Here is a 124,299-nt window from a genome sequence, read left to right as displayed (position 1 = left end):
AGTTCAAGGAGATTTGGGGGGTAGATTCCTAGAGGTTTTCATTTTACAACTCAATATTGAGTAAAATGCAATGAAGGGGTAGGCGAAGAATTTGGACACTTTACAAAAGAAGGTATAAGAATGCCAGTAAGCACATGAAAAGGTGTTCAACATTATTAGTTATCAGGGGACTGTGCAAATTAAAACCACAATGAGATAATCTTACACATCCGTTAGAATGACTAAAATTTAAAAGATATGAGAATACTAAGTGTTCGTGAGGATGTGGGACACACGGAAGCCTCACGAACAGCTAGTGAGGATGTAACGTGGCAGCCTTTGGAAAACTGCTCGGCAGTTTCTAAGTTAAGCAACCTATGGTCATATGCCCCGGCCATTCCACTCCTAGGTGTTTCTCTACGAGAAATGAAAGTATATATCCAAATAAGAATTTGCACTTGAAAGGTTCACAGCAGTTTTACGTACAAGAGTCCATGACTGCAAAAAACCCAAATGTTCATGTGATAGATAGATAAACGGTGGTCTCTCCACAAAATGTAATTTATCTAGTAATAAAAATGAACCACTGGAAAATACAATAACACTGTTGAATCTCAAGAGCATTATGCTAAGTTGAAATGATTCCACTTACATGAAATTCTAGAAAAAATAAAGCTACAATGGTAGAAGGCAGATCCGTGGTTGCCAGGGGGCCAGGGCACGGGGGGAGGGAACTGACTGCAAAAGAGCACAAGGAAACTTACTGGTTGATGGAAATGTTCTAATCACAATAGTTGTGATGATGACACACTGCACCCACTTCTCAAAGCTCATCAAATGGCGCACTTAAAATTGGTGAATTTACTGTTTGTAAATTACACTGGAATCAGTCTGACTTTAAAAGTACAAAATTGAGTGCTAGGCACAGATTTCTTTGGGCTACAGGTGCCCACTGCCCCAAGATACACAGAAATGTGGAATAAGAGGAAACAATTTTCATTTACTCTTTGATTCCACTATTTATTTATTAAAAAGTATTTCTTAAATACGTGTTAGGGGATAGGCACAGGATTAGGTGTTGGGGATACAGAGGGACAAAACTTATTCTGTGATAAGTTTAGGAAAAGGCTCCAAAGGAGCACAGGAGAGGGACGTGTAGCCCGGACCAAGAGTGGTCAGGGACGCAGGTGGCTGCTGAGCTAAATCTGGAATCATGAATATGTTGTGCTCCTTCCCAAACATGTTCACATGGCGATCCTCAGGGAGAGCTAGGAGGCTCTGTAATGCAGAGGAGACAGCGGGGGCTTTCCAGTCGGGCAGATGTGGGCCCCAGTGCCGGTCTGGGTGCTGACTAGCTGTCGGACCTTGCAAAAATGTCAATCAAGCAGAAACTCATTTTTTCCATACCCAGAATCAGGGTAATCATAATTATCTGTAGGTTGTTCTGAAAATAAATGTTAAAATAATCACAAAGCATCCAGCTTAATGAAGGATGTCATTAATAACTGATAATGAGGTACACGTATCAGCCATTCTCAGCCATTTATGATATACTCTTTCTACCATCCTGGTCAAACACGAGGGTAAGGAAAGAGATGACTGGGACCCCTGAGAGTCAAGACTCACAAAGTGTCATGACCAGTGGAGTCGGGGTGGAGTGTCCTCTCAGGGGCCAGCCAGGAGATGGCCCTGGCCCAGGGACTGGCAGAGGACCCAGGAAGTCATCCAGTGGCTTCCCTTCTGCCTGGGGTGGTTCTGCACCACATCACTGCTCTGACTTGCATCTTCCTAGTGAAATTTCTAAAGTTCCTTCCGGTTCTAAAACTCCATGACCCATGAAGCAAAATTCAAAACACAAAATCCCAGCAAAGGGACTTCAAGGATATCACCTCTCTGATAAAGTCCTCTGGCACTAAGTAGCTCCTTTGACTTTGAACTGCCACACTCATGCCTTCATTCACAGGGGTCCTGCTGCCCATGCACAGCAAATGGGCATTCCTCGGCCTGCAAAATCTTTTGACAACTTCCTTCTGCATTTGGGTACATAATATTGTGACTATCCAAATGAATCATACGGCTTAGTTTTTCCAACCTTCGTGACACAGCTCACTGAACGATGAGCTTCCTGAGGGCTGGGACCGTGTCTTCGTCTATCTGCATTCCTAGCCCCTGCTGCTTCAGGTCTGTGGGAAGGCAAAGTGGGCACATGTGACAATACTCTACCTCAGAGTAAGTACAACTCTCCCCTTACTGGTGAGTCACCCTGCAGTGGCTAGGGAGGCACCTTCCGTCCCCAAATGAACTAAAGCACACCTTGAGCAGAATAAATTCAACTATTCAAAACAAAAATCAAACGTAGTATCCATAACCTTTCCAGGATCAAAAAAGGGTTAGGGCTGGGGAGACACCATTCCATCTGCTGCTTTATGAACTGGTGACCTTCGTCAAGGTACTTAGAAACTCTGAGCCTATTTCTTCATCTACAAACCAAGGAATGTAATACTGCAGCCCTTGCAGGCTGAGGCTGAGGTGAGCAGGATCGCTGGTCTCAGGGATGAATGTTTGGAGGGATCCTCCGGTTTGGAAGCCTGAGTACGTTTGTCCCCCCTCTGCCGGCGCAGCTAACATAGTTGATCTCAGATTGGCAGCGCCTCGCCCCATCACGGCAGGATTTTGTAATCCCTCCAGGCCAAATTGCAACAACTTGCTTGACTTGGGCCACCGAGGAGACCCAGGGAGGGCAGGGTCCCAGAGCCTGTCACCTGAGAAGTCTGAGTCAATATGACCACACCTGATGCCCCAGGGCCCAGCTCGCAGCTCACCTCCCAGTGGGGAGCCCTAAGCCCTCCTGGGACTCTGGTGTCTTCAGGACGACCTGGCCACGCCTTCCTGTGCTGCACCCTGGAGCTGGTCGGCCTCGAGCACGAGCACAGAAGTGGTTCGGGAGCCCCGGTGACAGGGGGCACTGGGAGGGCGGGGACGCCAGCGCCTTCCCGCGTCCGGGGTCTCCGCTTTGTATAGGCAGCACTTACTCTCATTTCTCCTCTTGTGCTTGGAGGAGGAGAGGAAATGCATTGAGGGCTTTCTGTCAGGTGTTTCGCTGGGTCCTTTTTCCATTTAATCCTACCGCCGCCACTTGAGGAAGGGAGTCTTGAAAATGGGGCCCTGGGAGGGGGTCATCCGAGCTCCCAGTGGCAGGGTGACAGTCACACGGAAGGCCTACAGGCGGAGTGGGGAGGAATTCACGATTGAGCCCTCAGGCTGGGCGAGGAGGTCTCACACATACGGGTTCTCGTGCTGAGAATCAGAAGGGTCTCCAAGCGGGGCCGGGGCCACAGCCGCGCAGCCCTGGTTAGTCATCTTGGTCCTGGGATACACTTCAGGCCTTCGGTTTGTTTGCTCCTTCATTTAAGGGTCCTCCTGCACCTGCTGTGTGCAAGGCATTGTCCTGGGTGCTCTAGGGATACAAAGAGTTAACTCCACCTCCAGAGGCCCTCGACCTGCATGGGGAAAATGATACATCCCAAAGTTCTATTACAGGGTAGACTCTGAGTCAGAAAGCGCTATGAAAATTCGCAAGAAGGAGAGATTGCTTCTGGGGGCTGATGAGAAAAGGCTGGAGAAGCTGTTGATGGCATCGAAGGCAGGCCTTGAAGGCCAGTAGGTGAAGAAGACAGGCCAGCAGGAAAGAGGGGGCGGGGATAGAGAAGAGCCAGTCATGGGCAATAACAAGAGACTGCAGGCCAGGGTGGGGGACCCTCGAGGCAGTGGGTGCAAGGGTCCGGGAGGGTGTATTACAGAGTGAACTGGAAGAATGGAAAGGAGAGCCAGGCCACGAGCCAGGCCGAGGGGGCAGGAGGGAGGGAGCGCTAAGCTGTGAGCCCCGTGGGGCAATGACTCACCTAGGACACTGACGATGGTCACTTAATCAGGTTGAATTATTACAAACAACCACAGATGGTAAAGTCAGAGGGTTGAGAGCATGGGGTACACACAGCAGTAACAGGGTACGGAAGGTGGCCTGGGAAGGGTGAACCAGAATTCCTTCCAGACCCACTGAATTTGAGGGGCCCTCGGGATGGCTGGCTGGAGATGCCGGATGAAAACATCACCTGGCTTGAGACTGACTGGTGAGGGACAGAGACACAGCGCTAAGACTCGTCCAGAAATGAGCAGAAATGTCAGCCATGAATACATATGTACAGGGAACAGAGAGAGAGAGAGAACAGAGTGAGGCCGAAACCTTCAAAGACCTCCTGCCTCCTTCTCATGCTTAGTTGACAGTAGTAGGAGGAAGGGCCGAGGGGTATTCACGAAAGGACACTCAGGAAGGGAGTTCTAGGGAGTCTAGGAGAAGGCGGAAGACGGAGACAGCCTGGAATGAAGCCCCTCGCGGGGGGAAGCCACGAGGACGAGGGAGAAGGGGATGCTTCCACCAGCTAAGGTGCTGGACATCGCCCCTGGAGTTCTCACACTCTCATTTCCCCAAGTTCTGAAGGCTGGAGTTGGGGTTTGCCTTCAGCCATTTTCCATTTCCTTAACAAATGTCTGTCAATAGCTGTTTGTTCCATCTATGTTCAAAGGGTGTCCTGGTTGCTAGGTGATGTGAGGCTACCTGAAGGCCACCCCTCCTAGAACTTCCACACCTGGTTCCCTCAGCCGATGTGCTGGTAGCAGGAGGGATGAGGGGGGAGGGGAGGATGAGAGAGAGAAGCTGGGGTCTATCTTTCTCACACTCCCCACTTAGGCACAACACATTTTTAGTTTACTCTATATGGAGGAATGTGCACATTAACTCTGCTTATGTATCACAGACTTAGAAATCCTGTTAATAAGGGAGATTTTAGTAGAAAGTCATTCCTCAGGTTCAAGTCAAATGAGTGAGCACAGAATGTCTCACAGCTTACCACCCAACTTGATTAACACCCACACAAAAGCTGAAGGAGATGCAACACCATCTAGCCCTTGTAGACGCAGCCAGGTCCCAGGTATGTCCCACAGAGAGCGTCCCAGGGCACAGCGGCCCATTCTCAATGGCACGAGTTGGTAGGTCTTGAGGGTGGGTAGACCCTATAGTGGATTTGTTTCCCCGTCCTGAATTGGCCTGGGCTCCGCCTGAAGTTGCAGCTCAGTAAATGTTTTTAGAACAAATACATGTCTTTCAGCAACCATGTACTTTGCTCTAAGGAAACGCAATATAGGAAATACCAACAGAAAATTTGAGATGTAACTAATTACAAAATTCTTCCTTTGTAGGAAACTTCCACTGTAGTTTTCCTTAAAAGTTGACTGCTAATGCTTATATAAATAAGCTCAGCACAGGTGGGAGGAAAGCACGGCGGTGGGCGTGCGTGCTTTAGCCCACGCCCTGCAGGCAGCCTCAGGGCACCAGCAACCGGAACGCGCCCCTGTCCCAGCTACCCTTCCCTGCATGCGCCTCTCTCGGCATCCCCTGCCCTGTCCCTATGGGCTTTGTGCATGTCATTTGAGTGTATTCAGTGTCTCCTAACTGGAGAGCATACTTTCATACAAGGAGTCTAGTCATCCTCTTTATTAGGACATACTAATTTGCTCACTAATAACTGAGCACTATAAAATAAGATATCAGAGCAGCGATCTGACCTCCCCAGCCTCACAAGCCAGCGCAACAGGCTCTGAGCTGCAGTGGCTGCAGAACCCGAAAGACAAACAGGGTGACAGTGGGGAAGTCCTTACTCAAATCTAAGTACGGCGCTGCTTGCTGGTCCAGAGGCTGAGACCGCTCGGGGAGACGGTGCTGAAACATTTCTTTGATGCTGTTCCTAAAAAAAAAAAAACAAAAAACAAAACAACACAAAAACAGGTCCCGGCTTGCTCCTGCCAGGGTCAACCACCAGGTGAGGAGAGAAGCAGGGATAGGTACTGTGGTATAGAACAAATGCTCATTTTGCTTTCACCTTTCAGAAGGATCAGTATCTTCTACAAATTGGAAGAAATTCTGTCTTTGTTTCGTAGACTGGCAAACAGGCCTTATGAAGCTGAGTTACTTAAACAATTTCCCACCAACCTCTTGACCACACTGGAAAGGAAAACTCATCAAGAATTTCTAACATACGGTGTTAGAAAGCATTTTCAACAGTTCGTATCAACAATACTAACTCAAGTTAACTGCAAAACTCTTCACAGTTTGCCAGCTGCTTTCAAATATATTCTCATTTAAATGTAACAATGGCATGTGAAGAGCATCAGCCACAGAAAATCTTGCTAAAGACAGGTGATGTCACAAGGGTGAGGACTAAATAAAGCAGTGCGGGCGTGTGGCCAGGGCAGAGAGGAGACTAGAGCATTGCTGGTTCCCTGGGAGCAGCATAAACCTAGTGATAAAAATCAAAAGAGGTCCTCTTATATAACAGAGTTTATCTGTAAAAGGGGATAAACAATAATGGTTATCTTACTGGGTTGTCTGAAGACTAAAGGAGTTGATTTATTTAAAGTGCTTGGAACAGGGCCGGGCACATAAAATAGCATACAGCGATAATTATTTTCTATTACAATTAACAGAAAACAAAAGAAGGGCACTACAAGACAACATTTAAGAACCTCTTCATGGGACAAATCTTTTCCTGGGAACCTACTTTCCCTCTTAAAACTGAAGGATGCCAAGAAAAGCACTGATGACTACAGAATTAATACATTTTCACCGAGTGAAATAAATTAAGGCAAAAAATAGGGCTCATATGTTAACAATTTTTAAAATATCATGCTTATGAAATCCAAGTGTCCAGAAAGCATACATTTCATTGTTCTAAATTCCACTTTGATTCAGAAAACTAAGTGGCCTGAAAAGGAGACACTTGGGAAAAATGAAAGCTGAGCATTTCTAGAGAAAATATTCTGTGTTATTCAAAGCAAATGGTCACGATGTCTGCTCTTTGCTGAGCGTGTACCTTTTTCTCAGGCTACCCACTCGATTATTAAAATCATTCAGTTCTTTCTGCGACGCTTTAAAATAATAATTGCCACAGTCTACAGGTGCTCTCCATGAGAGTCGCACTTCAACAGTCTCGCGATGCGACTGCCTTGGCTTCCCAACTCTGAGAGCACCCCTGAGCACCTCCCTCCTCTGGTCTTCCCACCGCCCACTTCACCCCACCTGGCCGAGATGCAGCTCCCTGCTCCCTAAATGCCCATTTGTTTCTTTCCCCTGCATACAATTCAGCATATCCTCCTGGCTCTCATTTTTATTGGCAAATGAAGTTAAAAGTAAATGAAAAGGCAAAAAACCCTACCCCAGTCTAATATATATCCATATATCTATATCTATATATAAATAAAGATAATTCTCTTTAGGTTTCATACATACCCACTCCCTTCTGGAACTCTAGTTTCTTTCTGGAACTCCCTTCTGGAACTCTAGGTCTTTTGGAACTCTAGTTTCATATACAAGATAGGACAAGCACAGATAACTTGGGCATGTGCCCTCTGTGAAGAAAAGTGACTTTAAAAATCTTTGGTGCTTTATTAGACTGGACATTGCCTGGGATTCTAAACTCTGAGGGCCACAATAAACTCAGACACTACAACTCAGGCTCTGAATTCATAAGAATTTTCTCTGTGGGGTGTGTGCGTGTGTATCGTTTTAAACAACTAGCACCATTCAGAATTCTTAGAAGACTAAAATCAAACATTCTTCATATATTTTCTCAGTTTTAAGAAACTTGGGGCCATGCTTCATATCTAATGTGTGACCCCGAGGGTTAAAATACAGGGCAAAAGCTCATCAGGTTGTAGTGAGTTTTCATTACTGTTATCCAGGAGCATCTATAAATCAGGTGGAAGGCAGCACAAGACCCGCCCTTGTACCACATCCTCAGAGTTCCTGAAAGGTCTGCAGGACCGGAGCAGGCAGCCAGCAAGGGGTAAGAGAAAACTGGGAACTGAAAATTTGAGGGGGGGGGGGAGCAAGGAAGACGGAGTAAAAGGGGGAAAGGATGAAAAAGAAAAGGAGGGAGAGGTCAAGAGAACAAAGGCAGCAGAAGAGAGGAAACCACAGTGCTGGGCCTCTAAATCTTAAACATGTGCTTTCTTTTGCATTCTGTGTCCCAAAGAGGGTGTGAAGGTGTCTGCAGTTTTCTGGGGAAACCCGCATGGGGAGAGTTTAAGCTGCACACAGGGAGACACGCCAGGGTATGGGAGAGGCAGTGTAAACCCAGGAGGTGACACCATCTGGTGTGAGCAGGACTGAAGGTGTCTTTTACTCTTTATGTGATATTTATACTTTTAGGAGCTTTCACAAGGCAGTCCCAGTCTAGATGAAAGTAATTTCATAACCTTAGAGTCTCAGTTTTTCTTTCAACTTCCTGAGGATCCCCTGACGGTCACCGTTAAGGAGGAGTCCACTCTAGGGCACCTGTCCTTGAGGACACCTAATGGAAATGTATCCGACCACCGACTCTCGCTGAGGAACCGCAAGAGGGCTCCTGTGAGACCACTGGGAAGTTAAACTGCCCCCACCGTCAGCTCACCTCTTAAACTCCTCAAGATACACGGCTGCCACTGCTTAGTAGAAAAGACGGCATTAAAACAAATTCCCCATCAGAACCAAACCAAACCAGACCAAAACAACTCTCTGATTTGGGAATGTAATGATATAAAAGCAACTTGGCAGAAACATATGGTTGGCTATAGAACAAAAAGAGCTATCTGAATGCCAACTATTGCCTCTTAATCCTTTAATTAGACCGAGTACTTCAGCAGGAAGCACAGTTCACTGTTACTGAAAGAAATCAAGAGCAAATACAGACTGTGATAGACCTACACACACAAGCACGTGCACATAATGATGTACTCACATGAAGGGGAATAAATACGGTGGACTCAGAGTCTAAGAAAGAAATGTATTTGTTTCTGAGAGCCATGATTTGGGACACTAAGAAGTTCTGGGAATCCGATTTGGGAAAGCGTGAGGGCGAGATGCAGCAGGGCCGGGCGTGTCAGAGGCTGTGCGCGGCTCTCGGAGTGAACCGGCTCTGCCGTCGGGCCAGGGAGTTTGCCCCAGCAGCACACCCTGACAGCTGAGAAGCCGGGAGGCCCTGGCTCCAGAGAATTTATTTGGAACCTTTCTTCTTTTTCCTCTTCTTTTTCACTGGTGTTTCATCTAGTGTACCATCCTCTGCTGCCTCAGCTTGCTTCTGTCCCCTTTTCTTTTCTTTCCTGTTTCTGGGCTTCGAGGGAGGGTCCCGGTCATCGAGTGACGCCACGCAACCCTCTCCACCCTCAGAAGCAGCACCAGAATTCTCGTCCCAGCGGGGGTCTCCCAGCTGCCACTCAACTTGGTCTCCCTTCTTCTTGGCCTTGGGGTGGGTGCAGTTCTCCACACTTCTATCTTTCGCCTCTTTCTTTCTTTTCTTCCCTGCTTTCCTTTCCACTGGGGTCTCTGAAGCCTCTGGCCCCACGGCCGTGCCCTGCGCCTTACTCTTGCGCTCCGCCATGCGCCTGGCAAAGTACTCGCGGATGGTGACGGCACTGGTGGTCATGGGGGAGACGTCAGTCCCCTCTGCAGCGTCGGGGCTGGGCTGGCCCTGAGGTGGGGAGAAGAGTGACACCGGTTACGCATCAGCTAGTCACTCACCACCGCCCGGAGCCCGCGTGGCTGGGGGGCCGGGCTCCCCCTGGACCCCTCGCCGGCCGTCGGGTAGAGCTGAGCCGCACGGTGCGGAACGCAGTGGCTACGCGCACCAGCTGAGGGCCGTACGGGGTGGGAGGCCGGGGAGTCGGAGGCTAACTTCACAAGGTAGATGGTGAGTCACCTGGACGCCATTCTGACAGAATGGCCCCTTGGCAACAACCTTATAAATGGCAACGAAGTTCCTAGAGTCTCCATCAGAAACAAGGACCCTAAAAGCCCGGAGCTCTAGGGTGTCGTCAGACACCTACTTGGTCTCGCTGTGGATACACAGGCCTTTGCGCCCTGACCCACAAGCTCAGACGCCACGCGTATATGGGAGCCCCTGCTAAACCAGGAGCCACGTGCCAGCCTCGACCCTGGTGTGTCCAGAGCGTGGCCCTCTGGCCGCTCGAGAGAGAAGGCACCGGGGCTGGAAGGGCCCGTGTGCCCCCTTCCTCCCGGAAGGAACAGGAGAGCTGGGGTGCCCTCTGCCCTCAGCTGGGGGTGGGAGACATGAGAAGACCCCCCCCCACACTGCCGTGAACTAGACACCCATGGCTGTGTCTGTCTGCTTCTAAATGGAGGAATTACTCACTCATAACCGCCGGGATTAAGCGTGGTTTACATTTTAATTTTACATAAATACACTCAGTTGTAAGGCTTGAGAAGAGGAAAACAAAAATGCTAGCTTAATAGGCTGGGATAAAAAATCAAATGCTGGTATCACACCATATAGGTTGTGGCTGGCTGGCAGTAGGGAGATGAAAAGGTATGCGTGAAAAAGGAAGCACCTTCAAATGGAAGCATATAAGGACTGTGCTTTAGGTAAGGTCAGTGTCTGGAATAATTCTGCCCACAGTCTTTTAAAATAATCAAGCCCTTAAACAAATACACTAAACTTAGGTTTTCATAATTACCTGGCTTCTCCCTTCACATTCACTTATTCACACAGGACGAGATGGGTGGTCCGACGCTTTCATGAGGTGGGAAAACAGTTTTCTGAATAAATCAGTTTCCAAATTAGGAGTCTACAAATTATTCTGAACTGGGCGGGCAAAGCTCTGCTTGTGCAGCTAACTTTATTACAACCACACATATAACTGGACCACGTATTTTCTTGTTACAGCAGCACTCGAAACCCGGCTCAGTGGGATCAAAGTAGCGACCCGTCTGAAATTTTGGCTGAATCAGTATTATATCAGTGGGCAATTGGGCTCTGAATGGCCGCTGACCCAGCAAGCTCTCCCCAAAGGGTACCTTACCAACAACATCACAGCTTATCTAATCAGCACAAACCTTATTTTACTCAGGGCTAAAAACACAAAATCACGTAGTCAGTTTCTTAAATTTCAAAAGGTAAAATACAGAACATGTGGAATAAACCAAATGAGCTTTTTAAATGTTAGCTATCAATATTCAGTTTGGGCTGGAATCCCATGAGGTAATTTTGAGAAAAATTTAAAAGTAGCTGCCACAGAAGCCAAAAACACAAGGTCACTTTGTCTTTTTGTTCCTCAAATGTTGAAAAAGAGCTGAAATTTTGCACAGCAGGATGAAAAATCTTCTCAAGCCTCTCCTGATCCCAGCCAATCCCCGCCTGATGGACGAGAAAGGTCTTGCCTTCCGTTTAGTAACGGCACACAGCCACACACGGCACGTCTCCATGAAGGAGGCCTGTTTACATAAAATAGGTCTCACTTAGCTTCACAGTATGAAAGGAGTTTGTCTTACGTGGGCCACCTCCTCTGGAGTGTATCTGTGTCTTAGGAACTCAAATTCGAGTCATATCCTATGGCTCCTTACCTTGTTCACCTGTTTATTACCTTCTGAATTCCTGCTTTTAACCGTTAAATCACAGGAACTAATTACTGGTATTAATCACACTTTTAATTACTAGAAAATACAAGATCATTTTTGAGTCACTTGTTGAACTCTGTGGGTCTTTCTAATCCTAGAAAATAACTCTGCTCGTAATCAAGTCCTCTGGTGATAAGGATTTTAATAATCATGGGCCACTGCACACCAAGCTCAGCGGGGCGTGGAGACAAGCCAGAGAGGTGCCAGCACCCAAGGAAAGTGGAGGCGAAACAATGACTTGCAGGGGAGAGTGGTGGGCAGCCTCCCACACTCCAGGAATGTACCTGTTTTGAAAACCATGGAAACAAAGGAGGAATAGGTTGCAGACCTGACTGCTGTAGAAGCAAAGCCCAGGTCTCATATTTCATGACTTTATAAATCATAAACCCAGTTTTACTACAGTGATTACAATCCCTGTTTCTATATTCTCAGCCATGAATGCATGAATGTGAACAATGTACACCTTTTTAAGAAAATGAATACTTTTCATATCTGGTCTCTTCTTCAAAGTAAACAAGTACTGAGAAAAGCACCGGCAACTTTTTAGTACTCTGAAATAGCAACAAACTCGCTTCTTCCCACATTTCCACTAAACATATAATGCAACCCCCCCACCAAAAAATAAAAAATCTGTAATACCAAATGTGACTTTCACTGCTTCATAAACTTTGAGAATCCCAATTTGCTAACAGTGTTCTAAAATCTAGTAAAATAAATTTACAAATAACTTGAAAACTTCCTGTTCCATGCAAAATACTAGCAAGGGAGGTATGGTTAACTAATGATCTTACCGAACACTTGATTTAAGCTTAGGGATTTAGGAAACCTTTTCTTTTAAAATTCCAATTCCTGCTATTAACTAATGGAGGGCCTTAGATAAATCCCATAACCTCTCTGGGTCTCAGTTACTAATCAAGTCAAATAAGTAGGTTAAATTAGACCTGAAAGTCTAAAATTTACTGAACTATGAAATGACATTTGGGCTGGCCGTTCCTCTGTGACACCAGGCAGCAGAGGAGGGATAGTGAGGCTCTATAAGCAGGTAGCAGATGAGCTCGGCTCATAGACCACTATCACCCCAACTGTCAGGCCAAGATGCAGGAGTGACAGCAATGCACCTACAAGTCCATCCACAGAGAATATTTTACACCACCTGTAAGAGAGCATACAGCTGGAGAGCAGATCTAGTAATACTACTTGGAGAACAGAAAGGGCCAAATACTATTTTGCAATGAATAATTTGTAAGCATTCATTTAAAAGAACTGACACTATATATTAGAAGCTAAAATCAATAAAAGCAAAAAACTGGGGTGACTACTAACTGGAATATGAATCTATTTTAAACCTAAGTCCTGGAAATCATCCTAATATTTCTAAGAAAGGTAGAAAGAAGCTGGAACTTTTAAAATGATAATAAATTCCCATTTTGTACTTAAGGTTTTGAAGGTTCTCTTTTTAGATACCTTGGCTTGAAAGTCTCCACTGATCCTTTACATACCCTAAAAATTTGTGTTCTCAAGAGGCAGAGAGTCGGGAAAATACCAATGAAGCTATCCGGATGGAAGCGGAAATGTGATGGGTTTCTGGAACGAATGACCTGGCAATCTCTCCCTCAGCTTCATGCCTCTACAGTCTAAGATTCCTTAAGTCCTGCTTGAATGCCAAGAGATAAAATAGCTGTCCAGTCACGGCATACGCAAGGACAGTCAGGCTTTCCCCCCTGGGGACAGTGAGGGATAGAGTCTCTATAGTAGGAGCTAGGTAGGGGTCTCTCTGTAGAACCTCCAGCCTTTCTGTTGGCCTTGATGTCCCGTCAGTTCACTGGTCTCCTCACTCAGCTGGGGAAGGGACATGTCGCCTGCAGCTGTGCATATCCGAGGCCATGCAGTGCACCTAAGACGAAGAAGCTTTCCAAAGACACAGTTCGGTCAATGAGGGGAAACGGTAAGGGAATCAACGAAACAGTTTAAAAGATCTCTCCCTAAATTTGTAATATATCCACTACTCTACCTCCCTTTTTGTTAATTAAAAAGAAAGATCCAAAGCTACATTGAGAATCTTGAATTATTTTCCATATATTTTAAAAGCTACCATTTTAAAAATATAAAATGAAATAGTCTGTGTTGTTCTAAAACACTGTGTCATGGGTTAATCTTGTCTGTCTCAGAAAACCCCGCAGTGTTCTCATTTCTTTCAGAACCTATGAGTGTACAGCCTGTGTTTAAAAAAACATTTGACGATGGATTTTCCCAAGTGACAGCAAGGGCCTTAATTTCTACCCCAACCAATAAACACTCTGAGGGTCAGAACCCAGGAGGACTGCTCCCCAGCTCACAGAACCTCAGTGGCTTAAAGCCAGAAGAGCCCGGCGGGACTACTCCCTCCATCATGTGTGGAGACTTGACCCAGAGTGCCCGCAGCCCGGTGCACTGAAGAAAGCGGCTATCATTTCTTGAATGCCTTCAGTGTGGCAATCACTGATTATCGTATGTCACCTCACCTTGACAGGGGTAGAAACTGAACCTCAAAGCACTTAATATTCAGAAGGCCTGACGGTGGGAACTGGCAGAAGTAGGATTTGGCCCAAGGCTGCCAGACGCAGAGCCCGTCCTCCCTCCACGCCCTCCACGCCAGCAATCCCAACTTCCGGCCTGCATCACACAGACCCACTTGTCACTGTTTCTCTCTTCAGAAATCATCCCAACACTGAAGTACATATCAATTGGTCCATGCTCAACTTTATGAGGCAGAAGTTAACTGATGCTAAAACTTCAGGTCGAAAAAAAGGCCACAAGAAATAGATACTACTTTCTAAATAGAAAAAAACTCTATTATCTAGTTTGCAATTCATATAAATAAAAAAATAGCCTGAAACCAGGCTTAAGAGTTGTTGTTTTTTTGTTTGTTTGTTTGCGGTACGCGGGCCTCTCACTGTTGTGGCCTCTCCCGTTGCGGAGCACAGGCTCCGGACGCGCAGGCTCAGCGGCCATGGCTCACGGGCCCAGCCGCTCCGCGGCATGTGGGATCCTCCCGGACCGGGGCACAAACTCGTGTCCCCTGCATCGGCAGGCGGACTCTCAACCACTGCGCCACCAGGGAAGCCCAAGAGTTTTATAATTAGAGCTGGAGAATCTTAAGGCCTCAACCTATCTCTGGCCATTCTGAATTACAAATGGGGTAGGGGCGGGGGGGCGGGAAGAGTTGGATGCAAAGGACACAAGACCTTGCAGAGAGAGACACTTAAGAAATTAGCTATCATATACCATAATCATCTCAGGTGCCTGAAACATGCATGTCGCCTTTTCTCAAATGGCTACAGAATGTCATGAGTTTGTTCTTCGCTTCTTTTAGGTACTCTGCCTAGAGGCTTTGCAGCTCAGTGAGCTGTCTGCTCAAGCTCTTCTGGGTTCCCAGTCCTCGGTGTCATTCAAACATGTCTACTGAGATGGATTAACAGTGAATTGCCCAAATATAGAGGATTCTCTTTATTATTCTCAGAAGAATGTTGTTAGTAACTTTTGGGGCAGGGATCACAGCAGTTTGGATAGAGAATTCAGAGAGGTGTTTGGGGCAGATGCACCACAAACATAAAATCTTACCAGTTATGATAAGCATACAGTCCAGGATGAGCTTTCAAAGGCACAACGCTTTAGCTCACCAGCCTTTCTCATATGTCACTGCCGATCTTAAGTGACAAGGTGATTGAAGTCTTTTGATTTCCACGTTGAGACACAGGCTGCAACAGTAATCCTTCAATGAACTTTCTCATTGAAAGAAAAAGCAGACAGCCAGAGCTCAAGGGTAATGGACTTAGCAACAGGGTCATTAGCTCTGAGAACTACTGCCTGTGATGAACAAACGCACACTTCCGCCCCAGCCTGTGTCATCAGCTTGTGCTGCGTTAGTCCGTGGAGAGTGAAGAAAGCTTGGCAAGTGAGTAGTTTGAAAGAACACTTGAATCTTCTCTAAACTCTCCGGCAGGACAGCTCTGACAAGCCCAAGTTATGTCTTGATGTCTCCTGGGAGGCAGAAATTGCGCCCGTCCACTTAGGACAGCGATGAATTAAGGTATGAAGCCATTTCAGGTATGAAGCCCGTCAAGATGGGGGCAGTGCTGAGGTGAGGGGGTGCCAGGACATGTAAGCACAAAACCCTTCGCCAACAGAGGGAGCCGAAGGCGCTGCCGCGGCCGCCTGTGATGCTCCCCGCGACGCTCTTCCAGATTCTTCATACACAGTTGTGTGTGTCACTCCCTTAAAGATCAAGTGCAAAGCTGCCTCCTTCAAGAAGCTGGTCCCCTGTGAACAACCTCCCTTGGTTACTACTGTGACTAGCAATTGGTTACTTGTACTTTCTGGTTTTGTATAATTTGCTTTCTAAGCATCTTCCCAAGGAATTTTTAAGTTCCTTGAGGGCAGAAATCATGCCTATTTCATTTGGGTTCAGCACAGCCTCTAATGAAGAACAAACACATGGTGAGCGCTCCGGGAAAGCACAAAAGACACCAGCCCCAGGCAGATCCAGGCTGGGAAGCACTCCCAGCCCCCCAATGAACCAGAAGCTTTGTATTTGTCAGCACAGATTCCCCTGCGTGCCAGGCGGGGCTCATGACTAGAAGGGGCTTGGAAGGGTGGCAAGCAAAGAGAGAACCAGCATTTTGCAGTGGACAGTCTTCCCACCCAGATGAAGCCACACCCTTCTAATCAGATGCCACCTTGCCTCCCAGTGCAAATCGCTCCGCTAACTTCTGCAGGTGCATCCCAGTGCCTTTTAGTGTGATCAGCCCATCACTCCCTGTGGCCCTGAGCGATGAACAGCTCAGTCAAACGATCCATACATGTCTCTTCTGGTCTACTATTCCACATGTCATCACGTCACCTTCTGGAAGATTAGGTAAATCGGGAAAATGGGGTGCTGTGTTTTATGGAACTGTCACATGCATGATGTGGGGCGGGCTGAACATCAGCAATAAAGTGACATGCGTGGGTTGTGACTGTTCTCGCCATCAAGAGAAGAGGCTGGAGAGCAAGCGAGTTCTAGAGTACATCCAAGGCAAAGTCAGGAGATCACTCTGAGAAGACAAACAGGTGGATCAAGTTCCACGAGAAGCCCCCAGCAGCAGGCTGTTAAGGTGCAGCCTACACGTTATCTTGAGCTGATCACACAACCTGGGAAGCTGTGCATTCCCGCGAGTCATCAGAATGGATTGCCTCCAGAGGTGAAGCAAGGAGCGATCAACATGTTGGTCATAAAGCAGAGACTGTGCGACTATGTCAGCATTTCTTCTCTTGCTTTCTATGGCACCTTTTTGGTTTCCACATGATTGAAAACACTGTTTCACTGACAATGAGCTATGTTTGCACTCACAAGAAGTTTACTCAGGGGTAAAATCTGGTGCTTTTTTCAAGATACCATTCACTCACTCACATCTGGAGTTAGGATAAACACACAAAGTCTCAGAAATAACCAGCCTTATGGAATCTGCCTGGGAAACACAATCACTTGCTTAGCAAGCATCACAAGAGTTAAAAACAAATACAAGACTCCACTGACTGACGGGAAGTTTTGATTTGAAGAGGGGTTAAAAATAAAAAAATACAACAATAGAACTAGAATTACACAGCAACTCTTAACTTTATGTGAGTGTGTACATGTGCACAGTGTGTGTATGCTCATGCAAACAGGTTCTAGGAACCCAGGACCTGTGCAGGGGTTCCAGGAGGGCTCTCTGGCTGGCACATGCCCCGAGGGCCAAAACCGGCTGCTGCCGATCAGAATGGTTTTTACATTTTAAATGGGGGTAGGGAGGGGGAGAGAATCAAAGGAAGACTAACTATTTCATGACATGAATTTCAAATATCAGTGTCCATAAATAAAGTTTTGAATTTCATCAGTAAGAAAAATTTGTTTTCTCTCTAGTATATAAGTAAACATAACAGATGCTATGTAAATATTTGCTGAATGAATAAAATTTATTATGAAATATAGTCTGCTTTTTGGAAATGTTAGATGCATGTGAAGTATATACACACACACACGGAGTTGGTTGGAGGGCTCTGGGTTTTGATGAAGTTCTCAATCTCAGTCTCTTGTTAACTTACTGAATTATGCTAGTGAGGGGTAGAGAGGGCTGCCATCTGCCGTTTGATTTCTGGCAGACAAGGACGAAGTTTGCTTACGAAGTGATCTGACATCAAAGAGAACTCCCAACCCACTGTAAGCAGGCAGATACCTCTCTAACGTTAGGCATTAGAACCCTGCCTGGAATTTACAGACTCAGATAAATGAACTGGACAGCTCAGAGAAGATAATGGGGAACTGGAAGGGACAGAATATCTTGCTTTTCCCTGAACAACAGCAAAGAACTACAAATAATGCCAAATTCCTCATAGGAAGGCCAGTGCTAACAAAGCTGTTCATTTTTTTTTCCCACTTGCCTCATGAGCTGCTCAAATTACCACTCATTACGGAAAGCCAACATAAACATGCTTTAAAAGGATGGTTCTCTATGGCAACAACCTCTCTCAAGTAACTGACATCAGAGCTACTGACAAGAGTCATACAGCCTCTGGGGAAAGAGAGGGAAAAGAAAAAAGGAGCAGGTTTCCTGCCTCCCTCAACGGTCTTAAGGCCTGGAAAGTTGCAGTGATCCATGTGACAACATTTCACACAACACATTGGCCGTTACAAGATAAACGAGGCTCCTCCAAAGCTAGAAATGATCAATGTGACATAGGTACCAATTTCTTTGATTGAAGCCTAAAAATAATCCAAACTGGCTATCGTTTATGATTCTAGGTCAACTGGTTCTGTTCCCTGCTCTCTGGAGACAGGACAAAAAGCTTTTGTAAGTAGTTGAAGCCTAATGCCTGAGCCTCCAAAAGCAGAAGCAGAGGCTGACGAAGGGCCTGTCTCTTCCGCCTTTACTCCACTGACTTGAAAATCGCTTAGGAATCATTAACAACTCAAATTTAGGCTCCTTATTATAGAAAGCATAGCATCTTTTGAAGATTTTAGAGAACATACTATTCTGAAACAAGGAATAGAGTATGAATAGTTATTTGGAATAAGAAGAGATGGGTAAATTAATTCAGGTGAATGAAGTTACTACTAAAGTCCTCTCCCTCAGCTCCTGTATACTATATGGGATTAATCATTATATAGACCTCTTTTTAATTGACCAGAAACTAAAGTAACAAATATTTAAAAAATACTTCTAGGAGTAAATTTGGTAGGGCAAAATAATTCTATGTTTAAAGGATATTTAAGTTAGTAAGAATAATTAGATAAAATCCTGAAATCACTGAGTCGTGTAATAAAAGTAAATTATACAAAAAAAATAAGATCTTGAGGAGGCTGAGGTCCAAAGTTGTGGCCATCCAGTCCTTCATAAACATCCACTGAGCAGCTCCAGCAGCTACTGTTTATTTGACCAGGGCCGGGGCCCAGGCAGGAGCTCCCATCTGTGGGAGACACACAGTTAAAAAAAAAAAAATTATAAAAAGGTCTGGGTAGATCTCATGTAAGTGTTCTTGCCACAATAAAATTTTAAAAAAAAATGCAACAGGAGAATTTATTTTTTAGAATAGACAGAAACTAAACAAGAAAACCAACTACAATACAACTCCATTCAACAAAACCTCTAACCAATTAAACTGAGATTACAATTCCAAAGAGTTCATAAAAATTAAAATTATTACTGCTATTAAATAGATAATTCTCATATATTATTATCATATATATTTAAATATATCATCTCTTAGTTTCATGCAAGCTATAATTTTATTTTATAAGCAAGAAACATATTAAGGAAAAAGAACAAGTAATATTGCCTCCTTACCTGCTCAAAATCCAAAAAGTTCCTTAAAGCAAGACCTGCCTCTTGTTTGCAGCCCATAACTGGCTCAACCTCTGTGGAGATTCAATGCCCTGCATCACAGTGCTTCCCAAACTACCAGGGGTGAAGGGCCAATTATTTTTCTTTTTAAAATCTCCTATCTATTGTGGGCCAAGATTTTTGTTAAAAAAAAAAATTAGAAAACAAAATTTCAAAAAGACATATAAAACACAAGTTCCAATTTCTAAAAATTAATCACACAACTATAAAAGTTTCTAAATGCTTACTCTCAATTTCTGTCCTGTCACGGGCTGGCCTGTGGACGATACTTTGAGTGGCACTGGTATAAAATACTCAAAGGAAAGTAAGAAAGGTGCTAAGTTCAGTGTAGTAGAAGCGGCCATGACCTGGGTGTCAAGAAATCTGACTCACATCTGAGAGAATGTGTGATCTTGGACAAGTCACTGTACTTTCTGGGCCTCGAAGCAAATCGCTTGCAAAACAAGGAAGGAGGGCTACTCAGTGACTTTTTTCAAACATGGTTTTAGCAGTGCATGCCTTTCTCCAGACGAAATCTTAAACAGAGGGCCAATGTGTAACATACCAGGGGAACAGTGGTTGAGGTGGCGTTGGGGGAACCCAAAGCTCATGTCCTGACCCTCCTCTCCCTTTGTAAGGCCCCCGAGGCATCTTTGACGAACTCTCGGGGCTTTACAGAATACAGTTTGAAAAGCAACAGCTATGTTGTTAAGGTCCATTATAATTCTAACATTCACTGTAGCCTAGATAATTTCACAGCACTCAGTAACAGGAGACTAAGAAACTTGCAAGAATAAAATTGGACCTTTACTATTATATAATAAGCACAATTCTTAAGGTGTCATTAACTTTTGGAATTCCAACAATTGGCTGTTTGTGAGCACTGGCCAGTGACCAATGTCTTCCAAAAATGGTAACAAAGTATCAAGCCTGGTCTCTTCTATACTGTAAAGTTTTATGTTGCAAACTGGATCTTTATGAGGATCCAGATGACTGAGGATGAAGTTGAGGTTGACTGACTCTTCTGGGTCTACCTGGTGAGGCTCCAAGGAGGACCCAGAGGGGAGATGGTAACGCCTACACCCATGTCACCGGTGTCCCTACCACGGTCACTCCAGACTATAGCATAAGAAGCAAAGTATCACCTCACCAGCCACCAGCTGCGCTAAAACCCAAAGGAAGGTTCCTCTTCATCTTATTTTCATTACATCGCAGGATGAAAATCTGGGAGAGAATGTTATTTCTGCTTTCCTGCCATAACAGAGGGGCAGAAGGAAAAATGAACCAATATTTCACTCTTCTCCTCCAACACTGGGCCATCTAGGTAACAATGTTTTCTTATCACAAAAGCTCTTAAAACCATTTGCTTGATCTGTCAACAAACAAAAAGCCAAATCTAATCCTTTCGGGCAAACCTACAGAAAGTCTAACCAAACAAAACAGCCCAGTGACTTACAGCTCTGGTTGTTTTGGTAGCCCTTGCCCTCAGCCCTTGCTTCTTTTTCTTTTCTTCTGCTCTTTTAATTCATGTCTTATTATGAAGTTATGTTTGTTGGTCTAGAAGACAACATACATTTTTACTGCTACTAAAACAACCTCCAAAAAAAGCAATGACCCACTTTCTCCTTTCTGGCCTTACAGAAAGTAGAGGCAGGCCCCCAAGCCCTGTTTGAAGTCCTTGCTTCCAGGAGATGGTCGGTTTATGTCTCTTGTCTGAGGACAGGAAAAGGATGCACTCTCGGCACCGTGTGCTAGACAGAGATAAGACCAGAGATTTCTGTCCTCAGCACCTTATCAGCTCTTCCTGCTACTTTCCAGAGTGGACAGCACCATGACTGGCAACAAACTAGCCTAAGGGGGGCTGGGCGGTGAGCAGCTTGGGGATTGGAGGGAGTGAGGTAGGAAGGGGTGTAGAATGAAGAAAAGAGGTGAGGTTTTTAACATACCTTAAAATGGTTTGGCTCAAATAAAACTGTCTTTTAAAAAAACCACAAATTTTACATCTCATTTTGCTAAAACTGCAGCAACAGGGACAGAAGTTTTTACAAGAACTTCCTTTCTGGTTGGAATGCACCACCACCTTCCTTGCTTTGAGCCCTGCCCCTAACTGCTTTGTGCTACTGGCTCCCGGGCACGTAGCACAAGTCCGATCTGCTTGTCGATGTTCCAGCCAGGGGCCTATAAACCAGAGGCTGCAGAGAGAATGCTTCCTACAGGCACACGTGCCTCCATTCAGACAACCAGTGTTTTCTGGGGCCACTCACCACTCCATTTCCGTATCGCAAAGAAACAAGCAAGGCTTTGAGATACTCTTCCAAACATAGGAGGATGTCATTGATGACCTCTTTGGGGAACAAGGCTGCTGGAGCAGCTAAACTGGGCTAAACTGAGCAAGGTAATTTAAATCAGTTATGGCCTCGGTGATTTCTAAGGAACTCATGTGAAAGTGATACAGATTTGGCAGTCTTCTTCTTTTTTTTAAGTAATGTATTTAATTTTATTTATTTGGCTGTGTTGGGTCTTAGGTGCAGCTGTGGGATCTTTGTTGTGGCATGCAGGTTGTGGTGCGCAGGATTTTAGTTCCCCGACCAGGGATCGAACCCACGTCCCCTGCATTGGAAGGTGGATTCTTAACCCCAGGACCACCAAGGAAGTCCTGGCAGTCTTCTTTTTAAAATGTTTTTATCATGTAAATTTTCAAATATAAGGAAAAGCAGATAAACTAGTATAATGAACACAACGTACCCATTACCCAGCTTCAAAATTTATCACAACAACCATCACCATTATAACCATCTCTACTCGTATTAGTTCAAAGCAAATCAAAAGTATCATATACTTTATAAGTATTTCAGTATGTATCTCTAAAAGACAACCGCTCTAAGAAAAATCCACAACTATATTATCACACAAAAAATTTAACAAAAATCCCTTAACATCACTAAGTATCTAGTCTGTGTTCACATTGACTTTATTGACTTTTAAGTTATTTCTTATTATAATTTATTTGAATCTGTTTCCTAATAAGGTTCATATATTGTGATTGGTTGATATGTCTCCTGTCTCTTTCAGACTATAGGTTCCCACCCCCTGTCTTTTTTGTTTTTTTCAAGTTCTTGCTGATGGAACCAAGCCGTGTGTCCCACAGAATTCTCTCAGAATCTGAATTCTGCTGAGTGGATCCCTGTGACATGGGTTAACATGTTCCTCTGTCCTGCCTATGTCCTGTAAAGGGAAATCTAGAAGGAGGCTTATTTTCCAGCACAACATGTCGCCTGATGACAAACTGGGATGGATTCATAGTTAAGTGAGCCTGAGAAACCAACCTGTGCTATTCCTCCCTTCAGTTCATAATGCACACCATCATCTGAGAGATCGGTAGTTGTTAAATTTCAGAATTTCCAAGACTTATTTCACTTTGGAACCCTTTGGGGTATAACATCCCCGGCCATCCCATGGAATTAGCATAGTTATGCTGAACCTACTCTGAGACGGTCTGCTCACACAGATACTGCCATGATCTGGGTAAAATGAGTAGTTCTCCTAAATCTTTGATCTACCTTGGCCTGTCTAAGGGGGTGAGCTTTTACCAAAAATGGCAGACACCTGGTAGGGAGGTGAAAAGAGGACCAGGTAAGCATTCCGTTATGAACAACCAGTCTGCTAGGTGACTTTGGGAGAAAAGGCTAGCTCTTCCCTAGCTATCCCATTATTGAAATGGGAATATCTGTTCCCAGGCTTAGTCAGAAAAATCACTCTTCCACCTTGGAATAGACGGTGGCAGAGAAATAATATGTCCTAAATCATGCCAAGTATGTAGGTATCAAGGTTAAAGACTGCCTACAATATAACCATATTTTCTCCTTGGGATTACGTGCAAGCAGTAAGAGCTGCACGGTCTGACCAGCGGGATAACCAAGTAAAGAAGAAAGATCTGGAAATCGGGTTCCGTGTAAAAGTCTGTGCAAAGTTCAAATTACAGCAGTGAATAATTTACAAAATAATCAAGAGAATAAAAATGGAGAACATAATCAGGAATCAATGGACATATAACACAATTAAAATTTAAGAAGGCAATTTCTTAAAAAATAAAAAATGAACCTGACTTTGCAACCAGTTGCTTGAATCCTTTCACAGAAGAAAATTCCGAATGACTTTAAAACACTGTAATTTGACTGTACATAACCTAATGGGATATACCCTAAGGACAAAAAGAATTGGCAAAAAAACCCTTTTTTTAAAAACCCCTCAATGTACTTTTTTTTTTTGATAATCAAATTATAGATGTTGTTCTGTGACTACAGTACATACAATGGGAAATAAGCAAATGAGTAACGTGATATTTTAATGCTTTTTATTTCTAGAATTGATAGATTCCAAGAATCTTACTGTGGATAAATAAAGATAAAAGATTAATGAGGTTAAGTCTTGTGGTCCTGAATTTGAATAAGCAATATGAATATAGACTCATACTTTATCATTAAAAAAAGTTACAGTTCTATCAGTGTTCTAAGGCCCAGGAACAAAGACCAACTTAGTAGCAGTGAGCAACCCTACTGCCTAGATTTGGCCTCTAAATATCATTTACCACAAAAGGGAACCAGGGAGAAATGGATGACTCCAAATCTGGGGCAGCAAATGTACAAGGTGGGTCTGAAAAATCTTATACCAGGTAGAAGGAGTGATCAAATACCATTTAGGGTCACGTCAAAAGAATTTAGGAACCAACTTGAAGAGGTTCTCACTGGGCAGATGGAAAATTTCATCATAAAAAATAAAGATGACAGGGCTTCCCTGGTGGCGCAGTGGTTGAGAGTCCGCCTGCCGATGCAGGGGACACGGGTTCGTGCCCCGGTCCAGGAAGATCCCACATGCCATGGAGCTGCTGGGCCCGTGAGCCATGGCCGCTGAGCCTGTGCGTCCGGAGCCTGTGCTCCGCAACGGGAGAGGCCACAACAGTGAGAGGCCCGCGTACCGCAAAAAAATAAAAAATAAACATGACAAATGCAACACATTGGAACATAAATATATTTCAATCCATGAATGATACAGAAAAGGAAAACTCACTGGTCCCTTTCAGAGAACGCTAAAGAAGCTCTTCCATTTGAAAACTGGTAAATAGAGGAAATAAACAAAATATTACTTATTTATTACCCCTAGGTAATCAAATAGTAGATATGTGAAAATCTCTATTCTAAATTTCATTCTAAAAATTAGAGAGGAAAAGAAAGAGATATGGAGAGGGAATCTACAGATTGAAAGAAACTTAGAGATACATCAACCAATCATTATATGTGAACCTTACTTAGAGCCTGACTCAAACAAAGAAACTGTAAAGAAAACTAAAATTGATGACATTTATGCAAATTGAAACTCTGAACACTTACTGATGATAGTATGCAATTTTTACCAAGTTTTACAGAGTATAATAATTGTCTTGGAGTTATACATTTTTAAAAAGTCCTTTATCTTTTAGGGATATGTCCTGAAGTACCTTTTAGAGATATGTTCTGAAGTACTGAAGTGTTCGTGGGTGAAATGTTATGATTTCTGGGATTTATTTATAGTAACACAGGGGGGAGAAGTGTATCAGTGTATGGGGTGCTTGCCCGTCTCTACCCACCTTTACAGTCTAGCCCTGTAAATGTGCTTGTTGCTCCCCAAAGGCCCCTTGCTTTTTCAAGGATTTGTGTCTTTGTGGGTATGGTTTTCTTTTCTCCTTGCAAGGCCTTTCAACCTGGCAACTGCTACTCCTTTAAGACGACACACATACGTTACCTGCTTTAATCTCTGCAAGCTGAATTTATCACTACATCACGTATGTCCCCAGACCTCTTGCACAGCACTCGAGGCCTTTGCTCCAGTTGATTCTGCACATCTCTGACTTCCCAACTAGACTGTGAAAATGGGTTGTGTCTTATTCGTTTAATCATTTGTCATTCAACAATGCTTTTGGATGGCAAGGAGAAACATCTGAGTTAAGAAGAAAAAGGAATTGGAAGGGTCTGGATCAGGGGAACTAGAAACGAAGAAAGCAATTAAAATAACATTACTCAGAAGAAGAATGATGAAATAATGATAGATTACACTGCAGGGAGTCGTGACCAAGCCTCGAGCCTCTTTATATATAGCCTGTTATATAGTTATATAGCCTGTTCTACAGCCTAAACTACAGGATCTAGTAATTGGGGTCCATTAAAAAACAGAATAATACAAATGCTATGCTTTTGACTCCCTAAAAATGTAATTATCATCTTAACAGGGAGGAAGGGATGGGATGGGCATGAGGGTGATAATCTCAAATTAAATAATTGCTTTAACTAAATGAATAACGTCACTGTTTAAAAAGTACATCATACATTTTTAAAAAAGCTTTTCTTAGGATCACAAAGTAAGCAGGTAAACAATTTCCAATATGAAACTTTAACAACTTTGGAATAAGAATTAGATGAATATCTAAAGCTGATACTCTATTTACAGGTTTCAGTGATACATAGGAATAAATTAACTGTACTGATTTCCAAAGTCTACTCAACAATTTCCTATAAAAGCTACCTTCCTTTTAGAAAGGGCACTGACATGACTGTTCAGATTGTTCTTAGGTAAAGTACCTTCCCCAGGTCAGCTTTTCTGTTTGAGAAATAGAAACCCCACTAAATCTAGGTCACTAAAATCAAGACATAAAATAAATTCAAGTACTTGTTAAAAGCTATGTAAGGGACTTCCCTGGTGGCACAGTGGTTAAGAATCCGCCTGCCAACGTAGGGGACACAGGTTCGATCCCTGGTCTGGGAAGATCCCACATGCCGCGGAGCAACTAAGCCCATGGGCCACAAATACTGAGCCTGTGCTCTAGAGCCCGTGAGCCACAACTACTGAGCCCATGTGCTGCAACTACTGAAGCCCACACACCTAGAGCCCGCTCTCCTCAACAAGAGAAGCCACCACAATGAAAAGCCCACGCACCGCAACGAAGAGTAGCCCCCGCTCGCCGCCACTGGAGAAAGCCCGCGCGCAGCAAAGAAGACCCAAAGCAGCCAAAATTAAAATAAATTTATATATATATATTTTAAAAAGCTATTTAAAGTTCAGGCCCAGAAAATGCTTCAAAACCAGTCAAGTAAAACTGAGATCCTCCATATGATTTTAAGAGTTGGAATGAGAATTATAAAAGGAGTCCTGGACAAAGGTCAGGGGACACAAGTGACTGCAGGCTGGCTGTCACTACTGCTACTACGAAAAACGACTCCTTCTGATGCAGAAAAGATAAACTTGTCAAAGGACACCAGATGACAAAACAAAACCCAAACACTTTGGCCTTGTGCTGTTTGCAGAGGCTGAGCGCTGTTCAAAGAAATAAAACTCCCAGTGAACTTCCTGCTCGTGGCTCACTGGGCTTCAGATAAGAAGTAACAGAACCCTGACTAACAGAAAGACCTACCAGCATGCTGACTCCCAATAAACACAGAGAACTTATTTATCATTTACATCTTATGGAGGAAAAAAATTACCTGGAAAATTCCTGTAAAGCTTTAGGTTAAAGATTGAGTTTTAAATAGAAATTTTTGGCCGTTATAAAGTGGATCCAGTGGAATTACTTAGGATTACAATTTAATGACCGATAAACATTGAGAACTATATTAAACTACACCTAGAGCTACTAGTGAAATCTTACTAATTTAGGGCTGGGTTTAAGCTTCTCACATTATCTCTATGGCCTAGCAAATAAACAAATCAGAATCCTCCTTAATACTTTACTTTACAACCAAAGTCTACAAAAGACAAGATTCTTAAGCTCTATCCAATAGTGTTTCAGTGATCAATTATCCAGATGACTTAATTACAAAATAGTCTAAATTACAAAGAACTCCTAAGGCTAAGATAAATACTTATATAAATTTCTTAAAAGAAATGCTTTCAGGTGGCTTCAAGAAATTTAGGAATGCTCATTTATAAATATTTGCTGTACTAATTATAATTAGTTCTTATCAAAGCAATCCCACTGGAACAGTTTAAACAATAAGCTGGGGTTGAAGCTGTTTTTTACCTATGGAACAAAAGGTTCTTAAACCCCACACATAAACAAGAAATGAAAGAAAATCTTAAATGCAAATCCTTTTCACAACACTGAACAAACCAGTGTTGGAAGATCAATTTTTAAGTACCCAATTTATGAGTGCATGCTGTGGTATATGTCTATCTACATCTCTCTATATATGTGGGTACACACTTGCCATGTGAGGATGGAGTAATGCATCCGAAGAGGAACAAGCAATGTACTGTGAATAGCTCTTTCCTCCTTAGCTAGACAAGTGTTCCAATTTGTTGCCAGGGAAATCAAATTGAAGATGGTAGGATTGGTTGCCTAAAATTTCTGGGCTGGGTCTATTGCTAGGAGATGAAGGGATTTTGTATGGCTAACATGTCAGAACTAGGACACGGTCAGCAGCAAGATTAGGCCATCCATTTTATCTCTGAAGGTGCACAGATTCCACAGGACCTGAAATGTTCAGATTATACTTAGGTAAAATAGCTTCCCTGTCTATAGAAACAGAAACCTCACTGAATCTAGGTTCCTGAAGTCAGACATAAAATGAGTCTAAGCACTTGTTAGAAAACTATTTGGAGTTCATGATCCTAGTCATTTTTTCACATTTTCATTAATCCAAAATGCCCTGTAATGCTTTAGAACTATCCTTCATCACTTGTTTCCTTGTCAATGTATTTGAAGAGTCACTGAAAGGAATTAGTCAGCAGTGTTTTGATGGCCAGAGAAATGACTACTTTCTCAGTTCCTCTGCTGTTCTGTAGTAACTAACCATTGTAAGTCTGTGATGTGACATCTGGTGGGAGAGGATGCCTAAGTTAGGTACAATTTATCATGTGCAACCATGGCAAGAGCCTTACATTTTAGGTGAATTTCTCAGGGCCACTAAGCCTGATAATTAACTGCCAAGGCCATGTCTGTGAATGGCGACACTTTCTGAGGTCAATGAAAAAGTGAAGAGGCCCTGATATTATTCCTTTACTCTTCTTTCGCACAGTTTGTAGCGTGACAGCATCTCTTTCTGTAACACCAAGCGGTTCATCTGCCACAGGTAAACAGGGGAATAGTCATAGTAAAACATGGAAGTTGTGTGATTTTTCCTAGGCCAGGGGAGCCAGGGCAGTGTGTGTAGAAACATACTCCCCGAAGGAAAGGAAGAAAACCCCAAACCTCTCAGTCTGGCTGCTGCTCAGGCAGGACCCTTTCGGCTCTATTTTCAGAAAATCAAAACTAGCTCTGGCAGCAACTGCTGTGCTGTATCCCCAGACCCGCCCTTCAGGACTGAAGCGTTTGCTCCTGGGTCAGTCCGCTCTGGGAGCAGCCACCTGGCGTAAGGTCACACTCCCATTCCCGGCGGGCAGGGGCCCGGCCCTAGTGACTAGTGGTCACTGCAGGGCCGTGAAGGCCCAGCATCCTGCAAAGATTTGGGGCGATTCTGAAGAGGTCCCTGTGGAGTCAGCAGAGGACTTGTGACTACATCATGGCAGCCCAACTTCTCCCCGTGCCCGATCCTGATTCCTCCCCCCGGGCACCCCTCCCAGCTAAGACTCCAGAAGCACCTCCCAATACATTTCCTTCATGCTAATTAATGTCCATTTGAAGGTCTGCTTCCCAGGGAACCAACCTTAATGGCGTCCCCACAGCTCAGAGCTCCACTTCCGTCCTTAGTAACTCACCACCTATAAGCCAATGTGTTCTTTCTACTGTTTTTGAGCATTTTAAAGATCCCCCGAACTAGTCTTCCTGGTCTGAGTGAATTATCTCATGAGGCAACTGTGTGTGTGTGTGTGTGTGTGTGTGTGTGTGTGTGTGTGTGTGTGTGTGTGTGTGTGTGTGTGTCAGAGAGAGAAAGAGGTGGTGTGGCGAGGCAGGCAACGTGTGTGGTCTTGGTTACAAAACTGCATAGGTTTTAGCAGTTTACCTCTTACCTGATTTTCCCCACAAGCTCTATCATTCTTAACATGGCATTTTGCAAAATGTAACATTTTTCAAGAACACATATATTGTGTTATAACAGGGATGCCTATATTAGACATTATGCTTTATAATATTTGTTACTGGACGTTAATACTTTGGAAGAGCTTACAATATTAACTACTGTCTTTGTGAGTACATTGTGAGTTACATGAAGGCAGGAGCCATTTACCTGGTAAAGAGCCAGGCAAGAGGCTCCTAAATGATAAAAGAGGGGTCTCAGGGCTTCCCTTGTGGTGCAGTGGTTAAGAATCCGCCTGCCAATGCAGGAGACACGGGTTCGAGCCCTGGTCCGGGAAGATCCCACATGCCGCAGAGCAACTAAGCCCCTGCGCCATAACTACTGAGCCTGCGCTCTAGAGCCCGCGAACCACAACTACTGAAGCCTGCACGCCTAGAGCTCGTGCTCCACAACAAGAGAAGCCACTGCATTGAGAAGCCCGCACACCGCAACGAAGAGTAGCCCCACTAGAGAAAGCCCGTGTGCAGCAACGAAGACCCAACACAGCCAAAAATAAAATAAATAAATGAATGAATAAATAAATAGATAAATTTTAAAAAAAAGAGGGGTCTCAGCAGGGATGGTAATTTATGTTATAAAAGGATTCATTGTAGGGTTTAAAAAGTGAATGTATTAAATGTATTAAAGGATGTATGAAGATGAAATCAACAAAATCCAGAGTATGGAAAATCCTATAAGACAAGAAATTCAAGGTTTCTTCAACAATAAACTGCAAGGAAAAAAGAGAGGAGTAATTGGAACTTATAGGTTAAAAGAGTCTAAAAGACATTATCAATTAATTGCAATATACAAATCTTCTTAGGATCCTGATTCAAACACACACACACAAACTAAAAAATTAAGAGGCAACTGGGAAAACTTGAACACTGACTGGATTTGATGACATTCAGGAATTGTGGTTCATTCTTCAGGTATGATAACGGCACTGGGATGGTGTGTTTAATAGTCCTTACCTTTTAGGGATGTACGATGAAATGCTAAAATCAGATGACAAGATAGAGTGATATGATGTCTAGGAATTGCTTCAATAATTGGAGAGAAAGTGGGTGGAGTACAGCTGGCATAATATTGGCCCTTGAACTGATCATTGTTGAGCTGGGAACAGATAGGTGGGGACCCTTACTATTCTCTCTACTTTCCCTACATTTTAAGTTTTCCATAATAAAATGTTTTAAGAAGTGAATGTACGTCTTGTCTGCCAGTATATTAGAACTGTCTCCAGAGTGTAGTGAGTAACCCAAGGCACCTACTCGTGAGTGAAAGTGATCACTAACTGGCTGGACTGAAGCTGGCAGTTCCATTATCCTAAGAGATACCACCTTGGGCTCCCACAGAAGGGACAAGGCAGAGGGGAACCCAACCGAGGCAGAAAGGTAATCCCATCTGTGCACTGACTCGGACGGGAACACAGAAGCCAGCAAAGCGGTGTGTTTCCCATATGAGATCATGGATTGGCCACCAAGAGCCACTGCTAATGTTAGAACAGGGTTTTTCCCTGAAAGAGTCACAATTCCTCTTGCTAGCAAAACAGGAACTGAGCCTAACAGGAATATTATGTAATACCAGGGAACTGAGGAGACTGGGAAAAGCAGGATGAGGGGTAGAGAAGAGCACAGGATGAAGGTGGAGGCGGGGAATGGAAACTGCTCGTGGGCTCGTTAAAGGGGCCCAGCCCAGGACGGCTTCCTGCCAGCCTCACCCCTTCCAGCCAGCTCCTTCTTTCCCTCCATTACCAGGCAACTTTTAGGCCATCAAAACATGCTGGGGGAGTGAAAAAGCCTATCTTCTCCATAGCTGACAAGCAGGACTGAGGGGATGCTAGGCAAAGAGAAGAACAGAGGGCCAGCAAGGTGGGGAGGCAGGCCGGATGAGCTCCCTCCACTGCCAAGAGAGCAGCGGTCCAGCGAGACGCCTTCAGAGCACAGCCAGGGAGCTTGGGGCCCATAAGCAGCACGTTCCTCAGGCTAAGCGGCAGAGCTAAAAACGCAAGCTCCTGAAGAGACAAAATGTGCGAATTTTTAAAAAGGTGCACCACAGTATGTACACGGTGATCCTGCTTTTGAGACGGCCAGGAAGTGGTGGACACCATCTCTAGCACACGCACGGTCCTCCACACCCCAAGGTTTAATTATGGTTACCGCTGGGTGTTTGGATCATGGCTTTTTTCTTCTTCTTAATGCATACCTATAGGCAATAGTTTTTCTACAGCGAATATTTACTGCTTTTATAATAAAAAAGTCATCTGAAATTTTCACACACACACAAACAGAAACCCCCCCACAAGCTTAGGGCAGAGCGCTCTTTCCTCCAGGATAATTGCACTTAGGGCAGACTGCTGTCGTGCCAAGTGGCAGGTGTGGCCCTTGACTCTGAACCAGTCCCAGGAGGCATTTTCTGAGTTCCCTCTGCCACTCGCCCAGCTCCTTGCTTCATCCCTTTCATCTCCAGATGGTCCCTATGCCTCTCTCAAGCTTCCTCCCCGCCAAACCCACCAGCTCCTGTCTACGGGGATTCTAATGAGACCAAAGGAAAAAAGCCTTCAATCACATGAAGTGACAGGAGAAAGTAGCCAAATTACAACGAAGGAGGCTTATCAGGAAGACACGGCTCCAGGGAAGAAAGGCTTTGGCAGAGGTGGATAGGTCCACAAAAAGAGGACCTCACAGCATCAGGTGAAGCGTGAAAAAGACCAATTAATAGAAACAGCAATGAAATGAAAGGCAAGTGAATACACAGCGAGTGGGAACAAAGTTAAAAAGTGTGACTGCAGGGAAGGCCCAGGACGACATGCACATTTTGCAAGCTGGTACTTCACTGCTGAATTGATCAGCACACACAGAACTGCTCCTCCCTCGGCGTTCCTCAGCCCAGGGAGCCACACTACCATCCATTCATGCAGCTGCCTAAGCCGAGTCAGACCCTGAGTCCTGGGGCATCCACCCCACCCCCTGGTATCACTCAAATCTGTTCCTGTCGCTCCGGCTCTCTGCCACAACCTTGGCTCAGGCTTTCCATGCCTCTCTGGAACAACAGCCTCTTCACTGAATTGCCTATTGCCTCCTCCTCCTGCCTTCATTCTTACTTCCATATTTCCTGCAGCCAAAGGATCTTTCTAAATTGCAAAAATAATCATGCCCCTTCTATGCCTCAAATCCCTCAGTTGCTTCCAAATGCATGCAGACACTATGGTCTAAGTTCCCGGCACGTGTCTGCACAGGGTTGTCTGGGAAGCCTTGTCTTCCAGCCCACTGCACTGAAGAGCGCCTGGCACACAGCACACACTCAAGAACTGTTCATGATTAATGAAGGAAGTAAAGCATATTCACAGTAAAATAATCTTAGTGATTGAATTTATGAGAGATTTGCAAATGGTGCACCATATGCAGACAAGGGACTCTTGCAGGTTTGACGATAATTTTAAGATCTTCAGACTAACGGTTTATCAACAGGTGAATGTAGTAGAAAAAAGGCACTAATTAAGGCAGGGGCCCCCAACCCCAGGGCTGCGGACTGGTACCGGTCAGGGCCGCACAGCAGGAGGTGAGCAGTGGGCGAGCGAGCGAGGCTTCATCTGTCGCTCCCCATTGCTCTCATTACTGCCTGAACCACGCCCCCCACCAATGGAAAAATTGTCTTCCACGAAACCAGTCCCTGGTGCTAAAAAGGTTGGGGACCGCTGAATTAAGGGACAGGATAGGATTGCTTTAATGTGAGCTATATGGCCTATAGTGTACATGACTCTGATTAGCAACAAATGGCATTCTATGCTGTGTGTGCATGTGTGTATACACATCACACATATATATGATATAGTTATAACCTGTGATATTACTTATATCATAACATGTATTACTTATAGTTGTAATTATACATTACAACTCAACCTCTTCCCCAGGTAGGCATCTCCCACGCCCATGTGTATGCTGACTCTCCACTCGGACTCCCAGCTCCATTCCACACTGTCTTCTTCCCAAATCATGCTCCCCTGGCTGTGGCTGTCAGTGCACTCACTCTTCCAACCCTTGTAACATCCTTTGAGTGCCTACTATGTGCTAGGACTTTGCTAGGGATAGAGATCTGCCTTCAGGAGCTTCTAGAAGCGTAAGCTTGAGTAGTTCCTGCCCTCAAATACGTATCTACTAGTGTCTGCATTCCCTGAACTATTTTAATGAGCATATTGTCTATATAATCCTCTATTAGCTGGTCTACAAAAAGTTTCAAACCAAATTATTATTTATGACACAAGAGTTTTCTGAGCCAAGAGTTATGTTCCTGAGCCCGGTTTGTTCAAATGTCTTGCGCTATTTTCCCACTCAAAAGCTTCTAATGGGCTAAAGCTAAAAGAAGAACATATGGGTCCAGTGGAACGTAGGCACCTGTTTTAATTTTTATAACGAAAGGTCATTAGTCTCAATAACCAAACAAAAAGGAGTCTATTTTCAAAAATAAAAGTAGTGAGAGTTTACAAGTCATTTAGCCTCAGGGATCTCTGTCAAAGCAGCAACATGAATATAGTTAATGAACGTTGTTATAACAAATCATGGTAACACTTAAGAGCATTTTAGTATACTCCTTATTACCTGTGGAGATTTAACTTAAGATAAACTTAAAACAAACATTATTGTAATGGATATCTATTAACAGATATCTATTAACACATTCAAGCAAGGAGCAAAATAATTCAAATGGGTGTGTGGGAAGCTACGCTGCCCATTCAAAGATTTAGGAATCTGAACAAATGTAAACTGTTAAAAAATGCATTTGCTCGTTGCCTAGCAGTTGTTTGTCAAGTAGTATAATACCTCTCTTCATTGATTTTTCTCTTCAAAAATGAGAATGCTATGGAAGGGCAATGAGGGGGTATTTCTAGGAATGGACTCATAAGAACTAAAGTTACCAATGCTCACTGATTGGTAATTTATCACCAATTAAAATTTGCAATTACAAATATATTTAAAAATATATAGATTCTGTAAACATTCACACAAACACCTCCTTTAACCAAGAAGAAAAGGAACTTTTGTTTTCTCACAAGAAGTAGCTTTGTTATACATTTGCTTAAGGCTGAAACAATATTGCAAAGTAAAAAGCATCAAACCTTTTGCCTATTATCACTTTTAAATGAGTGGGAAAATAATATATGCATTCAAATTAGACTTTTAGAATTTAAAACTAAAATCCAAGTGCACCAATATTTTTAAGATGGCATTTGTGTGTGTGTGTGACATCAAAAACAAAGTGCTCTGAATTCTTGCCAGGAAGAGAAAGACCATTTATTTACTGTATTTATTCAGGGCAAACTTCCTTGTCCATGTCAGAATGCGAAATTTAACATTACTGAAGAAGAGAAACAGTGATAAAGGAGATGGAAGTCAGAAATAAACACATCACACCTTTCCAAGTATTTAAAGAGGGTCAACGTTATGCCCACTTAGAAAGTGGGTATTCATTTAGAGACTCAGAAAATTCAGAAGTTTCTTGATTTTAAAAGTGAAAAATTCTAAGATTAATTCACTCAACAACAACAACAACAGCAAAAATCACTTGGACTGGGTAAAGTGCTAATATCAAAGAAAAAAAATCACCAGACCTACATGGCGAAGGGTTATCAAACCTCCACCTCAGCCAAGTAAGTTCATAGAATTCCTCTGACCTGGTTACAGACAAAAGACTTGGCTCACTCCCATGCAGTCTTTCTTAGCTGCTATAATCAATGAGTCAGAAAGGGTCCTTTCTAAAGGTGCCAACAAAAATGTTCAACAATCAATGTCACCTTAAGTAAAAGAAAGTCTTTACCTTGTAACTTCATGACATACTTTATAGTCACTACTTATAAAAAAAAAAATCCAAGACTCTCAAAGAATACTATATTACCTACATAGGTAAAGTTAAAGTGATCTCACATTTTAAAAAACTAAAATCTACAATAGGGAATTCGAAATACTATGATAGTCACCAAAAAACAACCAAAAGGCCCCTACCCACAAAAATCATTTGAATCCTTTTCATGCTACCTTAGTGTCCTTCCCTTTCAACTGAACACATAATTTTCTTTTTTTAATGCTTGTGACAGCTTTTTTTTTAATTAATTAATTTTTGGCTGTGTTGGGTCTTCGTTGCTGGACTCGGGCTTTCTCTAGTTGTGGCGAGCAGGGGCTACTCTTCGTTGTGGTGTGCGGGCTTCTCACTGCGGTGGCTTCTCTTGTTGTGGAGCACGGGCTCTAGGCATGAAGGCTCAGTAGTTGTGGCTCGTGGGCTCTACAGCACAGGCTCAGTAGTTGTGGCTCGTGGGCTCTAGAGCACAGGCTCAGTAGTTGTGGCGCAACTAAGTTGTGGCTTAGTTGCTCCGCGGCATGTGGGATCTTCCCGGAGCACAGCTCAAACCCGTGTCCCCTGTGTTGGCAGGCAGATTCTTAACCACTGCGCCACCAGGGAAGTTCCTGAACACAGAATTTGTAAAGGTGAATAAAATGAAGTGACTCCTTCAATTGCCTGGCATGGTTTAAGCAAAACTATTATCCCCACAGAAGAAAGGTAAAGGTATTTCATGAAGAGAACTTGCTGAAGAATTTGGATGCCAAGCGGTGAAAGAGCTCAGAGATTTGGAGAAACAGTGGGCTCAAGTAAGAATGAGATGGAAGGTGTCTAGGGCTGCAGGTAATAATGGTGAGAAAAGCACATCCAATAACCACTGAATGCACGAAGAAGCTTGTTTGCTCTGGTAAGAAAGGCTTCTACAAAACTATGCGCAAAAACCAGGTAGAGGGCAGCCTGGGGAGGAGGGCGCCCATCTGAAGTCAAAGACCCTAGCCAGGTGAGGGACACTGGTGTCCGCTGGGCCAAGGGGGGCTGACAGGAATTTTGATTTGGTTAATTTCAACCAGAGTGGAGATAATCTGTAAGAATCTGATGAGTCAGAACTTTTCTACCTTATATTCTAGCCTCCACCCTAATATTCACTTGCCCATCAAATCACATTCCAGAGAACAGAATGGGAAAAGAAATGACAATAGTTCTCTGTTATACTGAAGACCCAGCTGGTGAGGCATGGCTTGGACACTGCTGTTTTATTCGTTTAGTTTTATTCTGGTAATACATTTTCTTTAAAACATAAAATGTTTAGGACATAGGAAGACCTAGAAAACTAACTTGTTAACTTCAGATAGATTATAAAAATCTGTTACTCTGCCTACTAGAGCATGTTCCTCAGCTTGTTTTAAGAGGCATAAATAGGTGGTTTTTCAAAAAGAGGCGTCCACAGTCAAATAAGTCAGAGAAGCTTTGAAGATACACCATGTCCATTACCACATAAAAAACTCTAAGAAGGGTGCAGTAAAAAAAACAAAACAAAACAAAACTTGCTTTATAATTATATGTTTCATCAAGTGTTTCCCAAATGTATTCAAACATGTGACATGACAATCATCAACCCCCAGCCCTCCCTTCCCCCCTCAACATCTATTAACACCATCTAGTGCTGTAGGGAATACCTTTTGGGAAACCCTGCCCTACAGCAATGCTGACAGTAAGAACCAATGAGAAGAAACAGTATCAAGGCTTGAACTAAAGCTGATCCAGTCTCTGTATCCCCTGACTTCAGCACAGCTCCCCTACGTCAATCTATAGCACAGGATGGCAGAACTGCAGCAAGGATACTGCTGAGTTGAAATCAAGACACCTGCTTTACAGCACAGGTCCTGACACTGGTTTGAATCCTCAACCAGGTCACTGAACCTCTGAATCTTCCTCATTTTTTTTTTTTTTTTTTTTTGGTACGCGGGCCTCTCACTGTTGTGGCCTCTCCCGTTGCGGAGCACAGGCTCCAGACGCGCAGGCTCGGCGGCCATGGCTCACGGGCCCAGCCGCTCCGCGGCATGTGGGATCCTCCCGGACCGGGGCACGAACCCATGTCCCCTGCATCGGCAGGCGGACTCTCAACCACTGTGCCCCCAGGGAAGCCCTCTTCCTCATATTTAACACCTGCCTTGCTTACCTCTCAGGGTTGGTATCTAATGATGTAGAATGAAACAATGTCGAGACGGTACTCTCTAAACCAAAAGCCCCATAAGAAATATGGCATTGTTATCATTGTTGTTGTGGAACGACTCCCTGTCTAATAAAAAGGCTCCAGTTTAACAGCATGGACCTTCTGCATTTAGCTCAAACCTGCCAGGGTGAGCTTGAACTGGTCAACAGTGGTTCTACTGTTCTCAGTGAAAGTTTTGAACACATGGTTACAGGAGGCAATATACTTGTTATCCAAAATCAACAACAACAAAAACCTTCTAAAGGCAAACGAAGCCTGAGTCATGTACATTATTGCAGTCTGGGAGTATTAATACACAATTATTTTATTCAAAATAAAAAAAGAACCTCTGAATCAGAGATGTAGGAAAAAAAAAAATCTAAGCACAGATGGCTGGGACCAGAGACGTCTGAAATTCACTTGTATTCCTAGCGCTTCATCATCATGACAAAAAGCTCCAAAGCCATCTTTTGGCAATTTCTAGTTAAACTGAGGAAGAAGAAAACTAATAGCATACTTCCAGTCATAAAGAAATTAATAAATTTCTTTAAACATTTGGTAATTACAAAATGGTACAACAGCAACTAACGTCCTTTCAGTTTCTGATGGAGAGAAGAAATCTTCATTAACATGTATTGGGAAAATCTCAGTCTTCCTACAATGTGTTTAGTTCTAAATGATGGATTAACCCAAAACAACTGCTACTGTACTTAGTCAGAAATAAAAACAAGTAAATTTTTATTGAAGTGTAGCAGACATTCAATGTTGTATTAGTTTCAGGTGTACCACACAGTGATTCCACATTTATATACATTACGAATTGATCACTACGATAAGTCTAGGAACAATCTGTCACTAAACAAAGTTGTTACAATATTATTGACCATATTCCTTATGCTGTGACTTATTCTATAACTGGCGGTTTGTACCTCTTAATCTCCCTCACCTACTTTGCCCAATCCCCCAACAACTCTCCTCTCTAGCAACCACCAGTTTGTTCTCTGTATCTATGAGTCTGTTTCTGTTTTTTGGTTCATTTATCTTTCATGTTTTAGATTTCACATATAAGTGAAATCGTGCAGTATTTATCTGTGTCTGATTTATTCCACTTAGCATAATACCCTCAATGTTGTTGCAAATGGCAAGATTTCAGTCTTTTTTATGGCTGAGTAGTATTCCAAAGTGAATAGATACCACATCTTTATCCATTCATCTATCATTGATGGACACTTAGGTTGCTTCCATATCTTGGCTATTGTGAATAATGCTGCAGTGAACATAGGGGTGAATATATCTTTTCAAATTAGTGTTTTTGGTTTCTTCAGATAAATACCCAGGAGTGGAAGTGCTGGATTGTATGGACCTCTATTTTTAATTTTTTGAGGAATCTTCATACTGTTCTCCACAGTGGTTGCACCAATTTACGTTCCCACCAACAGTGCACGAGGGTTCCCTTTTCTCTACATCCTCACAAACACTTCTTATTTGTTGTCTTTTTGATAACATCCATTTGACAGGTGTGGGGTGACATCTCAGTGTGGTTTTGAGTTGCGCTTCCCTGATGATTAGTGATGTTGAGCATCTTTTCATGTGCCTGTTGGCCTTCAGTAGGTCTTCTTTGGAAAAATGTGTATTCAGGTCCTCTGCCCATTTTTTAAGTGGGTTGTTTATTTGTTTGCTTGTTTATGTTAAGTTGTATGAGTTCTTTGTATATTTGGGATATTGACCCCTTACTGGATAAATCATTTGCAAATATCTTCTCCAATTCAACAGGCAGCCTTTTTGCTTTGTTGATAGTTTCCTTCACTGTGCAAAGGCTTTTTAGTTTGATATAGTTTATTTCTGCTTGTATATCCCTCGCCTGAGGAGACATACCCCAAAAGGGTTGCTAAGACTGATGCCAAAGAGCATACTGCCTATGTTTTCTTCCAGAAGCTTTATGATTTTAGTTCTTACATTTAGGTCTTTAATCCATTGGGTTTATTTTTGTTTCTGGTGTGAGAAAGTAGTCCAGTGTGATTCTTTTGCATATAGTTGACCAATTTTCCCAACACTGTTTATTGAAGAGACTGTCTTTTCCTCACTGTATAATCTTGGCTCCTTTGTCATAAATTAATTGACCATATAAACATGGGTTTGTTTCTGGGTTCTCTACTTTGTTCCATTGATCTATATGTCTATGTTTGTGCCAGTACCATACTGGTTTCGATTACTCTAGTAATATAGTTTCGTAGTACGGCTGAAATCAGGGAGAATGCTACCTCCAGCTTTGTTCTTCTTTCTTAAGATTGTTTTATCCATTTGGGGTCTTTTGTAGTTACACAGAAATTTTAGGATTACTAGTTACAGTTCTGTGAAAAATACCATTAGTATTTTGATAGGGATTTCATTCAATCTATATAGATTGCTTTGGGTGGTATGAACACTCTAACAATATTAATTGTTCCAATCCACGAGCACAGGATATCTTTCCATTTATTTGTGTTGTCTTCAGTTTCTTTCATCAGTGTTTTATAGTTTTCAGACTATAGATCTTTCACCGCCTTGGTTAAATTTATTCCTAGGTTATTTTATTCTTATCGGTGCAATTATAAATAGGACTGTTTTCTTAATTTCTCTTCCTCATAGTTCATTGTTAGTGTACAGAAATGCAACAGGTGGGCTTCCCTGGTGGCACAGTGGTTAAGAATATGCCTGTCAAGGCAGGGGACATGGGTTCAAGCCTAGTCTGGGAAGATTCCCACATGCCGTGGAGCAACTAAGCCAGGGCACCACAACTACTGAAGCCCACGTGCCTAGAGCCCACGCTCCGCAACAAGAGAAGCCACGACAATGAGAAGCCTGCGCACCTCAACGAAGAGTAGCCCCCACTCGCCAGAGCTAGAGAAAGCCCGCGTGCGGCAATGAAGACCCAACGCAGCCATAAATAAATAAATAAATACTTTTTTTTAAAGAAATGCAACAGGTTTCTGTATATTGATTTTGTATCCCGCAACTTTACTGAATTTATTTATTACTTCTAATAGCTTTTGGTGGAGTCATTAGGGTGTTCTACATATAGTATCACGTCATCTGCAACAGTGACAGTTTTACTTCTTCCTTTCCAATCTGGATGCCTTTTATTCCTTTTTCTTGCCTAACTGCTGTGGCTAGGACTTCTAGTACTATGTTGAATAAAAGTGGTGATAATGGGTATCCTTGTCTTATTCCTGATCTTATAGGAAAAGTTTTTAGCTTTTCACCACTGAGTATTATGTTAGCTGTGGGTATGTCACACATGGCCTTTTTTATGTTGAGGTATGTTCCCTCTATACCTACTTTGTTGAAGTTGTATCATAAAGGATGTTGAATTTTATCAAATAATTTTTCTGCATCAGTGAGATGATCATATGCTTTTATCCTTCATTGCATTAATGTGGTATATCACATTGATTGATTTGAAGATACTGAATCATCCTTGCATCCGGATAAATCTCACTTGATCGTGGTGTATGGATTCTTTAATGTACTGAATTTGGTTTGCTAATATTTTGTTGAGGATTTTTGCATCTATGTTCATCATTATGTTTTTTTGTAATGTCTTTATCTGTTGATATCAGGGTAATGCTGGCCTCATAGAGTGAGTCTGGAAGCGTTTCTTCCTCTTCAATTTTTTGGGCAGAATAGGTATTAACTCTTCTTTAAATGTTTGGTAGAATTCATCTGTGAAGCTGTCTGGTCCTAGACTTTTGTCTGTTGGGAGTCTTTTGATTACTGATTCAATTTTTTAGTTTCATTGATCTTTTCTATTGGTTTTTAAAATTTTATTTATTTATTTTTGGCTGTGTAGGGTCTTTGTTGCTGCGTGCGGGCTTTCTCTAGTTGTGGAGAGTGGGGGCTACCCTTGGTTGCGGTGCACAGGCTTCTCATTGAGGTGGCTTCTCTTGCTGCGGAGCACGGGCTCTAGGTGCGCAGGCTTCAGTAGTTGCAGCACGTGGGCTTAGTAGTTGTGGCTCACACGCTCTACAGCACAGGCTCAGTAGTTGTGGCGCACGGGCTTAGTTCCTCTGGGCACGTGGGATCTTCCCAGACCAGGGCTCAAACCCATGTCCCCTGCACTGGCAGGCGGATTCTCAACCACTGCACCACCAGGGGAGCCCTCTATTGTTTTTTAAGTCTCTATTTCATTTATGTCCACTCTGATCTTCATTACTTCCTTCCTTCTACTAACTTTGGGCTTTGTTTGTTTTTCTATTTCTAGTTCCTTTAGGTGCAAGGTTAGGTGGTTTATTTGAGATTTTTCTTCTTCCCTGAGGTACGCCTATATCACTTGAAACGTCCCACTTAGGACTGCTTTTGCTGCACCCCATAGATTTTGGAATGTTGTGTTTCCCTTTTTATTTGTCTCAAGGTATTTTTTTAATCTGCTCTTTAATGTCTTCATTGACTCATTGGTTGTTCAGAAGCATGCTGTTTAGACTACATGTGTTTGTGTTTTTTCCATTTTCTTTTTCCCCTGTAATTGGTTTCTAGTTTCATATCACTGTGGTTGAAAAAGATACCTGATATTATTTCAATCTTCTTATATTAACTGAGACTTGTTTTGTGACCTAACGTGATCTATTCTGGAGAATATTCCACATACACTTGAAAAGAATGTGTATTCTGCTGATTTCAGATGGAATGTTCTCTCTCTCTCTCTCCCTCTTTTATATATATATATGTATATGTGTATATATATATATACACACACACACATATACATATGTATGTATATACATATACACACATACATATGTATGTATATACATATACACACATACATATGTATGTATATATACATATACATATGTATACATATGTATATGTATATATACATACATATGTATGTGTGTATATGTATATACATATATACACATATACATATGTATGTATATATATTATTATATATATATTAAGTCCATCTGGTCTAATGTTTTGTTTAAGGCCAGTGTTCCATTAATTTTCTGTCTGGATGATCTAACCACTGATGTAAGTAGAGTGTTAAAACTCCGTACTATTATTGTGTTATTGTCAATTTCTCCCTTTATGTCTGTAAGTATCTGCTTTATGTATTTAACCGCTCCTATGTTGGGTGTGTGTATATATTTAAAAGTGTTATATCCTCTGGTTGGATTGGTCCTTTTATCATTATGTAATGCTTTTGTCTCTCATTACAGTCTTTGTTTTAAAATCTATTTTGTGTGACATATTCCATTTGCATGGTGTATCTTTTATCCATCCCCTCACTTTCAGCCTGTGTGTGTCTTTAGATCTAAAGTGAGTCTGTTGTAGGCAGCATATATATGGGTCTTGGTGTTTTTTTTTGTTTGTTTGTTTTACCCATTCAGCCACTCTATGTCTTTTGATTGGAGCATTTAGTGCATTTACATTTAAAGTAGTTATGGATAGGTATGTAGTTATTGCTATTTTGTTCATTGTTTTCTGTTTTTGGAGTTTTTATTCCTTTCTTCTCTTCTTTCCTTGTGCTTTGACGACTATTTTTAGTGTTATGTTTGTATTCCTTTCTCTTTATTTTTTTGTGTATGTGTTACAGGTTTTTGATTTGGGGTTACCATGATGTTCATATATAACAACCTATGTATACAGCAGTCTATTTTAAGTTGCTGGTTGCTTAATTTTGAGCACATTCTAAAAGCACTATATTTTTACTCCCCTGCCCCACATTTTATGTTTTTCATGTCATATTTTACATCTTTTTATTTTGTGTAAAACTTAACCATTTACTTTAGATATAGATGATTTTGCTGTCTTTTAACCTTCATACTAGCCTTATAGGTGGTTGATCTGCTACCTTTACTATATGTTTGCCTTTACTAGTGAGATTTTTTTCTTTCATAATTTTCTTGTTTCTAGTTATGACTTTTTCTTTTTCATTTAAAGAAATCCTTCTAACATTTCTTGCAAGACCAGTTTATTGGTGATGAACTAAAGGAGTTAAAGTTCAGCTTTTGCTTGTCTGGGAAGCTTTATTATCTCCCCTTCAATTCTGAATGATACCCTTGCTGGGTAGAGTATTCTTGGTTGCAAGTATTTTTCCTTCAGCACTTTGAATACATCATGCCAGTCCCTTCTGGCCTGTCAAGTTTTGGCTGTAAAACCAGATGACAGTCTTATATGGGTTCCCTTGTACGTATCTAGTTGTTTTTCTCTTGCTGCTTTTAAGAGTCTCTCTTTGTCATTAACTTTTGACATTTTAATTACAATGTGTCTGACAGTGGGTCTCTTTGAGCTCACCTAATTTTGGGAACTCTGTGCTTCCTGGACTTGGATGTCTCTTTCCTTAGCCAGGTTAGGAAAGTTTTCAACCATTATCTCTTCATACAGGTTTTCTGTCCCTTCCTCTCTCTCTCTTCTCTTTCTGGGACTCCTATAGAGCAAATGCTAGTATGCTTGATGTTGTCCCAGGGTTCCCTTAAACTATCCTCAGTTTTTTAAATTCTCTTTTCTTTTTGCTGTTCCTATTAGGTAACTTCTATTACCCTGTCTTCCAGATCGCTGATCCATTCGTCTGCATCCTCTAATCTGCTGTTGATTCCTGCCAGTGTGTTTTTCATTTCAGTGATTATAGTCTTCAGGTCCAATTGGTTCTTTTTTATATTTTTTATCTCTTTGTTGCAGTTCTCACTGAGTTCATCCATTCTTCTCCTGAGTTCACAGTGCATCTTTATGACGATTACCGTAAACTCTATCTGGTAAATTTTGTATCTCTGTTGCGTTTTGTTCTTTTTGTGGGGTTTTGCCCTGTTGTTTCGTTTAGTCTCCTCATTTTACCTGTCTGTGCTGTTTCTATGTATTAGGTATATCAGCCACGTCTCCTGGTCTTGAAAGAGTGGCTTTGTGTAGGTGTCCTGTGGGGCCCAGTGGCGCAATCATCCCGGTCACTAAAGCTAGGTGCTCCAGGGGTATATCCCACGTGGGCTGCAATCTTCCTGCTACAGTTGGGCCACGACTGCTATGGGCGTACCGATTGGTGGGGCTGGCCCCCAGCCTGGCTGTCTGCGAAGCCTGGCTGCGGACTGCTGTGGGTGTACTGGTGTGCAAGGCTGGCCCTGCAAAGTGGGAGCTGCTTTGGAGGGGTGCCAGTGCTAGCCGAGGTGATCTGCCAAGTGAGGCAGGGTGGGAACTGCTTTGGAGGGGCTGGCTGGGGTGGGGCAGGCAGCATTCAAGGGAATGCTGGGGTGGAGCATACTGTGTTAGCTAGGTTGATGGATAGTGACAGAAATGGCACCCATCAGTGCTAGCCCAGATGGGTGGAAGAAGAATTTAAAAAAAAAAAAAAAAAAAAAAGGCACTAGCACTTCTGTCCCTGGAGGAAATTCAACCAGATCCCTACCCCCCCCCCAGCAGAGCCCTAAAATTATCAATGAATCTCCCTCTTGTATGAGCACTTTTCAATGAGCCAGGCACTTTTCAATCTATTGCCTCTGTGCTGGGATTCAGAGTGAGTGAATCATACATGAGCCCTGTAAGAGCAGAGTCTCGGTTTCCTACAGCCCTCCAGCTCTCCTGGACATTAGCTCCATTGATTTTCAAAGCCATGTTACGGGGGTTCGTCTTCCCAACTTCAGGTTTCCCAGGCTGGGGAGCCCTACGTGGGGCTCGGACCAGTTGCTCCTCATGGGGGACCTGCACGGTTGTGATATCCCTTCAGCTTATGGGTCATCACACCCATAAGTCAGGCGGGTGGATTCTGACTAGACCACATCTCTGTCCCTCCTACCCATCTCAATGTGGCCTTTTCTTTATATCCTTAGTTGCAGGAAATCTGCTCTGCTAGTCTTCAGGTCGTTCTCAGAGATAGTTGTTCTATATGTAGTTGTAGTATTGGTGTGTCCACGGGAGGAGGCGAGCTCAGGATCTTCCTACTTGCCATCCTGATTCAGGACCCAAAGCAAGTATTTTTAAGCTGAGAAAATATGAAGTAGTTGCCTTGATTTCTCATGAGTAAAAGCTATACTAAAAATGAAGAATAGATGGTGAGACAGAGTCCACTCTGGATTTACCCTAGCAATGGATGTGCTTCTGAGATGACTATAAGACATAGGTAGGTAGGCTTTTTTTGAATAAATTGGTCAGCAAACTTTTTGGAAAACTTAACTTCTCCCAGAGTACATGTGATCTGGGTAAAGGTTTTCATGCCCACTAAAGTATGTGCATATGTGTGCGGCTCAAATACTGACAGAAGTACGATGGTCAGCCCCAAGGAGTTACTGAAAGTTGACTTCCATACCCTCCACATCCATTTGCCCTAAACATAACTGGTGAACGAGGTATTGTGGCTACATACTATTTTTACCAGTTTTTAACTAGCACATGGTTAAAAAAGGAAAAGTCAATATGAAGGTATACTTTCAATTGATATATACATAAAAGAAAACATAAAACGGAAATTACTAAAAAGGAGAAAAAATACAACCTCTTGGTATCACTCAAGCTTACAGCTAGGACTCCTGATTATGAAAAGTCAACCAGGAGATTCAAAAGCTGTATACTGGTGCGTATTTAGGAAAATTCCTTTGGCAGCAAGCTGCTGGAAACTGAAATCCTTCCATAGCCTCATCAATTGCTTTTGCAACTCTCTCAAAGGGGGAAGACCACCCTAATTTCAGAAAGGTAAATTCTTTCAAGTCTAATGACCTAGTCAGTGTTTCTGAAACTGCAGTGATCTAGGGGCCTGTTGAAAAATAATTATTTCTAGAGGCCAGCCAATCTACAATATGCATTTTTAACAAGCTCACTAGGTGACTCTTCTGCCTGTTAAGACCTGGAATTGAGCATGGGAAGCAGTGACTAAATCACTGCTTAGTAGCGCCTCCTAGTGTCAGCTTTTCAGAAAATACTCGGTTTTCCCAAATTGTGCACAAGAAGCAATTATTTGATATTAGAACAACAATCATCACCCAGATCTTCAGTACCAGTGGTCAGAAAAAAGGCTTGCCCTAATGGGGAAAATCCCTCCCCTCTCCTTGCCTGTTAATTTGGTTAGGGATTATCTATGATGCCTGAGGTACATGTTTTGCCAGCACATCACTTTCTGCTCTCTCTTTGTAAGAAAACTTGCTCCTTCCATCATATGAATTGCAAGAAAGTGAGAGCTCACACCTAAACACACTTTTACAGAAAATAAGCGATGAGGGCTCTTCCTATTTTCTTAGAAAAATGATTAAGTGCAGCATGATATTTAAAATGTAATTGAATAAACTTCAATATTTAGAGAAAGGTTTTCTACTTTTGTCCACTTATTAATTTCAGTGCAGTTGTAATCTATTCTATTTGGACAGAAGAAAAAACCTACAGAAAATGGTAGGCCCAGTTACATGTCTGACAGACCTGCACTTATGTTTTATACTATTAACTATACTTGAATACGTTATCAACGTTAAGACAGTTTCAGTAAAACTGACAAGACTTCAAAATGTGTGTTCACGCCTGAAGCACTTCGTTGTTGTTGCTTTTACATTACAGGATGAACAGTCCCCTTCAGGCCCCAGAGGCCTGACAGTTGCTGGGGAGACGAACGGACCTGTCTGCTCTTGTTTCACTTTTCTCCAGCCTGGCTCTGCTATTCACCTTACTCTGTGTTCTGTAGCTGCCATAAAAGATTCCAGTTCATTCCCACTGCATCTGCCTGGCTTATGAAAGTCTGTCTTTGATAGAGTCTGAAATGCACAGGTACGTGGCCTAACCTAGAGGAAGTATGCAGGGAACAGCACAGATACTTGGGCCAAAGCCAAGTAGGCAACAAGCCCACAGCTGTCTAGTATCACCCACTGCCACTCTCAGTTTGGGCGCAGTGGACAAAACATGCGTGTCTGCATGCGTCTGAGTGAAGGGGCCTGGCATCCGAGCAAGCAGCCAGGGTCCATGGGATAAGAAGTCAGCTGACAGGGGGTCAGAGTACAATGTTTAGCGCCTACGGACTTGAACATGGATCTTAGAAATTTTATCGGGAAAAACAGGTTTTTTCCAAGTTAGGGTGACCTCCAACAAAGCTGAACAGGGAACTTGCTCCAAACTAGGGTCTAGGAAAACGTTGCTGGGCTATCTGTCACTACCTGACTCCTGGAAAGCTAGTAAAATTCCTGTCTAAGGTGGTAGAACTCACAGGGCCGAGTCAAGACTGAGACCAGGTCTGCAGCAAGCCTGCACTCTGCCCACTCTCCTGCACCGTTTACCATTCGTTACTTCTGTTCTTTAAGACTTTTGTTCTTCTTAGTTTAAATTACATTTTTCTATCTAGACTGGTCACTTCCACAAAGTGAGACCTTGGGCACAGGGACATTACCTAGGAAGAGTCTGTTATTTGGTACGAACCTTGAGGTTTCATGACTGCTTTGACACGGCAAATGTGTGAACGAACCAGCCAATTTAAGGGTGACCCTGTGGCTAAACTACCTTGATGCATTTGGATGTCAGCACAGGGTTCTACACAATGTCAACGATAATTATTTTGTGGTTCTTTTACTGCAAGTGCTGTTATGAGTAAACTGGGTTTCTCTTAGTCACAGTTAACTAAAACAATAGAATGGAGTTTATCTACACGAGCTGGCTGAGAATAAAGGACAAATGCCTAAGGTTACACCACTCTCTCGCCTCGCCTCCCCACGGCCTCCAGTCACAGCACTTACTGAGGCGCTCGCTTAGCAGGGACAATAAATCCACCCAACTCTCCTTTCTGCACAGCAGACCCTAAGTTTAGGTAGTCGCCACCTTGCTGGATCCTTGTCATAGGTCTTTTCAGCTCTACATTTTATTATCATGAGCTCAGCAAGACAGAGACAAATACGTTTCATGTGTATACTGCTACTAAAAATAGAATGCTAGAACATATAAAAACTTAGGTGAATTCTTCCTAATATCACAGATTAATCCTGCCTCATCCTGCAGAGAGAGAAGGTGGGGATAAAGAAAGAAACGGGATGGATTTCCACTGAAGACTTACAAAACTGCACCTCAAACTCAATTTCTCATATACTAAAGTAGGAGAAAATAAATACGATCCAGGTTATTTGCCTGTACTTACTTCCTACCATTTCAAAGATAACGACACTCTTTACATTTGCTTTACGTCTTAATGAGTCTCCAAAATGCGTTCACGCACACACTGTTTCATCCATACTGTCCAGGTGAGGAAGCAGAAGCACAGAGCAGGTAAGTGGCCAGATAGCAGTGTGGTCCCTCAACCAGAAGTGAAGAATGGAATCCTTTCACCCCGCCTGTGGTTGCACTCAACCTCTATGGACCTCAAGTCAAGGGAGGACCTAGACGGTCCCTTACAGTTCTAAAACCCTACAACTTGCTCAAAGTCGCACTGAGGGTTAAGTGACAGAACTGGGACTTGCACCTAAGACTTCCGGCTTTTAAAACAATCAATACTCACTGAACTGTGCCAAGCCCCCTTCTAATAAATAGAACAACTGTTATCATTCCAACCCAATCCTGGATGCTTTGAGCTTGTGATCAGTGTCTCAAGAATCCTAACTACTAGCCAAACAAAAGCATTTCTATCATTGACCATGGATTTCATCATTGCCCCGTGAGAGACTCTGCTGGTCACAGACTGAAAGTGGTAAAGAAAACATCGTATCATGCAAGGGAGCCACTGAAATGTAGCCAACTTATGGCACTGTCCCTCCAGCGTGAAAGGGAAGTAAAGGACATACAAGCCATAAATCCCATCACATACAGTCCAAGGAACTCCCTCCCCAGGAGCACACGGAACAACTTCAGGAATAAGCTCAGGGAGTGGACAATGCCTGGGTCACCTGGATTGGTGAAACAAACCTCTGAGACTTCACACAGTGTGTTCCTCACGCACCAAAGACAATTCCCTCAGAGCTTCTTGCTCCACGTACAAGTGTAAACTTCACTATGAAAACAACTTTCACTCGTGGAACACCAATCTAATTTGGATATTCCAGGCTTGGAAGAGCTTTGCATTCCATTCCTAAGTCTGATGATAAAACCACCATTTTTTGAACTTGCTCCCATTCTGGGACTGCAGTCCCTTTGCCAGAACCCAAATGATGACAAAAACCTATGAGTTACCCTACATTCCTAAATCTTCCTTCCTGCTTGCTACTCCCAGATCTAGATTTCCCAAGCAGGCACGAGTAGACAGAGGACAGTGGGCCCAGGAGGAACCAAGGACTCTACTGTTTCCACGCCTCAACTCTGTCCCACACAATCAAGAAGATGAACCATAAGTAAGGAACATAGCAGACCTCTAGGTATGGAGGGGAGGAAGTGCTCACAGAACAGGGGAATTACATTCTGCAAAAGAATCAAAATATCTATTCTCTTGTGGCAGGCATCTTTCATCCACCTTTATTCCCTCTCACCTCCAGCTTCCATCCTTGATTTCTATTAATATTAACACAGATGACAAGAAAGCTTATTGAAAGGATTTAAGGGAGGAGCAAACTAGGACACATTATGACAAAAACTGGGAACTAACAACTTTGCACTTGAAGAATGACCATGACATTGTGAACGCACCACATGAAATAACTGAACCATTCTTTGAGCAGAGCTAAATAAATGTTAAAGAATATTATAATCAGTAGGTTCCCCAACAAATTTTGTATTATGAAAACTTTCAGATCTCTACAAAAATTGGTGAACTCTCAATATTCTTATCAACAGTTAACGAGGTTCTGCCACATCATTACATCATTCCTTTGTTCTTTGCTAATGTAATTTTAAAGCAGTAACCAGAAACTTAACAATGCTTATATGTACTTTTCAATTAAGAAGCAGGAAAATTAACCTGCAATTAAAACAATACATTTGGATTCCCATGAGTATTAAAAAAGTTCAATCTGTCTAACTCACAGTTACCTAGTTTCTTAGTGAGCAACTATGAAAGATACTGGGCCAGGGCCTGTGAATGGACACAAGTCACGGCCACCATCTAAGGTAGAAGAGTCAGACAGACGCTATTAGAAGGGTAATGAAGAGGTGGCACACTGAGGCAGCACACATGGAGAGCAAATTCAGACGGATGCAGAGGTGGGTGAAGCAAGAGGCTGCGGAGAGGAACCCCTTCATGAAGGTGTAACTATGACGCAGGCCCCCCCGAGAGCAGGGACTCCTGTCTGCTTCGTTACTGCTGCATCCCTAGAGCCAAGAACAGTGCCTGGCACAGAGGCATTTAGTAAAAATCTGCTGAAGCCGTCAATGAGCCAGGACTTTAATTCCAGTGGCTGCTCAGCAGAACAACTATGTGTGCCTCCTCTTCCTTCCTCAGTGGTGGGAAGCAGGACTTGAACTGCACTGGAAGGACTCGGACAGGCAGAGTGGACCAGGCGAGGGCAATGGAAGAAGAGGCAGTGATGTGGGGAAACAAAGATGTAGGACAAAGGCTGCCTGGGGCTGGCTGGGACCGTCCTGGGGGAGATCTGCAGCGTGGGGCAACAGGCGTTAGCACTGGGAAGACAGAGCAGGGCAACGTGGTGGAGGGTCTGGGGTGCGGGTGTTTAAGGGCGTGCGTGTGTGTGTGTGTGTGTGTGTGTGTGTGTGTGAGATGTTGGCGATGACTGAGCAGGACAGTAACACTACAAGAGAGAGATTCTGAGGAAACTGATGATAATAGGACACGCTGAAAAAAGGAAAAATTGAGGTCAGGGAGACCAGTTCCGAGAGAAATTCAGGGGTAATAACGATCAGGACATCGGTAAACATGGAAAAGCAGGATGAATGCGGTAGGTATGTTAAACATACAAAATCAACAGGAGCTGGTGATGGTCTGAAGGGATATGAAGGTAAAAGGAAAGAAAGAAATCAAATATCATACTCAAGTCCACTATTCAACTATGCAGGGTAAATAAGATGCACAATGATGAAAAAGATGCTTCGCGCTCTGACGTTTTTCCCTGCGACTTCGGGTATGTGTTTCATTCACTCATCGTCATTCTCACCTGGAGTGACCCCGCTGATGCCTCAATCTAAAACTCAGGACCAGAGAAGTTAAAGGCTTGGCTCAGAGTCACAAGTGTCACTGCCAAGAGAGATCTAAGACTAAAGAGGAGATACTCCTGTCACTCAGTTCGTGACTCTTTCCGCTTCAACATCATACTAGTTTCCACTCATCTTTCCCAATAGAGCAACTGTAATTCTAAGAAAGGCACACCTGCAGCAGGTGAGGCCCATCCCTTCTGGTAGAACACCTTGCACTCTTTCTGTGGGAGAGGAAAATGGGAGCCAGCAGCAGACACGTGACCCATGGCTTCCTGCTGCCTACAGGAATCAGCCCAAATGGCTTCCACGCCAGGCTCGCAGCAACAACAGTGCACTTCTGCATGCTCAGAGTACCTTCTGCAATCCACTCACACATTTCTATGGGCTGAATTAGGAACTGCATGCTTCCATGACACACTGTAGACAACTGAGGCGTGCAGCGAATGACTTGCACTTAAATTCACAGGAAGAACGAATATTAGAGCTGAAGGAAAGGAGGGTAACGACAAATACACAACCTCCTTCACTTCAAAGCGGGGGCTTCTGCAGTCTCATCAGGCTCACGTTCTAATGGCCTGAGTAGGAGACACTCATGAGGATGAGGATGAGGGAGTGGAGAAAGAAGAGGAGGGAGGGGAGGCCCACAGGAGAGGCCTGGGGCAATCTAAATTTTAGATTATTTCCAGACGCCTCACATAAGGAAGTAAATCTGAATAGCAAATAGGGTAAGCTTTTGTTTTTTGTTTTAAAATTGGAATAAAACTAGGGTCAGGATTTGAAAACAACGCCCCTGCCCAAGTCTTTTGAGACAGAACAGTTTACAATTTGGAACTGATGGATGAGAAAAAAGGGTTGTTAAATTTTGAACAAATTTTCCTTTTGCTGTGAAAGGCTTGGATCTTAGTGTTTCTAACCTTCTTTCCTTTAGTAACTATTAGCTGAATATCCCTATCCTCTTATGGAATGGGGAATAGAGATTTTTCCCTCTAAAATAAAAATGTGTGAGGAGACAAAAGGTTTAATCTTTGGTAAGACTCAACTTGCAAGGCTCTGCTACACAGAAGCTCCGCTAGGTTGCAGTTGGACGGCAGGGTGAGACGGCCGCCCAAGAAGAGGGAGGCCAGAGCACATATGCAATGACCTCCACCCACGTTCCCCAAGCAAGAGTGCCTTCTAGAGAAACTGAATCCACTGAAGAAAAGACCTGCAAAAACTCTGACATCTGGGGGTTCCCCAAGGAAAAAGCCAAGTTGCCGTGACCACTCCACACAGCACAACTCACCAGCTGAGCGGTGCTGCCTGAGCAGCTCTCAACATTTGCTCACTGACTCTGAAATCAGCGCACACAGCAAAGGAACGTCAGGCTGTGGGGAAATGCTCCAGCAGGAAAGAAACAAACCAAAACCAAAAGAGAAAAGGAGCTCGGGGGAAAAAGAAAAACCACCTGTGAATCTCATAACATAATGCATTCAGAGACAAGGGAATATATTATATTCATGAAACAAGAACAAGATGCTATTTAAAAATAAGGGGACAGTCAGATGATGAAAAATAGCTCTGGGAAATTAAAAATATGAGCGTAAAACTTAAAATTTTAATAGAAATGTTGGAAGATAACATTAAGAAAATCTCCCCAAAAGTAGAAAAATATAGAAAAACAGGAGACAAAAGATAAGAAAAATCTGAGGAATAACCCAAGATGTCCACCACATAACTAATGATTCCAGAAAAAACAAAGGGGAAAAAGTAATCAAAGAATCAATAAAAGGTAATTTTCTAGAACTGATAGAACATGAAACTTCACATTGGGAGGCCTATCAAGTGTGTCTGGTGACTAAAAATATCCAACAACTCACATTTCCACAAGATTTTATAAATCCCAGGATAAGAAGATCCTGTTTTCTCTGGATATATGAGATCCATATATCGTATATATGGAAACAGATATATGTCATGGATAGAAATAAGAACAGCGAGAAAACAGATATATGTCATGGATAGAAATAAGATATATGTCATGGATAGAAAGAAGAGAAAACAGAAAACAGATATATGTCATGGATAGAAATAAGAACAGCACCAACGGATATCAGAAGACACTAGAGCAATGCCTTCAAAATTCTGAAAGAAAATGATTTTCAGTCCAGAATTGTATACCCACACAATCTGCCATGGCATTATGACAGAAATTTTCAGAACTGCATGCCTTCCCAGAAAGCTGCTGGAAGATGAGTGAGGAGACAGACGCAGGATGCAGGACAGAGGAGGTAACAGGAGCAAAGTGGAGGGGAATGTCTAGGATGACAGCGCAGAGCAAACCCAACAAGCAGTCCAGAGTGAGCGGGCAGAAAGGGTCCGAGGAGGGCGGTCTCCTGGGGAAAAGACTGAGCTGACAGATTATCAGACACGTGTGACACTGCAGAAAGTTTTATATGACATGGCTAGTAGAGGGCACGGGGAAAATTACATGGTTACGCCTTTCATTCCCCACCAGAAAACAACACAAAATTGTAAAAGGAAATATAGTTATGGTACACTACTTGGCTTAGCAGTGAACAGTATTTACATAGTCATAAAAACATGAACGCCAAACACTAAAATAACTAATAAGGATAATACATCAGTATTTTGAATGGTAAAAGGCCTAAATCCTAACCTACCAAAATAAAAGTCCAGGTAATGTTAGACTAACACATCAAGAAAGTCAATGCAAGATATGTGCTTTAAATATGAAGATAAATACCATGAGATAATTGCCCTATAAATACCACACAAGATACCATGTAAGAAATGAAGGTGCTGTAGGAAGCAGGCTTAGGAGGTAAGGAGGCAAGGGGTAGAAAAGATGAATGCTGCTTTTCGTGATGTTTAGGGCAGCTTAATTTTTTAAATCTACGTACATATATTACTTTGATTAAAAAAATAACAATGAATATTTAATGAGTAATCACGCTGTGCTGGAACTGTTCCAAATGCTTTATAGATGATATCACTTAATTTTCACAATTCTATTAGGTGAAACTATTATTATCTCCGTTTTAAAGATGAGGAAATTAAAGCACAGAGAGGTTACGTAATCTGCCCAGTGTCTCACTGCTAGCAACTGATGGAACCAGGATTCAAATTTAGACAGTGTGGACTAAAATCTGAAGATCTTAACTTTGAAGTAAGCCAGGAAAATTTATAATCCATAATTTCGGAAAAAGCTATCTGATTTTCTTTCACCTACTGATAAACCTAGACAATCAAAACCAATCAGACTAACAGACGTGAGTAAGGAGAAGGCATTTATTTTCCCATACCTAAAATCCTATATTTTTCTATCAACAACAACAAAAAACGCAGCCTAAACAGCAAGAGCAGCAGAAAAGGGAAAGTTGGAAAAAATTGCAGTCACACAAACTATAGTTAAAAAATGACTAAGTTTCCTTGATATATGAATTTGTTGGAAAACCATTTATCAACAGCCTGTTTCTCTCCAGCAGAGTCCCTCAAGCCAAGAGCCATGTCATTCCCCTTTGACTGATTAATTAGCCAATCAGGGGACATTTTTCATTGTGAGGCATGATGGTTTATTCCAGCTAATGTTTGGTCTCTAATGGCGACACATTAAAGCCAACTCGGCTATTTTACCCTGTGGAGTGACCAAAAGGAAAGGATAGAAGATAAATCAAAAGAGCTCCCTTCAGTTTCCCTTCAGTCCTTAACAAAACCCCCAAGGAGCAAATGGCTGGAGGAAAGATCCTCTACCAATAAAGAGAAAAAAACAAAGAAAAGAAAGGTGGAAACCCGTTCAAGCCAAGGGGGATCCTTGCCTGTTTCTGAAGAGCAATAATTTATTCTCTGTTGATTAACAGACCACTGATAGGACAGGCACCAAAAAGTCAATATCTAGCTCTTCTTGCTTTTATCAAAAGCTGTGCTCAATAGAAAACTTAGCTCTGCGATGCTTCTTCCTCACTTGGAACGATTTCACCTGCACTCTGAATTGGACGAGGCTAGCGAGGAACCTGATCGAAGGCGCTATTTATACACCGACCTCACCGCAGTCAGGCAGCTGCCCACTGTGCTCCAAGTTCTCTAAGCTTCTTACCCTTCTCCACGCCCCTGACAGGCACCAAAGCACGGAGAAGCAGACGTTCAAGTACTGGCGGGATATGAGTTCCTGCAGAGGACAGACGTGAGTATTCGCGTGCCCAGGAGACAGGAAGCACATCTTAGCCATGCTCAGTACACTGCTGAGCGCACTCAGCAAGACGGGCCTAAGCAGCCAGTCTCTGCTGTGCAATTCCACCCGATTACAGACTAGCAGTCTGTGTCAGACGAGATCACAAACACGTCTCATTTGTCCTGAAGAGGATTTACCACCTCCGCCATCACTGTTACTCTTTTGTGAATCTCGGATTCCTGCTATGGAGAAAAATAAAGCAAAGGAGATGGTACAGGAGTGTCAGGGTTTTTTGTTGTTATTGTTTGTGTTTCCAGCTATAAACAGGGTAAATCAAGGAAGGCCAAGTGAGATGACATTTGCACAAAAACGTGAAGTAGGTAGGGGGCAAACATTCCATGCAGAGGAGCCGCCAAGTACTGAAACTTAAGGCAGGAACACTCCTGAACTACTGGAGGAACAGCAAGGAAGCCAGAGTGACAAGAGCAGAGCAGGCAGGGAGAACCAGAGGTGAGCATGGCAGCGACTGTGAGAGCGCGTGTGAGAGCCGCCAGGTGTGGGTGTGGTCACGCGGGACTTCAGGCCACTCTAAGGACTGGACTTTTACTCTGAGTGTGACAGGGAAACTTGGGAGGGTTCTGAACAAAGTAGTGACATGATCTCAATCCCATTTTCAAAAGCTCACTCAAGCTGCTCTGGGAAAAATACTCTGTAGAAAAGATTCTATGTATTAGATTCTCACAGGTAACTTTTTACATCATGGTCAAGGTGTTTATATGGCCATCTCCTCTAGCAGAGGACCATGAATTCTGCGAAGGAGCCGAGTCCTATTGTCCTGTAGCTTCAGCAATTAGAGTAATGACTGGGACACACTAGGTACTCAATAAATAATTACAGAATGGTTAAATGTTTATAACTTTGAAGTTTTTCCTGGTTTTCCATTAATAAGTACCAAGAAACTATACTTTCTGTGGAAGAGAAGAAAACAGAACTATACATAACCTGTAAGAGAATACCTTTTGTGTCTCAGTAAGTAAAGGTCATACTAGGTACAAAGAATCATGTTGGTTCAAAACTTAATATCCTTGGTAAACTATTTACTATTTTGTCTTAGTTTTCGTATCTCCAAGGATGTTTATGTTGCTTAGGTGGATTTCAGTGAAAAGAAAGGATAGGATAATGGCGTCCTGATACCTCTTAAATAGACTGTCTTAAATAGACTGTCCCTCAATTCTCTGGTAAACGTCTGCAAAAGTGAAATTTTCTAGGACCTCTCTAGATAATCTGTACTGTCGTCCACACCCTCTTTAAACGGGAACATTTTTTCTATCTCACTTAATCTCTGAAATTCACATTCAAAATGTTTTCCCTTTCTACTGCTAACGGAAAGAGGCCGATTTGCAGGATGATGACAGAAACAGTCCTGCTGGGTACAGGGGCATAAACTAGATGATCCTAAGGGTCTTTCTGTCCTTGGGATCCATTATCCTTATATAAACAAACAGACTCTAAAGGTACTAAAACACTATAAATCTTTTGGGACTAGCGATGGCACGAAATCCATTTTGAACATTTTGTTAACTTCACTCCCATCCATCTCCATGGATACTCAATAAACGATGACAATAAAAAGCTTCCATTTCAGTTTTCTTTCATTTTTTAAAAGCAATGAGTTCTTTACACTCTAAACAAATGCCTATACCTCTCCCCCAAATTGTACAGGACATCATATTAGAAGGAAGATTACCGCCTTAGTCATTACCTATCTTAAATGTTAATTGAAACAGAACTGATGTGCTAAGAAGTCCTCTCTAATGGCTGTAATGGCAAAATGACAACAAAAGCCTCTCTGCTAGGGAAATTTAAGGGAGGACTCATTGGCAATGAGTGGGTTTAGTCGGTACATTTATAGTAAATGTCAGTCAGCATGTGACTATGTACACTGGATTAAAATGTTCACATTTCTAAGCTTTCAGTGGAAGTTATTACTCACCATCATAACTTTGTGTGTGTTAATTCCAGTGACGACAGTGCTCTTAGCAGCAGCAACTCAGATGCATTGGGCACTTACTATATGCTAGGGACTTTGCTAAGAGCTTTACATGGCTTGTTATTTCATCTTTGCTAGATATGTTATCATCCCCATTTTATGAAGGAAGCAGCTGAGACTCAGAGAGGTTAAATAACTTACCCCAAATCACACAGTCTTCAAACTACTCATGGGCTCAAATATATGTTTATGAAACTCTGAAGTGTCTATTCTCAATACTATATGCCACTTAATGAGCCTAATTTAGAAGAAACCAAAGAAAGAGAACATTTCATTAGATGACATCATTTCCTCCGTCTCTTGGTTAAGATAATTCTACCAGGCTTACCATCAGTGGATAATCACAGAGCCGTAGAATGACGGGTCCTAGAAGAGCCATTTCAGTTATCTAGATAACCCCCACCCGCCCCCCGCCCCCGCCAAAGGAACAGCTTAAAACAAGAACAACCATTTCATTAGCACACTCTTTCTTTGGGCCAGCATTTCGAGGAAAAGCCTGGCTGGCTGGGTCTGCCCGGGGTCTCTAACGTGGCTACTGTCAAAAAGGGATTAGAGCTGGCATAGCAGGGGGCTGGCCAGGCACTTCTTGCTCTTTGTGTAGACTTGGGTACCCGCATCATTCTCCATGTCACGGTCTCCCCATGCAGGCTACTTTGGGCTCTGGGCTTTCTGACAATCTGGGGGCTCATGGCAGCTGGGCTGCTTACATGAAGGCTGAAGGCTTCGAGAGCAAGAATTTTAGCTGACGAAGCCTCAAAGGTCACACAAATCCCCACCACTACACGCAAGTCACAAGCCTGCCCACATGGAAGCAGAGGGGACCGGGCTCCATCTCCTGACGAGAAACCAGCAGGGGTCAATCTAGAAGAGTATGTGGAATGCGAGGCATCACTGAGGCTGCCTTTGGAAAACAGAATCTACTACAAGAACATATAATTCAACACTCTCATTTTATAAATAAGAACATGAAGTTGACAGATAAAATAGGGATATCGACAACAACTGTCTTGACAGGATACCTTCACCTTGACACTCGCCATTTCTAGTAACTCTTTTAAGTCTTGAATCTCCAGGACAACTTGCTATTTTACCTCGCTATTAGTTAATTTCGTATTTGAACACATCAAACACTTTTCACATTCATCTCCTGGATAAAGACCATAAGTAGATAAAGTCAAAACTGCCCAAGTACATGAGAATAAGGGAGAGGAATCAGGTAATGCTCTTTCCTTTGTAGTCTAGGAAAATGTAAAACTTCAAGTCAAGTACCTTTTCAAATGTGAGTATTTCATGTGTTCTCCTTCCTCCAGAATCAGAGAACCTTAGACTTGGAAGAGCTCACATGCACGTAGTTCAGACTCTCACCTATTACAGGAATCCCTCCAGGAAATTAACCACGAGGCACATCCTATCCAGCTGGCCAGCTCTGCCGGCCCATGCTGCCTCCCTTCTCTGAGTAGAAATCTTTCTGTGAATTTCATCCATCAGTACTAGTTCCTCCTCTGAAGTTTACCAAACAAATCTGTTCCTTTCCTAGAGGACCCCTGAAACCATTCAAAAGTTCGAAGTCAGGATCTCTCTGTAGTCCAGGCAGAATTTCCTAACTGCTCATCTAATTGTTCCTGTGTATAACATGCTTTCCAGATACCTCTGTCCGTAATGCCATGCTCTGAACACATTCTTATAAAATATGGGACCCAGGCCTGAACAGAGCAAATACAGTCACCAGTGCAGAAAACACCTCAAACACCTGCTGCTTTCAGCTGCTTCTAAAGCAGCAGCCCAAGCCTGCATTCAGGACAGTTGCCACACTGCATATTTTGGCTTAGGTTAAACTTGTGGTCAGGTTACATGTCCCAGGCTCTAAGGTAATTCTCATTCAACTGCTACCAGATTAGTTCTTTCCAAGGATTAAATGAGACTTTACGTATCTTCACAAAATTTCATCTATTTAGTTTTGGCCAAATGTCCCAGCTTAGAGAGATTATTTTGAATCTTGATTCTGTTATCAATGGTCAAAACACTTGGGACTTCCCAGTGGTTAAGACTCCGTGCTCCCACTGCAGGGGGCATGGGTTCGATCCCTGGTCCGGGAACTAAGATCCTGCATGTCATGTGGCGCAGCCAAAAAAAAAAAAAAATACACATGCTGACAAGAATTACTGACGTCATCATTGCTGGCAAAAAACAAACTATATAAATGTATTATTTATATAGTGTTATTTATTAGTATTAATAAATACATTATATTAACAGTTACATTATTAAAACTAATGTTATTTATTAGTATTATTTATATAGTATTATATATAAATGTATTATTTAGCTTGTTTGTGGGCTTAGTTTAAATTTACCTCTGACTAAAAGGTTCTTCATCATAAGATTACCTTAAGCAAGCACTAGGCTGGAAGGCTGCTCACCTTTTGAATGGTGATGCAGATCTGGGTGAGGCAGAGGCAGAGTGACAGAGGTTTGCAGGAAGTGGGGACATTCAAATATAAGAGCCCACATCTGGTAAGCCATTTACAAAACTCAACCCAGTTCACAAATACGGGTTACGAACATGAAAATTCAGAACCAGTGAGAAACAGCCTTCATTTCAAAGGTGTTTCAAGTAAAAAATTTAAAAAAAAAAAAGAGAGAGAGAGATTTCTTTTCCCAGTGATCTTCCCCTCTGAGTTATTTAGGGTAGTCTATAGAACTAGAAGAAAGACTGGTCTAAAATACCCCATGAATTCAACCACCCAAAAGAGAAGTCTGCTTGGAAGTTAGTTTTCAGATTTGACAGTCAGCAAGATATGGGAAAGGGGATTGGTGATGATTAATGAGAAAGGGACACAAACCACAATGAAGTCATGCTTTGGTTCAAAAAGCAAAAGCTATCAGAGGAATGCACGGCAAGTGATCATTAGCTGGGTATCCTGAGAGAACATAAGAAATACATGGTTTCTAATTCAGTCCGGTTATAAAGGTGAAGAAATTGACAATTATTTGGCCCAAAGCCTATGCCAGAAGCGTGTTGTTTAGAGAAACAAAGTAGAAATGCTGGTAACACACTCTCAGTCCTCGCTATGGTTTAGGAGTATTTTCTCTAGTGATAAGGCTGAATCAGGAAACAAGCTGGATAGAGGAAGGAAACTGGGAAGGTGGGGGAGGGAAAAAATGAGAGAAGGGAAAAAAAAAAGGAGTATCAGGAAGTTCAACGAGATAGGAACTAACAGAATTTGTTTTTCAGTATCTCCAACTTCAACTTGCAACCAAGTGAGAAAAGACACACACACACACACACACACACACACACACACACTTGTGCCTCTAACTCCCAGCAGGCACTGGCCAGCACAAGTACCCGCTGCAGGTCTCATGGGGCCCTAGTAATTTCAATTCAACATATTCAATCATTTCCTTGTCTCCGTAGGAAGTGCATACATCTCCAGTTTAGGCGTACTCCAATCCAGAGTTACCGTCTTCCCATGAATATAGTCAGAGTGTAGTCCCTGAAGAGACAGGAAGGCTTTAACTTCTACTGCAATGAAAAACAGTCAAGCCTGTGAAAAACTATTCCAGAGTGAAATGCAATGTTGGAAAACCAATTTCTGGCAAACAGGATTGATTTTTAAAAACATAAACTGGCATAAGCAAACATTCATTCAATAATCCTTCCTCAAAAATCTACTATGGACACTAGTGGATTATGCTTGGCATTGGATTGAAATTAGTTGATGGAATTTTCCTGTTCTCAGAGAAGAGGGAGTTATTTACTGATCAAAACATTTCAAAAAGAAAAAAATACTTCAAATATCAACCGTAAAGCTATACAAGCCATGATTTTTAAGATAACAAGTCTATTTTTTCAAAAACAGAAGTACAATGAAATTTCAATTTACTGAATCCCTACCGTGTGCCAAGCACTGAACAGATCACACACTGGGGACCCAGGAACAAGTACAGCATAAGTCCTCTCTCTTTAAGTAGGTCATTGTCCAGTGTATGTGACAGATGAGAAAGTCCACATGTAAAAATACAGTGGATTAGGCTTCCCTGGTGGCGCAGTGGTTGGGAGTCCGCCTGCCGATGCAGGGGTCGCAGGTTCGTGCCCTGGTCCAGGAGGATCCCACATGCCGCGGAGCGGCTGGGCCTGTGAGCCATGGCCGCTGGGCCTGTGCGTCTGGAGCCTGTGCTCCGCAACGGGAGGGGCGGTGGCAGTGGGAGGCCCGCGTACCGCAAAAAAAAAAAAAAAATACAGTGGATCGATTTCTTCATTAAAGGTACAAAGGTCAGAGATAGAATAGAAGGCGTAATTTAAACTTCATAAACGTGTCCTGGACATCTTGAGTTTAGCTTGGGTTGTTGTTTTGTTTTGATGTGAATCTCTTTTGATTTCTACATATTATAAGCAACTCGTACTACCCTCACAAAGAAAATTTTCTTTTTTGGATTGGGAAGAGTTTGTTTTGTTTTGTTTTTATGCATAGTCCTGGATTTAAAGTTTCTTTAGGGTTCAAGGACTCCTGTGAAAATCAGATGAAAGCACTGGACTTTATATATCCAAACACACATGCAGACAGACCCACACACAAATTCTTTATGCAATTTAAAAGAGTTCACCAACCTCCCCATGAGTGTACCCCAAGACACTGCCCAAGGAGCTCTCCCATGCTGACACATTACAGATGGCAAACCTGCCACATTATGATACACCCTATATTTATATATCACTTTACGGTTTGATATACTTCCAGAATTACTAAAGTAAATGACTTAACCGATAACCTTGGGCTTTAGAGACATCAAATGATCTGATTCTACAAGGCGTTCTCGAAAGACCCTTGAGACAGAAGACATAAAATCTAGCATGGAAAAGTGCAGGAGGCAGGTCACTGAAACTACAATCAGCCCTTAAAAACCTGGGTATTGATCATCACTGATATGAGCAGACTCAGCATCAGACCGTGAGAGATCCAATGATCCATATACATGATATTCTATTTCAGATCAGACAATTCAATTAGCAACAGTGATTGCTGGGGGGAGGAACTGTGGTGGAGGGAGTGTGACTATAAATGGGGCCAGCATGAGGGAGACGTTCGTGGTGAGGGAACAGTTCTGCCTCTGAATTCGACAGTGGTTACAGGATCCACAAACGTGATGACGTGGCACAGAACTACACACAGATCGCACCAACATCAGTTTCCTAGTTTTCATCTTGTATGATAGTTAATAAGATGTAACCCCTCTGTATTATCTTTGCAACTTCCTGTGAATCTGTAATTATTTCAAAATTAAAAGTTTTAAAAAAACAAAAAGCAAAAAAACCTCATGACGTATTAATTAAGGGCTGCTAATGTTTTGGGGATATATGTGTGTGTACGTGTATGTGTATTTAGATCATTCAGTTCATTTGAGAGACCAGAAAATACACAAGTAACATGGTACCTATGCTCCAGGAACTCAAGCTAGCTTGTTCTTAATTCAGCCTGCCTACAGCTCCAATGACAAAGTAAAATGTTCCCAAAGCTGGCCCAGGCATTTGGTAATATGCTTCCAAACCCCTAACAGTTCAACTCTGATTGAAGGCAAGGTAGTGACGTTTTGAAACTTAAACTATTATTTTCAGCAAAATGAGAATCATTTTTCCACAAAGTTCTGTTAAAATATTAACTATTTATGTCTCTGGCAAAATCTCAAATAAAATTTCTACATCATAACTAGATCATTAAAATGCAGATTTTTTTTTTTTTTAACACAACAAAAGTTAATTAACATTGGCAGTAGTGTGGTACAGGGGAAAGAGCACTGACTTTGGAGTCAGAGGGACATGGATTTCAATCCCATCTGTGCCACTTCGGAGCCTGGTAACAGACCTTTCCGAGCCTCTGCAAAAAGTCGATAATGATGCCTACTTCATAAGACAGTTATGAGGATTAAATAGAGAAATGAGCGTCTAGCAGTGTCTGGCACACAAATGCTTAATAAAGCAGTAATTTCTATTATCGTAACAGCCAGCGGTTGTAGAAATCAGCGGGCTGGGCTTAATGTGAGAGGTATGATGCTCCCCAAGCCTGATGTGGACAACGCCCAAGGTTCTTTAAACCTAGATGCAAAGACAGGATCAGTATCAGCACCTTATCCAAAGCACCCAGAGAGGTACTACCGCTTTAACATTTCATACCACCATGGTTTCTGAGACTCCAGAATCTGACCTCCAGCAGCGCCTTGGCCTCGGTAATGCCAAAGATTGACTTGAGGCCAATGTTGCTATGGGGGTCAAGGGAGTAAAACAAAGCAATATTCCTTCCAGCTGAACACTGGAGCCAAAAGAGGTTGTGTTTTCAAACAGATCTGATCAAAGGACTCCAGCCCTCAGCTAGAAGGGCTGTTGTAATTAACATGGTTAAGGTTTCTTAGCAACGGTTTACTTAGCAACAACGAAGGTACAGGTATGCCTCAATAAAAGCGAACTCAATATATGAAAATCCATATGTGTGTAAAAGACAAATTTAAAAGTGACTGCTTTACAGACAGGTGTTTTATTTGGTGCCTAAAAAATGTGATTAGATTTAAGTACATATACACATGCAGGTGTGTGTCAAATGTAAAATACTGCAGAGATAAAAGAAACGAAATTGAGTTATTTGTAGTGAGGTGGATGGACCTAGAGTCTATCTTACAGAGTGAAGTCAGAAAGAAAAAACAAATACTGTATGCTAACACATATATATGGAATCTAAAAAAGAAAAGGTCACGAAGAACCTAGGGGCAGGACGGGAATAAAGACACAGACCTACTAGAGAATGGACTTGAGGACATGGGGAGGGGGAAGGGTAAACTGGGACGAAGCGAGAGAGTGGCATGGACATATATACACTACCGAACGTAAAATAGACAGCTAGTGGGAAGCAGCCGCATAGCACAGGGAGATCAGCTGGGTGCTTTGTGACCACCTAGAGGGGTGGGATAGGGAGGGTGGGAGGGAGGGAGACGCAAGAGGGAAGAGATACGGAGATATATGTATACGTATAGCTGATTCACTTTGTTATACAGCAGAAACTAACACACCATTGTAAGGCAATTATACTCCAATAGAGATGTTAAAAAAAAAACAAAACACTGCAGAGGCCCCATGCGCTCCCTGCGGCACATGCGGCAGTGCCACCAGCGGCAGCGGCATCGCCCGGGAGCTCCTCAGAAATGCAGAATCTCAGGTCCCACCCAGCCCTTGTGAAACAGAACCCACAGCTTAACAAAAGTCCCAGAGGATTTGTGTACACATGAGGATTGAGAAGCCCTGCTCTAGGCAATAGTCCTGACACTACAGCCAAGGCTCCACCTGCAGAGTTACCTGTCAGGGCCTCTACTAGTGGTTCTCAAGCCTTACTCCTCATTACATGGCAGAATAAACACCTGAATCATCTGGGTAGGATATCTTTTCTTTTAATTAAAAAAAACAAAACAAAAGGGCTCTCTCTTTTTTTTACGTGCTGATGCCCAAACCCTAACCCAGACTTTGGATTTCATTGATCTGGGGTGGGACCCTGACAAGAGCAGTTTTTGTAAAGCTCCTCAGCCCATTCTTGTGCAACCGTGGTGGAGAAGCACGGCTCTAGAGCAGGAGCTGCACCTTGATAGAACACAGCCTCTCCACCAAGCAGGATCTTAAATGCATCAGCAGAATGAGAGATTACGATGTGCCTGGATATCATTCTTGCACAAAACACAGAATTATATCAAGGTTGGTCTTCTCCACACCAAGTGTACCAAAATAGATTTTCCCTGGGCTAGTACTAGGGAACTGTTTCTGGAACTCCTCAAATACAGGGGAACGGCTCGCTTTAACCAGATCATAAACGACTACACCGCCAAAAAGTCAAGTACCGCGCAGTGCTGAAAAACCTTATGGCATCCCACACCAGTAAGCCCTCAAATAGATAGCGATCAGAGGATGAGAAACCTCTCATCTCCTATAACAAAAAGCTTTCCTGTGCTTACCACATAAATTCTTTTAAAGTTCTACCAGAAGCCCATAAATAATATTTCCTTCCCCGATCTGTTCAACTGTACAATTTCAAAGAGGATGCTGGAGAGAGAGGACGCAGGCTGGGGGCAATGAAGGCTGGCAGCAGGGAGAATCAAGTAATCCAAGGCAAGGATTCAGAAAAGCCGGTGCAGTGGGAATGCACGACTGGGAGAGCTGGGACAGAAAGACAGTCCCCGGGGACCCAGGGAGGGGCGTGGCGCTGAGGTCAAGGCGCAGGGTGTGGCCAGGCGGGGTTGTTAGGGCAGAGCAGAGGCTCAGAGAGCATCCCTGAGGGTACTGAGGACGCTGGAAGGAGGGGAAAACTGAGATAAGCCAGGGGCAGAAGTCCTTGGTGAACCAGGCAGAGGGCCTAATCCACATCCCACAGGAACCAGGGAGGGGCAGAGCAGAGGTGTGACCAGAAGCTGGGTTGTCTGATGACCCTGGCTCTTTTCAACAGCCTCCTGTGAATGAAGCATCCAGTGCAGCCTGAACTCGGGACGCTCCCTCCCTAATGACCCACCTGCCTGGACTTAACTCAGCAGAGCTGCAGGAAGTGCCGCTCAGCAGGCCCCGGGGCCCAGGCCTCCCTCCTCTGTCCTCATGGCTACACATGCGGGGGCAGAAAAGTGCTGAAAGACTAGGAGTTTGGTCCTAACCTACAAAGGAAGTCACCAAACAAAATTTCCAATAACTGGTAATTCTGAAGTCTTTGAAAATTATATTAAGTAACAAATAGCTACCATCCTGGAAAATTTTCTGACAGTCTGGAGAAATGTCAGAAATAAATGAAACACGTCTTTTTTGCTCTGTAATCATCAGGGCCTTGACTAGGAACCAATAAAGGAACGTGAGTATGACACATCAGATTAGCTGAGTGACAGTTACCATAGCTAGTGAGAGCAACCATATAGTTCAGATTTTCATAGATATCAATAAGATCAATTTTAAATATTTTTATCCCATTATCTCCAGAAATGCACATTCTAAGAATCCTAATATTTTGATATGCAAACGACATCCAAGGCTGTCTCTTACAGTTGGAAATGGCACAAAGAACTTTGTGCTGTATTACAGAGCCCAATTTAATAGTTAGGATCATGAATTATGGATGCACCCCATTCAGGGTGCAGTTTAGTCACTCGATTCTTGTCTTCTAGTTTTGAAACAAACAATATTGTACTATGGAGGAAATACCACATCTAAATCCCTTCCGGATTCTCCATGCCGATCCAACACTGTCTCAAAATGCTTTTCAAGTGGAAGAGCCCAGGACTGAGCGTGAGTCTGACGGTCTTCCCCATAGATGCTCCAGAGAGAGCTACGCAGTCTGAGCAAAGCGAGCAAAATGGCTGCCTGCAGCGAGCGCCTCCCTCTCTCGCGCAGCCGGGAGATGCTGGCCCCTTTGAATCCATCAGCAACAGGCGTTCTTCCCGGAGGTTAGTCTAGTCCTCACACCAGGAGGGAAAAAAGCCCAGAGAACACACATTCTTTTTAAAGTTCCTTATAATACATATCATCTATCAAGTATTACTATTCAGAGGACACCATTTAGCCTTTGTATGAAGCCTCTAGAAGGTTTTTTTGGTAACTTTGCCTGGAAAGTACTATGAGTAATAAATATACATAGTTCTATACACAGTTGAGAAATCAATCGTATGTGGTTTAATACCTCGGGAGTCTTCTTATTCTGTCTTTTCCCAAAAATGCAGTCAAGATCTGTTTGGCTCCGAGACGAGAGATCCTTCCCTAGAAAAACATGACGCCTTCAGTAATATATTCTTTCTAAAATAAGGAATACAAATATAAACCGTGAAACTCCTGAAAGCAAGATGGGTTTTGGAAAAGAAATAAACAATTTTGTAAACTACTGACCTTCTGTTTCCCCTTCACAGATTACTGCAATTAAATAAATTTAAAAATCACTTAAAAATCAAATAAGTGAACCAGAGCCCTTGACTTTCTCTTAATGTTAGAAACTGCCCTGAGCATGGAGATCGAGAGGAAAGCTCAATTCTACAGCAGCTCTACTACTGGTATGCCTTCAAGGTATGATTTCTGGACCTCTGGGCTCCCCACTTAGAAAACAGATCCTGTTTACTTCAAGGAGACATGAGCTACTTGCTTAGGATTATGAAATGCAGGATAAAAAAAATGCTGCTAAGAAATGTAGCTCCAAAACCCCACATGAGCACAGGAATGAGAACATACTGCATCTGACACATAGAAGCTCAATAATTAATTGAATGAACGAAATTTTTTTAGTAAATGCAAATAAAATTCATTGCATTAGGGTGAAAGGGTTTCAGATTTTTCTCTTTAAATTTTTTTACTGTAATAGCTATATCATTTTTAAATAAAAGGATACATAATAAGAGTCGGAAATTAAATGGCTTCTGGCAAAAACAGTGTCCAAAGGATCCTTGATTCTTATTAAAAACCCTAAACTCTTTAACTTAATTTCAAACCCACAAACCAACTAATTTAAAATTCACTTCTACGGAATTTCCACTTCTACCAATAATACCCTGTGAGCAGTGGACCAAATCTAGTCCCATTTGTCAACTTCACAGTAAATGTATTCTAAAATGTAACTACTACATATAAAGTCTTGAGGCTCCGGGGGAGTGAGGCTCTGGGTTAGACACCAGAGTCTTTGTTCTGCGTTGGAAGCCTGAGCTCCACTGTCACAGACCCACTTATCTTCTTGGTTTCCTGCAGCAAACTGACTTGGCAAAGTACCGTCATGACCCAGAAGGGTTCTAGTTCACTGACTATCACTGGGGCATTCAAATATGATATTGCTCAGTGACTCCATGAAATTAAAAAAAACAAACACCCTTCGATTTAATACAAAACCAGGTGCCAAAACCAGTTTCCTAGGCTGCAGTACCAGACTCATGGGTCCTGTCAGTGCAACCTGTTCCTGCCAGGAGGACAGGCTCGTGCGTGGCTCTGTGCTGCTCTCGCCTCTCTTCCTGAGCTGGAAATAAATGAAGCTTCCTGGTTCTACCTGGTTATTACGTAGAACCCAGACAGAAGACCCCAAAGGAAAGCTACTCGAGAGCAAAATGAAGCCTATCCCAGATGGGAACTCAGAAAATGAACCAGAAAAGTAGGGAATAAAACTGGTGGGGAGAAGTGGACAACGTTCATGAGGTCTGAGATCTATTCCAAGCTTTGCCCTCAGCAGAACCCATTCTGCACGGCAGAGCACATTCGGGTGGCAGTTTCTAGTTCAGAAAAAGGAGTTGTACTGAGTTCAAAATACGTGGCAGCCACCCATCCCTAAGCTAGCTCCTGAAATGGAAGAGATACCCTAAAAGAAATGCAAATGACAATCTCTTTTACAGCAACTGAACTAAAAGGAATGCTGCAGGGGTTAAGGAAGGGAGGGTACATGCAAGATGACAATTCTAAAACAGGATGTCAAAATATGAACACGCAGTGATGAAAAACAAATCTAGAATCAAAGGGAAAGCTGTCAAGCTAGTAGAGAATGTACCAATGAAGGCGCAAGTGTTTCTAAAGTTTTGGTGATGGGTTCTCGTATCAGAAATGTCTACCCTTTAGCAAAGTTCACTTAAGTAAATGTAGAAACCAGGATTGTTACAGGCCTTGCTCTGGATTTGATCTGGAAAACAAAACACAGAGAAGAATTAACAGAGACCAATGGAAAGGAACTTAAAGGTAGATAAAACTGTGAAGATGGAAGTGATGTTGAAATGGTTATTAGTTAATGGTCCTGGCTGAATAGTTTACAAATGTTATAAAATTATGGCCAGTTCTGAATAAAATATACATATTAAAAATGAGTTTGAAAGTTATTGGCCTCAGTTCTGAATGACGGTCAAATCACAGCAAATACTGTTGATAAACTTGTCTCAGAGAAAATGACAGTCAAAAAACTGAACAGAATAGGAAGTATATGTTATCTGCCTGGATTTGGTTTATTTATCTACCAGTCTTCAACTGTCCGTATCATTTCAAGGACCGAGGAAAAAAGGTTCTAGTAGCCAAGCTGATGTAACAAAGTCCATGAAAGGATGATCTGATACTTTCAGAGAACAGCAGTTTATTTATGATCATTTTAGCTGTTTTTCTAATCATGAGGATTATCAGGTGTTCCTGTCTATCAGTGCAGCAAATTGGAAGAGAGGAACATGACCGCAGCCAGACACCCTTACAACACCAAGAAGTCCATATGGGAAGCAAATAAAACGATAAAAAATAAACGTAAGAACTTAATAATCATGGAAATTTGGAACCTCTTAGTTTAAGGACAAAAGTCACATAGAGCCCAACAAGTGCTAAGGCGAAAACTGTATTATAGCACTGTATTATATCCAGGACTCAAACAACTGAGTTTTTCTACTCAGAGTAAAGGGGCAAGGGTAAGGAAATGCAGGTTTGAGAAATATGTTTGTTAAATAAAAAACACTGAAGGGTTACGTAGGTAGCTTCACTTGCTTAGAAAATTTATTTGCATTCCCCAATCAAGAAGGATAAAACAGGGCTTCCCTGGTGGCGCAGTGGTTGAGAGTCCGCCTGCCGATGCAGGGGACACGGGTTCGTACCCCGGTCCGGGAAGATCCCACATGCCGCGGAGCGGCTGGGCCCGTGAGCCATGGCCGCTGAGCCTGCGCGTCCGGAGCCTGTGCTCCGCAACGGGAGAGGCCACAACAGTGAGAGGCCCATGTACCGCAAAAAAAAAAAAAAAAAAGAAGGATAAAACAAATATTATATTTTGATTTTGTTTTTTAATGAAAACACACAGGACTGATAATAAGCCTAGGGCAGAAGATTAAGAAAACTTCACTGAAAGGGTAATAATGTGAGAAAATCAGGAAACCTGAGAGAATCAGAGCAGGGGGTAAAATAAGTGAGACCCTCACAACCAATAATAAGACAGTCGGAACTTTTTAAAAGCCTGCAGTGGTGCTACTTCACAGTTAAATGTCAAAAGAGCCAGAGCCTGAAGAGGAAACGGAACACCCATCACCCGAGCCTGACAGCAGGGGGCCAGCTGGGCCAGGACACTATACAGTCCGCGTCCAGACCAGGAGCCGACCACATGGACACGCACTCTGAGTGTAGTTTCCTTGTTTAAGGAGTGAAGTATCACAAATTGTCACAGGAATGAGAAGCCTGAATAAACTACCACAGTGAAGCCACACGAGTACAGTGTACACAACCTTCCACCCACCCACTACATGACTGGGAGCAACAAGCAATGCTCTCTGGACAACTTCTCACTGTATAATATTAAAAACCTCGAAAACGGCTTTGGAGAAATTTATATTATCTCTATTGTTTTTTCTCTGCAGATATGGCCTTGCCAAACATTTTTCAAATTAAAAGAAACCACTGCTGAAGTTAGGCTTTTAAACAAATATGGATGAAACTAACATTTTGAAATTATGTAATAAATGATGTCAAATTTAAATCATAAATTTAGGACTAGAGATAGGAATAATTATGTATCAGAACTAAAATGCTACAGCCAATATTTAGGCAGTAACAAATTTTACAATGCTATTTGCTACTGTAATCGTTATCTTCACTCTTCACACCAAGCTAAATAAAATGCCGTCTTTCCATGTTTTAGTTTCCTGGACCATAGATGGAGTTACAGTATGAATCATCCTCATTAAACAAGTGAGTTAGTTACTGTACTACGAGCGTACCCATGGGCAAAAATCCTTATCATCCACTATGCTGTGGACATCAAAATGTCCACACAACGGCATCATTTCTGTTAAGTTCTAAAGCACAACCTATTTTAGAACTCAACAATGACTTAAAAATCTTTCATTTCACAAAAATGGAAACTGAGGCTAAAAGAGGGGAAGAGGTTGAGTGATTTGTGTGAGACAGTCATGGCCAGAATCCAGCTTCCTGTGGCCTAAGATAGTCCTCCTTGGAGGAAACTGAGAGGTTATCATTCACATCCAGTGACAACAGCTGCTCTACAAGGAAAGATGTCTTTCAGTAAGTTAAAGAACTTTAAAATAAACGTTTGGGGGACTTCCCTGGCAGTCCAGTGGTCCAGCATGGAGGCGCTTCCACTGCAGGGGGCATGGGTTCAATCCCTGGTCAGGGAACTAAGATCCCACATGCCGTGCCGCATGGCCAAATAAATAAAATTAAAAATAAATAAATAAGTAAATAAAAATTAACTTTCACTGTGAATTGCTGAGATGGACGGTAAATGAGTATTTTCCTCACTACCTGGATTTCTGCCTCCCTCTATCTTTCCTATTTATTCCCAATCTGCAATTCCTCTATTTTCCACTCAATCTTCTCTGCTACCTTTGTTACAATATATGTTGAATTACCCTCCCTACATACCAATGCCCCCTGCTCTCCAAACAAGGCTAATAAATAAGCAAACCTCATTTTAAAAGAGAGAAAAGGAAAGCACAACACACCAAGCAGGCTGATAGGGTCACCTGGCAAGGGGGTGGCTTAACTAGTAACAGAAAGGAGATACTCCCGGCATCCATTAGATTAAAGTAGATTAAAGAGGTTTATCCCAGCTTCGGCAAATGCTTCAGATGAAATCATGCATGTAGTCAGGTACAAAAGGAAAATGAGAAGATTCTATTCTCAAAAGTCAAAGCTTAAAAGGCTGCCATACTACCCAAAAGTCACAGCGCACTTTTAATTTCATTTGTGCTCAGCACCCCTCCTGCTGTATCTATTTTTTTTTTTTTCCTATAGGGTCTAATGAGAAGGAGGGATATTTAAGGGGTTGGGTATGAAGGGACCATTTAGCCTCTCCCGACAAGGACAGAGGGGCCAACAAGGATTGCTTTCTGTCCTGCAGCAGGTCGGGGTGGAGAGGAACCCTGCTCAGAAGCCATACGGGAGAACGACAAAGGTTCTACCCTGACAGAAAGAAGAGAGGTTAACACGACGAGCCAGACAAGCCATACCTGCAGGGACAGGGAAGGGGAAGCCCCAGTCTCTCCCTGCACGCGTCCCCGAAGCCAATCGGCTCTCTCCTCCCTTCAGCTCTGCCATGAGGCCTCCCTCAAACCAAACCCAGTCTACCTTTTGGGGTCCTGGCTCCAAATGAGAGCCACCACTAACAGTTTAGAGTAGTGAGGATCCCAGTGCCCACTGCTATTCAGCAGGTTCTAGGTGTCAGGGAATTCCCAATCATGCCAACGAGACTAAAGCAAAGACACGTGCTTTTCCTGGCTGGCATACAGAGGTAGAAACATACATCTACTCTCCCATAGACGAACCATCAAATGGTGACTAGATAACATAGTTATCATGCTTACGCTTTAAGTATATTAATGTAATAATAACGTTTTGTGCCTGAAAAGTACACTTAGTACACAACACTGTTCCATGGGAAAACATCTGCGGAGTTGACGAGATTAAGTTAAATGGTTTCTTTCCAATACAAGACTGCCACCTAGTGGTTAAAGAGGATACCTGCACCCACGACTGACCGTGTAGGTACAGCACTGGGAAGGGAGTGGGGAGGTGGTGATGAAGGAAGACATGTTTTCTAACACTATTTTTGCAATGACCATGGAACACCTAAGTTAACACTACATGAAACACAGAAACGGTGTGGCGTAATAGAAGAGTCAACTCGGGAGTGAGATTTTTCATACTGGAGATCTCAACGTGGCGCATAATTCTCTAAATTGGCACATTTTAGGAGCTGTTCAACACCAACATTAAGCTCTGAAAAACAGGAAAATGTAAATAAAAATGTTGAGCGATAAATTAAAATTTTCTGATCTAGCCACATAAAGTCCCTTTTCTCTTCTAAACAGCAAGTTAGCTTCCACACTCAGCTTTTTACCAAAGGTCTGAAGCCGAATCTGGGGCCCACCTCAGAACGAATGAGTCTGCGTCTGCACCCTAACAAGACCCCCGGGGACTCACAGCAAGAGCTGAAACGTCAGCGCTGCTTTAGATCAATCCAGTCAGCGCGGCCCTCCTTCCCCATTTTGTAAGTAAAACAAGTGATGCTGGTGAAGAGCTAAAAATGCTTTAAGAAATCCAGTGTGAACACAGAGATTTCAAACAAGTAAAGAAATGCTTAATTTTACCTTTTGTGAATTTCATATAATGAACACGGTTTTTGGAGATTTTGGACTTCTCTTCAAGGCTGAAAGATTTCTTTTCCTTGTTGTCTGAGGAGTCTTTTAAAAAAGCATGAAAAACATTACATTAAACTCTCTGCATTCCATTCTCATTCTCTTACAGTGACACAGTCTTATTTAAATAAAATCCTATGAGACCTATTATTACTGAACTCTAAAAATGATCAGAAATATTCTTAAACTGTGTACTATGGATCTGGCAGGGCTATTCTCCAGAAGCTTATAACATCCTGGAGGAAGAGAAATGAAAACTTCTGTTCACACAAAAAACCTCCACATGAATGTTCATGATAGCTTTATCTGTGATAGTAAAATACTGGAATTAACCCAAAATTCCTTCAATGGGTGAATGGCTGAGCAAATTCTGGTACTCCCTTATATGGGAACACTACTCCACAATAAAGAGGAAGGAGCTGGTGATACGGTGCAACAACCTAGATGGACTTCAAGGGCATTATGCTTAAATGAAAAGGTCAATCTACATACTATATGATCCACTTAGACTATAACATTCTTGAAATGACAAAACTACAGAGATGGAGAACAGATGAAAGGTTTCTAGGGACAAAGATGAAAGTGGAGTTTGGAGGTCGGAGGGGTAGAAGGTGGGTGTAAATACAAAAAGGCATCATGAGGCAGCTCTTTTGTGGTGATGAAGCAATTCTATACCTTGACTGTGGTGATGGCTACATGAATCTATACATGTGATAAAACTGTACAGAACTACACACACACACATACACACACACGAATGAAGGCTAGTGAAAACTGAATAAGGTCTGCGCTCTAGTTAATAGTCAACATGAGTGTCAATTTCCTAGTTTTGATGTTATGCTACGGCTATCTTAGATGTCACCGTTGGGGGAAACTGGGTGAATGGTATTCAGGACTCTTTCTACTACTATTTTTGCAATTTCCTGTAAGTCTATAATTGTTCCCAAATAAAAAGTTCTTTTAAAAAGTGAATAAAGGTAAGACAGATTAATGATAATCAAAAACAGATCAGAGATGCTAATCAGGTAGAGCATGAAGGCACAGAGCTGGCACTGAGCCACCGCCTCAAACAACAGATTTCACTGGAGGCTCGCCTTTCAGGACAAAAGCAACAACAAAAACAAATCATTGAGGAATAAACTCATGTGGTTACTCCTTTGACAGAACAGGAAAACGTGAGCCAGAAAGCAGTCTTGGTCCTTTGCCTGAAATATCAGAGCACGTAGATCCGGGGTGAGAGTCAGGGACAGGATTCTCAGTAGCTGCCTGTGTTCCCTCATCTTTATCTATTTGTCAAGTTTAGGGAGCAGAAAGAGCACACCACAGGTAGAAAAGAGACTGAATTCTCCTATGGTTATGTCATAAGGAAATATAAATACGAGGTTAGAGAAAGGAGAAAAAAGGAAATTTTCACCATAGTAGTGAAGTGAAACAAGCACATGTCCATTAAACACATTAGCTAAGGGTAATCCCTCCCAGGAAATTAGTCATTTCAAAAGCAAAGTGTAAATTACATAGCAAGGCTCTGAACGATGTTAAGGTAGATGTTTCAAGCTTTCAGACAATGCCTAGCACAGCTTAATCACATCAACAACCTGAAACATTCTCCTCCGCGGTCACTTCCCAAGATCAGCTTGGGACTTTTTCAAAAACATCCCACCAGGAAACTTTCTGCTCTTTTCTGTGGCCAAACAATTTACATAGCACATAACAGTCTCGATTTTTTTTTTTTTTTTTTTTTTTTTGCGGTACGCGGGCCTCTCACTGTTGTGGCCTCTCCCATTGGGGAGCACAGGCTCCGGACGCGCAGACTCAGCGGCCATGGCTCACGGGCCCAGCCGCTCCGCGGCATGTGGGATCTTCCCGGACCGCGGCACGATCCCGTGTCCCCTGCATCGGCAGGCGGACTCTCTACCACTGCGCCACCAGGGAAGCCCAACAGTCTCAATTTTGATGTTCCAAACACAAACTACCAAGCACAGTACCAGCTTGAAGTGGCTTTTACCCACTGAAGGTTTATTAAGCACCAGGCGCTGGGCTGTAAGCTTTCTGTGCCATCCTGCATTCCATCTCGGCAACCGCCCTGGAAGGTAGCTGCTAAGACTAATAAACCGACTTCACAGGGCACTGAAGCAAGAGGGCTAAAATAAGGCCCATCAAGGCGGTGGCTATGACGGAACTGGAACCCAGGTAGATCTGCATGAGAGCACACATCCTTAACCTCCACACTGTGTGCCAGCGGAGCTGCGCTCACACTTCTGGGGACGTGAGAACCTCCTGGGAGCTTCGCCACCTTCTGAGCACACAGCCTTTCCAAAGCAAACCCGAGCCTGGACACGTCCTAGGGGAGCAGTTTCTACCTGGCTGTCCACACACACGCTTTCCTAAAGCTGCTCTGTTCTGTGTGGATGCATCAATCTGGTCCTCCTTCTTTGCTTCTCCCCTGCGTCCTCCTCCCACTTTACACAAGGAGAGCAGAGCTCTCCTCTCACCAGGATCAATAAGGAACAAGCCGCAGTACTGGTGTCATGGAGGTTTCCTTTAATCAAAGCCGCAAACCCAGCACTTCCAAAAAAGGTTTTACTGTTCTAATAATTACTTATCAAAATTTATTATTTCCTGGTTTTGTGCATTATAATCTACAAATTAATAAAGACAACCTAATCCAAAGTAAAAGTATTTACCCTTAGGCCTTGGGGCTATGAGAAATAAACCCAAAATTTATATGTATTTGTTTTGTAGTGGAGAAACATGACAGGGTAATGAATTTTTCAAAGTTCAAGCAAAAAATATATTAACATATTATGGGATATATACAAGGGAAATATTTCAGAGGAAAAGAAAGTAGGAAACATAATATCTCTGAATATTAAAGGACTTACTTTTCTGTTTCTAAAGAGATGACCATGGATATCAAATTGCTCTGGTATTTAACATCCACTGGATACATTTGGGACTGATGGAATGCTTTTATTTTAAAATGCCAATTTTCCCAATAGGCAGATATTATATTCTTTGTAACTATTTAAAGCTGTGATTAAAAACATTATAGATGTTGATCTAAAACTGTGAGATAGGGTATACTGTTTTTCGAAATTCCCTCAGGAGCCCTGGGAGCAAAAAAATTTGAAGATCCCTGTCCTAAACCACACCTTCGTGGATGACAGGTTATCAGCATCCCAGTTTATTTCCAAAATATTTAAAATCACAAGGGACAAGATACCTGACAGAAGTAAAAAGCATTTCTTAAAACCATGAGATAAGTCTATCAAAAAGCTGAATTGAGTCTGGGAGTAACTAATTGAGATAGGATAATTTTTAAAAATGAAATTTTAAAGAATATAGAGATTTTTGTGTCCCACAAAGGAATAAGGGTTATTTCTATAATCTTTGCAAGATTCTATGAAGAGAATAGTATAGAATTTCTGTTTAGTTGAAAGGCAAACTGTGTTGATTTGGTAAGCAATCTTAAGGAACTAAAAATATTATTATACCAGAAAAATATGTTGCTAGGTTATCGTGTCATCTGCTTGCCAGCTTTAATTCAAGTAATAAAACCAAAAATTCATTTGGATGAAGATACTGTATTTACCAAAGATGACTTGGCAGAAAAATCATCTCAGCTCTCCTGATCCATTTCCGGGCCAGCTTTTCTGTTAAAGGACTATTCTAAAGGCTGGACTGTACTGAGTGAGACGGAGGCAGAGCGAACAGCCCTGTCCCTACTGCAGGGGTGCAGCACCCTCTAGTGGTCTTGAGGTGGAAGTTAACCTATAGATCAGTAACTCAGTTAATGATTTACTATACTTCTATGGCTCACGCAGAAAAAGACTCAGCCTGCACAGGTGAACCTGTGGATGGGGCTGCACACGGACAGGAACCACCACCTGGAGTCTGTTATGCCCTCGCCACCTTCCTGACAAATAACACAGGCTTCCCCGGGTCACTTTCAACACTTCCCTGACCACCCTTGTGGGAATCCATCAGGAAGGCCCTGCTGCGGTGATTGTGCTCAGCCTGGGCAATCAGCACAAAGGGACCTGTCCCGAACCAGGGTTTTCATGGCTATTACAATGGCATTTCTCAGTTAGCAAACAGTAATCAAGATACCATCAAATTGGAAAAAAGTAACTTTCCAGCTATCACTGTCAAATCTCAAAAGCAAACTGCTCAAAATCTGCTTTCTCTTTTCCACAGCTCCAAAAATGAATCTCATAGCGCCTTCTTTTATGGAATCCTGGTGTGATAATTTATGGGCATCCCTATCACTTGAAAAGTTACAAAGTATTCTCTAACTCAGTACATCAAAGGAGAAAGTATGATACCAAACAAAGTGAGAATTTTCCCTGTTCAAGAATGAACGTGTGGGGCTTCCCTGGTGGCACAGTGGTTGAGAGTCCGCCTGCCGATGCAGGGGACATGGGTTCGTGCCCCGGTCCGGGAAGATCCCACATGCCGCAGAGCGGCTAGGCCCATGAGCCATGGCCGCTGAGCCTGTGCGTCCGGAACCTGTGCTCTGCAACGGGAGAGGCCGCAACAGTGAGAGGCCCGCGTACCGCCAAAAAAAAAGAGAATGAATGTGTGGGGCTTCCTTGGTGGTGCAGTGGTTAAGAATCCGCCTGCCAATGCAGGGGACACGGGTTCGAGCCCTGGTCTGGGAAGATCCCACATGCCGCAGAGCAACTAAGCCCGTGCGCCACAACTACTGAGCCTGCGCTCTAGAGCCCGTGAGCCACAACTACTGAGACCACGTGCCGCATCTACTGAAGCCTGCGCGCTTAGAACCCGTGCTCCACAACAAGCGAAGCCACCACATTGAGAAGCCCGCGCACCGCAACAAAGAGACCCCGCTCGCTGCAACTAGAGAAAGCACGCATGCAGCAATGAAGACCCAACACAGCCAAAAATAATAAATAAATAAAAATAAAATAAATTTATTAAAAAAAAAAAAGAATGAACCTGTGAATGCCTCTAGGTTGATTCCTGATACTCAACTTGTTGCATCTGTACTCTTTAGTTAACCTTCATTACAGGTTTAACATGACATAAATTACACTTGCCATGTTTTACCTCCAGAAAAGGGCCCATGCAATTTTCAGGAATCTTTTATCACCACAAACATCACCACACGTAGGAGTACTTGAAGTCTGTACAATTAGTTATAAAGCAAACCCCTCGTTACCACCTCCAGGGTTAGAAACAGAACACTACCTGCATCTAGAAGCATCCTGCACCCCTGTGCCTCTTCCTTCTGTAACAGGGGTTCTCAGCCTCGGAATTACTGCATTTTGGCCTGAATAATTATTTGTTCAGGGCAAGGAGAGACACAGCTGTGCTGCATCTCCGGCCTCTCCCGACCAATGTCAGTAACATCCCCCCAGTTGTGATCACCAAAAATGTCCACGGATATTGTGAAATACCCCATGGGAGGCAAAATCATCCCCGGTTGAGAACCATTGTCCTAACAGTAACCATTACCATGATTTTGGGGATAACCACCCTCCCCCTTACTTTTCGTTCTGGTTTTAACCATTCTGGGGGGAGAGGGAGTAATAGCCATAGAAAGTGCCTAAAGCACAATGTACTCACATACCTGTGTAACTACCAACTGGGTCAAGAAACAGAACAAGAATAACAGCCCAGGAGTTCCCCATGAGCCCCTTCTCAATCCCAAACCCCTCCCCCTCCCCAAAGGTGATCACTGTTGTGACTTTCACAGTAGAGTACTCATTTCTACTACGAGTAACTTTATGACAAAAGTTGTAACAAAATAACTTTGTTTTAACAAAGTAACAAAATAACTTTACCACCCAAGTCTAGTACCTAAATATCATATTTCTGCATTCCATTTGAAGTTCTATGTAAGTGGAATCACACTGCATGTTATGTGTCCCACTTCTTTCAGTCAACATTGAGTTGATGAGAGTCTTCGACACCAGAAGCAAACTACAGCCTGTGGACCAAATCCAGCCCACCACCTACTTTTGTAAATAAAGTTCTATGGGAACATGGCCACATCCATTTGTTTATATATCATCTCTTGCTGCTTTCATACTCCAACAGCCAAGCAGTTGTGACAGAGACGCTTCGGTCTGCAGGATATCTCTATCTGGCCCTTTGTGGAAAGTCTGCCAAGCCCTGCCCTATACTCTCACATGTAACTGTACTTTATTCTTCATTTCTTTGTATTTACAAATGTGGCAGTCTACTTTTCCGTTCTATTGTTGGTGGACATCTGGGTTATTGCCAGTTTGGGGATACTACAGATAGTGTTTTAAGTATTCTTTCCTTCTGACTGAAGGATGTACATCCTTGGAAATTGCCTTTATTTATGGCCTATTGATAGTAAACTTTTTGCCTGAAAATTTATTCTTGAAAGATATATTTGCTGAATGTAAATGTCTAGGTTGCCAGTTATATTTCCCTCAATATATTACTCCAATGTCTTTGGCTCCCATTGTTAAGACTGTTGCTTCTTTGAAGATAATAAGTATATTGCCTCTGGCTGCATTAAGAATCTTCTCTCTCTTTTGTGTGTGTGTGTATGCTGTTCTGCCATGATGCTATGTTGTCACATCTGTTATTACATTTGCGAGTAGAGACTTTTAATGTAATCTGCATGGATTCTCTCAATTTTCTTAATCTGTGGATTTGCTTTATCACCAGTCTTCAGCCCTTATCTCCTTAAATTTTTTTTTTCAAAGTACCATTCAGTCAGAACTCTTTTTTTTTAAACTTTATTTTAGTTATTTATTTTTGGCTGTGTTGGGTCTTCATTGCTGCACATGGGCTTTCTCTAGTTGCAGTGAGCGGGGGCTACTCTTAGTTGCGGTGAGCAGCTTCTTACTGTGGTGGCTTCTCTTGTTGTGGAGCACGGGCTCTAGGCGCACGGGCTTCAGTAATTGCAGTACGCAGGCTCAGTAGTTGTGGCTCACGGGCTCTAGAGCGCAGGCTCAGTAGTTGTGGCACACGGGCTTAGCTGCTCCGTGGCATGTGGGATCTCCCCAGACCAGGGATTGAACCTGTGTCCCCTGCATTGGCAGGCGGATTCTCAACCACTGCGCCACCAGGGAAGCCCCTATCTCCTTAAATTTTGCCTCTGTTCCATTCTCTCTCTTCTTGTGCTACTGAACTTTTATTAGATATTAGATTTTCTCACTTTATCCTCCATCTAAACTTCTATTCCATATTTCCATCTTTTCGTCTTTCACACCTGCATTACGGATACTATCTTCTAATCTATGGTCTACACTTTCTTCAGCTGTGTCTACTTTATTAAACCCAACAGCACATTCAGTATCCAAACCTGTGTGTTAGAAGCCACCTAAAGTCATCAATAATGCAAACTTATGAATACCTGACGGGAAAGAAAAAGCTTAGGAAACAAAGAGATTTGGATAAATTTTCAAATAAATCCCTCCTATCTTTGCTACTCTCTCTCAAATATTCAGGAACTGAAAAAAACTGGGAGATCTAGTTATTTTGGTATTTACTTCATTTCTTTCTCTCACACCAGATTTGAAGTTTCTTCAGAGGGGGAATGAGTCTTTTTATCTATTTCTGTATCCTTAGTCTTCAAATAATACCCTCAAGAAAGTGAAAAGACAACCCACAGAACTGGAGAAAATATTTGCAAATCATATGTCTGATAAAAGACTTGTACCTGGTATATATTAAAAATCCTTACAAGTCAACCATAAAGACACATAGCAGTTTAAAAATGGGCAAAAAATCTGAATAGATACTTCTTCAAAGAAGACACACAAATGGTCAATAATCACGTGAAAAGATGTTCAGCATCATTAGCCATTATAGAAATGCAAATCAAAACCACAATTAGATACACCACTCCCACCAACTAGCACGGCCATAATCAAAAAGACAGATAATACAAAGTGTTGGCTGAGATGCAGAAAAATTAAAACCCTCATACACTGCTGGTATCACCCAGCAATTCCATTCTAAGTATAAACCCAAGAGAAATTAACATATATGTCCACACAAAAACTTGTAAGTTAATGTTCAAAGCTGCATTATTCAAGATAGACAAAAAGTGAAGACAACCCAATGTCCTTCAACTGATGAACAAACTGTAGAATATCCATACAGTGGACTATTATGTGGTAATAAAAAGGAGTGAAGTACTGATACATGCTAAAACAAGGATGAACCTTGAAAACATTATGCTAAGTGAAAGAAACCAGTCACAAAAGACCCATGTTGCATGATTCCATTTATATGAAATGTCCAGAATAGGCAAATCTTTTTTTTTAACATCTTTATTGGAGTATAATTGCTTTACAATGGTGTGTTACTTTCTGCTTTATAACAAAGTGAATCAGCTATACTATACATATGTCCCCATATCCCCTCCCTTTTGTGTCTCCCTCCCACCCCTCTACGTGGTCACTAAGCACCGAGCTGATCTCCTTGTGCTACGTGGCTGCTTCCCACTAGCTATCTATTTTACATTTGGTAGTGTATATATGTCCATGCCACTCTCTCACTTCGTCCCAGCTTCCCCTTCCCCCTCCCCGTGTCAAGTCCATTCTCTACATCTGCATCTTTATTCCTGTCCTGCCCCTAGTTTCTTCAGAAACTTTTTTTTTTTTAGATTCCATATACGTGTGTTAGCATACGGTATTTGTTTTTCTTTCTGACTTACTTCACTCTGTATGAGACTCTAGGTCCATCCACCTCACTACAAGTAACTCAATTTCGTTCCTTTGATGGCTGAGTAATATTCCATTGTATATAAGTACCACAGCTTCTTTATCCATTCATCTGTCGATGGACACTTAGGTTGCTTCCGTGTCCTGGCTGTTGTAAATAGAGCTGCAATGAACTTTGTGGTACATGACTCTTTTTGAATTATGGTTTTCTCAGGTATATACCCAGTAGTGGGATTGCTGTGTCATATGGTAGTTCTATTTTTAGTTTTTAAAGGAACCTCCATACTGTTCTCCATAGTGGCTGTATCCATTTCCATTCCCACCAGCAGTGCAAGAGGGCTCCCTTTGCTCCACACCCTCTCCAGCATTTACTGTTTGTAGAGTTTCTGATGATGGCCATTCTGACCGGTGTGAGGTGATACGTCATTGCAGTTTTGATTTCAGAATAGGCAAATCTTTAGAGTCAGAAAGTAAATCAATGGTTGCCTAGGGTGGCCGGGGGAAGTGGGGAATGAATACTACTGGGTACAGAGTTTCTTTTGGGGGTGATGAAATGTTTCATAATTGGTTCTGGTGACAACTCTGAATATACTAAAAGCTGCTGAATTGCACACTGTAAATGGGTGAATGGTAGGCATGTGAATTACACCTCAACAAAGCTGTTAACAAAAAGTGCAGCGACTCCCTGCCCCACCCCCAGACCCCGCACTCTTAGCTGGTTCTTCTCATTTTCCTTACTACATGTTTCTCAATAATATTCTCATGCTGCTATTTCTTACCAATTTTCAATTGACTTCCAAAAACGGAACTAAGGAACAGGATGCAGTTTTAAATTGGCAACTGAGTGTGGACCTTGTTGAGAAGGTGCACAGAAGCTATCTGGGGGAAGAGTGTTCTAGAGAGAGGGAGGAGCCAGTGCGAAACCCCAAGGCAGGAGCACGCTTGGTGTATTCAGAAACCAGTACAGGAGTTGGTGTGGTCAGGATGGAACTGGTAAGAAGGGGGAGGGTAGGAGACAAAGTCAGAAAGGGAGAGGGTCCATATTGTGTAAGGCTGCAAGTCCGCTGCAGGGGCTTCAGCTTTTATCCTGAGCAGCACAAATGGACTTACATTTTAAAAGAATCACTCTGGCTGTTGGGCTGAGACACGCTGAAGGAGTCTGCGCGTGGACGGAGAAAGATCAATTCAGAGCAGCAGCTCCCTGTTGGGGCATTCTGCCCAGGGGACACTTGGCACTATCTGGAGATATTTTCGGTTGCGACAACTAGGGGGAGGGGGTGCTAGTGGCACCTTGCGGGTAGAGATCAGGGATGCTGCCAATCATTCTAAAATGCACACGACACGCCTCACAGCAAAGAATTATCTAGCCCAAAACATCAGCAGTGCCATGGCTGAGAAGACCGGCTTTAGAGGCTCCTGCAATAATCCAGACAAGAGATAACAGCTGCTCAGACCATGCTGGTTACCGTGCAGGTGACATGGAGCAGTCAGGGTCTTAATATATTTTAAAGGTAGAACCAACAAAATTTCCTAGTGGAAAAAGTTCTTTGGCTGGAACAGCTGGAAGGATGAAGTTGACATCAACTGAAATGGGGAAGATGGTGGAGAAAACAGGCTGTGGGCTATGGGTGTCAAACAGTTTGCAGGGTGCAGGTGGGGGAGGTACAGAACTGGAGTCTGGACCTGCTAGGTGCCAGGTGTCGACGACACCCTGAATGCAGACACTGAGCAGGGCGTTCAGGAGAGAGGGTGAAGGAGTAGAGGGCAGTGTGGCAGTGGTCACCACACATCGCCCCGTGAGACCAGAGGGCGTAAGAAGAGAGTCAGGGCCAAGGAGAGATGAGAGAGGGCCAAGGCCGGAACTGCGGGACCCCGGACATTGTCAGGCTGGGATAAGGGAAAGGCAACAGAGAAATGTAAACTGAATAAAAGCTTTACCTTATCATTCTCAAACTCGTAATGGGGAAAAAAGTGTTTGCTTATGACTAAGGTTAATTCAATGAGAATACCCCTAAAACATAAACAGAAATAACTATTTGTGAGAGCTACAATCAATTAACTTTCAGATATAGGATGCTTACAGTAAAAGAGAGTTGATAAAAGTATCTTAGATCGAGATTATGTCTTCTATAAGCCTAATGGATAAAAGGCAAAGTTTCCTTACCTGCTGTCTCCTGCCCATGGCAAGTGTTCAGTTCGGCCAGAAGCTGGTTAAAATCATCTTGATGAGCAATCCAGCTGTCCTGAAAATACCAAAAACTCAATTAGAGACAAGCCTGTAGTCTACCTAAGCTGCGATAAGATATATATTGGAATCAGGGAAATCTGGTAGTTAATGTGAAGTTTTAAATGTTTCACCAAAATATTATTTTATAAATTTGAATGAAAAAGAAATAGTATAATTTGAAATGTAATTTATCTATATCATTATTAAAAATGAGGATCTTGGAAGCTTAAGCCCTGATTTCAAATGTAGATGACTTATCAAGTCAACTTATAGTCAAATAAACAACAGGCAACCTGTGTGCAAAATGTTAAAATAAAGCAAAATAAAATATTATTTTTCTCACTATGGGAAAATTATGTAGGTCAAAGGAAAAAAGCAGTGACAGATTTGAGGGCTCTCTTCTTTGCTCATTTGAGCTGAAAATATTTTGCCCAATTCTGCTTGCTTGCATCCACCCCAATTTCAAAAAACAGCAGTGGGGACGGGAGGAAGGGCTCCAGCTTCCCTGAATCAATCAGCACCCATTTATAAGGGGCTCAGTTAATAAGCTCATCGTAACAAAGACGACCTAGCTTTAACAGAGAATGAACATCTCCAAAACAATATCAACCTGTGGGGAGCAGGGTTTCAATTCGGGAACTTGCCTCATGCATACTTTTTGAAGAATGCTTAAGGTTAAGGTATACTGAATAGGTTTACCGGGCAATGCTTCTCCTAAAAAGTTAAGTATATCTGTATATCCACCTCTTCAAAACTACCTTCAAAATCAACCTTACATAAACTCTTTTTTTTTTTTTAAATTGTCCAAGGTGTGTTTATTAATTGATGAAAATAGACGATATTGCTAAACATTCCATCTAGTAAGTGTGTGACATTCCAAACATTATGAAGTACTGGTCTTGGATTTTGTCCTCAGAAATAGAACATTCCCCTGCCCCTTTTTTCAAGTGTATTGAGATATAGTTGACATAGTTTTAGGTGTAGTTTTAGGTGTACAACAAGATGATTTGACAACATGTATATGTTAAACTCTTCCTTTAGTGGTTTAAGATTTTAGCTGTTAGGCCAAACAATTTTAGCTGCTCCAGTCCACTACCCTGAGCTATTGAACTAAGCAATGTAGCCCAGTTTACCTAAAGTAATTCCCCAGATTTCCTACCAGGTTCTGTTGGCTGCGGAAATGTAAGAACAAAGCTTTCAGTTTAGAGCCTTTCTACAGTGAGCAATGATACTGAAAATGAAAGGCAGGGTAAGCCATGAACTTTTAATTACAGGGTCATATTTTCAAAGTGTCAGTGTTTTAAGGGGAAATGTGAATAAATTCAAGTGCTATACACCAACAGTCAGAAACAGACAACGGGACAGGAAAAGAACACCACTTTCTTTCAGTATTTCCAAAATGAAATGCCACCAATTTTAACAATATAAGCTAATATTACAACGCAGGTAAAGATGAAAATTCCTCTCTGTCCTGAAATGAATATTTCTTTAAAAAGAACACTTTTTGCAAAGTTCAGCAATAAAGCTACTTTGGATCTCTTATGCATAAGCAAGTAAAGAATCCCATAGGGCAATGAGGCAAAACGATGACACGTTACAGATGCCCAGCAGCTTAGTTACGGGCTCCTTAGTTATCGAAAACATGTATGATACACGCTTGAACAGCTTAAAACTGATCAATCAATTTGACTGGATTAAATTTTTTACACTGACAAAAATATCAATTATGCAAGGAAAACCCCCAGCAGACGCTGTTGCTCACTTCATTATTGATCGTAGCTCCTAGTCCCAGGTGGTTATTTTTAACTTGAACTTTAATATGATCTGTGGCTCCTTGCTCCTGAGCCCCTAAACCCTGTGGAGATTAAACACAAAGAGAGTTAGCATTTTTATCAGGTGTAAAAATACCTCTCTTCCTTCATCAACTGTTTGATTAATCACTAAACATCTAGGAGGCATTATCCTTGTCCTCAAAGAGGACACAGTCTAATGGATTCTTACAAGATTCTGTAATATCAAGGATGCACTTACAATAATGAATGCCAATCCTGCAACCTATGACCCACTTCAAGGACCATGGAAACACTAAGGAGAACATCCTTTCTCTGATGCTCAAAAGCAGAGTGCTACTGCCAAACTAACAGAAGCCCATCAGAGGCATTAAAGTCTATGGTGCTTTCCATTAAATAATTTTACAAAACAACACTGAGGAAGGGGACTCCAAGTCGCCCGCATCATTAACACTCATTTGTAAGGAATCCCAGAGCGCCTGGTGTACTAAATGGCACCCAAGGTGGCTCCAGCACAGTGGGTGGAGAAAAAATAAGGTGATATAAAGGGGCCAGACCTTAAGGACCTTGGAAGTTATGGGGAGAATTTGGATATTATTTTTTAAAACAATGGGAAACCACCGAAGTTTTAAGCAAAGGAATGACATGATCTAATTTCTGTATTTTAAAAGCTCATTAAGGCTGCTGTATGGCAAATGGCCCAGAGGAGGAAAAGAAGGGAGTCAGGGAGGCAGCTGAGAGGCTGCTGCGTTGATCAGGGCAAGCAATGGCGGTGGTTGGTCCAGGATGGGGCCCCGGACAGAGAGGAATAATGACTGGGGATTCGGGAAGTGAGAGAGGTCAAGGAATCAAGCACGACTCCCAGGTTTCTGGTTTGAGTAAGTTGATAGGGTGCTATTTGCAAAAATGGGGAAAACTTGAGAAGAAAAAGATTTGTGGGGGGCGGGGGGGAATCAAGAGTTTTATAATAAAAATGATCTACTTGAGATGAGGACAGAGAAGGGACTAGGGCTGAACCCCAAGGAATTCCAAAGCTCAAAAGTCTAGGGGAGGAAGAGCCAGCAACAAAAATTTAGCAGTGGCTGGTAAGGTAGAACGAAAAACCAGAAGAGAGGGCAGTATTGTGGAAGGCAACACAGTGGTATTTCAAGGTATTTCAAGTCAATTATGTCCAATGCTGCTAAGGGATAAAGTAATGTGAGAACAAAAAAGGATCCATTGGATTTAGCAAGATCTTTAAAGACCTTGACAAGAACCATTTAAGTGCAGAGCTATCAGCAGAAGTCCTACATGAGTCAGGAATAAAGGGAACGTGAGAAAAAGGAGAAAATGTGTAGTCTAGCTTTAAGGGTGAATAAAATCTTACTCTAAGCAACATAAAACTGATGGTTAAGTATGATTCCAAACGCAACTAATTAAAAGGCACCATTTATGAAAATCACAGCAGGTTAAACAATAAACAAAGACAGCTGACGTTTATGTTCAGTTCTAACTCTATCATCACAAGGTTATTATAATTTAATTATTTCTCCAAAATCACTTATCGATCCAAAATAAATTTCTCCCAGTCTCCTAAGGAAGATGTATTCTCCTGATCTGAAATCTCTCTGCATGGCTCCAATTTCTTTGCTCTTCCCCAAGATACCTTTCCTTTAGACCACCCCATCTTCTCTAGCATCCTCTGGCCAAACTTGGAGTCATCATTACTCCACGCAGTGTTTCTTGGATCCACAGCCCACTTCTGCTTCCGCCGACCTGTAAACGACAAATTATCTCATTAGCAACTTATCTTTCAAACCTGGAGAATACCTCACAAGTACACACATACCTAAAGCATACACACGATACTTGCATAAATACAACAAACATTATGTTTTATTAGATACAGATATCAGATTTGGCATCCAATGGATAGTATCAGCTTGGATCATTTATCCTGGTTTCCCCAATAACTGTATATTCTGAACATACAAACTGACTTATAAGATCAAAATAAAAATATTCCCCCAAATGTGACAAATCGAAACACATGAGGTACCATCAGCTGGGCCTTCCAATTCAGCAACTGGCAGCAACCTAAGGCACCTGTGACACCAGTGTCACTACCACCAGCAGCAGTCACCACAGACATACGTTAAGTGCCAAATGCCATCCATATAGTCTCAGGTTCAATTTTCACAGTAACCCAATGAGGAGAGATCTGCACTTTTCAGATGAGAAAATCTGAGGCCTACAGAAAGAATGTTCCTAATGCCCCCAAGCAAAAAACAGAGTCTTTATACAAACCAAGGTCCTACCAACTCCAAAGCTTATATTTTTAATTCACAGCATACGAGTCATGATCTTGGGGAGAGTCACCCTCCGTGCAACCTACAGATACTAATCATCCCTTCTCACAGAAACGCCCTAAAGCCATATGACCCCTTCTCTGGGGGTCATCATCCATGTATTCTTATTAAAATATTATTCAAGACATATTCAAGGTTACAGAAACTGCAGCATAAAATCTTAATGCAATGAAATCCATTAACTATCGTGTTGTCATTTGATTAGAAAATGTAATAACTGCAAGTGTCAAAAACTGGTCTTGAAAAGAGTCTATGAAAAAAGTAGTATCTTGATAAAATATGGGTCTAAGACTCTGAATTAAATAAGGACTGAAAAGTGAGAGTGATAAATGAAATTCTCTTACGTTTATATAAGCGAGATTTCTTACCTTACATAAGGGAGAACCAATAAAATAATATTTGATAACTAGAGAAATGCAGGATAAAAAATGTTTTTGAGAAACAAACTACTAGATTTTAAAAATGGGATAAATGACTGTGGAGAAGATGAAAGAAAACAAAATATAGTCCATATGGCAAGAGAAAACAAAGGAAATTAGCATACTTACTGAAGTGAAAATGTTCACTAAGATTAATTAGGGGAAAAAAGTAGGTTATAAAACTGTACCTACAGATTTATCCCAATTTTATAAACTATCAGAGAAAATAACTGCTAGGTAGTGAAATGGTAGACTGGGACTTTTCTATGCTTCTATTTTCTCATTTCTAAAATAAGAACACCAGTCCCAAATATCTAATCATAAGGGATGCCACAGACATTAATTTAGTAAATTGTTTTAAAAAACACAAAATATTATATACTATTAATGTCAAAGATTTGAAAATTTGGAGTCATGGTGGGAAGAGAATGGAAAACATTCTCATGAAATTATGCAGCTTGAGTTGATGTCCACAGGTGGCACTTCACATCTGTATATCATTTCATACTTTGAACTATTTTCACGTTCACCATCTCATTGATTTAAGCCAACCTAGTAATGAACATAATCAAAGAAGTTTTCAATACCCCCAGAGAAACTGATCAGGGAAAGAAACATAAATGAATAGCAGAGCCAGGTCTAATGGTCCCAAGTGCACGCTGAACTAAGCATACATCAAAGAATATTAAGACCACAAGAAATCTTAGCCACACTGGTTATACAGATGAAAAAATAGAGCCCACAGGGTCACACTCTAAAACATACTCCTTTCTGTAAGTCCCTGTTAAAAAAGAAATCCGCTGACCCTGGTGACAAGAACGTAAAGATATAGCGATAACTAGATCAATTTTGTCACTTTCTACCTCAATGACCTTGGGGTGAATTATTTTCCTCTGAACCTCAATTTCTGCCCCTGTAAAATGTGAATGGTGCCTTACCCACTCCGTTTTGTATTCCCATTCCTCCACCCCCTTAGAGGATGCCGACAGCATTTATTTCATGGAATCCCTGTGTAGCGTCTGTTGGGTCTGTTAAAATTTAGCAGTTGTTTCTGCTCCTCGCTCACCAGACACTTTCAAAGATACCGGCCGGCTTTTCAGGACCAAGGCACGACTGCCATCTGCTGGCCGGCAGCCTTAGCTACAGGTATCGTTCAGAAGTTAAACAGCCTCTCCAGTGGGAGGGAATTAACGAACTTCACAAAGTGATGGGAAATGTCAAAGGCAAACTGAGGCAGGGTGGGGCGTTGAGGCCAACATTCCTTCCATAGTAGAGTGTTAGTAATTCCAACTACCAAAGTCAAAACCGCCACTGTCTTACTTATAATCACTCATGAGCCCCGCCTCCCCTAAAAAACGCTAACTTCTTGTGTTTGATGCTTCTAACCCCTTTGCTTTTCTTTTTCTTGATTCAATACACTTTCAAGAACGGGATTTCACTGCCTGAAGAGATTCTGCTGGCCCAACCGCCTCTTTTTAACCAGAGGAAGCTGAGGCCCGGGGAAGTGAAAGAGCCAGTCCGGGTTCCCACAACCGGTGTCCGGACCCCCATTCGAACCCACCACTCGCGTGCTCAGGTCTGAACGTGAGAACAAGCGTGCCAAGTGGGCACTCGCAGTCTCTCACCAGCAGACCGCAGCTAACTTTCGGGGAAGGCTGGGCCGGGAAATCTCCGCGGCAGCCAGGGCGAGCCGAGCAGGGCGTCCGGGACCCCGGCCCCCCGCATCCCCCGGCCCACCGTGCGCCGGCGACCGGTGCCCACCGCCACTCGGTCCGGCCGCCGCGTCACCCGGAACCTTCACCCTCGCGCCCGGTCGGGCCTCCGAGCCCAACACTCACGCTCAGCCAGCATCGACATGTCGCCAAGCCTGTGACACCGCGGGCCTCGGGACCTGAGCTACGGTGGATACCGCTCGGCGGTCTCGCGGAGAAGCTAGAACCACGAGCCTCTCAAGCCCGGCAAATTGCAGCGGCGAGGGCGCGCGCTGCTGACGTCAGTGAGGCGCGACTCGCTCCTGGACCGCGCGACGGCGAGTGGGCGGGGCGCGGGAAGCCTGGGACTGCATTTGGGTGGATGCTGGGTACACAAGCGGTTTCCAAGGTTTGTTCCAACTCCAGCGTTCCGTGTGTCTATGAAATATCTATAAGGATCATCCACTAAAAAGAGCTGTTATTAAGTTTGGAGTGTTTTTTTTTTATTACAGAATGTTGATATTTTAAAATTGTCAGCTGGGAGTAGATATTGCACTTTTAAAAATAAGGTGATTCAGTGTAAGACATTCCATCTTATTCTTCAGTCTCATGGCAGACCCGCATAGAGCAGGACTTCTCAAACTTTAATGTTTGGGTGAATCACCTGGGGATCTTGTTAAAAATGCAGTTTCTGGTTCAGCAGGTCTGGGATGGGGCCAGAGATCCTGCATTTCTAACAAGCTTCCAAGGACGTGGATGATGATGGGCTTACTTTTGTAGCAGGCCATTAAATAACCAAAGGTATGAGTGAACTCAGGCTTAAAATATACTCTTTTCTTTTTTCCTGTTCAAGAAAAGTGCTTTATGAAGAACACTTTATAAAGTGATGGTGATAAACGCTTTCAAAATATTTCAAAGAACTGAACCAAGAAGGTATTTAGGTAAGTCATCTGTACTATTCCCCTGCCTTCAGGCAAGTAAAGACCAATATCAGGGACCAATGATTACTCCTTCTTTTTTTTTTACTAAATTTGTTTGTTTTTGGCCGCGTTGGGTCTTCGTTGCTGCAGGCCAGCTTTCTCTAGTTGCGGCGAGCGGGGTCTGCTCTTCGTTGCGGTTCGCGGGCTTCTCATTGCGGTGGCTTCCCCTGTTGCGGAGCACGGGCTCTAGGCACATGGGCTTCAGTAGTTGTGGCTCGCAGGCTCTAGAGCACAGGCTCAGTAGTTGTGGCGCACGGGCTTAGTTGCTCCGCGGCACGTGGGATCTTCCCGGACCAGGGCTCGAACCCGTGTCCCCTGCACTGGCAGGCGGATTCTTAACCACTGGGCCACTGGGGAAGCCCTCCTTCTTTTCTATAGCTCTGGTAAGTCTCACGTCCATCCCTCCCATCCCCACACCGTTCACATGCGTACAATTGTAGAAGCTAGCTACACATTCTGTACAGTCACAGAAAGAAATTCTTAATGTGTTGCATTACATCTTTATATTCTATTCCAGATATATCACTAACATTTTATCTATAAAAGAAATAAAGCTGAATCTTGCCAGTTTAATTTAGCTCATTCCTAAAGAGGCACCAGTGTGACACAATGCAGGGCTGGGGTGGGGTGGGGGAGGGGAGGGGAGCAGTCAGAGAACATGACAGAGCCTAAATTCTGCTACCGGCTTGGGGTGAGTCCTTGGGCAAGTCATTTCACCTCTTTTGATATCACTGTTTCAATCTATGAAAAAAAGGATGATCTCAGATTATTTCCAAATCTAAAAGACTCTCAGAGAATTACTTTAATCCAATCCGGTTGCTGTTACCCAGAGAGTGGAAGGCTCATCTCTCCCTGGAGGATTTCTCCTGCGGTCCTCACCGAATCTTCCTCAGGCCCCACAAGGAACACAAGTTGAGAAGCACCTACCCACCCTGAGATCCAGTACCCTAGAAATGGATGCTTGATGTCTTGCTGAGATTTATTTACCCATCCTGGGGGACGGGGGCGGGGGGTGTCTGGTTTTGCCAGGTTGTTCCCCCTGCAATCCGCTTTAAACTCCACCCCATTTCTGTTGCTTATGCCTCTGAGTAGGGGAATGTGTCGCTGATACTGTTTCTCTTAAGTCGACAAGCCAGTGAATGCCAACTCAGGACTCTCATCCTCCGGGCCTCCCGAGTAGTTTATCTTGTCCTCTCTTGCAGTCTTTGTCTGTTGTCAAAGCTCAAATAGGAAGACAAACCCTAGCCAACTGCTTTGTGCAGGGAAGACTCTCTCTTGACCCTAGTCCAGGAACACCTCCCGGCTCCCCGGCAGCAGTTCTGGCCTGCAATTCCTCCTCTGTTGATCCTCCCTATCAAAATGTTTTGACTTCAGGGCTTCCCTGGTGGCGCAGTGGTTGAGAGTCCGCCTGCCGATGCAGGGTACGCGGGTTCGTGCCCTGGTCGGGGAAGATCCCACATGCCGCGGAGCGGCTGGGCCCGTGAGCCATGGCCTCTGAGCCTGCGCGTCCATAGCCTGTGCTCTGTAGCGGAAGAGGCCTGCGTACCGAAGGAAAAAAAAAATGTTATGACTTCAAGCTTTAGCCTCCACAAAATCTGTAAAGCTCAACAATGGAACATCGTGTCCAGAGATCAAATCGCCTAATGACATCAAAGGGAAAAAAATCTGATTTCCTGACTGCCTTATGATTTTTTACTTTATTGTCCTAGGTTAGCCTTCTCTAATTTCGGAGCAAGGTGGTGACACTTCAGTCTCTTTGTCTTGAGATAGTTTTAGGACTGTAGGTGGTAGTGGGGAGGGTGATGGGGGATGGGGGCAGGGAGATGCCTGCAAAGGGAATGCGTAGACACAGGGTTGGAGTTGGATGATGAAGGAGGATGGGCTGACTTGGTCACCACGTGAGAGGGTTTCCAGACCTGAGCTGCTGGCCGAGGACCCCTGTCCTGAGGGTGGGAAAGCATCATATCAGGCAGGGACTGCACCGTGGCAGTGATGATGGACACCCTGGGATCCCCTAGGAGGTTCCCCGAGCCTCACTGTGGCTCTCCCTGACCCCTCTGGCATCTTCCTTCCGGCTTCTGCTGCTCTCTGGGTAAGCAGTGCACAGCCCAGGGAGCTATGTCCACGTGGTCTGTCCCCCCCACCATGATTTTCCTTGGTGCAGTAATTAGCAGAATGGGCTTCAAAGTTACAGAGTTCAGATCTGGCTCTGACACCTGCAAGTTATGTCTGCTCTCTGATTCCTCATCTACTATCCCATGGGGTTGCTGGGAGGATTAGGTAGAAAACACATGAGGACACCTTGTGGGCTACAGCACTATAATACTGTAGGCAGCCATGGCTGTTTACCCTGAGAATTATGGGCAGGTCTTGGGTCGAATCTGCCCCATCCTTATTCTTCATGTTCCTCTCTCATCTCCTACCGAGTACCAGTTGTTGACCTTGGGCAGCTCACTAAATGTCCTGTGCATCATTTTCCACATCTGTCTGATAAGGATAATGCTGGTACCTGCCTCGAAGGGTTGTGATGCTGATTAAATGAAGTGATTTAATGAATGTCTTAAACGAAGTTCTGAAGTACTGGAGGACAGTGTCTGGCATGGAGAAGGAACTCGAGAAATGGCTCTGTCTGTATTTGAGTGCACACAGTTTTGTTTTTTAACTGCACACCAAGGCCACCATCTTACTTTAAGGAAATCTCTATAAGTGTTTTAGGGTCATCTTTTACTTACACAGAGTTCATTCACATTTGATCTCTTTTAAAAAACTTTGTTATGAGAGATACCATTAAGTAAATAATACCATTCGCAAAGCTGTAGGAGCCCCATTTTTAAAAATTCCACTTTAAAAAATAAAAAGTATATATAATAGTCTACATATACATACATATACAGTTAGCATATGCATGGAAAAACTGGGGGAGACTATATTCCAAACTCTTAATACTGGCATCTTCAGGGGAGTGGGGAAAGGAATTACAGAAGACTTTTCATTTTCTGCAATACATATTTGTATATCATCAGAACTTTTAAATCATAATAACACGTTTCTTCTTTATTATATCAGAATAGTTTAAATATATATATCCTATGTATTAATATGCATGCTCCCTATAGAAGTGTTGTCTGGTGGAACAGACATAAATATCTTGCCTGGAAATTTAATCCCATCTTATCCACTCAATCCAAGACACACTAGAAACCTGTCACGGGCACAGGTGACAATAATCTGTCAACATTTTGGAAACCACTGGACACTTAGCATGTTCCTGAGGCAGAGACAGACGAAGAGGGAACCGTTGGGAATGATGTCCAGCGGTACAGCAGCAGACCCTGTGGACCTGTGGGCTCTGCCACGAGTCCATGTTACTTCAGACTCCCCTCAACCTTGATTCTCTGTGGCTTTCCAGCTCCTACTTCTGAATTTCTCCCTTTGGGGGATCTTTGACCTCCAGGCTCCCACTTCTTGATCCTGGCTCGACTTTCTTTGGTTTTCTGGTCCCTGATTTCTTGAGGACCTCTCCTGCCCCAGGTGCTCAGACACCACGACCACCTGTCTGGCTCCATTCGGGCAGCCCTGCCTGGCACTGGCCTGTGACACAACTCTGTGGAAATTTCTAGATATCTGAGAGGGAAGCTTCAAATGCGAAGACGTCAATCATATGGCTTTGCAACTCTCTTCTGATTAAAATGACATCTGCAGTATTTGCAGGCAGGCCAGCCATCTATGGTCTTGGTCTCTGTAGATTCATCCAAGTTGTCGCGTGTGTAACAGTCTGTACCTTCTTTATTGCTGAGCAGCATTCTCAGGTACGGATGTATCACTGTTTCATCATCCACCTGTTGTAGGATATCTGGGCTGTTTCCAGTTCTGAACTATTACTACAAACATTCCCGTGTGTGAACATAAATACCCATTGCCTTGCGATAAATGCGCAAGGGTACAATTGCTGAGTCATCGGGTAATTCATGTTTAAATTTGTAAGAAACTGACAAAACTTTTTTTTTTTTTTGGCCACGCAGCCACGTGGCTTGCAGAATCTTAGCTCCCCGACCAGGGACCAGGGACCAGGGATTGAACCCGGGGCCACGGCCATGAAAGTGCTGAGTCCTAACCACTGGACACCGGGGAATTCCCAGAAACTGACAGAATGTTTTGCAGAGTTGCTGCCGCATTTCACTTTCCCATCCGCGGTGTCCGAGTGATCTGGTTTCTCTGCAGCCCCTCCAGCATTTGGTGCTGTCACTATTTTCGTTGTATAGTGATATCGTGTGCAAGGCACTCCCGGTCCTGGGCTGAGCGCTCCCTTCCTGTGGCACTCAAGGTCTTCATGGGACCACAAGTCAAATGCATGGACTGAAATCTGGGGACAGAGGCGATCAGACCAGGCCCAGACCACACAGGAAGCTAAAGAAGGAGCTGGAAGGAAGAAAGCGAGGCGGAAAAGCTGAGGGACGGGGCAGGGCATAGAAGAAGTGAGTCTAACCGGCCTCAGCAGCACTTGCTAGGGGGCCTGGGGCTGATGGGTGGTGTGTTGGGAGTAGAGTGTCGTGTGTGTGTGTGTGTGTGTGGTCAGCAAGCAGGAACTTGACAGTGGTTCACCCAGTTAGCCCCTCACCCAACTCCAACTGCTAGGGACCAAGACAGCCGAACTTGTCTTTACGAGTAACACAGAAAAGAGGGCCCAGAATCACAGATCCCCAAGTGCAAATCCATACGGCACAGGGGGAGACCCTGACATCCTAGACTCATATTCTCCATGTAGCTGAAAAGGGTCTTCTATATTGCCTTTGATGAAACCATTTAGCAAAGCAGGTAAACACAATGTTAGGGAGGATTTTTGTCCCCTACCTGGCCCCGTATCCTAACTTTTGATTGCCAGCCTGCATTCGGACTCCAAGAGCCAGTAGCCTGGGGTCTGGGGTTTTTCCTACCTGGAGAGGGGGGGTGGTATCAGCGTATCAGGAGGCGGCCAGGGCCTGAAGGGCCCGCCCATTGACCTCCTCCCTCCCCCTGTAAGGTCTCTTCCTCTCCTGGGGGTTGCCAGCTGCTTCTGAGAAGCCTTTGGTCCGGTCAGAGGCCACCTCAGCTTACACTGCTGCCAGTAAGCACCCAGAGTTTTCCACTCCACAGTCCTCTGTCCCTCCCCCTCCACGAACAAAGGAAAAGGCACACGTACACACATGTTATTAAAATGAACTGTTTATATATCTCAGTTGAGTCAATACATTATAATGTATTAAAATGGAAAGGTACAAAATTGAAATAAATACTTTCTGATTCATGTATAAATCTTTTTTTTTTTTTTTTGTCAAGATGACTTTTATCGTCAGTACATGTCACAAGAAAACATTTAAAATGACACTGAAACAATCATTTAAATCATGGTGCATGGAGGAAAAAGGTAAAGAAAACAACTTTTGGCTTGTTTTGGCATGAGACCTTGATACAATTTGGGTTCCCCAAAACCATGTGAAGGGTGATAAAATAGAAATGCTCAAAACCGACTTAAAAAAATAAACAGGCTTTACAAAAACCCTCTTTTTGATGAACCCGGCCACTTCTCTACATGGTCTGCACTTAACAGTAGATACATTCAGTATTGTCCACGGGAAGACAGCAACTGCCTTTCGTTTTAAAGAGCTTGGTGGAGAGGCTGAAGGAGTATGCTGAGGTGAAGGTGGGTAGGATGTACAGGAGGAGAACAGAAAGTCAGGACGGTCTTCAGGAACGCCTCTGAGAATGGGGGTGCGGAGGGTCTCTGGAGCAAGTGTTGGCGCTGAGAGCATGAGTCCAGACCTGAAGCGAAGCAGGTGGGCAGGATGGAAACAGTGGCTGCTGTGGGGCAGGGTGGTCTCCCCACCTGAGCAGTTCTGGGTTCGCCCTCAGCCTGGGAACGTTTCTGTCTCAGCAAGAGGCTAACCCAGCGCTTTGGGGACAGGGCTGGGACTCTTTTCAGGCACAGCATCATGGGGGAGACGGGGACAGGTGTGGGGCTTCAATGAATGCCACGGAAGGGGCTTCCTCCTCTGGTTCCCGTCTTAGGTGGCTGTTAAGGCAATAAGGACTTCAGCAAACTAGAAGTTAAGGGCAGCTAAATTCAGCCAGATTGAAGGCAAACAAAAGGTGAGAAAGAGTCCCTTTCTCCTCAGCTACCTTCCCGCCCCAAGCACAGGAGGTCTCAGCTCACAAAGCTCTGAATCTATAGTATGCGGTAGCAGAGGGCTTGCCCTTTGGAAGGCTCCATGGAAAAGAAGGCTCATCCCTGGCTTTGGGCAATTTGACCCAAGTTTCCTTTCTCCAGACTCTCTTTCCTGAGGTCCTCTCAGGAGGGCAAGCTATGGTCACCCAGCTGTTGAGTGAAAAGTGGAAGCACCAAGGTTCACGCAGAGTTAGGGCAAGTCCTTGGCCACAGACCATCTGGCCCATCCCAGTGGCCTTGAACACTGTGTGTCCTGGAAAGCAAGGCCTGATGTTCGAATGCCCCAGTGAGACCTATGCTCAGCTGGAGAACAGGACTAGCCCTTCAGGGTTCAGAAATGTTCCCCCTACATCAGATGGAATGACGGCTACGAAGTCCATGGGAATGTGAGGTCCTGGGAAGGTTTGTGAGCTCATGTCTGGGTCCTCAGGGGAGTGAAAGAAGCTCCTTTGACCTGAATCCACTCACAGGGAAACGTACAGAAGACTGAACAGAACAGATGGAAGAATCTTTTCCTTTGCCCTTGTTCTGGAGTGAAGGAAATAGACCTTGACGTGCTACGGGAAGGATAAACCTTAACAGTTGCCTCCATTCTGGGCAGGCTGCTGGCAAAATGCAGGGTAATTTGACTGCTGAGGCCTAGAATTGAAGAACTGACTCTCAGGCAGTTGCTAAAAGGTACAGCTACTCACTCCAGCAAATGTGAGGTCAGTAAACAAGGCAATATCCCCTCTATCCTGTAGCACTAGGTTACAGCCTAACGCCAGAGCTCTCCGTGAGATGCCTGGGGCCCGAGGATGTAGTGACTTGGACACAGTGGCAGCTGTGATCTGATTACTCAGCACCCCCTCAGAAGGGGGCATTCATGAGGACCCGATGTGCAGAACGAGAAATGCCGTCTGGGGGCCAGTGCCCTGCCTGACTTTTCTCTTGTGGAAGCCGTATGATTTTGGTCCTAAGCAAAATGGGTAACATTTCTTCCAGGAATCCAAGGATTATAATAACAAATCTATAATAAAGTCAATGTGATCATCGAGCTGTGAGGGTACAGATGAAACAAGACTGGTCAGGAGTTGATCATTGTTGAAGCCCATTGGGAGTTCTGTGGGACTTCACCGTACAATTCTGTTTTCATTTGTGTTTAAATATGTTTTGAAATTATCCACAATACAAAACAAGGCCCCTTGGACGTTCTCTAACTTAATTCCTCATTTTCCAGACAGAACCCAGTGGTTAAGCACCCAAAATCACATGGGGAGTTCATGCAGTACCGGTACTAGAACCCAGCGTTCTTTCTGCAGGGATTAAGATATATGGGTTGGATTGACATACTTAAATCAATGTCAGGTTCTTGAGCTCTGCTCTTAGCACGCTGAGAAGCAGGGGTTTTTTTGTTTTTTAAATCCTGCCAATTAGCCCTAAGAACATAATAATAATGGTAAGTACCCTTCTCCCATAAAGCCACCAGTGGCACTTTCTGTGAAGGCTCTCTTTGGTCCCAGCATTTCAAAGGGAAACACTGTCCCCTAAGGTTTCCTGGGACAAAGCAGTCACTGTAGCTGCTTCTCAAGGGAACCACCACCAGGAAGGGCACTGAATGTCCTTCCTGAGCTCCTGGCCGTGTGCAGTTTTCTCTGGAGCCTGACTGAGGGCCCGGTAGGGGGAGGGGAGTGTCACACTTATGACGGGGGGGGGGGGGGGGGGGGGGGGGAGGCGGGGGCGGGGGGCGGGGGGGGGAGGTGTTAAGGGCTGGTATGGCAGCCATTGAAGGGAATAAATCCCTTTAAAAATCTTCAACCCAGGTTACTCGATCTCTTTAGAGAAAGAGCACTGTAATCTAATTGGAATCAAAGACATTAATCCATTTAATAAGAAAAAGACTTTTAAGAACTGGAGGCTTTGGAAAGGGAGACAGGAGACAGGGCTCTTCTCACAGTGATGACACGGGTAGGGAACCAAGGGGCCTCGGTAGCAAGTTGTAGACTTTAGTTTGAAAATTAAAAATGTTCTAGATACATCCTTGTAAGCTTATGAGGACACACCTCAAAGGGTGTATTCCCAAAGGAAATCAGGCCATAAAAGCCAGGCAGTCCCAAGTTCCCAACAGGGAGAAGGTGAGGTCAGAAGACCTGCACCAATTTTAGAAGAATAACACCCAGGAAAGTTCCGGGTCCATCATTCTGCACAAGGAAACCACGCTTTGGGTTCTGGTGGCTCAGCTGAGATGAAAGTTAGCAGAGAGAGGTGAGATTGAAAAAAAAAACCAAAAAACAGAAGGAATTTATAGTAAGAATTATGAACATGAGCCTGGATTTTAAATGTGTGGGCTTCCCGAAACAGCTAAAAGAAACTGTGGAATGTTCTCGTAGAGAGATGACATGCCTTGGGCATGGAAGATGTCCAGGAAAGTTGTAATGGCTGAAGGAGAGATGGGGTGCCTGGGTGGATGGACAGACCCCTCCGATTATTTAGAAAAATCTGTTCTGGCAAGAGACTTAGTAAGTTATAGATTTCAATTCTGCTATTTCTTACTCTCAATTGTTCTTCCTTGTCCCTCAAAATATAGGTTAAATAAGATATCAGCTCATTTCTTATTCAATACCCTAAGCTTCTTAACTTGGTTTACAGGGAGCTGGGTTTGGAGAGGGCGTGTGTCTATGTGTGTGTTCACGTTGCCCACAGTAACTGAGAAAATAGATGCATTTCTTCCCCAGAAACTTATATAAAACATGACGGTTTGGGAAATATCTGAATTTCACAAATTAAAAGAAGGTCTCTGAGCTACCGCTTGTAAGTCAGGAGAGGGACAAACGAGCATTGCCGTGGGGATCTGATGTAAATTTCTAAATGTGTTCCTTTGGGAAAATTACTTCCTCTCTCTGGACTGGAGTTTCCTCATCTTGCCACTATGCGGTCAACCTTGACTCTGAGGGAGTGTAGCAAGTGCTACTCAACCTAATGAAAATGTCAGTATATCCTGAAAGATGTCCATGGCAATGGTCAGTAATGGGCTCGGTGCTCACGGTCACGTACGTCCCAACAAGATGAAGTGCGCATGACAAGCGACTGACCTCTGAGGTCTCCACTCGGAAGAGTGAAAACAGCAGTAAGCGCTTGTTTCCACCTGGTTGCCTGTCAGGACTGATGTTTCACTGCAAAGCCAAGAAGCCTGAAGACCTCAGAGAACTGGCTGTGTCTCTAGATCTGAGGTGGAAGGAAAGGCCCATTTGGAGACAGTTGAATTTTTCTGCCAAAAGACCAACGTCTGCAAAACCACAAATGCTGGAAATACAGGTGCTTCTAATACCAACTGTGCATGTTGTTTCCTAGCAGTCAGGGTAGGGAGAGTCTATCAGTTTTTGGTGGGAAAAAATAGAGCAGCAATCTCCTTGTGTGCTCGGGGAAAAGCAAGCCTGTGATTTTGACTCGATTAGAGAAAAGATAGGATTCCAGGGGACAGAAAGTCAATTCCATTCACCAGAGATATTGCCTACCAATCCCACCTCCTTCCAAGCTGGGCAGGAGCCACCTCACAGAAGAGAAGACTTCGGAAGCCAGGGTAGTGCCAAACCAGGGTGGCTCGTGCCTTTTAAGACACGTCTTTCCCCTGAACAGGCCTAGATGTCCTGAGGAGGAGAGAGGATGCTACCAGCACGGTCTCCAGACACACGGCAGTCACATCTCTTAGGTAAAGACCACTCTTGCTCTAAGTGCACTGAAGATTCAGGAAACTGTAGTTGCCTCCCCTCGTCCCACCCCAAACACTGCCCTTCCTCATCTTACATCTGGGGAAACTGAGGCACAGCAAGGACAAACAGTTTTTCTGCAGCTCTCATACTGATCTAGTGACACACCTGGCAGGAGAACCCAGGGCCCCTCTCTCTCTGCCTCTCTCATTCTCTCTCTCTCTCTCTCTCTCTCTTTTGACATCTTCCATTGCCTTTCTGCTTCATTCGCATTTAAAGTCTGTCTACCTGTCTATTTATCTATAATATATGTTCTCTTATGTATAAAATATAAATAATTTGTAGATTTCTGCTTAACTCCCTGTCCTTTTCTCTTCCTTTACATAACTTGGTTTGGAAACAAAAATAGATGTTCCATGGCGAGGGAAAACCACAGTACTGCTCAGAGGAACAGACCTCTGGAAGGAGAGATGACAGCCTTTGTCTGTTGGGCTGGGGGTGCTTCAGATCTGGACTGTACAGCAAATTAAATGGAACACAACTCATCAGAAATCAGCAATGGAGACATCTGTGCCAGACGACGTGAACTTCCACCACCTGGTTTTAAGGAACAGTAAATACAATAGAGATAGATAGATACACTATGCTGAATCTCGAGTCATAAAACAAGTTGTAAATAGAATTATGCTAAATTAAAGACGGACATCATAGGGAATAGTCTGGTCAACAACCAATCACCGTTAGAATCAAAAAAGTAAACCGGCCTTTTCACTGAGTACCTCCACGACATTTCTCAATGCACTAAGTACATTTTAACCATGCAAAAATACACAGACATCTTAACTAGGTTGTTTTTTTTTTTTGTAAAAAAATCAAACACCAACAATATGCATTTTTTTTGTTAATTATATTGGTTAAAGTAACAGCCAGTGGCTGCCAAGTATCAGATACATCATATACATATTTTTATACAGAATCTGGACAACACAACATTACACATCAGAGAGAGAAAGAGAGAAAAAGAGAAAGAGATTATTTGTTCCTTGGTGGGTTTGTTGCTGTTCAGTAAAAAAAAAATAAAGTAAAAATATGAGAAGCAATGCTAAGAAGGAAAACACTTCAACAAGTTAGGAATACATAGGGAGAATTGCTAATCAGAAGTACAGGAGGAAGAGAGTTCATAGTTAGGTCTGTGTCTAGAATTTTCTTCACTAAGAAGCAAAAGTGCACAACAGGTGTATTGGTTTGGAAAAGCAGAAAGAGCGATTAACATCATGCTGTCTGGTTCCCAGCATGTTTCCAGCGAGAAGAAAAAAAAAAACAAACCATAATCACAAATTAATTTCACAAGTTTTGTTTTAAAAATGTCCTCCCTTACCCAAGAAGCTGGGTAGTGCAGGGGTCGGGGCAGCTGAGTTTCGAGAGTCCTTGGCAAAGGTTTGGCCAAAACCATTGGCCTTAGATTAGTTGGAGATATGAGCTGTCTGTGGGAATTCACGCAGTGGAATGCGACGTCGGCTCACTGGGTCCCCAAGCTCCCCGTGCCAGCTGGTGATCTGGAGGAGGGAGCACACAACCCACTGACAGGCCTGCTAGCCAGGCCCCAGTCCTGCCCCTGAAACATTTGGCGTCAACACGATCCTAAGAATTCAACCTGGAAAGAAACAAGACCTTGAACACAAGCTATGGAAGCACTACCATGGTCACGGTTAGATACAAAAATGTGAAAATTCAGATGTAATCAAAAATACAAAATCAGTTTCGATAAGATTTGCTTTTTGTGTGTCTGTTTGTTTTTAAACCATTACAGTGCAAGGTTTTTCAAATTACAGTAAAAGTTATGTGTCTTCTTACAGTAACTAGAGTACGTAGCTGATTTTGCTCTGCTGGAATCAGAGGTCCCTGATAAGTGAGGATGCACCAATCTGAAATCAACCCAGCACAAGAAATGGATGTCTCAACAGAAACACAGTTCACCAGGGCTTTCACCCCTTCGAATTGTAACAAAAGATGGTGTCCTTTGTGCAACTCATTAGCGTGAGTTTCTTCCTCCGTTGAAAAAAAGAAAAAGAAACGGATGGTATTAAAATTCCAACAAGAAAAGGACTGGAAATCTGGGGCTGAAGGGCAGAGCATCTGAAGGGAGTTTCCCGCGTCACTGAGCTTTCCCATTGTACTTAAAAATAAAAAGAATTGTTTCAGCATGAGCCTCCTTGGGCAATGCTACTTTGTGCTTCAGTCCCGCTCCACACTCCCCATCCCAGGCTGCTGGGAAAGGAAGCAGCACCACCTCACAGGGTCAAAGGAAACCGTGATGGAGGTCACGGCCTTGTGCCATCAAGAATTGCCCCCCAGGAAAGGACAACGGAACTGCTAAGAAGGGCTGGGGGGCCGGGGTGGGCAGGGACTGAGGAGCCTTCGTCTGGCAAAAGGACGGTCCTTGTCAAGGCCACTATCAGAGCCAGTTCTGGAAAGGATGCAGAGGAAGGAGTCAAGAACCGCAAATCATATCTCAGAGGAAGAGCCACCGTTGCCCCAGAGCCTGCCTTTGGGAGGTGGGCAAGTGGCCCAAAGAGGGCCACTGGCTAAGTGAAGTGACAAGGCGACAGCCTTCACGTTCATGCCGTGGGACAGGAGAAGAAGGAAGGGTAGTGAGGAATCATGCTCTTCCACTCTAGAACCAACAGTCGGCCTGGGTCAGAAGATGCAAGACACCCTGGAAAGCCTCAAAGAGCCCTTGTCTCCGTTCCAAGGGGAGCGGGCGGATGTTGGCAGCCGTGGGCACAGACACCAAGCCAGAAGCCTGCGGGGGCCACGCAGAGCCCCCGTTCCTCCCAGCCCGTCTCGAGCCTCATCCTCAAGCCCAGACCCACGCAGAACTCGCTCTGAATTCTTCCTAACTCAGTGGGGCAAACTCTTCCCAGGTTTGTTGAAATTAAAAGGGGACAGTTTTCGACAGCCAAGGCTGTCACTCAGGGCCTGGGATCCGCCAGTCCTGCATAAAGGGTGGGCAGCCCAGTCTCCCATCCCCCTGGGATGTGGCCTGGGTGGCGGAATCTACCTGCCTCACACGAGTGACCTGCGTAGGTGAGCGACCCCTTTACTCACACCCACATCCCCGAGAAAGAGAAGAAGCACACATTCCTCCGTCCTCTACCTTTGAAATAGAGTGTGAGGTGCTGCACTCAACTGTTTGGTTGTGATCTGGTCACTGGAGGAAATCTGGGCTTGCTCTGCACATTTTGCTACGTTCCTCAAGAAAAGAAAGCTCCGCCAGACCCTGCAGGCCCAGCGCCTCCACACGGCTCTGGCTCTGCTGCCCAGCGGGGAAGTGGACTGCCATGCTCAGCCGAAGCACGAGGCTTCCCCCAGCACACCTCCCTGGCTTGTTCTGACCCTAGGGGTTGTGGAATCAGGCAGACCCTGTGTGTGTGTCCATCGTTTTTAGCATGAGATGCTCACGCATCCTTATCCCTTTGGCCATAAGAGACCCTGCGCCTTCCTAGGCTCCCCGATCCCATTTCTTACCCAGCCTACCCAGAGTTCACTACCCAACCCGACCTGTTCTAGCAAAGCAGTTGCTCTAGAAACATTCTCTGTGCTCGTCCCCCAGCTCTGACTCGAAATACAGCCCACAGCCTGGTCCTCTGGTGTACAGAGGTGGTGGGACTCCAAACAAGCCCTCTGCTCACAGCTCTGGGTGCCACTAAGGGGCTGGTTACCTCCAAGCCAGCTGCGGTCTACAGGGACCGCTGACCATGGGTCTCCCCTCCAGTGGAGGACTTTTCAAAGGTGCAAGCTGCTTTGCCCGAATGGCCTCAGCAAACGCCTGCGTTCTTCCTGAGCTAAATCCCAGAAGCTCTGCCCGGCTAGATCCGCTCTCTCCAAGTGGTGTGTTTCTAATCTGGCAGCTGGCCACTGAAATATCATTTGAGGATTCGTGATCACAGGTGTATTTACACAAGCGAAGGGACAGGATGAAGTTAGGGAATGAAATGATATGTAGTGTGGCTTGAAGGCGAAAGAAATGCTCCAAGATTCCTCTGTGCTGAGTTCCTACTGCTGTCCCCAGGCAAACACGAAGCCCGGTGAAAATGTACAGAACTGGGCTGTGACGCCCCGTTTTGGGTTCCTGGGACTATTTCGTACTATTTACCATTAATTGTGGAGCTGCCCTGGCTGAAAGAGATTTCCAGGAGTGGTGTTGCAGAGCATAGGTACCATCATCCCTGGGACAATGCTGGGGGAAGTGGGGTGGTCAGTAATCTCTACACCTCCAATACGGCTGATTCTCCTCTCATGATGAGCGGATGCTCTGGTCGTTACCCCAATACACTTAAACTGTTTGACAACAACAGAAGAGGGATTGAGCGAAACAAAATGTTTTTTAACCTTCAAGATACATATTTTGAGTATGTTTATTAAGACGGTGAGAAGTTGGTTTCATCTTTTCTTTTAAAGCAAGAGAAATATAGTTGAATTGATTTCGGAGATGTTTACATTCCATTTAAGGAAGATCTCCTAGGTTCTTATAAACATGAGGATGAGTTTAAAAGGAAAAGCTACCTTTTTTCCCCTGGGGTATTTTAGTTCACAGTCTAGAGACAATTAAGAGCTTCACAGACATTTGTTGAGTGAGTGGGTGTATTGATAACAGAATTTTAGGATGGGAAGGGACCTTAGGGAGTGTCGTCTTCATTTGGCAGAAGAGAAACTGTCCTTGAGCTGATTCAGTGGGTTGGTGGTGACTCCAGTGGCCCTGCTTCTGCATATGGATTGCAGGGAAGCGGGACCCTGCTTGGAGGGGAGATGGGGCTGGAGCGCAGCTCTCCTTGGCCCTGTGATGTAATAGCACAGCTTCCTAAACAATCTGTGTTTCTACCACAGAAGTCCTTCTACCCTGCTCTCATCCAGCCATGCTTAGAGCAACTGGATAAACTACTGATAGGCTTATAGTGGTCCAGTTGGCTGAACTGAACTAGGAGATTAAGGAATTAACAATAACTTTTAAAAGTGCACTATTTCTCATCACTGTTAAACATCGAGGACTTTAAAAAAAAAAAACCCCACCACCTATTGAATAATCTGTAGCTTTAAAATGAACTTACTTGGAGATTAATATGTAATATTTTAGAGATGGGCACCTGGTTAGTGATGGATGCAATAAGTGTGATATGTCTCGACTTCAAAAACTCTTTTGATAATGCAGACCTCATTATCATTATATGTCTTGACCTCAAGACATATCTCAGCATTCACCATGAGAACAGAACAGTGCCCCCAAAAGGATCATTCTTAAGAGGAATTAATGACAATTCTTCGTTGGCCTAAAGGGGCATCGTGAGTGTTTTGTGCGGACCAGCCCAGGGCTTCGTATTTCACAGGGAACCTTAGAAGGTTAGCTGACTGATACAGTCATGCGATTGCGCCTCGTTTCTCTCGTGGCTCTTCCTAAGGGAATAGCCTTCTCTCTTGTTCTCTGTAACCCATGTACACGTTCATAGCATATTGCAGAACCTACACTTTGTAAGCCCATAAACTCAGGATGGAGGTATGTGTTCGTGGACATGAAGAAATGATGGCTAAGAACAATAGCTAGAATGGGGTAGGAATGTTGAGTTTCACATCTCCTAGAGGCAAGGCAGTAAAGAGGTCTCCTGGACTGAATGCTTGTGTCCCTGCCCAAATTCCATACGTTGAAGCCCTAATTCTTAATGTGATGGCATTTGGAGGTGGAGTCCTTGAGAGATCATTTGGTTTAGATGAGGTCATGAGGGTAGAGCCTCCATGATGAGATTAGTGCACTTATAAGAGGAGGAAGAGACCAGAGCTCTCTCTTTCTGCCACGTGAGGACACAGCAAGAAGGCAGCCATCTGCAAACTAGGAAGAGACCTCTCACCGGACACCAGACCTATGACACCTTGATCTCGGACTTTCCAGCCCCCAGAACGGTGAGAAATAAATGTTTGTTGTTTAAGCAACCCCCCAACCCCAGTCTATGTTATTTTATTATAGAAGCCCAAACTAAGACAGAATCCTTTCCTGATCTACATCCCTTTTAAAGCTCCAGGTCAAGGCTAACGTGATTATGGATGAAGCAACCTGTTTTCTTTCTAGAGCAATCTATCTTCGGGTAAGGGGAATCTTCTCATTACTCTCCTCTCTCTGTCTCTTCTTTCTGGTCGAGCCATTTTTCCCAAGACAGCATTGCTTTTGAGCAGGGTTCCTGGTGATCTTACAAGAGGTATCTGCTAAAAATGGTGGTCAAGGGAACCAATATATTGGTGCACACTGGGGGTTACTTTTAGGGAAAGGAGAGGAAGAGTAGGGGACACATTGTGTTAAGGTCTTAAATCCAAAGTGTGCCACCCACGAGGAAAGCTCAGCAGTCTTTCAGAAAGACAGGTGGAGGCAAAGAGCTGACAACACCCGTGTCATCTCCTCCCCATTAGAGCTCAGAGAGCTGTATCTGGACTCATCACGTTCAGGCTTACCCTTCAGCCCTCGATGCACAGGTTTTAGTTCCCCGCCCAGACTGTGAATTACCTGAGGACAGGGCCTAATCCAACACCTGGGATACTTTCTGGTTGAAAGGTGAGTGAGTAAATAAGGAGACTAAATTATGAAGAGAATGAACAGACTGGCCGTGAGTCAAGAGTCCTGAGCCCTTGGTTCTCAAAGAAGGGGCTCTCCTTCACATCAGGAAAGATTGCTGCAGCTTTGACAGCTGGGGTGAGGCCAAGCCAGGTCTTCACAAGCTTCCTGAAGCAGAGTTAGAGCCAGGGTTGTCCCGGGTCTGTGGGGCAGTCCTTCTGGAGGCAGGAGCTCTTGTTGAAGGCAGAGCTTTGCGGTCTGCATTTTTTGTTTTGTTTTGTTTTATTTTTTTTTTAGCAGCTTGGGCTCCGAAAGATAATGGTGACACTCAAAGCCCTGATTTCCTCTCTACAACACGGGTGGATCCTGATCAAAAAGCCCCTCGGGAGAAATCAGAGGAACACCGATTGACTTAAAAATATGTTGTTTAGGCCCCCCCTTTTTTTTTTTCCAGAGCACCACTGGAAATCAGGGAAAGGGTTTCTTTCCCATATGTCGACTCAAGCTGATACCTTGAGTATCAGGGGCCTTGTAGCCTGATAGAGTAGCAGGGGCCCTACTCTTCGCCCATTTCAGTAGGAGTTGTTTATACACAAGTCAAGCCATTTGGGTTGTTACAGGCTTAGATAAATGTCTCACTCTAGGGTGGACCCTCAGAGTTCCATTAGGCAGCAAGAAGGAAAGAAAGGTAAGATGACCCCACCAGTTTAAGTAAGGGGTGTGCACCTTTTCAATCAAGACACCTGAGCCCACATCGTGGTTTGTCTTTCATTAATCAAGGGAAGTTGGGCAAATCATTCAAACCCCTATGTCTCTTTCCTCCTCTGTAAAATAAAGCCCTACATTAGGTTCCCACAGATAATAAGGTCACTAGTAACTCATTCTTTAAAAATAACTTGTGCAAAGTAGCAGCCCACCTTTTGTGGATGGATGCTAGGCTGATACGTTTAGTCTGTCAGCCTCAGGGATGCAGGGGGTCATCATCCCTCTCATTCTAGAAAGAGTCCAGGCCATGGATTGGCAACAAAGACTTATTTTATGGAGGTTAAAGAGGGAATGACTATAATGAACCAGACCAAGGAAATTAGGGGATTCCAATTAGAGGGCCAAGCCCATGTATTCTATTAACAGGGTCTAATGTTCGGAACAGCCACCCCAGCATGTCCACTTAGACATGCTGAGGATCTGAGGTCTGTACCAAAGGCCAGGCCACTCCGAATAGGAAACGTGAATTCCAGGAAGGGACCCATCGGTGGGTAGGGTCTCACGCTTGCCCTGCTTCTTTGTGCCTTGCATCTCTCATCCAGTGTCTGAATGTCTTTTGTTATTTACTCTCAGAACATGAAATTAAGCCGAAGAAACTGTGGGGTAATCTGTGTGTAAGGCTGAAGGAACTGGGCGCCACTGGGGAAAGGGTCAGACAAACCCCAATTTTTCTTGGCCTCCTTTTCATCGATACTCTTTTCGTGGTATCTGGAAAGGCCCAGAACCACCACATTAATTATAGAAGAAACTGGGCCCTTCCCCAGATCCCAAAGACGCAGACCCCCTTGGGATATGCTGTGCCCATAGTGACCAGCTGCTACAGGGAGCACCCAGAGCTGGCTGAGGTCTGCAGGCCTGAGTCCCTCTGGGAGGCTGCAGTGGTCTCAAATATTCTGGAAGGTTGGCCTGAGCAGGATTGAACTGAAACCTCATTAAGAAACAGAGACTGGGCTCTTCTGTGTCTCATGGGCAGCTTTGGGCTTTAAGAAATCCCATTCATCATTCAAGCCTTCCTCCCCTTTGGCCTTAATTCAAACCTGGAATGGTCAACGGACACCTTCCAATCCCCTGATTCGCCCTCACCTGCGGAGATATGCACATCACCACCACTTGAAGACCTCATTCCTCTGGCTTCCACCGCACTGGGTGGACCAGAGGAATGGGTTTTAAACAGACCAGATCTGCAGGGAACTAAACTTTGAGCCAAGATGTGCACGTGAACACACATGAGCACCCACAAGCCCGGCTCTGGGAGCTCCGTGAAGCCTTCGAGGAGGGAGAGGGTTTAGCGACAAGGGAAAGCCATTCTCTGAATCACATTACCAACTGCAGAGAAACTGGTTGCAGCTTGAAGGACTATTCTTTCAATGAGGCTGGGTGAATGTTAACAGACGGTGACATTGCTGGAAATGGTCTTGCTTTCTCATCAGAAGGCAGGCAACATCTCAAATGAATGAATGATGTCACATGACTGTAGGCACAGTCAACTCAACTCACCCATCTTCAGGCATCCTATGGAGCCTCCAAAACCCAACTCAAATACCAGTCTTTTTAAAGTCTCCTCTTATATCGCTACTTGGAAACCTTGCTTCCCATTTTAGGTGCCCCTAGCACCGTGCACTCTCTTAGAGCTCTGTTTTTCACTGTATTATACTTATTTATGCACATTCTTCCCTCTCATATTTAATTCCTTGAGGTTTGTTTTCTCTTTGGAGCCCCTTCTGCCCTAGCCCTGCACTTGGCATAGCAGGTGTTCAAGAAATATTTGAGAGCCAGGTGACTGACTGAATTTGAAGTGGGAATACTGTCTGGCAGGAAAGCTCCAGTGAGGTGAAATCCGTTCATCATCCACCACCTTGTCCTCGCAAGGAGCGTCGGTGCGTGGCAGACCCAGTGGTCCGAGGTCAACAAGTCTCTACCACTGCTGTACCATACTTCAAATTCAAGGCAAGAGAAATCCTTAAATCACCTGCCACATCCCACTGAAATATACTTCCCACCTCGAATTTCAAAGTGATTTCAAACTATCTCAGGCACAGAAGCTGTCCTTGTCTCACAACAGCCCACCTAGGAAGCAGCCAAAGGGTCAGAAGTGGATTCCAAGTTGGAGATTACCCCGGAGGTTCAGGAGCAACGAACAACGGTGAGCAGGGCTGCAAGCTTCTCCATCTAGAACCATCACATCCCAGGACAGCGCCCTCTCCCTTCACGGGGATGGAGAAACACCCAGACTAGTCACAATGAAAGAAAATGGACAGCATCCTCACGGCAGTACAGAAACTTCCCACAACGACCCAACAACGACGTCAAGACCAAAGACCAACCCGCCACGCAGACACAACGTCTCTGGACAGAAAACGAAGGGCAGAGAAGAAAATACCTTTTCACAATGAGGTGAAGCTCAGTGCCCTTTCCCCTGTTCCCAGGCTCGCTCTGTCATGTTGGGAATTCCCTCTCAACCAAGGGAGCTTTGCTTGGGAGCCAGCAGTGGGACACTATGTGGACAAAACTGGCTGGTCTGGATCAGAAGTCGCATCACGCCCTCACCTATAGCGTCTGGTCCATTTGGATCCTTCCTCTGTAAGAAACAGACGAAACCTGGTGCTTAGGACTACAAACACACCTACCCCAGCTGCAGCAAGAAGTTCCTTCTGTTCACCCTGGAACCTCCTAGTTAGCTGTGTCCTGTAGAGATCTGGAGGTACAACGGGTCTGGTCATCCAGGAAAGGTGACACCAAGTGTGGAAATGCCCAGAACCTACATGGAGAGAGAAGTCAGCCCAGTATCCAAACTTCAGAAGGGTCTCCAGCAAACAAGGCCTCCCCTGTGGGAAAACTGGGGACCTGAGATGAGTGGAAAGACAGAGCAAAGATAAGACGGTATGGATGGCTCTGTAGGTAACTTTCTTCTGGCATTGGGTGGGCTGGAAGGTGGTGGTACAAGAAAGGATCCCATAGAAACTCACCTAAAAACGGGCTCCTCTGAATCTACAATAGTTATGTCCCCAAAAGAACAGGGAATAATTAGAATTGTGCTTTCTAGTACCTAAAACACAAAGCAAAACCTTTCTTAAACAATTATTTCAAAAGAAATTTGGGAATCTTGGAAAGCTCAGTGAGGTGGCAAATTCCTCAGAACCAAAAACCAACTTTGGAAGTATACTGTCATTGTGCCTATGTGTGTGTTTTGTGTGTGGGTGTGCGAATATATCATATATTTCCACTCACCTACATATAGATATATATAGATAGATAGATAAATATATATTTATCATTAGATTTTTCCCCCTTCAGGTCAACACCAGTGTGTTCCAACTTCAGTACATATTTTATCTGCATTTCGACTGATACACAGACCATTATACTATTAAAAGAGAGAAATAGCTGAGAACAGGCAAAGTATAACCTAGCCAGAGTTGTTTAAATGCCGGTTCAGCATTGTTAAGGAGAAAAGCAAACCTCCCCAAATACAAATGAAAATGTCTCTTCTTAATACACACAAGCAATTCTTTATGATCTTCAGAAGAAAACAAAACAGGAGGAAAATGGAACATACTATGAAATTGAATTGTAAGCATTTTTCTTTTTTGTAGTCATTGTAAGTACTTTAAGGGAAAACACTGCACATGTAGAAATGATTCTCCCCCGCTTCGATTACAACTTTTCCCTAGCTCTCTGGAGCTGGGGGATAAAAACACATGTTCACTCAAGTAACATTTTAAAGGATCTTTAACGTGTAGACCTTCCTTTATCCCGTTGAAGTTGAGAAATGTCTTCCATATTTTGGCAAAAGATGCAGAAAAACAAGGGTAACTGAACCATACAGAGTATCTAGGGCTCACGACCTAAGTTGCTTAGTTAAAGGAAAGTCATTCTGTTCAAATTACAGAAAAAGGGAATCAATTGCAGACAATCCACCTTGCGATTTCTATTCAAGATCCCTTCGCCCTGTACTGTAATTGGTCAGGATTCTTCTGAAGAACTTGGGTCTTTAGGGCATCGCTGGCTTGCAGACTACAAATGTTTCCAGATCGCCATCCCTCTGAACACATGGTATGGAAGAGGGTTTCACAAAGGTTTGGAGAATATGTAAGGGCTGGGCACAGGGCACTTTACCACCAAACAGCACAACACATAAAATCAACCGAGAGAAAACGGCGAAGTCAAAAAGTTGAAAGCTGCCAAATCAGGTGAGGATGCTAGGGAGTCAGTGGGTACCATATTCCATGCCAAGAGATTGAAATTAAAAAACAAAAGTTGGACATAAATCAACATTGAAAGCTTCAAGAAGTCTAAGCCAAACCAATGTTTCCTTTTTCCCCCTACGCACAAACCTTTTGTTCTAAACCCAATGGCATTGAGATCAATACTTCTATCTGGAAGATTCAAGTCTGCAGAGACGCTTCCCTTCCATTTGATCACATGAGTCCACAGAAATAAAGCACCTTTGGAACCAAGAGTTGTTCAAGAATCCTAGTGTCTTATTCAATGTGTCAAAAAAGTACAGTTAAAATAATTAGAATAATTCATCAAATGACAAACAATAATATTGACTCTAGTGAATAGGCAAAAGGGCTCCCAGGACAATTCACAACTAAGAGGATAGAGCACAATAAAAGGCTATGACATTTCATGAATAGTCTGTGTTATAGCTTTGAACTTTATTGCAAAGCAAAAAATATATATTTTTATATATATATATTTTTATCTACATTTCACCTCTGACATCGTACACAACACGAAAGCACAGGAAACCAAAAAAATCATAATGAGGTAGATACATAACACAGATGGAGGAGACTAAAAAGTTTAAATTTGGCTTAATACTGCGGTCACCAATGTATGCATTTTCAACACAGCAGCAAGCATGGATTCACAGGGCAAGAAGCCCAGCGATCTCAAACCCAAAAATAAGCCCCATTAAAAAAATACCTGCTTGAAAATGAAAAGAAAAATATTTTTAAGTCAGGGAATCAGACGTGTTCAATTAAAAGCCCTGGTGTAATAAAGTTTTTGTTTTTGCTTTTGTGCCCAGGAAAATATATATAATTATGTATTTATATATATATATATATATATATAATTTTCACCTACGTAATTGGAGTAACCTGTCCCACAGGGCTCTCCTTTGTATCCCTGCGGGTGGGGTTGCGGCAGCCTTGGGAGCTCAGCGCTTGGGGGATGACAGTAAGGGTCTGTAGATGCATCCTCACCTCTGCAGCCACTGTGCCAGGGACCGCTAGCCTCTGAGGGCCCTTGACACGTGCCTGGGAATAGCTGGACATCAATTTAGCCCTGAAGTCTCTGGCACGACTTTACCTTCCTAGGATCACCTGCTCTCCTAGTGGGTGAGGTCAGAAGCACCTACTGGTTTGGGTTGCTGGGATTGTCCCTTTCCCTTTGTCATTTCCATTTACAGTCTTTCCAATGGAGAGCTTAAAAGGCCGCGAAGAAGGCCATCTTCAGCCTCAGTTTTTACTATAAATGCATTTTCACTGTAAAATGCACTGTCAGGCAGTGGTAGCCGATGAAAAAACCAACTCCGTCCTTGTCTGACGTCTTGATTGGGAGGAGGATGGAGTGAGGGAAAGGGACCAGGAGAGGACACCTGGCTGGTTGAGGCAACCAGTGGGAGGACGGAACCATGAAATGACGAACCAAGGAAGGGTCAGCTCAGACAAGTGCAGATGGAGATCTAAGGGGCTCCAACCAGCAAGCCAAGGAGAAACTTGAGTTTGTTGCCAGTGACTCAAAGGCCCCAGAGACCCTAGAGAAAGTGCAGAGGAAGTGAGGCTTGGAGACACCAATGGGCCTAAGAGTGGGATTGAATCAAGCTTCCTCAGATTATTCAATAGTTATTTTGACTCTGGATGTGATCCTGCTTTGGTTGGGATTTGCTCTACCGGGCAATAGCTGGGAACAGGTCAGCTTGAGCAAGAGGGAAGACAGAGGGGTCCAAGAAGAATGCCTGGTGAGTTTGGGAGAATGGCAGGATGGGGGAGGGGACGGGGTGGGAAGTCTGGTACCCGAGCAAGAGCACACCAGGGAAGCTTGAAGTCAACCCTCGCCAGGCCCGGCCAGGCCCTGTTCTCCAGAACCAGAGTGCCGACTGTACTGTCCCGTTTGTCTGTGGGTCTTCTTTCTCCCCTGCTGGACTGTGGATACCCTAAGAGACCCTCTTTCCCCTCTACCTCCCCAGCGCCTGGCACAGCGCCTGGCACGTGGAGGGCATCACCCAGGCTGGATTGCGTTTTTAGAAAATGCACAAAGAGAATGGTTTGGGGAAGAAGGGAAGGTGTCCACAGTGTTGTAAGAGCTTTAAAGACCCTACATTTTCCCCCCAGACCATACCCAGGAGCCTCCTCCTGTCTTCCTAGGTACATCTCAAGGCAAGAGTCACATGTGAATTTTGAACATAAAACATTATCTTGAGAAGGAATAATACAGTGGCAGGACCCAGCAGGAGAGGAACTAAAAACAATCTGTCTGAGGATGTGTGAAAACTGAGTCACAGCAAAGTGGACAGCTGTCTCCAGCCCGGCCGGGCCAGTAGGTTGTGAGCGAGTGGTGCAATCTATCTGAATTTCACATAATTCCAGGAGGCAAAGACAAGGTGAGCTTATGACCATCCCTCTCAATTGATTCCCAGTCTTGCCCTCCACGAGTTCCCTGGGAAGGGGAGGCCGAGGGCTCAGTAATCCAGAGACTAGATCCCTGTCCCCTCGGAGACCCAAAGCAAAAGGAATCAGTCTGGTGAGCAACAGACAGCATTAGAGTCATTACAAGGGAGGACTGTCTGACCACAGGCATTCTCTAGGGAGCAAAGGCAAAGGGTTTTTACTTCGGAGGCCTTGAGAAAAAGTTGATATCATTTTGTCTATGACTGTGCGGACAAGCAAAAATTAGGTGGTGTCTGAGTCTCCTTCAAACCCTGAGATTCCATTGTTCCTTTGTGCTCTGAAGAAGCCCGAGCTCTGCCCAAGGACTGAGGGATTTTTCTCATGGGTAACTGCTGTGACTATAGCAGGATTAAGCGCGAGAGCGCGCGCGCGCGTCTGTGTGTGTGTGTGCACGTGTGCGCACACCCAGTTGGCATCAAGCTGACATAACTGTAATCAAACGTATGAAGCAGGAGGCTGACCTGTGTTTGTGGGGAAACAGCAAGTAGGGTTCTTCTCTCCCCTCCTCCAACTCTCTCTATTCTGCCCTTTCCTGCCCCTTTCCTCTCCCGGGTTCCCTTCCTCTCTCATTTATCTTGTTTTTCTCCCTTAATCAGTTCACATGACAGTGAAAATCACTTTCTTAAGCCTAGTAGTTCCATGTTGGTCATTTCATCCCCTGGCTTAAGAACTTACAGTAGGTCCCAACAGCTACCATCCCAAATCCCAACGGATCAGTTCAGTTGTCAGGACGTTCACAAATGCATTTGCCTGTCTCGCTATTTTCTTACCTTTCTGGTTGGGACTCATCACGGAGGTCACCAAGCTCACCCGTGTTTCAGAGATGAGGAAACCGAGGCTCACAGAAGGCAACTGACTGGCCCAGGAAGTGGGGACAGGAAGACGATGTAGGTTCTCAGGCTGCTCCCTGCTCCAGCCTTGCATGGGGAGCTTCCTGTCTAGAATTCTCCTTCCCTCTGTCATGTCATAGCCAGTATCTTTAAAAACCTTCTCAAAATTTATCCCATGAAGCTTAATTTTCTGATTCTGTCCTAATTCCAACTGTTCAACTCTTCTACGGGATCCTTAGAGAAATAATCCACTTGTCCGGAAGTCACCTCACCTTTCAAGATCAGACACACAAAACCCACCACTACAAAACCCTAAAGAAGGAGATACAAAAGTTCTCAGGACACCAAAATAGACATCTCACAGCATTTGCAGGAGGAGCTCTCCAAGAACTCACATGGAAAACAGGCGTCCTCTTCCGTGGGGATACCCTATTTCATAAAACGTCACTAAACTTTTAGTCCCCTAAAACCTCACACTTCTCCAGCTTCTATGACCATCTGCAAGGAAACAAAAATGTCAAGACAGCCCTAGTCCCAAGCTATACCTACCAGGCACTCTGAGATACCTGGCCTTTGTGAACTGTTAGGAAATTGCATGAGGGGGAGCCTGGAAGACCAGTGGGACCAAAGATCCAGGTCTGACCCCCAGCTGGACCCCTGGATGACCACGGGACCCTGTGCAATCACAGAAGCTCCCCAAGCCTCAGTTTCCTCATTTGTAAAATGGGTGGGGTTTCTCACCTTGCCAGAGTATCAGAAGGATTTAGGTGAGATCATTGTATGAAGGCACTGGGACAAAGCCTTCGTCATCATTGGCCTCAGTTAATGTTAGCGGCATCTGAGTTCTCCCAACCTCCCAAAGGGCTGACGTCACCTGTGCAGGTCATGCTGGTCTTGCTCTGACACCCTCGATGTTCCTGAGACTCCAGGAGTCCTAAATACTCCTTTCCTCTAAAGCAACTCTCCCCTCCCCTAGAGAAGGACACACAACATCTCTGACGGGACTCCTCCTCCACTGCCAGGTGGGCTCTGGTCTGTGCCTGACTTCTCTGGTGTCGTGGCATCTGGAACTGTATACCTCTGGGCCCCTCAGGGTCTCAGGTGCCAGTCGATGGCCAGAGCCCACCTGACAGAGGGTCAGCCCCCACCCCACAGCAGGATTCATCCCCTCTGAGGGGGAGGGCTCTCCTCGGCAAACATTCGTGCTGCAGGTGAATTGCCACCTCCGGACAGGCACAATCCCCGTCCCCGGGTCTAGATTTCTGGCGGAAACTCAATGATACCACAGGCCCCAGAGGTGGGCATGTCCCTTCCCAGAGAGGCAGGTTGTCACAGCTCCAAAAGAGGTGCTAGATGCTCTGACTCGGCCCTGGTTGAGGACTGGGGGATGGAGACCACTTCCACCCTTTACCTTTGCTCATTTGCCCTGAACTCTGAACTTCTTGGAAGACCCAGAGCCTCCGGGTCCTCTAGGCTGGTACCAGGGACTGAGCTCGGTTGGGCAGGGAGGAGAAGAGTGGGGTCACAACGTCGACAGGGCCCCGCCAGCCCCCAGCCACTTTTTTTTTTTTTTGCGGTACGCGGGCCTCTCACTGTTGTGGCCTCTCCCGTTGCAGAGCACAGGCTCTGGACGCGCAGGCTCAGCGGCCATGGCTCACGGGCCCAGCCGCTCCGCGGCATGTGGGATCTTCCCAGACCGAGGCACGAACCCGTGTCCCCTGCATCAGCAGGCGGACTCTCAACCACTGCGCCACCAGGGAAGCCCCCCCCCCCCCCAGCCACTTTTTAAGCAAGGCCATGAGTTGAGAAATCTCCTAGTATCCTGGAGCTGATTCCCTTGATGTTTTCTGAGCTGTAAAGACAAGCTGGCTTCTGGTAGAGGCTCCTGGGTCTGTGTCTGATAGGCCTAAAAGTGTCTTGAATGGTACCTCCAAGTGTAAGAGAGCTCCTTTTCAGGAGGAAATGAGAAATAGTGAGTGATAACTTCCTGGGATGGGTCTCAGCAGGTGTGACCTATGGAACAGGACAGAAAGCAGATGCACGGCACTTAAGTAAGATCCCCTGAGTCACTAAGAATGTGTGTAGGATGAGCAGGCAAGGAACGAGGCTGACAGAGAAAATGCACTCTTGTCAAAGAACCGACATTTTTCATTCCAGAGGAACTCCATCCGAGCTCCCACCAGCCGTGGAGTGGAAGCAGGTTGTGCTGGAGCAGTTAGGCAGTGTCTGAATTGATCTTTTGAAAACTGTCTCGGATGGCTCGGCCACCTTGTGCAAGATTTGTAAACCGTGTGCAAAACTCAGACTTGTGCAGACAAGCAGAGAAGTAGAGGACCTGACTTCTGTGTGCAGGGCTGCCCCTGCCTAAGTTGTGCTTTGTCTAACCTCGGGATCTCTCTTCTTCCCAGCGACCCCTTTTTAACACCTCGTGAAGATGGGCTTGGCCAAGCTGGGTAGTTTGTAAATGAACTGGACCCGCTCTTCTCTGTAGCTAAGAGTGTGTTGCAAATACCCTCAAATGACAGGCCAACTGAGGACTGACTTCCTCAGCGCTTTGGAGTCGGGTTCTTGGAGACTTTCTTTATGTCTATCTTTTACATTGAAAGCAGATGCAGTAACCCCAGTCAGTGGCTGCCAGGGGAGGAGAAGGATCAGCAGGAAGCAGTGCAAAGGCAGGGAACTGGGATTTGGCACTGGGTAGAGTGCGGAAGGATGGCAGGTGGGAAGGATGAGGCTGGCATAAAGCTGGGTAGGACATATGAGTTCACCCTCTGGGATAGGTTACTCCATATAGAGGACCACACATAAGGAAATAAAAATCCCTGGGTCAAATCCTGCCCAGAGTAGCCGGCTCCCCGCCAGGGTCTCTATTCAGGACCAAGGTGTAGGTGCTAATTTAGCTGCAGGTCCACAAAATTTCCCCGCCCCACCCCCAACCCCCGAGGTCACACGCTCATTGTTCCACTTAAGCCAAATTTTTTTTCTTGCGTTAAGTCAACACATCCCCCAAACTTCCTATAAAAGTTACACTTTATAAAGAAAATAATTATTTTGAATCAAGAAGAGGATGGAAACCAGTTTGTAAACATGTAACCGAAACATAAAAATACACATCAGTTCACTTATAGAACCAAACAGGGTTACACTGAATCATTGAAAATGAAAGAAAAGCAAATTTTTTTCTCGGGAGCTCTTAAATTTAGGAAAAGAATCACTGTAGCATGCTCACCTTGAACCAGGGGTTGGATATTGTGGTTCTGGTACAAAGGAAAATCTGTGCGGGAGGTGGAGAGTGGAGGTGAAGGCGGGAGGGATTGCATAGTTGTGAAACAGTGGCTTCTCATCAAGGTGAACAAGTGCGTCGTCTGATAAAATAGCATTTGATTATTTTTTTTTCTGTTCATGTCTGTTTATGGTATTTTTCTCTGTCCATCGAACATTTCATCCATTGAAGCATATATACAGTACACACACACACACATGCTAGCACTAAACACCTGAATTACACAGCCGTACTTAAAAGGACCCCACACCACTTGTTCCGGGCAAAGTCTGTATTCATCGATACACTTTTGCTACAGCCTAACCCCATTTCCTGTCAAAACTCATCTTTTGGGTTATTTCTCTCTTTAGCAAAGGAAGGGGTGGGTGAGAATGGGGGCACTGAGGAAAGCACCAGAAATTGTTCTATCCTCTTATTGAACTTCTGTGGAAAGGCCTCACATTTTGCCTAGGGGTTCACTGCTTTCTAAGAGATGGGGGGCAACAACGGCCTCTTTTTTTAAGCTTTCTTGAGGTAAACATTATTCGTTAACACCTTAGGCGGCAGACATGTTTTACAGTGCTATCAGAAACCTTAGAATAAGGAGGAAACAACACCGAAGTCTAACGTCGATGCTCAGAACATTTAGAAAGCACGTCTCTGTTTTAACTGATTTTCCTGTCCTCTCATTCAGCCAAACTCCTTCTAATAACATATAGAACAGAACAGAAATAAGAGTAATTTCCTATATCATACTGGGCATCCCTTATCTCATCCTACCATAAACCTCTCTTGCTCATGTCCTAAAAGTTGTGAACCAACTGAAAATTAGAATAAAGATGAACATACGTTACACTTTTTCATTCTTTCTATCTGCCTCAAGCATATATATATATATATATATATATATATACACACACACACACACACACATATATGATAGTTTACATCAATATAGGAAATAGCAAAGGTCTTTTAGTTACATTTTATACAGAATCACTGCATCTTATCTTTATCTTCTATTCTCTCTCTCTTTTTGGATAAACAATTGACTATAACAATCTATAGTAAGGCTTCACAGAAAGAATTCTGCATGTTTTGTTTTTCTCTAAGAACCAAAGTCTATAAAATGAGGTTTGATTCTAGCACCTTATACAGTGTTAGTGACGTTGTTTCCTTGGGAGAAATTAGCACTACCCACCCCTTTAGGTGAGGTCTATCAGTTACACGATTTTCATAGGTATTGCCAAAGGGAGGGCATACAATGTGGTGGAGATGGAGAAGCAGGAGGGGGACAAAGCAAAACCCCAGGATCAAAATCTTAGCAACATACAAACAAAATCTTAAAAACATGTCAAGTTGCCGTCTCCAAATTAATAATGCTTTCACGTTTGAGTGCCACAGATGCATCCTTTGAAGTTACCCTTCCCCATGAGGTAAGGAAATATGATGTCTATTTTAGATGAGGGAACTGAGTCTGGGAGACGTATGCAGGTCACAGAGGAAACCGTCTGGATTAAGTCACAGAGTCGGGGATCCCCAACATCTAGCCTCTTATTCCCAGACTGTCCCCTGTCACCTCTGATTGGTGAGTTGAGATTTTGGAAAAGCAGCTTTTTGGCCACTGATGAGGAAGCAAAACAAACAAACAATTTTAAAAATATCAGCACCAAAGGAAGTTCAAAAGAAGCTGCTCTTTGCTCCCTTAGCAAACATTCCATGTTATGGAGACAGCAACTTTCACAAGAAAGGAGAAGAAAACTCATCACAGGAGTAACCCATCTCATTTGTTGGTGTCCTTCCCGGAAGTCAAAACTCTCTCCCCAGAGCTATGAGTTCCAGTTGAGTAGTGTCGATTTTTTTTGCAGAGGAATGATCAACTCCCATCAAAGCTGCATCAGAACCTCAATTATATAATTATATAACTATAGTGATATCTCTATATATCTATTTATACATGTATACGTTAAGTCTTTTACTGCACGGGCACACGATACCAAGGAAAAGCACTGGCATTGCTGTTTGCTGCAGGTGGCTGCCTTGTCTGGAGTTACATGAGAGAAGCACCACGAGAAAAGGCACCACAAGGTTTCGAGAAGTTAAATTGTTTGTCGTCACCGCCCTTACCTCGCCGTGGTAGGTGAAAAGAAAAATCTTTTGTCTTTAGAAGAACCCTGGGGCAAGTGATTCAAAAATGATCCCAACTCAGGTACACCTGTCCATTTCAACTCACCAGGGAGAGAGGGAAGAAAGAGCCTGATGTGGTTCTTTTTAGTGAAATTTTTTTGGCTAATGGAAAAGGAAAACGTTTCCAGTTTTTAAAAGAAGCCGGGGTTGGTGGGGGGGGGGGCGGTTACTGAGACACTAGAAACCAAGACCTCCTAAAAAAGTGAGAATAAGAACCAAAATCTTGTGCTAAGGAAAGTCCGCCACAGACATCTGTCTTTCTAATATGATTCCTTGGTGGTATAATGCATTAGGAAGAAAAAGAGAGAAAATGAAGGAATTACATCCGTAGGCACTGTTAGCCACAAATAGCACCGGCTCTAGATTAATGAGGACAGAGAGATGTCCACACCTGTCCACATCGCTGAGAGCCATGAGTGTTGGCTTAAAATCAACATTAGAACTACTCCATCCTTATAGTCTGGCCAAGAAAACAGGAAGTCGTTGGCCATTCGGAGCACCGAGAATGACGTGTGCCACTGACGAACCAGAGAAGAAGAGGGGGCGGACTGCAGAGTGCATGGTAAATGGCATCTTAATTTTTATTAGTGACTTGCCGGCCTTGAAATAGCCCTTCGTATGTTTCTCGTTCCAGGCGAGGGCCACACTCCACACGGGGTTGCTGCAGGAAGGTCTGGACGTGGGGTGAGGGGGGCAGAGCCTTCCTCACCAGCCACTTTCCTTCCCTCGCACCTGGTCTGGGTTGGAAGAAGGAAAGCCGACTGGGCATGCTGGTGTGACCTGCAAGGCTCCCGGGACTTGCTGTCTAAGCCCACGGTGACAGGATGGGGGCGCCTGAGACCAGGATCAAAAGGCTTGCAGGGGGCTTCCCTGGGGGCGCAATGGTTGAGAGTCCGCCTGCCGATGCAGGGGGCACGGGTTCGTGCCCCGGTCCGGGAAGATCCCACGTGCCGCGGAGCGGCTGGGCCAGTGGGCCGTGGGCGCTGAGCCTGCGTGTCCGGAGCCTGTGCTCCGCAACGGGAGAGGCCACAACAGTGAGAGGCTCGCGTACCGCAAAAAAAAAAAAAAAAAAAGGCTTGCAGGGACCCTTCTTCCCAAACCCTAGTCAATGTGACAACACAGGAGGCTGCTCAGAGGGAGTCTGACACAGCAGTCTCAGTGGCATGCTTATTTAAATTGAATTATTGCTTTTCCTTCTGGTTTCTTGAATTGGGGTTGTTTTTTTGTTGTTGTTTTGCCTAAGTTGGTGTTCAAATTCTGATGCTTGTCTATACTGAAATTGATACTCCCATTTCAGTATGAGGAAAAATGAATTATTCCCACCACCTTCCAGCAATTTGAATTATTTATCCAAACCTACTTTGGGGGCATGGACAACAAGGGACAACCAGAAGACTTTTGACAGAAGAAACCTCTGTTTGTAAAGGGCCTCTTCTAGCACCTTCCTGGGACAGGGAGAAGCCACCTGGACACACCACCTGCCCCTGCCCCCAAGTCTCCTTTCAAGCTATTTTCCACCCACATGCCTCCTGCAGTAACAGACTTGGCTGTTTGGGAGTCTGTCTGCCCATGGCTTTAGGAGAATGGTCTCTGCTCATCTGTTCCTTCCAGGGGTTCCTCAAACTTCCTTCTAGACAAGAAATGCACTGCTGACCTCCACGCCCCTGCCTCTCCATTGACTCAAGGTCACTGGCGTCCTGACCACAGTCCGAGCAACCACAGCGGGTAGAGTCTGGACAGGAACGTGCAGTGCTGAGCTGCCAGGACAGGGAGGACTGCCCCCCCCCGCCCCCGAGCCTCCCCAGCTTCTCCTGCCACTGCCGGCCAGCAGAGACGGCAGAGAGAAGGGAAACCCACATGTGTCCCTAAACGAGACCAAGGGCCAGGCGATCCGTTGGTCTGTAGCTCTGGAGAAGGGAAATACTGATGGGCTCAGCTCAGAGGTCTCCTCTTACTCTCAGAGTCAAGTGCTGCCTCGGCTGGAGGGGCTCAGCATTCGCTCTGCATCTCTATGTATTTGTCAGCCCGCCTTCTGGTAGAGTCCTTTGAGTTTCCAGCTGAGTCATAGTGGCCAGAGTGTGTTAGAGCCAAAAGGAACTTTTTGGAAACAAAGAAATTGATGACTGGAGAGGCTAAATCATTGGTCTAAGATAACACTGATTTCCTACTGGGAGT

General features: G+C 43.8%; 1 protein-coding gene across 1 annotated transcript; it reads right to left on the bottom strand.

Moving 5' to 3' along the window:
- Positions 1-8,675: 8,675 nt before the first annotated feature.
- PINX1 (PIN2 (TERF1) interacting telomerase inhibitor 1) lies at positions 8,676-91,334 on the bottom strand. The gene is made up of 7 exons (XM_022594928.3): positions 91,085-91,334; positions 88,125-88,234; positions 86,452-86,544; positions 84,627-84,705; positions 73,743-73,835; positions 67,337-67,413; positions 8,676-9,539 (listed from the first exon to the last, which is right to left on the bottom strand). The coding sequence occupies exons 1-7, from the start codon at positions 91,101-91,103 to the stop codon at positions 9,066-9,068; spliced, it is 945 nt and encodes a 314-aa protein (XP_022450636.2). The 5' UTR covers positions 91,104-91,334; the 3' UTR covers positions 8,676-9,065.
- Between the last annotated feature and the right edge of the window lie 32,965 nt (positions 91,335-124,299).

This window comes from Delphinapterus leucas, chromosome 6 (assembly GCF_059928025.1).
Source record: "Delphinapterus leucas isolate spDelLeu-1000000601 "Yukka" chromosome 6, BTC_Dleu_Yukka2, whole genome shotgun sequence".
In the NCBI taxonomy this organism is placed as follows: Eukaryota; Metazoa; Chordata; class Mammalia; order Artiodactyla; family Monodontidae; genus Delphinapterus; species Delphinapterus leucas.
Note: the sequence above shows the minus strand (reverse complement) of the source record. Positions and strands in the feature narration are given on the sequence as shown.

Excerpts from the sequence above, each read along its gene's own strand:
- PINX1 (XM_022594928.3), bottom strand. Across the intron at positions 86,545-88,124 it reads TGGGGTGGTCTAAAGGAAAG|GGTTTAGGGGCTCAGGAGCA; the intron begins GTATCTTGGGGA and ends TAATCTCCACAG. Across the intron at positions 67,414-73,742 it reads TTATATGAAATTCACAAAAG|GGAAGGATCTCTCGTCTCGG; the intron begins GTAAAATTAAGC and ends ATGTTTTTCTAG.